This window comes from Urocitellus parryii, chromosome 6, assembly GCF_045843805.1.
Source record: "Urocitellus parryii isolate mUroPar1 chromosome 6, mUroPar1.hap1, whole genome shotgun sequence".
Classification (NCBI taxonomy): Eukaryota; Metazoa; Chordata; class Mammalia; order Rodentia; family Sciuridae; genus Urocitellus; species Urocitellus parryii.
The window spans coordinates 185685360-185828817 of NC_135536.1; the positions used below are offsets into that span (position 1 = coordinate 185685360).

General features: G+C 44.1%; 5 protein-coding genes across 6 annotated transcripts; 3 read left to right on the forward strand and 2 right to left on the reverse strand.

The window, feature by feature from the left end:
- The first annotated feature begins 65124 nt into the window (after window positions 1–65124).
- On the forward strand, window positions 65125–75453 carry Prelid3b (PRELI domain containing 3B). The gene is made up of 6 exons (XM_026412254.2): window positions 65125–65284; window positions 69811–69979; window positions 71157–71246; window positions 71820–71890; window positions 72031–72133; window positions 73452–75453. Exons 1-6 carry the CDS (start codon window positions 65253–65255, stop codon window positions 73569–73571), a joined length of 585 nt encoding a protein of 194 aa, XP_026268039.1. The 5' UTR covers window positions 65125–65252; the 3' UTR covers window positions 73572–75453.
- Window positions 75454–75814: 361 nt separating this feature from the next.
- Window positions 75815–79265, forward strand: Atp5f1e (ATP synthase F1 subunit epsilon). The gene is made up of 3 exons (XM_026412253.2): window positions 75815–75949; window positions 77614–77740; window positions 79113–79265. The coding sequence occupies exons 1-2, from the start codon at window positions 75918–75920 to the stop codon at window positions 77735–77737; spliced, it is 156 nt and encodes a 51-aa protein (XP_026268038.1). The 5' UTR covers window positions 75815–75917; the 3' UTR covers window positions 77738–77740; window positions 79113–79265.
- Window positions 79266–83031: 3766 nt separating this feature from the next.
- Window positions 83032–88545, reverse strand: Tubb1 (tubulin beta 1 class VI). Its single transcript, XM_077800177.1, has 4 exons — window positions 88444–88545; window positions 84870–84978; window positions 84202–84312; window positions 83032–84107 (listed from the first exon to the last, which is right to left on the reverse strand). Exons 1-4 carry the CDS (start codon window positions 88498–88500, stop codon window positions 83032–83034), a joined length of 1353 nt encoding a protein of 450 aa, XP_077656303.1. The 5' UTR covers window positions 88501–88545.
- A 9816-nt stretch (window positions 88546–98361) lies between these two features.
- Ctsz (cathepsin Z) lies at window positions 98362–107595 on the forward strand. The gene is made up of 6 exons (XM_026412250.2): window positions 98362–98571; window positions 99011–99174; window positions 103517–103696; window positions 105514–105664; window positions 106047–106212; window positions 107067–107595. The coding sequence occupies exons 1-6, from the start codon at window positions 98432–98434 to the stop codon at window positions 107175–107177; spliced, it is 912 nt and encodes a 303-aa protein (XP_026268035.1). The 5' UTR covers window positions 98362–98431; the 3' UTR covers window positions 107178–107595.
- A 67-nt stretch (window positions 107596–107662) lies between these two features.
- Nelfcd (negative elongation factor complex member C/D) lies at window positions 107663–118843 on the reverse strand. 2 transcript variants are annotated; one of them, XM_026412249.2, is made up of 15 exons: window positions 118718–118843; window positions 115349–115461; window positions 115003–115112; window positions 114128–114237; window positions 112970–113077; window positions 112360–112512; window positions 112027–112157; window positions 111291–111456; window positions 110898–111032; window positions 110350–110489; window positions 109308–109422; window positions 108852–108947; window positions 108635–108775; window positions 108165–108294; window positions 107663–108073 (listed from the first exon to the last, which is right to left on the reverse strand). In XM_026412249.2, the coding sequence occupies exons 1-15, from the start codon at window positions 118802–118804 to the stop codon at window positions 108039–108041; spliced, it is 1770 nt and encodes a 589-aa protein (XP_026268034.2). In that variant the 5' UTR covers window positions 118805–118843; the 3' UTR covers window positions 107663–108038. The 2 variants fall into 2 exon arrangements, with proteins under 2 accessions (XP_026268034.2, XP_026268033.2); XM_026412248.2 differs by having other exon boundaries at window positions 115349–115467.
- Between the last annotated feature and the right edge of the window lie 24615 nt (window positions 118844–143458).

The window sequence follows — 143458 nt, forward strand, 5'->3', positions numbered from 1 at the left end:
GCAGCCGAAGTCAATGCTCCACAAAGGTGGAACCAGCAAGGACTTCTCTATCTCATATACCAAGAGGTCGGGCCGCAGGGCAGGGCCAGGAATAGCAAATTCAGGGGCTTCACAGTTCCTTGCAGAGACCCTTGGCCTTTCTCTCTTCAGACCAGTACCCCAGCCTGCAAGCTTTGCCCCTAGGCTATCAAAGACCCAAGATGGCTGAAGCCATCGCAGCGTCAGTCCTAACAACCTGCACCCCAGGGAAACAGCCACCTCTGCCCTGAGCCCCTCCTCAAGAGTTGATTTTCCAAAAGCCCCTGGCCCTGGTCAGAGCAGGGAGATGGCCAGGACTACTACGTCTAACTAGAGCCCCCTGCCTGGGAGGCTTCACCCTCCATGCATTCATGGCTTGAGGGAGGCTGGTCACCCACCTGCAAGGACAAAGAGTGGCCAGGAATGAGAACTCCCAGGGCCAGCCCTTTCCACGGGGGAGGTGAGGTTCTCAGACTTATCTCAGGTGAGGTTCTGTGGCTTATCTGAGCCTTGTTGACTCACTCTAATCTCCGTGTCCTCTGTACGGCCTCCTTGTCAGGATGGTGCATCCAGGGCCAGAGGGGACACTCCTGAACATGCTGTACCCACAGAGGCGACCGACCCCCCTGTGGAGCCTGCTTCCCCGCATCTGTAGTCCCCACTGGAGGGTTCAGGGTCGATAAAGCCAGATCCACAGCCAACTGTGGCTGCGGAGCCTGGCTTAACACAGACTTGGATGGCTAACCCTGAGACAGATGGCCAGTCGGGTACACAAAAACAAACCCTACGTGGCACTGGGGGATGTTGCCAAGGGACAAAAGAGGCAACAATTTTATTCAGAATCAGAATCCATACCCAGCTGTGCCTGTAGCCAGCCTGTACTAACACGAGGCCAGACAAGGCCACCAACACAACAACCATTTTTCTTTGCCAGTGGGGCCTAAGGAACGACCCTGGAGGCTAAAGTTAGAGAACAGACAGCCGGCCCACTGTCTCTCTCAACCTCCTGAAAGGAAGCAGCCATAGGAGGAGAGTTTATTTTTCTCGAGCTGCTGGAAGTTCACCTGACGTTGCCACCAACACAGATTATTTTGCACCGGACACCCTTCCTCCCTCCCTCCCCACTCCCCACACCTGAACCAACACTGTTCACCTTCTGTGAACAATAGCAAGGCAAAGGCCTGTGCACCCCGGCAGAAGGGGGCCCTCCAGTAGAGGCTTTGATGGTCTTTCACCTGCACCCCTTCAGACACACTATGCATAAGCTCTGCCTAGGGTTCACCTCATGTGTGCAAATAAGAAATGGGACCAGAACCCACAGATGCTGCTCTTAGCACATGCCCACCTCAGGCTTTTATCAGAAGGTGAGCGCCCTCGACAGCTTCTGGCCAATATTGGGAAGACCCCCTGCTCTAGGAATTCACTTCCACACACCCTTCTGTATCCTTCTTCCTCCTTGCTGAGCAGATTAAACCCCAGTGCTGCCAAGTGGACCTATGAGCCCACCTCTGCTTCCCCAGATGGCATCCCCAGGCCCTGCCTCGCTGCTGGCTCAGTGTGGGTACCTCCTGAGGCCTGTGGCCCCTTCCTCCTCATCATCACCAGGCCTTGATCACATGAAGGCTTGGAAAAACCTCCTCCACCCCCCTCCCCAAGCCTTTCAGCTGGAGCTGTTTGTGTCTGAGATGTGTCTCTGAATATGCAAGTGGGTATTTGCTCATCACCATGAGCAGGAACACCCTGCACGACTGGTGACCTTCTCATAAACAGACACCCCAGACATCCTGAAACCCAACATCTGGCATCTGTGTGGATGTGCCACCCCCCGGGGGCAGATGCAGTCCAGGGAGCTGAGCGGGCGCCTTCCAGCAGAGCCAGGCACTTCCTGGGGACTTTGGGCAAATCGTCAGCCTATGGCTTGGCTTCCCCCCTGACAAAATGAAAAACATGAGGCTGGTGTCCCCTCCTGCCTGTCCAGCCAGGTTGCAAGGAGGAGGACTTGGAAGCTGTGACTTCTTTGAAAGTTACAAACTGCTGCATCCAACCATAAAATGCACCTTAAAATGTGCCATCAAGCCTCTCCCTGAAGACACGGGATCCGTTGGGCCTCCCCAGTATGACTTCAATGACCCTAAAGAGCAGAGGCAGAATGACACGATGACAATGGTAATCATCGTGAGCAATCTGCTGCAAACCTCAGCTCACCGAGCCCTGTGCCGTGTGCTCTCCACACTTCCGCTCAGGGAGCTCTCGGCACCCTCGAGGCTGACGTGACGGCGGCCCCATCTTCCAGACAGTCTGGGAGGCCAGGGGCTTGCATAACATCACAGAGCCAGTCAGTGTCACTGGACATGTACTGGGACTTTTACTCGGTCTGACTGACTCTGGGGCTGAGTGTGACCCACTAGACTGGACCCAAATCCTCTCATCCTGTCTGACCTTTAGTAATCTGCTCCTTCCTCGGGCCTTGGTTTCCCTCCCCATGGAAAGAGGGAAGGAGCAAGGAGCGGGATGCCATTAAGACCCCTCCAGCTGGGGCAGGCTCTGATCCTCAGAATGGAACTTGGTGGAGAGCAAATTGTAAACTCTTAGAGGAAGCACTTAATGACTCCCGTTTCACGCTGCTCTCTGGCTGTGTGATTTTCTCCTGCTGTGGGGATGGGCCGTGAAAAGGGAAGAGCTTCCTGTTGCTCACTTTATAGCTCCCAATTCAGGCAGCGCTTGCTTCTAATAGACTGTCAACTGCATGGAGGCAAGTTGTTGTTGATGGTGGTGGTGGGGGGTGCTTTTTAAAGTTAATTTCCCCCTCCTCCTGAGTCTTCCTATTTTTTATAGTTCTTTGCTTTCCCAGACTTGGATCTGCAAGCCTGTTGTCAAGGCAACACTAGGTTTCTCTCTTTACACTCCAGTGTCTCAATGGGGGTATCCATGGCAACAAGAATACCTCGTGCTTTCAAAGTCAGTGACCTCCCAAAGCCTTGGGACTTCTGGAGTTAAATTATGTTTGGACAACTTTTTAGTGCCCAATAAGCCTAACTGGTGATGTTTGTAACAGTCAGCTTTTGCTGAGTAACAAACAATCCCAAAACTTGGCAAGATTATTCAGTAAGCACTTCACATGGCTCTGAAGTTCAGTTGGGTTCTCCAGATCTCAGCAGGACTTGATCTGTCTATAGCAAGTTTCCCATCCTGACCAAGCTCTCAGGTATCTGAAGCTATGGACTGGATTGGGATAGCCTCACCAGGAATGATCAGGGTTTCCTCTACAGGGTTCCCAGACTCTCCACATGGAAGCAGTCGGTTTCTAAGGAGCAGGATGAGCAAACAGAAGCCCACGAGGCTCTGGAGACATAGGTCTGCCACTGTCCTGGCGTCACCTGCACCATACCCCATGGCCAAGACCCACAGCAGGTGGCCAGGAAATAGACATCTCCTCTTGACGGGAAGAGCTGAAAGTCACATTGCTAAGAGCCCAAGACCAGGAGGGACAGAGGCTGGCAGCCATTTTTATAAATAGTTCAGCCTACTGTCCCTCCATGTACCCATACTGTACCATGGAAACTCCTGGGGTCTGAGCTTTAGTAGCCACCAAGTAGCCTTGGAAGAGATGAACACAGGCTTCAGAAGCCTCAGGTGCCCCTGCCCCCTCCATGAAGTATTCTGGGCTCCCTCTTTCTCGGGCTCTGCTTCTGTCTGCATCTGTTGGTCGGTCCACTTGAGCCACACAAACTGAGAACACAGTGAGCTCCACAGGAAAACGGAGATTCCATCACCAGGAAAAGGGACGTTGTGTGCTGGGCAGCCCAAAATGACAGATGATATGGCAGTCCTCCCCTCCCCGCCACCAGCCAAGAAGCAGGAGCCCACGCTGGTCAACAGTCGGCCCTTCAGCAAGAGGAACGAGGGGATTTCTTTATCAGATAGACTTCCTCCTTCTGTGAACCACTGGCAACTTTCAGAATTCTATAAAACTATTTTTAAAAACAAATTTGAGAAATCTCAGCTGCCCTAGTCCTAGACCAGGGAGCAGAAGCAGCTTTCCTCTTGGTCCCAGGACCACAGGCTTCCTGAGCAAGGAGACAGGTATTGAGCTCCACAGCGTCGCATGGAGCACCACTGCCCAGGCAGGGTCTGCCAGCAGCCCAATGATGTTGGCAGAACCCCACAGCTGCACCCTCTCCCGTGCTCTTCCAGGGGTTGCCTCACTTAGCACACATTAGCTTCCTGTTGCTTATGATGGTTTTGGTGGCAAGTGACAGAGATCCAGTGTAGACTGGCTTATTTCCAAGAGGAATTGATGGACTCAGAAACCTGAGGTGAGGCTCCCGTAGGTGAGTGCACATGTGGCTGGATAGGAGGTCCTGGGGCACCAGCCCTATCTTTCTCTTTCCTTCCAATATGAACAAAATCCCAGTTCATAGTGGAATGTCCTGGCCCCACCACAGAGACCCCCCCAAGCGTCTACAGTTGTGCCTAGGGCCTGGTGCATGCTGGGTATACGCAAAGCTAGGAAATGAAAGATTGTGACAAATGGGCTTCTCCTGTGTCAGAGCTTTGGGGGAGGCGCAGCATCCCCACTTGAGAACTTGAGAGCCAGTCTTTGTGCCATTGGGTCCAGCAGGAAAAGACCAGAGAGGGCCTGGGCCAGAGGCTAGCAGTCTCCTTGGAGACCAGGAAAGGGTTAACCCCCCAGAGAGCAGGATCTGCCGGTGGCCCGCCACCATCTGCACCTGCCACCCACCGCCCCGCTCCCCACTCCCTGTGCGTCAACAGGAGTCAGTTATTCTTCACTGTTTGGCCTTCAGAAAGCAGAACCCCAGGATCGAGTTTCGGAACAAGCCGCCTGATCCCTATGAACCCTGCACCTGCTGCTGCTCTGGCCCCCTCGCTAATCCCGGTGATTCATCCACTTCAAAATTCCCGCTCTCCTACCACTGCTGGAAATGTCAGGCGCCTGGCACCGCACCACCCAGTCCCCAACCCCTATTGTTTTATGTTTTAAACAGAGACAAAAAAGATTCTCCCAGCCCGGAGTCGGGAGGCCTGCGGAGGAGGGCGGAGGAGGACACCCAGGACAGAGGCTCCGCAGCTTCTTTTGTATTAGTTTAAGGCAACTTGTAAGATGCACCAGGACAGTGACAATTGATTTACGTTATCTCACTCATTTGTGAAAAAAACAGGGGCTGGAAATTGCCACCTGGTGTAACCCCTGCACAGCTTCGCCTCTTAGCCAAGACTTAATGAGAGAAAGCTCATCCGGCCTGTGTTAATAAAGCAGCTTTTTCTGAAATAGGCTTCAGATCAGCAGCGAGTTCAATGGGTACCAAGTTGACGAAAAAGCAATATGTCAAAATTGATCCATCGCCTGTGATGTTAACACTCTCGGATCACTTTCTAATTCACAGACCTGCTGGTTTTCCGTGACGATGCTCCATTTTTGTCAAAATTTAATAAGAAGAAATTGAACTGATAGGGGCTGGGGCTGTAGCTCAGCGGAAGAGCCCTTCTCTAGTGTGAGTGAGGTGCTGAGTTCGATCCTCAGCACCACATAAACATAAACAAATAAAATAAAGGCATTCTGTCCATCTACAACTACAAAAAACATTAAAAAAGAAAAAAAGAAAGAAAGAAATTGAGTCTATAAAAGAAAGTAGGAGGCCTGCTCACCCCATGGTCAGGGGGCATTTCACCAGCTGCTTGATGATGGTCACTTCTGGCCAAGTTTAAAGCTCCTTAGGGCTCTGTTTGCTTTGCTTGGGGTCCCCTTGTCTTGTGATCCACAGTGCTCTGAGAAATTCCCAGAGGATTATGAATAAATGGCTGTGGGGGGATTTGCAGGCAGGGCTCATTCTCCATGTTGAAGCCCCTGGGCAAGGGCTACTGCATCCCGGGTTCCACTCAGCATGAAGGAGATGTTGCCAGAGTGCTAGATGGATAAACCTATCTTAGAAGGCTCCTTTGATGTCATAGCAAGTAGTCCCTGAGCTGCTAAATGTGTGTACCCCACATTCACCATGTTGAGCTACCCTAAATTAGCCCCCAGAGAGGGAGCAATTCCTGAGATTGTGGGGGAAATCTAGGTCTGGGGTCTGGAGATAAAGCCTGGGCACAAGGCACGGCCCTTTGGGTACTTTCTCTGTATTTCTCAGCTCGTCATTCTCTACAGGTCAACAGATCACATCAGTCACTGTGCAGAGGTGTGCATTCTTTGGGTGCAGACTTAGCACCACCTGCTTGGCTCTCCAGCCTGCAGCACCATTGGGTGTGCTTCTATGCTACTTCACCTCACGTCGTCCCCTCTCTAAATGGGGCCCAGAAGCCTACACTGGGAAAGTAATGGTTTCTAAAAGCATCTTCTCCCATTTTCCTTTCATCTCTCGGGTCATCTTTCCCACCAAGAGGGCTAGCAGTCCAGCACTGAAAAGACACACCATCATTGTTCCCAGCGAGAGCAGGAAGCCTGTCACCATCCCCTGGAGTCAGCTTGGGGACACACTCCTGCAGATTTTATCTGGACATCAACTCAAGAAAGCTTCATGCCACACTGGGGAACAATATCCTCTGAGGATATTAAGGAAGAAAAACAATCTCTTAGTGGAACATGGAAGTTAACCCCCTGTGTGGCCTGGAGCTATGGCTATTTGTGACCACTGATCAGCAGGCTGGAGGCAGCTATGTCCTCACTTCAGAAGCTGTGGGGTGAGTTCGGAGCAGTTTGCTTTCCTGGAAGCGGCACATCTTGACATCTCACCCTTTCTCGCAAACACTGAGGAACAGGAATATGGAGGGGGAAAGGCTGTTGAAGTATCTGTCCCTATCACAATAAGGTGTCAGCTCCCCTGGATAGCCAGGTCCCCTCAAAGCCAGCTTGAAGATGACAGTTCACCACGAGAACCTGAAGAAGAAGCAGGCCTTCCTGGGACATGCCACCTGGTATGGGCTTTCAGGAATATCTCTGCAGAGCTGGGCCTCTCTACTTAGCAGGGCAGACCTTAGAAAGACCCCCCACACCCCCTGTCAAAGCTGTCACCCATCATCTGCTTCTAGAGGGTGCCCAAGCCCACTTCAACTTCTCCTTCCCACAAGCAAATTAATTTAGAAGCTTGAAGGTGCGGTATCTTGACTCCTAACAACAAAGACCTGGGGTTTCATCCGTTGTCAAGGCAACAATAGCAGTTTTCTCTCTGACTCCTTAATGCCTAGATTTATGTTTCCATAGTTACGAAAATCCCAGTTCTTCAAGGTAACAGACTGGTCTGCTGAAACTTTGAGGGACAGGACTGTGGCTGATGGCCACAGCCAACCATGAGCACCAAGACACCTGCTCCCCCGGTCCAGGGCTGTTTTCCACAGCACTCCTGCCCTGAGAACTCTGTCGCCAGTAGAGACCCCTCTAGCTACTTCCTGGGCCACTCCAGGGCCCTGAGAAGTTAGGAAGTTAGAAAGGACCCAGGAAGTCTAGGTCCCCAGGTGGACCTGTCAGCCCCACTGCTGCCAGTACCACCAGAAAGAACTCAGTTAAGGAAGCTGCCCCGGAGGCTTGGCTTGACAGCAACATGGGCACCGAGACTTGGGAGTCCCCAAGACATCCCTCTAGGACTGCACCCAGGGCCCCACCTCGATGTCCAGAGTCCAAGAGTTCTCGGCCTCAGGTTCAGCTGGGGATCAGCTCACATGGAACTACATTCCAGGCTTTCCTCCCAGATGGGCTGCCAGGGCTTGGGTATAGCAGTTCTCTAATAAATCATTTCCTTTCCACATGGACGGCCACATTGGCCAGGCCCTAGAGCAGAGAACACCAAATGAAGGGAATAGAGAAATGAGTCATGACATTTTTTAAATTATAAAAACTCCTCCTCCATTTTATTTTGTTGTTTTTAACTTTTCATTATAGAAATGATCAAGCCTACACTAAGGTAGAGAGTGATAAATCCCTATGACCCCCCCCACACCCTCCTTCAGAGATCTTCAAGATTTGGCCAATCTGTTTTGTCCAATGCCCCCCCCAACAGGTTTTCTGACATTGTTAAGGCAACTCCCATCAGCACTATTAGATTATATATCAATTGAAGATTTTTGTTATATAACCACAACACTATTGTCACACCTAACAAAATCAGCAAGGGTGTCACATGACATCCAGGCACGGGGCCTTCCAGTTCAATTGCAAGGTCAGGGATACAGTTGGTGCTGGGCACTTGCGATTGAATTGTGTCGTCACCTTCAGCACCTCGCTTACTGAGATGCTCAAGTGGCCCAGTGGGTTGAAGCACTGTCACTTGGGTCATTCCATGTACACTCCCCATTAACCTCCTACCTAATAATCTTAACAGCATCAACAGCACAAGGACTGTGGCCCAGAGGTGTTAGTTCATCAGGGTAGCAAAATAATGATGCTCTGCTTCTCCTGTGCCTTCTCCATCCGTTAACTAAAGTTCTCCTGTAAAGATCCCTCCCTCATCAGCCTTTCGCCATGAAATGCAGCTGGCGCAGAAAGGCAGTAGAAATGCTCATGTCTTGTCCTTCGTTTTTCCACTTCCAGAATAAGTTGGTACCTGTCAACTTTAGAGAGTGACCCATAAGTCGTGTTTGGTTGGTTGATTGGTTCTGGACACTAACTGGTTTGTTTCCATCAGCTGCCTCATTATTTTTGCTTTGACCTACCGTCAGCAGTGGAAGCACCACTTTGTCGGCTCCTGCCTCTTCTGCCATGGTCCCAGTCACCACTCACAGCTGTCTTGCTCCCTGGCATAACAAAACCTCTCACGTCCAACTTGTGCATTTCTCTGAGGAACTCTAGTTCATTTTGGGTGAGAAATGGTAATTAGAGACCACAGACTGGATGTTGTGACGCTCAGTGGCACTGTGTTAGTCATTATCTCCACCACGTCTCCATGGACAAAGTTAAGAAATAGGTGAGAGGTCGTTTGTTTTTGTTTTTGAAAGGAGAAAAAAAAAATGAGTTCATGCTGACATTTTATACCAATTTTAAGACTGTAGGGTTTTTTTTAAAAAAAAAATATTTATTTATTTTTAAGTTTTAGGTGGACACATATCTTTAATTTACATTTATGTGGTGCTGAGGATAGAACCCAGTGCCTCGTGAATGCTGGGTGAGCACTCTACCACTGAGCCACAACCCCAGCCCCAAGACTGTAGGGTTTTATTTAACTTCTTTGTATTTTAGATATGGGTAAGATAGATACACGTGCATATAGTAGAGATATAGATATATCTATATTTTTACTGAATTTTTTGGTCCTAAAGATATTAACATCATTTTCATTACCTTTAACCTACATTATCATATAATAGTTTCCAAGTAGTAGTAGTACTAATATTATTATTGCAATAAGACTTGTGAACACAAGTTAATATTTTTTTACAGTTTCTTTTAATCTTAGCATATTATTTCACTAGGGATGAGCATTCAAATACTGTGTGTGTGTGTGTGTGTGTGTGTGTGTGTATTGGCATCAATTTTTTTTATAAAGCAGTTTGTTTATTTTTTTTCTTATCTTCTTTTTTTTTACTCTTAAAAAAAAAAAAAGAAAAAACTCCTACACCACACGTATACACTTTCCTTTCTTACACAAAGAGAATACCACTGTTCTGCACCTTGGGGCTTTTTCTGCTCAACCATGCACACTGGGACCCCCGTGCAGCGATACTTACAGATATTCATCTCATCTTTTCAAGAGCACAGTACTCTGACCATGGCTTGCTCAGCGTGTCCACTATGGACAGACATCTGATCGTTTCAAGCCTTCTTCTCTTTCAAAATAACACTTTGAAACTTGTTGTCTCCCGAGAAAAATGCACCTTTTTATTGCTCAACCTATGGTTGAACTGAAGGAGACCAATGGCAAGAACTAGTCTGATGTTTACTGTAAAAATGTTACAGTTTGGACAAATTAGAGATGTGACAAAAGAATTCTGGGGTTGGGGGTGGCATTAAGAGGCAAGAGCCCAGACTTTGTAGAGACCCCAGAGTCACCATGTCCCTGTTCATGGGACCCTGAACAAGCGGCCTGTCTGCTCCCAGCCTCAAGGGTAGCAACTGAGGTGGAGGGTTGTGGACCTCCTGCCTCACGGTGATGCGGGACTTTCTGTTGAGTTAAGTGAGGTGTTCTGCATGCACCCCTCACCATGGAAGTGTTTGACAAATTGTCTTCAGCATTTTTTAATTTTTAAATCTTTTATCACAGAACAAAGAGATCCCAGACCAACAAAGAAGTTGCTTTATAGTATTTAGCCATATAATCATTGCAGACTTTATGTCAAATTTTTTTTTCAAAAGAATGGGGTGCAACCCTTATATGAAGTTGTTGTTTTTTTTTTTCCTGTGCTGGGGATCAAACCCAGTTCAATTACTTCATCACTGAGCCACGTCCCCATATGAAGTTTTAAAAAAGGCTTTTCCAGTCCACGTGAAGCTTTTTTTTTTTCTTTTCTGGATTTAAATAGGCTTTATTTCATCCGCCACAGTGATTCTTTAGAATTCAAAACTCTAACAAGCCATCTAAGGATTGATGACCTCTGATCCCATTCCTCTTTCTTTTTCATTTATTTATGTTATTTTGTATGTTCTTTTTAGTTAAACATGATAGTAGATGTATTTTGACGTCTTATACATACATAGAGTATAACGTATTGTAATTAGGACCCCATTCCTGTGGTTGTACATGATGTATACTCATATATGAACACAGGACACTTATGATGGATTTGTTCCACTGCCTTTGCTATTCCCATCCTTCCCCTCTTCCCTTCATTCCCCTTCATCTAATCCAATGAACTTCAATTTTCACCGCCACCTTTATTGTGTGTTAGCATCAGCATATCAGAGAGAACATTTGGTCTTTGGTTTTTTGGGATGGGCATATTTCAGTTAGCATGATAGCCTCTAGTTTACCAGCAAATACCATAATTTCATTCCTCTTTATGGCTGAGTAATGTTCCATTGTGTACATATACCAGATTTTCTTTATCTACTCATTTGTTGAAGGGCTCCTATGTTGGTTCCTTAGCTTTGGCTGTTGTGAATTGAGCTGCTACAACCATGTGAACCTTTAATAAAAATTGCACCAATATTACTTAAAAATCATTTATTAGTAAACCGTATTGGTGCAAGATTGGGATACACAGAATATTCATGAATATACACTAAAATTAAATAGTCCAAATCAACACACATCATTTTTTGTGACAGTTTAGCAAACAGTCTTCTGATTTTTCTACAAAAGTTAAGCCAGGCTCAGTAGCGCACACCTATAATCCCAGGAGCTCAGGAGTCTGAGGCAGGAGGATCATGAGTTCAGATCCAGCCTCAGCAAAAGCAAAGTGCTAAGCAACTTTGTGAGAGCCTGTCTCTAATAAAATACCTAAATAAATAAATAAATAAATAAGCCTGGAGAGGTGGCTCAGTAGTCGAGTGCACCTGAATTCAATCCCCGGTACCCTCACGCCTCAAAAAAGTTAATACATCAGTTGTTATTGGTTTGTGTGTTATAGTCAAAATACTTGAGAAAATGTACAACAGCTTGTGAAGTATGGACTTGTAAATTTTAATGTTCTGTGTCCACAGATTTTGCGCTGCTGCCATTTAGTTGTGTTACCTGAGGATGTCCTCTGCGCCACTCCCACGAGATGCGCTTACCAGAAGCACTGTGGCCTCTAAGCAACCACTCAAGAACAATCGGCTTTCAAGCAAGTGCTGAGTTCCAGGATCCCAACCTGCAGTGCTCAAGGGGACAAATGCACATCCACGTGCCACTCTATTCCCCTCTCAGTAGCCTGACAAGTGGAATCAGACCACAGGGTGCTTACGTGGGGAAAGTCAGAAAACGATTTTTGAACTGAAAAGCCAGGGTGGCAGCAATTACGCAAGGGGATGCAGCGAGCAAGGGTGTGGAGACACATGGGGACAGACAGGGTCCACACCTCACCCGCACTAGCTGGATGAGCCCAGGAGTGGTAATGACAGGACACTCATGGTACGTGCTCCCAGAAGCCATTTCTCCTTTCTGCTCTCATTTTGGAAGTAGAATCATCAACTTTTTTCTTTCTTCCTGCAGCACTGGGCCTAAATAAAGATTGTCCTTGCTCTGCAGTTTCTTGGCCTACAGAAGCCACCGGTCACCTCCAGTCCTCCACCCCTTCTTTGGCTGACGGACCACAGCCAAAATCCTGGGTTAATGAGGGCAGCTTCTGTCCCCTGACTTGCTTCCAGGCCAAGGCACATCCAACCAGACCCTCAGCAGAGCTTGTTCACACACAGCCCTGACCTCAGAGCAGCTGTGCAGCTCCGGCTCAGGAACACGTAACTTTCCAAGAAAGAAGGAGGTTCCCGCCAAGGACAAGCATCCAGTTGTCCCCTCGGCTGACCTCCGTGGGCGCTGGCATGAGGAGCAGTCCTGAGGAGAGCTGGCCCAGCCAGAGGAAAATGCGTTTCCCCTGGTTCTCATGATCCTGTGAACCGTCTCTGGGGCTTTCAGCTGGGCCTTGGGAGCTTTCAAGGTCACTACACAATCCAGAGGCCACGTGGACAGGGCGTTGTCCCAGGCTCAGCAAAGCAACAGGAGCACGTGCATTCATAGGTAAAGGGTCTTGGTTGAGTCCCCAACACCCAGAGACCCCTAAGGGTCTCAAGCCAGGCCTTACAGCGACGGGGTGATACACAACCCATCCCTGGGAAGTACCCCTTTGGGAAACACTTACCTAGAGCTGAGCTGCCATCTTACTCCTCATCCGAGGCCAAGGTTTACTGGTACTTAAAAATTGGAGGGAAGCAACATTGACTAAGATTTAACCCCAGAAGTTAGGGTCAGGAATCGGATCAAAGTAGAATCCTCTGTCCTGTGATCTGCGAGAAATCCAGACAAGTAAATGGGCAATTACCTTAGAGTGCCCATGCTAGGAAGGACAGGATGCATAGGGACTCCTAAGAGGGACAGCTGGCATGGTTTTGAGAAGGTGGGGGGGGGGAGCAATACAGCTGAAACCTGTGGATAGGACCTAGCAACATATAGAGGCCCTAAGCAACTGAGCGAGAACCTGTCTCAAAATAAAAAGTTTTTAAAAAGGGCTGGGGGGGGGGGTGTTAGAGTACTCAGGGATTTGATCCCCCGTACCCCTTCAAAAGACATCATGCAACACAGCGGGAGGGAAAGGTCACAAGTGCTGCAGGGACCTTGGGTCTTGAGCTTTCACTCTATCCTGAACTGTCCAGGCTTGGGCTTCTTGTGCAGGAAGGTGAAGCCCTGTCCTGCTGGGCAGCTCCTAGCTGGCATTGCTGTTGCACAACCACCTCAACCCCTAACCACGTGCCCCCAACAGATACATGAGTGCTGGGTTCAGGAGAGAAAGGAGAATCCTCCCTGGGCTGAGTCCTGGTCCAGAGAAGAGCCTGGACTACTCATCCACAGTGTTTGGATGGCAAGAGAGGATGAAAGGGTGGCTGTGGCCAGCGAGGGCAGCAAGGCTAGGCCCCAGGAAGTCAGCTGCTGACCCAAAAGAGCCTCATCTCCTCACCTGGGATGACTGCGGGCACTCCGCCCGGCCCCCCAGCCTCAGACCTGCCTTCTCCATCCAGGGAGGGAGAGCCCAGACCTAGACTGCACGCTTGTGCATTGTCACTTGGACCTTAACAGAAAGCCTGGGGACTTCAGGATAAAGTTGGATCCATGCTTTGTGAGTGGAGTTGGATGACTGTGGGAGGGAACGGGTCCAGGGCCAGGACCAGGGAAAGCATCTTCTCTTGAGAAGAAGGAGTCGGGAGGATCCTATAGAAGGACGCTGTCTCCTTGGAAGTGCCTGCTATCTCCCTGACCTGAGGAAAGAGGAGGCAGGAGCCAGCACACAAAGACATGACTATCTGGGGCCCACAAACACACCAGGCCCTGGGCTGGGATAGAGCTCAGTTGGTAGCGTGCTTGGCTTGCATGCCCAAGGCCCTGGGTTCAATCCCCAGCACCAAGAAAAAAAAAAAAAAAGACCTACACACACCAAGCCCAGGGTCTCCTTCCACTGCCTCTGAAGTTCTGAGCCATCGCCTGGCTCCCTAGTCCCTCTTACTATGAGCCTCAAAACCCCAGAATCATAACAAAAACCAAAAGGGAAGAAAAAACGAAGCCAACAAACCAAATGAAACCATAACCACAGGTTTGTGGTAAGACCCAGAGAAGCTGAGGCCAGGATGAAGCCAAAAACCATTGGCACATCCTAAAATGCCACTTGTTCACATCTGTCCAAGACCCTTGACCAGCCACCAGGCGGGAGCTCCAGGCTGTCCACAGAGAAAAACTCTGCAGGACTTAACTTGGCAGTCCTGAGTTGGGGCCAAAGGACGTCCACCTTCACCCTGCTGGGATCAAGAGGTTGTGGGTACCCAGGAGGAAAGGCCCACCGTGGCAGCCAGATCCCAAGGGCCCTGGGGAAGAGAACTGGAGGCGACCATTGCTTCCCCACAGCAGCGTCACTGGGAATGGCGCTGGGGAGCGGGGAGACAAGGAGCCTTCCCTCCTGGGAGCACTTCCCAAGGAGCTGGCAGCCCAGCCTGCTGTTTTCCCAGTAAGTTTCCCAGTCCTTTTATTTTATACCATAGGCTCTTAAGAAAACACACAGATGGAACATGCCCAGTTAGGTCTGAGTTAGACGTTATCCCACAGAACATTATACTAAAGGCTGGGATCATTTATGGGAAAAGGAAAACTTCACAAAGGTTACATTCTCAGCGACAGGTACTCTCCGTCGTATATGATTGGCACATTGGTTTTTGAGAAAGGCATGGGACTCCAGCAACAAGGGACCTAGAACCATCCTCCAACCTCGGTGACATTGACATGTGTCACAGGGTAAGCTGGGCACCCTAGGGTATTGAGTAGCACCCCTGACCTCTACCCGCCAGATGTCAATGGCAGCCTCCCCAGAGCTGAGACAATGCTCCTAGACACTGCCAGCTGTCCCCTGAGGGCAGACTTTGCCAGTACAGGAGCATTGGTCTAGAAGCCAGTCTGACCTTGAGCAAACCCTTTCACCTCACAGCGCCTCACTCTCCCCATTTGGGAAAAAAAAAAAAAAAAAGCGCCAGAGCTGCCCTGCTGGCTCTGGACTTTGAAGAAGGTCAAACACAGTCATGAAGGGACATCTAAAGGGCCATGTCCGCAGAGGCTATGGGAGTTCTACCACCCACTATCTGGAAAGTTTCTACTCTCTACAGTTATTCATCTCTATCCTGGAAGGAAACATAAGTCTCCGTAGCAGAGCTCAACTTATTACTGCATCAGCACTGTGCTGGTTCCCTGTGCCCGGCACCCCACAGAGACCACATGAGAGCCAGATGTCACCCTGCATACATAGGGGTCTGCCTAACAGGAGGGGAACCTGGGAGTTTCTATGTGAAGACGACACACTGCGCCTTGCCAGTGGAGAAGGGCCTCTTGCTTCCTGGTCTCTTAAGATCCTTTGAAATCATAATCTTATTAAGCAAGTCTTTTAGGGAGAGGAAGAAGGGAGTCTCTTCCCCAGATGTGAGTGTGTTCCACTCACTTCTTGAGTGGCAGACGGGGGCTGTGAAGTTCGGCCATCACCCCAGGCAGCCCCCTCCATACAGAACCAAGAGAGTACCCACCTCTCACAGCACCTGAGCCAGAATCTGAACAGCCCCAGGCTCCTCCCCTCTCCCTCATCCCTCCAGCCGAACGGTCCCTTCCTGTCCCTTCTACAGGAAAGCATGTTTCATGCCTCCTGGTCTCACTTTGTCCTAAAAGGGGCCACCACCCTCTTCTCAGCCAACTGCTGCCTTCACAATCCGAGGGTCCATCAACCCAGATATCAGTGATATTTGCATGACAGCCCTAACCCATCGGAAGTTCAACGTCGGTCAAATTGTACTAAATTCCAGTTAAAAAGGAGGAATAAGTTAAAGAGAACTGGGCTGGGGTTGTGGCTCAGTGGTAGAGCACTCGCCTAGCACATGTAGGGCCCTGGGTTCCATCCCCAGCACCACATAAAAAAATAAATCAATAAAATAAAAATTTCGTGTTCAGTTACAACTAAAAAATAAATATTAAAAAAAAATTTTAAAGTTAAAGAGATCTACAGTTCAACAGAGTGACTCTAAGTGATAATAGTGTAACATATACCTGAACATGTTAAGAGAATAGATCCTAAATACTCTCACCATAAAAAAAGATCCTGAGTATGTGAGGTGATAAATATGCAAATTATGTTGATTTATTCATTGCACCATGTTTATATATACAAAACGTTACACTGTATACATACTTTCTTGTTTGTCAAGTAAACCTTAATAAAACTTAAACAAATATACAAATGAAATATACATGGAAATATACAAAGAACTCTTAAAAGTCAACAATAAGAAAACAATCTGCTTTAAAAATGGGCTGAAGACTTTACAAATGCCTCACTAAAGAAGACATACAGATGGCAAAGAAGCCCATGAGTAGATGCTCCCCACCACGTGTAGTTAGGGAGAGGCGAGTTGAAACGACTACAACGTGACACTCCACCCCTGTCGGCGTGTGACTGGTGAAACCACACGCCGCTTCGGATATGCAGCAACAGGACCTCTCCTTTCCACTGGTGGGAAAGCAAAATGGCGAAGCCTCCTTGGTAAAACAATTTGGCAGCTTCTTACAAAACAACAAACTGTATGCTCCGGCAGTCACAGACCTGGGTGTTCACCCATGAGTTGAAAACTTTTGGCCATACACACACACAAAAAAAAAGTAGTTTTATTGCCCAAACCAAGATGCCCCTCAGTAGGATAAAAGGAACTGTGGTATATCCGGATAATGGAATATTATTCCATGCGAAAAAGAAATGTGCTGCCACGCCATGAAAGGACATGGAAGAAGCCAACGTGAAAGGCTGCTTATGGTACAACTCCAAGCTATGGCATTCTGGAAAAGTCAGACCATGGAGACAGCAAAAGATGAGTGTGAGCCAGAGGTTAGGCAGTGCACCAGGAGCTTAGGACAATGGAAGTACTCTGTATGAATGACACCACAATGGTGGACGCATGTACTTGTGTCCAGACCCACAGGGAATATGCCAAGAGTAATCCCAATGCAGATTATGAAACTGGGGTGATGACGAGGTGCCCAGGGTCCTCAGTGGTAACACACATGTCACTCGGGCTGGAGGTTTTGCTAATGGGGACAGCTGTTCAGATGCAGGAATATGAGGGTATGAGAAGTACACTTTCTGCTCCATTTTGCTGTGAGTCAAAAACAGCTCTAAAAAAAAAATAAAGCCCATTTTTTAAAAAACCAATATCAGCTTATAAATGAACCAAAACCATATATCCAGCCGGCAAACATCTATAACCATATGAGCATAAAGTCCTCAAAGTTGTTTGCCATTTCTGATCTCATCCAAGGACGTCAAATGCTGGGAATGTAAATTAAATGTGGATTGGAGTCAGAGAGGAGAATTCACTGGACTGAGGATGACAAACAGACAAAAACAACAGCAAGGATATAATCTGCCCTCGAGCTCCGCAACCAACCCAGACAGGGAAGGATTGAAGCTTCACAGTTCACTTACCTGCCCCAAAATTCAGCCCAGAGCTGAAGAGAAAGAAAAAACTGGGATATTTACTCCTAAATGTTTTTTTAAAGGCCAGATTTTCATTCTATAAAATATGGCAAGAAAAGATAACAGGGTGATTTTCCACTCCGGTAACTGACATTGGGAGGACAGAAACATTCATTTTTTCATTGGTTTCTCATTTGCTCCTGGTGGTGCTCTTGAACCTGATGGGGGGGCTTTTCAATACCCAGGCATGAGGCATAGATGTCCCCAGCTGCCATCCAACACCATGTGGAAGTTACAATTATTCCATTCTGCAGAATTGATATCACACCTTGTCTCTGGAGAGCTCTAGGCAGTATTCAAATTACATTTAAACCCCAAATTAAAATTTTAACTATAAAAAATAAGGGGATAAACAGGAGAGAATTATATTATAGTATTATATTAGTGACAATATGGCTGGGAGAAGGAAGTGGATTTTCCATATTGCCATTACGCTCAATGCAGTGTTGTTCCCATCAGCGCCTCAGGAAGCATATGGCCCATTTAGGGCCTCATCTCTCACTCACATTTATTATGGACTCACGGATACCAGCCGTTCTCCAAGCCAAGTCACTAGAGAGTGAATTCCTGTACGAGTTTTCCTAACAGTGACTAATGCAGACCTGCAATTTTTAACTTGCCAAAAGACATTTTTAATGAGAACAGAAAAGGGCACCTGGCCAAGCTGAGAAGAGGCCCACCATGAACTTTGTTCTTTGCTTTTCACCCAGATGTTCTGGTTCATGAGGCCAAAGCCTTGTTGGATAGTTGTGCCAAACAGGGGTTTCCTTTTCCCCTCCAGGACCCCGTCTCCCTCCCACAAGGCAGGGGCCCTAGTGCTGTTTCAAGCTACCGAGGTCTTTGGAGCAACGTTGGAAAAGACTGAAGGACACATTTAAAGGAGAATTGGGTCTCAGGACTGATTTATGTAAAATAATAAATGGTGCCACTTGGCTGTTTATAGAGTTAGAGATAAAATTAGATTCTAGACAGTCCTTCCTTGTGTACATGGGGTAGCTCTGATGGATTACTGCCTCCATATGACTTAGGATAACAGCCGCTCATGGAAATTTACAAGGGGCTCCTTGAGAACACATTTTATAGCCACATCCAATAATTCAGAGGATATTTTGGATTCCCCAAATGACTCAAATTTAATTTGAGAATAATACTTGAAAAGAGTAAGCTGGTGAGAAGTACAGAGTGGCTGACAATTTCGAAGTAACTTCACTCTCTGTTGCTAAACAGAAATCATTTCTACCCAATTTCTGCCCAGTCTTACCTAAACTTCATACAAGTTTAGCCTGACTGCACTTTTAAAAAGAAAAAAAAAAAAAGTTTAAAGCCAGGTGCAGTAGCCCATGCCTATAATCCCAGCTTCTCTGGAGGCTGAGGCAGGAGGATGACAAGTTCAAAGTCAGCCTCAACAACTTAGCAAGGCCCTAAGCAACTTAGCAAAATCTTGTCTCTAAATAAAATATTTTTAAAAGGGCTGGGGGTGTGGCTCAGTTGTTAAGGGCCCCCTGAGTTCAATCCCTGTACCAAAAAAAAAAAAAAAAAAGGTTAAAAAGGAAAGCAGCAGTGACCATGGACTTCAAGATGGGCATTTCATGAGCTGGCCAAGAAGTAAGGGGTTTGGGTTTTAAAAAACTATTGCCCTTGACCTTAGGGGTTTTGTTTTTTCATAAGAAGTTAAAAGAAATCAGACAGACCTGAGTGTCAGTATCCACCTATCTTTTCACATCTTCTTCGTCCGAAGGGAGCTGCCCTTTGACATCAGTGAGCTCCGTTGAGTCCATTATTTTATATAACAAATGCTTCTTGGACAACTATGAACTTGGCACTTTGGTAGTGCTGAAGATAGGGCATCAGGAGCCATCCATGCTCAAAGCTAATCCATAAAGGAGGGTACAAAGTGCTCTCATGGAGGAACACAGAGGGACGAGGACAGCCTCCCAGAGTGACAGGTGACTAAACTGAGGCCCAGAGGAAGAGTAAGCTTCCCAGGCAGAACTGTTGGTGGAGGTGGGTACAGAGGTCATATTAGCAGAGGGTTAGGTTGATGAATTTCGGGCAGAAAAGCAAAAGACTCAGATGGCCAGACTGTAAAGTGGGAAGGGGAGAGGGGTGAGTAATGAGATTGAAGAATCAAAGAGAAGTCAGGAGATACAAGTCCTGTCCCGCAGCCACCTGTGGACCTTACGGCAACACTGCCATGTGGCGTCTGCCCAAGGAAGCTTGCAGGGGCATGCCCACCAGTGCCTGGTCAACACAAGCCAAAGTTATAATTTTAAATATGTTTTAAAGGTAAAAAATAAAATGCAAAATGGATTTTAATGATGTATTTTATTTAATCTACTGTATCCAAAATATTTTTGAATTATCATGGAATTTTGTATTTGTGTGTGTTTCAAAACATAAGCACATGTCAGCTTAAACCAGCTAACATTCAGTATGTAGTAGCCGCCTGTGGCTAGGGGATGACCGGCTCCAGGCCATCAGGCCCATACCTTCACTGTAGTCCAGCTGGCCGGCAACAGTAGCCAACTGTCCATGGAGAACTGGTACCATGCTAGCCACCGCGAGGACCACCCTGTGCAATGGAGTACAATGGTAGTGCAAGTCCCCAGGTGGCAGCCTGGCTCCAGTGCTTACTAAATCAGACCAGTTACTTAACATCCCTGTGCCCCAAACTCTTGCTATAAAACGGGAATGAGAATAATATCCATTGCTGGAATTGTTGGGAGAATTAAATATATAATTATACTCCAAGTGTCAAGAAGAAAGACTGCCTTGGTAAGTGCTGTATAAAATTTTGCTGTTACTCTTATCCCACATCATATGGCCTCCTAAGAGGTCAACGAGACAAAGGTTGAAAACTGTCTGTTGAATTTCCAGTTAGGAGTTCTTGGTAACCATACAAGGACAGTTTGACATGACTGGCAATGAAAGTCAAAACCAGTCGACTAGGGATGAAGAGGGAGATGAAGCAGGCAGTGGGGACATGCAGATCTCCAGATTCATTTAAAGTTCATAATTTCTTCAAACCCCAGATGAAAAGCACCCTCTGCACTGCCTTATCTATACAACCACAAATTGAATATCTGCAACCGGCCCCAGCATCCTGAACACGATAGCATTCAATAACCAGGGTGAATGGGACCACAGAAGCCCTGCGCAGAATCAAGAGCTCTAAAAAAGCATAGCAGAAAAGACAGGCACATATCCACATCTGCACAATAGGAGAGGCGTAAACAGAGATGGGCGGATAAGGACATACTGCTCCAACTCGTAGGTCCTGGCTATCTGTGCCTGTGCCCTTTATTCTCAGTGCATCAAAGGAAACGTTTAGCAATGAAATGAAAACCTTTTATTAACTTTTTATTTGGAAAAAAAATTTAAAACTTATATAAAAGTAGGAATAATAGTACAAAGAGTTCCCAATATACCCAGATTCACCAATTGCTAACATTTTACTATAGTCATTTTGTCATCAATTCTCTGTCTGACCATTTGAGAATAAATTGCATACTTCATATCCCTTTATCCCTAACTACCTCAGTTCCTAAGAAAAAAGGACAGTCTCTAATATAATGACAATAGCATTATCAAACTCAGAAAATTTCACATTGATAGAAACCTCTTATCTTCTGTAGAACCAAGAGGAAAGAATGAAAGAATAAGGAAGGAGAAGCTTTGGGATTAATGCACGCAGCGCCAGCTGACCCACAATGCCCCTTAGAGCAATTTCTTTTTGATCCAGTATCCAATCCAATACCATACCTTGCATTTATTGGCCCAGAAATAACTAACTTTTCCTTTATTAATCTGAATATTTGGGACTTCAGCAGTAAATATGCTGCACCCATAGATTTAGGAATGTAAGTTAAATTAAGGCAGCTTCCAGGGAAACCCAGATCCTAAAAAAGAGTTGAGAAGATAGAAAGAGCTCACAAAAGGTGTAACTGAGGACCTACTGTGTGCAAACCTCGTGTGTGCAGGCATTGACATGGCCTGGGTCCTCAGATACACCAGCTGAGCACATGATGCCCCTTTGGTCCAGCATCACAGAAACATGGAAATAGGGCCAAAAAACAGACCCAGCCCTGAGGAAATGCGAGTCTAGAAAGGACAGCAAACAAGCGGACAGATGATTTCAATACGAGGTGGGAATGTCATAAACATCAGGAAGCAAGTGCTGTGGCCTCAGAGAGTGCTGCCTATGTGTTGTGCTCTGGACACTCGGGGCTTGCACCTCAAGGTGTCACAGAAGAGACACTTACTGTTTTGCCCTCTAGAGGGCACTCTCCCTCTCATCTGCCCACTGTCCTTGTATGCAGCCCACGTTTCTTTAGGACTTGCTGCAATTTGAATGTGTCCCCTAAATTCCATGTGTTTGAAACTTAATCCCCAAAGTCATATGTCAGTGGGATTTGAGAGATGGGACTCTTGTGGGGTGTTGGGTCATTAATCTACTCATGAACTGATGGATGGATGGGTTGTCACAGCAGTGGGCTTTGCCATGAAAGCAAGCTCTCTCTGTCAACTTACTGCCCTGCCTTACAATGCCCTCCTCTGCCTATGAGGCAGCATGAAGCCCTCCCCATAACCAGCAGATGCCAGTACCACACTCTTGGACTTCCCAGCCTCCAGAATTGAGAGTCAAATAAACTTCTTACATGCTGTCAGGCAGTTTATTATAGCAACAGAAGACAAGCTGGATGCTAGAGCACACACCTGTAATCCCAGCTATCTGGGAGGCTGAGGCGAGAGGATCTGGAGTGCAGGGCCAGCCTGAGCAATGTAGTGAGACCCTGTCTCAAAAAAAAAAAAAAAAAAGAAAGAAAGAAAGAAAAAACACACACACCAGAAAATCCACTAAGACAGGCCTGTTCTGTGAAATCTCCACATATCAATCCCACTGCAGGCTCTTCAAGTTTCAAAAGCCTAGACCTACTCAACCGGGATCAAATAAAGGGTCCAAATAATGACTGAAGCACCCTCAGCAGGGCATACACAGCACAAGAGCATCTCCAAGACAGTTTCAGCAAGAAATTGAACAACTCCACAGGGGAAAAAAAAAAAAGAGCACGTCAGAGTTGAGGGCAGGTGTTCATAAGCACAGAAAGGGAATGGAAGCAAAGCACACTCTCGTGAAAATTTTAGTGTTTGTCTCTCAAAACACCAGAAAATCATTGATCCTACTTTGTTTTGAGAGAAGAACGTTGTTGAAAAACATTTCACCCTATATCCAATTCATTTTAAGTTGCTCATGGGATACAGTGGATGGAATGCATTTTGAACTGGAATATAGCCCTGCATTCTTCCTACCAGAGGGAGTTGTCATGGTGGATGGATGGAGGAGAGGAGCCGTGTTCTGACACTTCCTGCAGGCACCTGAGTTACGCCCCTGAAAGTAGTGTCCTCTTGCAGCTGGTCCCAAGAAAGCAGCGATTCTAAGTATAAATGCTGGTACTGGGCAAGTTGAGCAGCATAGCTGTAAGTTACCCTGCAGTGTGTCAATGATGGAGCAGGGTTTACCAGGTTCTCCACAAAAAAATAAAATAAAATAAAATAAAATTTGAAGTGTTCATGACAAAGTTTGGCACTGAGCAGGGAGCAGCTTTTCAAAGCACAAGAGGAACTTGTGGTAAAGGAATTTACACATGGAGGTGGTGGCTGCACCACTGTACACATTTGCCGAAAATCGTGACACTGAGCACTTGGAGAGGGGACGTTTTATTGTAACAAATTTTATCAGTAAGCCTGCTTTTTTATCAGGGAAAAAAAGTAATTTGGTCAAAATGGATTCTGCTGTCGTGTATAACTAAAAAGAACCAATTTTTAAAAAGTAATTGGGATATTAACAAGAAAACCCCCAGAACAGGGCAAAGGTGATGTTTACAGATGGCATATCTGGTATGGCTCTAGTCTCCAGAATGTACAGAGAACTCTTACTACTCAACAACAAAAAAGAGAAGCAAGAGTGGGTGAGAGGTGGTTATTCCTCCACAAGTTCAATTAGAATCATCACCTAATGCTGCAATGCCTCCCAGGAGTAGAACAGGAGTTCGAATGAAAACTCACCTGTGAACGTCCATGTTTGGCACTATTGGCAGAAGCCAAATGGCGCATGAAGATCCATCAGCCAAGGAACAGATGAACAAAGAATAGCATGTGTGTACCACAGAGTATTATTAAGCTCTACAAAGGAGCGAAGTGGGGCTGGGGATGTAGGTCAGTGGTAGAGCACTGGAGCTCAGGGTTGATCCTCAGCATGGAAAAAAAAAATCAACAACCAAAAGGAACAAGTACTAACCCATGATTCATGAAAGGAAAACTCAAAACTTACGCTGAGTGGAAGAAGCCAGACACAAGTGTCGCATGTTTCTGTAAAATATCCAGGATAGGTAGATCCACAGAGACCCTGCAGACTGGTGGTCACCAGCCTGGAGGAAGGGAAGTGGGGGACTGACTGCCCGAGGCCCACTGAGCTTCCCCCACAGGTAATGAAAGAGCAGAGCCAGAGAGAGGAGGGGTCGCGGGGCACTGTGATGACACCAAAAGTCATTGTGCCGTTCCTTATAAAACAGCTAATTTTATGCTATGAGAATTTCACTTCAATAATAAAACTGGTTTTTTGGGGGAAAAAATCTGTTATTGACAAAAATCTTTCTAAAATCATGTTGTTCTGACCTTTTGTGTGGAATACCTTAAGAGACAAGCACTGAGGGGTCTCTGTTGGGCCCATCCCAGGGACCAGGAGACACGAGAGCAGGTGGTCAAGAGCCGTGTTTGCAGAAGACACAGGAGGCCTCAGGAGAAGTAGTGGGAGGAAACTTGATGACTTACTGACCCTTGGACCAGAGGCCCCAAATCCTCAGTATGTCTTAAAACTCAGCACAAGGCGCTGCCCTGGTCTGGGAACGCTCGACCATTCTCTGCACTGACCACTCTCTGGCTGTGACTTAAAATGCAATTGTCCTGGTCCTTAGAACTACCCTTCAAATGTCCTCCAGCTGACCTCTGGGAGTTTGGGGCCAGCAACTTGGTGGAAAGAAGTGAAGAACTTTAACAAAAACTTCAGGGCTGGGGTTGTAGCTCCGTGGTGGAGCACTTGCCTCGCATGTGTGAGGCACTGGGTTGAATCCTCAGCAACACACATAAGTAAATAAGATAAGGTCCATTGACAACTAAAAAAATATTAAGAAAAAAAAAACCTTTGTCTACTGTCAGGCGGTCGACAAAGCTCTGTGAGCACGACAAAGCCAAACTGCCCAGAGTAGACGGAGAACGAGGTCTTTAGTGCTCGGAAGAAAATCAGTCCTCAGTGCAAGAAAAATGTGGGGACAGAGGCAGATGAGAGATGGACACCACTGGTCCTCACACCCCTCTCTGGGCCTTGGTGTGGCCAGCAAGAGCAGTACCCCAGAATGAAGCCACCAAAGGCCTTCTAAAGTGAGAAGAAGATGCCAGGGACCACCAGAGACTATGGTCTGACTGGCATCCAACAGCAAAGCATGAAGAGCTAGGAAGAGTGGACTCCAGGGCCAGGCCAGGTGGGGACCCCAAATGATTACCACTTCACCTATGACCTCGACTTACTTCCTGGGCTTGGGAAATTGGGATCACTGAAGACATGTTTCCCCCAAGAAGTGTGGATCAACAGATTTCCTTCAAACTGGAGAACGCTCTCGGCTGCTCGCGAGCGAAAGATAGACTGAAATTACCAAGAAACTTAACAGGAGTGAACGTAGAGACATGGGTTTTTCTCTCTTCCTTCCCTCCCTTCTTTCTTTTAAATAATATTAAAGGACAACACCAGCTGGGTAGATGGTCTGAAATGGCCACCAAGTGCCAGACACGTGACAGGCTTTCTCTCAACGCATCTTCATAACAATCCTGCAAAAGAAGCAATTACAAAAACTGAAGCCCAAGACCATGCAGCCATTGGCTCAAGGTTGCTTACTCTAAGTCGGAGATAAAGTCACTCCAGGTGCCCAGAACTCCAAAACACATTCTTGGGTTTCCATGGATAGTCCCTTGTGCAATGAATCTTAACCCAAGATCAATTCCTGTGCAAAAGACCTGGGGCTACCCTTGGCTGTAGGTTATCCAAGGCTGAGTAAATAGAAGACGACATTAACTAAAATACAAGTTTCCAGATGTGGGGGACTTGACCATCCCACTGTGCTTCAAGGAGCCAATTGAAGACCCAGGTTTGAGAAGGAACGGAGAGCCCTCAAGCTCCCAGTCAGCTTAGGGTCTCTGGGAAGAGTTTGAGGAATCTTTACCAATCCAGGAATCCTAATCAAGGAGAACAACCCCAAGGGAAATCTTAGAAACAAGGCGCCCCCTGGTGGTCCTCTTGACCAGGGACAATGGCCTGTTCCAGGGCACGCTAAGCCCTTCGTTTTATCTCCATTTTAAAATTGTTTTATCTTATTTTAACCTTTAAAATTATTTTATCTTATTTTAACCTTTAAAATTGTTTTTTATCTTATTTTAACCTTTAAAATTGTTTTTATCTTATTTTAACCTTCCTAACCAATATCTTGTCTTGCAGGGTGTGTATTTATTGACTGTTGTACCCCAAGTTTAGAAGTTATGGAATTAAAATTTTAACTCTATAACGATGAGTGTGCCTTCCTACTGAAGGGTGGGTTGGGGTTGGGGAGAAAGGAAAGGAAAGGAAAGAATATTCAGGCCCCACTCCCCCTTCTCCACCGTCAATGCTGTCACTATGCCTTCTTGATGGGGAACCCATGGGAAAGAGTGAGCACATTCCAAGTGGGGCGAGTCATTTCTTACAAGTCCCTAAAGTCGTCTTGGCAGCCCAAGGGCACTCTTCACCTTTGAATTAGTGTCTTATTATTTATATTATCTGTCGTATGTCCTATTTGTTCTCTGCCTCATTTATTTTTATGAAAATAACTTGCCGAGTCTTTAGTTCTGATGAATGACTTTGCTTATTTGTTTTTAAGCACTGATCAGTCACAAGTTCTAAAATAAACTTGTAATTTCTCTTGAGTCTAGAAAGGCGAAGTTAATTTGCCAATTCCCTCTAATCAGTGATTATTAAAAATACACATAAATTGTCACTATTCTGAATGAGTCTAGAATCCAGGAGTTGGCAAGGGCCAGAGAGGCACCAAGTGCTATTCTCCCCTGCTGGTCACAGGCAATAGGTTAATGAGAGACTGGCCGGTCCAATGCGACTTCATTTACAAAACCTAGCTGTGGGTGGTGGCTTGCCCATCCCTCATATTCTGAACGGTATTCTTCCATGGGTGCCTTTCATTCAGAGAACACTTCTGGAATGTACATGCCGAAACCGTCCAGTAGCAAAATGGAATTCACAATTTCATTCCTATCACACTGGAATTTACATGGCCCATTATTGACTATTTGGTGAAGAATATTTCCAAAGAAATTGACTAAGTACTAAAATCGTGGTTACATCTAAGTAAGTCATTTCAGTTGTCTACCTTGTCGCATGGAACATCAATCACTTTTATAAATTAGCAAATATTTACTGGCCTGATTGTTTTTTAGTTATCATGCAGTTAGCTTCCTAACACACATTGAAAAAAAAAAAAAAAAAAACTTCTCTACTTGAAAGAACTCTCTCAGGCAAAAGTGTGGTTGTTCTTTCAAAGTTTTAGACAAGTGCATTTTTAAAATATTTTCATTCTAATATCCATCTTGTTCATATGAAACCTTCTAAAGAATGGCATGAATTTTATTAGAAGGCTTATGAGATTTCTGGTTGACATATGCTTGCCTTATTTGCATTTAATTTAATTGGAGTTTTGAAGGAAATGCTGTGAAATCAGATTTAGTGTCTTCGTGCCATTTGATATCTGTTTTCTATCCACTTGCGGCACCAGTAACCAAGGGGCTTATCTTTGAAAGCAGTTTATAGAACTGTATTTTGATGTTTTAAAAATCATATAAAGGATAAGACCCCAAAATAAAAAATCATTATTTGTATCTTTGAGATTTTTCTTTTTAAACTTTCAGTTTAACACTATTTAGTGGAATCTTCATTTATATAGAAGATTTTGCTGAGACCCCATTTTCCCTTCATGATAAATTGGAATGTCTTGATTTTGAACTTGCGTCCTACCAAGTGACCCAATTTCTTTATGAATCTTATGGATGGAGCAGCGGGGTAATCTTGTGTGTCAAGTAGATTCGTTTTTTAAATGCAATTATGCATTTATTCTGCCTTAAGGAAGTTCCAGCCTGACTAGTCTTGGACCTGACAGTGCAGGGTAGAGCCATGAGAGCCACTGGAAATATGGAGGCAAATGTGCACAGTGCTCTGTTCCTAGGGTTATCTTTTTCAACAACTCATGATATTTCACTGCAAGAAATGTCAAAATGAACTGCATAGAAAAAAAAAATGGCAGTGTGCTCCATCTGGAAATAAAAACTGATGTTTCGAGGGACGTCCATACTTTCTTTTGTGTGAAAATCTTGTTCTCAGCATACGCCTGCAACTTAGAAAGCTGGTTGTGCAGCCCATGCATGTCCTAGAAAAAGACAGGGGCTCTGGAACTATCTTTTCATCTTTACCTGGCAAGTGTCATTTGAGTTTCTAGTGAGACATGGAATGATCGATTAGTCAGCCCCATCTTCCAAGGGGAATCTGCAGGAAAGGTTAAAATCTAATAAAGAAGTTGCCATTTGTCTTCAGGTGATGTTTATGTCCCAGAGCCCAGAATCAATTTCATAACCAGCAAAAGCCACAGATGCTCCGAAGAGATGCAATAATGTCTCCCTCAGACACGATCAGATAAGACTGCCAGGCCCCTCACTCTGCTTCTCAGCAATTAGAGCAAAGACATTTCCACTTTCTTTGGAAACACCTTACAAATACAAAGCAAAATGGAAATAAGTTACTGCCTAAGAAGGAGTGTGTGTGTACGCTCCCGTGCGCACACACACACAAAAATGACAAAGCATTGGAAGAAGAGTGACTGCCCCATTAGAAAAAGTACAGAACCCTGTTTGTGAGCACAGCTGCCATGCCAAGTTCCAGCCAGGCCCGGTGACTTCAGGCCACTCTCCCCACCAAGGGTAGCCCCAAATCCCTGCCAGGCCCAGCCTCCTCTTGCCTCAGGGCTAGAGTTGCCTTTGGCTACGATGTAGCCCCACCAAGACCATTTCCAGCATGGCAGGCAAAATAATTAACTGTATGTTTCTTAATTACATTTTGAATGATGGCAACTAGAACGTCTTCTCCCTGGTGAAGATGATTCGTACTTCCCTCTCTGCATTCCACCTCCACGATCTTTGCCATGTCCCTGCGCCATCACGACCAGTCCTTACTTTCTTTTTGCCCTTAATAAACTTACTTATCGCTTTCGATCCTCATTACCACATACCAACAAAGATGTTGTGTCCGCCAAAAAACAAAAAAAATAAATAAATATTTTAAAAAATTCTCTCTCTCTCTCTCTCTCTCTCTCTCTCTCTCTCTCTCTCAAAAATAAAAAATAAAAAAAAATAAACTTACTTATGTTACCTAAAGGGATTTATTTTAAAAGGGACCCTTCTGAAGTTACCATGAATCGGAAAACTGGAACCACGATCCTGGGCCAGAAAGCCCTTTCCACTCCTCCTGCTCTCAGTGTCTGCAGCCCCTCTGCCAACCTCGTCCTGCTCTGAAATACTCTTCCCAGGACGCTCATTCCACCTCAGTACTTCCCTCCAAACTTACTCATGTCATTTGCCCCATGCCCATGGAAAGAGGACTTGGGAAGGATACTCCTGCTCAGTCCTCCATGTAGCTGAAGGTGCTTCAGGAGAAGCCCTCGATTCCTAAACACCAGGTGCTTCCAGGCCTTCCACCCAGCCTCCCCAAGGCTCTCTTTGGACATGTAGGAAGTCCCTCCCATGCTCCTTCTCCTGCCTCTCTGCCCTGCTCTCCCCCTGGATTTAGGAAGTCCCCAAGAACCTACACTAGGTCATTGCCATCCTAGCCCTCCTTGCCCTTGGCACAGAGTCACAGTCTCCAAGTTTCACTATGACCTCAGCCAAGTTATTTATTTCCCTTGGACCTCAGTTTTCTCTTCTGTGAGGGTAATAGTAGTGCCCAAAGCATTGGATGTGAATCACCTAGGGCATGTAAAGGGCTCGGTGTTTTGCCCAGAACTTCCTAGATGCTCTGTTAGATGTGTGCCTCTATCCACCTGCCATGATGTCACACTGGAGTCCACACGACTAACCCTTAACTCTGGGAGAGGCTCCAGTGTGCATGTTCAACTTTGCTCAGATGTCTCCTCCCAGTGCCATGTTCAGTATGTGTTTACCCAGCGCCTGTGTGCCATCGCTGCGTAGGCAGACAGTCCCTTTTGTGGCCTGAGATTGGGGCCAGTGCCCCTCAGTCCCAGCAGACACTGATCGTGTGGCCTGGAATGTGGTAACTATCCCTTAAAGACCCGAATGAATGAACAAAACCCTCTGCTGACAGCTAGGAAAGGAGATGTGATGAAAGTCAGTCACATCTGGACAAACAACCGCAGATGCAGACAGGACGTGGAAAAGTTGAAGTGACTTACACAAAGTAGGAAAACTGAAAATCTTTATTAAACATTCTACACAACCAGAAAAGCTGAAAATTTTGAACTGCCTAGAAAGAGCTCGTTCTTTCATAGAATAACTCAGGTTTAATTTTAGTAATGCAATTGGTACTTACTTGATTTCCCTGTCTTATACGTTTTCATTGCCATCAAGTTTCCTTAAAGCATGAAAATAACAGTATTTTTCATTTGGGTAGCTTTCTTTTAACAATGAAAGATCTGAAGTAGTAGTAGGAAAATGGTAAATAAAATATCCTGTTTTATTTCATCCTGGTTAAATTGATCACATTTTTTATATACTTGATGCACAAAAGAAGGAGCTTTTATTAATGTTTCTAAGCAAATTGTATTTTATTAAAGGAGCGCTTAAGTGCACTGTGTGGGTTTCCTTCCTTCACATGATGTTTCCTATAAGTACATTTCTTTTGAGTGCTTTCAGAAGTCACGTAACTTAATTCTGTTACCATAATCGCCTCAATATTATCTCAACTAAGAGGTTTAAGTCTTTGAACAGAAGCGTGGTGGAGCCACTTTGGAGGGCTGACTTGTTTGTTCAGCATGATATATCCGGCTTTTCACCGTTATTGTGTTTCACGAGACATAATTGCCTGATAGTGCAGATGAGCTCATGGAAAAGCTATCCATGTTATTACTGGACTCTATGGAGGCACTTTGTGAATCAAGAGACATCATCCTGATTTTCATTCCTATTTTTATTGTATTTTCTGTGCAATTTTTTTCTTAATACAAAGTATTACATACTCATTATGAGATATTTGTAAATACAGATAAGGAAGGAATTAAGTCAAACATAAGCTTACCATCTAATCCCCTTACCCAGGGATTATTATGATGGCTTTCTTTTCTTTCTTTCTTTCTTTACTAACTTATTTATTTACATTTGTATTTGTATATCTGTGTAATTTTGCAGTGCCAGGGATCAAACCCAGGGCTTCCTGCATGCTAGGCATGCACTCTACCACTGAGCTACGTGCCCAGCCAACAATCCAACGACTTAATAAATAAATAAATAAATAAATGAAAGTTTTTGTAACATATTTTGTAAAGCCTTCTAGGATTTATTTTGTGTATGTGAATATACAATATATATACAATTGCATTTATATTATGTACATATAAATGCAATATATACATATATATCACATATGTAAGTATAATAATAAATTCCTATGTTCACTGTTTCCTACTCTTACATTTTTTTCCCGATAAGTTTGTGGTGAGCATTTTCCCTCATCATGAAATTTTCTACTCCACCATTGTTCTCATATGTTAAGGGAAAAGTTCACATAACATAAAATCAGCCATTTTGAAGAGAACAGCTCAGACTCACTAGCATATTCACGGTGCTGAAAACCATCACCTCATCTAGCTCCAAAACATTTTCCTCACCTAGAAAGAAAACCTCCCAGCCCTGGAAACCACTAGCTGACCTCCTGTCTCTAGGACCCCCAACTCTGGATGGCTAGCTGGCCCCTGTCTCCAGGCCCCTGACTCTGGATGTCTGGTATAGATGGAATCATGCACCGTGTGGCCTGTGGTGTCCATCTTCTTTGCTAGCTTGAGGCGTCCAAAGTTGTCCCCACTGCAGCCGGGTACAGGCCCTCACCTCCATTGCTTGTGTGCACCACGAGGTGTGTGCCTCCATGCCGCTGCCCGTGGACCTCAGAGTCCTTCTATACTGCGGCTACTGGGAGTGGCTGCTGTGAACAGCCATGCACTGGGGTTCACTTGAGTCCCATTTTCCACCTTTGGGTATCAGGGTGGAGGTTAGGATCATTCTGTTTAATATTTGGAGAACTATCCAACAGTTTCCCACAGTAGCCAAATCCGGTTACTTTCTCACCAGCAACATGTGAGAGTCCCATGCTTTCCAATTTTCAGCAAGATTTACTTTATTCTGACCTCCCTTCATGCCTGCATAGCAGGCCAATGTGTGCAGGTAGGATTTATTGGCCTGGTGCTCTGTGGTGGCCCTTTAAACTAGCCAATCTTTGTTTTTATATGCAGTCCAAGGTGAACATCCTCTAACATAAATTATACACAAATTCATTATCTTGTCTCTAATCTACTGCCAGCCTTCTGTCCCCATGGATTCTGTATCCAAGGATTACACTCACCTCCGATCAAACATATTGGGGAAACAAATTGCATTTGTCCTCAACATGTGCACTCTTCTTTCTTGTTATTATTTCCTAAATAATACAGTATAACAACATTTACACAGCACTTGTCTTGTACAGGTATTATGAGCAAGCTGGAGAAGATTCAAGGTGTACGGGAGGATGAACGTAGGTCATATGCAAATGCTGCATTATTTTATATAAATAACTTGAGCACTGCAGATTTTTATACCCGCTGGAGGAGTCCTGAGAATAATCCCCTATGAACACTGAGGGATGACTATATATTTCCAAAAGGGGATTTGTTGAAGCAAAATAAACTAAGATTTTGTGTGTACGGACAAATGGTCTTCAATAAACATTGATCCAATTTACATTTCCTATCATATTTGTCTTCATTTTTGTAAATTACTGATTCCTTCCAAAATACATAATAGGCTCTTTAAATAAATCTCACCCACATTAGCTCCTGCTGGTACTGAGCTTGTGCAAACCTTTGTCATTGAGTTATGCACATGGGTTCTCCCCATGTTTTAGCATATAACCAATATCGTGCTTTAAAATTATCTGAAGGGTGCAACACATTTGTATGAAAAGCCCTTTAAATCATGACAGCTCCATTTAGAAGCAGTCCATTATAACAGTTGGGTCATTTGGATTCCACCCTTTGAATGTGAGCAATCACTTACTGTTTGGATCCTCAAGTCAGGCAGCCCACCGTGTGGCCAGCACGCCTTGCTGAGCAGTCTCAGCTGCACTTCAGACAGCATCTGCTCTTCTCTAGCCGTGCGGCCCGGCCAGTGCTGGGTCTTCAAGATTCTGTTAAAAAGATGACAGTTCACATGTTAAAAATCATTAAGGTAACAAGATCATCATCTTTGGTGATGATTCAGATTCCTCTTCACGGCCTCCAATTGTTTTTGCAGTTGCTGACTTGTGTCACTACTTACTGAAGGAGGCTCATTTCATGCATCTTGAAAGTATTGCCTATGGTTACTAATTGAAGAAAAGATTCCTATGGGCAAGACGAATGGCAATTTAGCTGTTAAGTACTTTTTGTTGTTTCTAGATATAACGACTAAATTACAGAGCAGCAATTTGGTTGTGCCCACTTCCACAAAAGCAGAACTTAAAACTTATAATAATGGGTTTTTATTTTATTTTATTTTTTCACAGTATGACTTAGGTGGATACAGCACAAGGAATGCAAGGCCTTATTTTGAAAAGAAAGGTTTGTACTGGCTGAAGGAGTGTGCGGATACACCGTCACGGGAGGTGCATTAAAATAACTAACTCACGAAAACTGGGAGAAAGGAGAAGCTCTTAGGAGGTAAATTTTCAACCTGAATGCATAGTACATACAATCATTATGATCATGATTTCAAATAATTTCTGCCCCAGAGAGAACACTTTTCATTTAGTATAGGAAACAGGACGTTAGCATGGGGGGGGGGCGGCTGGGGGAGAGCCACCTACCTGGCAGAGGCAGCCATTGCTATCTCAGAATCTGAATCCACAGAGGCCCTGCAGAGAACTGAGATTAGACAGTAGGCAGTGTGCAGTTCGTGGGTTTCAACCTTTGGGACCTAACTAATAACTCACTACTTAATAATTAATTTTCTGGTTTCTATTCCAAAACATCTGTGTTGAAATAAAGAACAATTTTCATCCTTTACATTTTGAGGTTGTTTTTTTTAAAGTTTCTCATGTTTATGTTGTCAATATGGAATTGTCACATAAAATAATGACCTAAGCTGCTTCTACTTGAACAAATTATATAGACCTTTTTAGGTAAATTTATGTGGGGGGGAAAAAGGGGGTTGTTTGTGGAAAGAGTTTGCTCAACCTGCCTTATGTAAAATCATGGTTAACAAAACAAAACTTCCCTCCTTATCCAAGAGGACATAGCTGTCCCTCCCTTTTCCCCATCCTCTCCTTCCCCCTCTCTGGCTCTCTCTCCCCATCCCAGGAATGCCCTCACCTCCCGGCTTGTGAGGGTACAGATATGTGCTCCCCATTTCCTAGCAGCGGGGATCTGTGCAGACACCTAGATGAGGCCAGTTGTGTATTTCTGTCGGTGACTGTGAAAGTGTAGAGAGAGAGAGAGCTAAGAAACAGATGCACCTAAAGCTCACTCAGTGTGACAGCAGCAGAGTTAGGGACCCAGGGATGGCTACTGTAGGGCCACAAACAGGCGGGTGTGGCGGGAGATCCAGACAGATGCCTGATGACCCCTTCCGCTCCCACAGCACCAGCCCACTGTCCTGAGCCTTTCCTTTGGCTGTTGGTATCCTTCCAATAAATCCCTATCATCTTAAATTAATCAGAGTCAATTTCTACTGCTAGTGATCAGAACCCTTGATTGACAGAGTCCATATCTTAGCTTAAACTTGAAATACAAATTTTGAGTTTGCCACTGATTTTCTCTAGTAATAGAGAATAAATTTGAAATTCAAATTCATTAAATATTTGTGGAGGGACTATTGTTTAAGGTATTATTCTGAAGAATAAAGAAAGCCTAGAGATATCAATTTTTCCCCCATGGACTCAAAACCTCTTGAAGACAAATACACATATGACCTCACTGTAAGGCGGGTGACAGGGGCTTCAGAACTGTGGTCTCTGAGAGGGGGAACCTCTCTACAGACAAGAGGAAGCTTGAGCCTGCCGCACAGCACCAGGCTTGTCAGAAAATATTACATTTTCTTGTCTAGGACCATGACATGCTAGAACTCATGGAAGTGTTAAAAAAGTAATACTTTCTTGAGATGACAGAGTAATAAATCAGGGTTGGCCACAGAGGCACTTGCCTGTACTCTGAGCTACTGGGAGATGGAGCCAGGAGGATCACAGGTTCAAGGCCAGCCCAAATAACAATGTGAGGCCCTGTCTCAAGATAAAAATGATAAAGGGCTGACAGTATAGCTCACCAGTTTCCTAGCATGCGCTGGGTAGAATCTCCAGAGCAGGAGGAGGAAATCAGAGAACCCATGAGCTGGCCCCTCCAATCTCCCTTGGAAGTCCCTAGAAACAGGACCCCTGCACCACCGTGCCTGCTTGCTCCTTCCCTAGGAGCACCCCTGGCTCAGGTTCTGGGTGGTTCCTGAGCTGAGGGTGGAGGTACCGAGCACCATGCCAGATGCCCAGGTGGTCCTGTGAAGAGTGGAGCCTCTTGTTTTCACAGGAAGATGATGTAGATCAATGAAAATATCAGTGGTTTCATTTAAAAATATTTAGCTAAAGGGCTGGGGTGCAGCTCAGTGGGAAGAAACGTGCTCGGCATGCACAAGACTCCGGGTCCTATTCTCAGCACCAAAAAAAATAAAAATAAAAATAAAAATATTAAGCTGACTAAAATGTAAAAGCTCTTTGGGCAGGATGGACTTAAAGCTGAGTGGCCCATTGATGTGCCATTAAGTCCTTTTTTTTTCTTTTTTCCGGCATCATTGATGTCATTTCCAAAGTTCTCAGAATCCTTAAACTCTGAGCACTCTTCTGCCATGCTCTTCTGGCCACCCCCCAAAAATTATAGACATAAAGGGAAGACTCAGAAAACCAGAGCATGAAGAGTTGGAATTTTCTGTGACTGTCCTGGGCCCAGGGCCCTGCCCTCTAATTCTGCCTAACCACTTCACAACAGAGCATGGTAAAAGTAAATCGAGGTCTCAGCATGGATTTCCTATGGAAAGGAGAGAAATATTTTGGAATAATTGGCAAATTGTTCCCATACGTTACACGAACCAAGAGAAGGTATTGGATAGTCTGTGTTTAAAATTTTGATATTCTCAGAAGACCCTAGATTTCTCTTGTGTACATTTTTTCAAGTAAAATTTTAAATGTTTGCTTTAAAGAACTGTCCCCCTAATCAAGAGCATGAGTGTGCAAATTCAGACACGTGAGGAAGGGGTTCAAAGACAGGACAACAGAAGGCAGGCACCTTGGATGCACAGCAGGCTGTGAACCCCACCCTCTCTTGGCCGATGTCAAAGCTGAGACTAAAAAAGCCAAGGGAATTACCTTCTGGCAGATGCCATCAAAGCAGCCCACCCCCAGAACCTATGACATTTACCCCTCTAAGACCCACAGTGGTTTTGGGCTTTGCATTCATCTTGTGTCCTCATTTGGGAGTTAAGTGGTGAAGGGACATTGAGACTGCACACTGACCCTGTGACCTTTTACATGGTATAACTGAAAAAAAAAAAAAAAAAAAGCTATATAATCAAGGCAATCGGGGTCAGCAGTAAGCCTCTCTCCCCTTCCACTGGTCCTCCATTTCTCCCAAACTCAGAAATGGCACTGCCAATAGCATGAGCCAGGCCCATGCATCAACCCTTGAAGCTATCTTTACTCTCAGGATGGCTTCGTACAGATACTCAGGCTGCACAATGCACATCTAAGAGGGTGATATTTACATTCTGGACTGACTTGGTGTACGATATATAAGGACACAGAGATTCTGGGCCTCCCAGAAAAATCCTGGTACAACAAGGGAGAGATCCATCCTGGCAACCCACACCTGCACACAGAGCTCTGCACAAACTCAGGAGCATACACATGGACACACTCTGAAGGAGCAGGTGGCTGCTCTCACCCCCATTGTACTTGTGTTCCCACATCCTCACCTGACTCTGAAACTGACTTGCCTCCTGCCTTTTGGGTAGGGGAAAGGGAACCAAACTAGAATGTATGGCACATGCGCCCTTCTCCCTCTGCGCACCACCCCTGCTTACAGTGCAGACCTCAGCAGCCTGTCCACAGAACACTCTCTAGCCTGTCCATCCTCAGGAAAGACCTCAGCCCTCAGGAGACTGAATGGTCTAAGTGGGGACACCTGTCCCTCTGCCTCATCCCACCTGTCCCTGAGTCTCCACCATGCTCTCGTGCCTCAGGAGCAACAACGTTGTGTGCTTGGGAAGAATCTGCCTTTCCCACTGGAGGGCAAAGTCTGAGAGGCCAGGTGCTATTGCACTTTGGTTGGTGCATAATAGGTGCTCAAGGAATGCTGGTGGAAAGTGGGAACAGTTATCTCAGAGAAGAAGAAAACCTTAAAAGAATCTACTGTAGGATCTTCTTTCTTCTTCCTTAGAACTTTGTGATCTCTCCACAGACCAAAAAAAATCTAATGGGTGCCCTCTTCACGTAGAAAAGGTGTTTCTGATGAACAGAGCTGAATGATGCAAGTATGGGCCTGGAATAAAAGCTAACCTGCTCACCTCCCTCACAGAGATCCATTAGTGTCGCTCTCTTTTGTAAAGGAAGACAGGATGCAAAGAGCACTCAGCCTGTTTCTGAAGGCTTTGCCTTTGAAGTCTTGCTGCTCAAGTAAAATGTCCATCTTCCACATCAGAATTGGCAACGGAAATGCAGAGGATCTGGTTTTTCAGAAAGGTGTTATAAATTAGTAAGTAGAACATTGTTGCAAGTTGGTAAGTGTGAATCAGTGTTCATTATTTAGTGCTCTATTTTTCTGTTCTAATACCCTCTCATTGAAAAGACACCAAAGTGAAAAATCTATTGTGTGATCTCTTCAGGCGCCATAGGTGCATAAGAAGATGAAACAAATAAAGCCATCGGGGCCTTTCATTCCCTGACGTTCTCTGCTCTCACACTGTGTTTCTAAGAAATACAGTATTCTTAAACTATCCAAAATGTCTTGCATGTACTTAGAGAAGAAATGAAGCCATTTTCAAAATTACAGATGAATAAAGAGCCTACTTTTTCATTAGAGCTTGACAATGGAGGCTGCATTCAAAAGGATTTTAAAATGTATCCCAGAGCATTCTGTTCAAGTGTTGGAAGTAGGTCCTATGGCGTTTGCAGGAGTTAATTGAGTGCATTATCCTGTGATGGTATTGCTTGTTTAAATGACGGACAGCATGGTCATCAGTGATGTGTTATGGTCAAGATAACTCTGCAATACATATGTTGGGTCAATTTCTGTTATTATGGAAGTCTACTTGAAACTCCAGTGTCAGTTCCTATGAGTCAGCCAAGTTGGATACTTTGTTTCAACAAGTGCTATGAGTCATTTGAAATTATGTATCATTCATAAGCAGAAAACTTTTTAAATTCTGTTGTATCCCACCTACCTGTGACATTTTGATTCTCTATAGAGTGGGAAAAAAAACAGTATACATTGTAATTTGGTGTCTATTTTTCAGGTAATTGACTTAATAAGTTGAAATGAAATCGTGTGCCACCCAGTTTGCATAAGAGATGGAGAATTAAGCAGAAACTTTCTGGGAGCAGCGGCAAAGTTCAGCATGGTAATTCAGAAAGCTGTTTTTTCCCCTGGGTAGGGCAGGGCTGTTAGAATCTCAGGCAAGTTTTTCTCTCTCAAAAACACCACAGAGTTGCTCAGAATAAAGTATGTGCAATGCATTTATGCTGGGTTTTAAGCTTACTAGCGTACCCTTGGGGAACCGGTGTCTGATGAGGAGGGGCAGGTGGTGGGGTGCACTGTGACCTTCACCTGAAGGTACTGCAAATTTTACCCAATTTGTTGGTGTGCTGCTTCACTAAAATTGGCTTGATTTTCATTATTTTAAAGAATTCATAGCTTCAAACAGTGACGCCAGAGTAAATACTAATCGATGCAAATAACTTCTCGGCAGAGTGCAGGAGAAGAATCCCACCCTTTCATTAGAGTGTTTTTGAACTGAGCCTGGTTGCCCTGTCTCTGTGACATGGAAGGGTGCATACATTCCTTTGATTTAAGCCGCATTACGCAGCCAGCGGCTCGTTTGCATTCTGTGTCTGCATCTTTCACATCCTCATTACCCACGGGTGAGACCCCTCCCATTCTTCCTGTGGAAACTAACGATGTCAGTGAGGAGGCCCTCCCCTGGGCTTTTTGACAACCTGTGCTCAGTTCCTAACCTAAGAATTCTATTCCCTAAGCTCATCTTTCCCTGCCCTTACCTCTCCCACCCATCACCCCCAAAAGGGAGTTTATAAACCCCTCATAGCAATTCCATCTGCTCAGTAGATTTCTGTGACATGCAAGGCACACCTCATTTTTCTTTAGGTAGCATCACAATGTGATCAGGTCTTATGTGACCAAACATTAAGAAAGCCCTAAATTAAGAGTGTCCTTGGAAGAAGCCACTAGGTAAAAGCAGAGGAAGCATCTTCTTCTTCATCCGGTCAGGAGACAGGAGGAAGCCTTGCTCTGTGGGACTGTGAGAGCCATGGCTGTGCATGGACAAGAGCCAAGGCCTCGAAATGCCAGGAGAAGGATGGAGTCTGGGGCCAGGGAACTTCCAGGCATTAGTTGTGTGACCTTTCAGGTCTCTGACCCTGAACAGTGGCTGCAGCTATGGCCGTAACTGAAAGTTAGAACATGATCAATGACCAAATAGAGGTGGTGGCCATGAGGAGGGATAGTACCTGTGTTCAGCCACAACAGGTACCTTGGGGGAAAGTGTGTCATTTAGGAAGTAAGGAATACAGAGGGTCAGAATCATATTGTAGATGCAACACAAACTGGCTGAAAAGAGTGGGGTATTTGCCCAGGCACAAAAGTTGAAGAGGTACCCCAAAATTTCAGTAATTAAAGTAAATAATATTCTAATGTAGTAGATATTTTTAAATAAAATTACTGCAAAAAAATGCCAATGATGACATCACCACTTAATCAAAGACAAATATTATTGACTTTCTTTCTTCATGGCTCTGGACCAGGTATGTCTCTGCACCATGACATGGAGCTCCCAGGGTGAAGGCTAGACTCGCCAGTGGCCATTTTGCTGCAGTGCAGAGAGCTCACTCAGGTTAGAAGTAAAACCTCAGAGATGAGAGCAGAACCCAGAGGTCAAGAGAAAAAGTCATGAGGTCAGGTCTGTACCTCCGAGTCCAGCCTGGCCTGAGAGTAAGATCTGCTGGACTTTCTGTGAAGCAGCCACATTCTGCTCTCAACTTAGCCAGTTTCAGCTGGATTGGGGTCCTTCTGGTTGAAAGGACTGGAGGACTGGCTCCCATGTAGGCAGCCAGTCCCTCTGGGGCTCGCCATTACCCAGCACACAGAGCATGGCTCTTTAATTGCTTGGGCCTTCCCAAGCAGTTCTCTTTCAGGGTTTTAGGATTCAGTATGGTTTTTCTCCTTCATTCCCTCCACTAGAAAAATCAAATGTGCTTCTCCTGCACTTGGCCTTAGAGATACTTGGAATGGCCCTCCGAAATTGTTTGAGGACCATGATGTCATGAAATGTAGTTTGTTTGTAGTAATGGTGCTTCTGCTGCCTGCTTTGTAATCATAAATACGAGACCCCTCTGTGTTACACAATTCAACAAATTCTGTGGGGTAACTGTGGCATGGAGCTAATCATTGTAGAGAGGATTTTTGTTTTTAACAATTCTGAAGGGCTGAGGGTGTGCCTCAGTGATAGAGCAGTTACCTAGCATGTGCAAGGCCCTGGGTTCAATCTCTACCAATTGGGAGAAAAAAAAAAAAGGATTGAGTGTTCAAAATCTTGATTAAATAACCTTTGGAGACAAAGCCCATTTGTGTTTTAGGGACCAACCTAGACAAAAGCTGACCAACCAACCCACTAGGGAATAAAAGGTAACTTTAAAGTTGTGGGTTTCATTACCTGGTACTCAGCATCCCCCAGCCCACACAGCCCATCTATTTTTATTTTCCAGGTTTCTCATAATTGTTCATGCAGTCACCCCGCAGCATTGAACCCCAGCTCTGCATGGACAGACAGCTCCTGCTGCCTGGCGAGGAAATCTGCAGTCAGCATTCCCAGGACAGTTGGCTCGGCTGCCCGGCTGGGCCCACACAAGACCCTTCCTCCACCCTCTCAGGGTGCAGCTGGGTCCAGGTTCCCTTTCTCCCCTGTGACTTCTCAGAAGCTAAAAGGACTTGTATCTGCTCAGAGCATCAACTATACTAATAATCCCTCCCATCCATCTCGACTTTGACTATATGATTTTCTAATCTTCGAAAGCAGGCTAAAAATGAATTCCATAAATTCACCGGGGTCAAAGTTTATGTCCCAGTATATTTTTGTTCCCATAGCACCAGAATTAGAACTGAGTATCTTGAAGCTTCTCAGCAAATCTTTTGTTCGATTAGGAACTGGAGCTCTTTTTTATTTATTTGATTGTTTGTTTTGCTTTTGTTTAGTGGTTGTTGTTTTTGAAATAGTTGTGTTCTAGAATAATACATACAACCACTGAACATTCACAAACCTAATCATTTACCAAAAAAAAAAAAAAGAGACTCCCACAGCTGTGTTACTAAAGTGAATCGTCACCTCCTTGTTTATCTTTCATGCACATCTAGTGTTTCATATGGTATTACATCAATAGCTTCCTCCTGTGATGGAATGACGTCTTTAAGTGATTTAGGCATTTTCTAAAATAGCAAATAACTAATCATAAAGCACAGATTGGGAGAATGTGTGTATCCCAATGACAATTTGCTTTCATGAAATGTTTCAACTGAGTCCGTTTTTGGAAGCACATTTGACTCCTTCACAGGTTGTTAAAGGGAGCCCAAGCCTTCAGTTTCTTCATTTTATTATGTGGAATATTAAAATGTAAAAGTAAAAGTTTCCCTAAATTCTGGAGTTGCACCAGGCAACTCCACTGGTACATGTTTTTGAAAATATTGGTGGAAAGAAAGTCACGTGCAACCACCCTTGTTTTATCTTTCAAAAGAAAGCCTCTCCTTAAAAATTAGAATTTTGAATAGGAGGCTCTGAGCAGTGGGAGTCTAACTGACAGTTCTTGATTCATTTGTTATTGAGAAAAATAAGGAGCGCGTCACATGTGAGGAGTTCCGGGGTGCACAAAAAGAAGCAATCTCGTGGAGAGGACAAGGACAGGACACAGGTCACACAGGTGGCCCTTCCTCAGGTGGCAAAGGAAAAAAACAGAGGAGGCCTCTGTCACATTTGTCGAAATCAAACACTCTTAAGAACCCTGTGAACTGAAGGGGCATGAGTGGATTGTGTGTGTGTGTGTGTGTGTGTGTGTGTGCACGCACTTCATCAGTGTGCCAGGGTTTCCAGAACAAAGTGCCTCCAACTGAGGGTGTAGATGGAAGTCTACTGCCTCACAGTCCTGCAGGCTAGAAGTCCAAGGTCAAGGTGTCTGCGGGTGGCTCTCTTTGAGGCCACAAAAGCAGCTGCTCCAGCCTCTCTCCTGGCTCCCACTCCACAGCTAGAGTCCTTTACATTCTTCACTGTGTAGAAGCGTCACCCTCTCTTTGGTCTTCACATGGCATTCTCCGTGTGTGTGTGTGTGTGTGTGTGTGTGTGAGAGAGAGAGAGAGAGAGAGAGAGAGAGAGAGAGAGAGAGAGAGAGAGACCAAATTTCCTATCTTTATGAGGGATATTTGGCTTAGGGCCCACCCTAATGACCTCACATTAACAAGATCATCTGAAAAAAATCCCTTTGTCCTAATAAGGTCACATCCACACTGACTGGAGCCCAGGACTTCAGCACCTTTTGCGGGGGACATGGTTTAATGTACAATAACAGCAATCTACTTCTGGAAAGGGCTGGATAGTAAGTGTGTGGGGCTGTGCAAGCCAAGGGCTCAAAGTGACTCCCCTCTCCTGCAGTAACACAAAAGCCAACATAGAAATCATGTCTGAGGGTGTGTGGCTCTGTTCCAATTATTCATGGACAGTGCAATATGAATTTCATATAACATCATGTGTCAAAAGCAATATACTCTCGTCTTGATTTATTTGGACCATTTAAAGATATCACAACCATTGTTAGCTGTACACATGGGCAGCTGGTTGGATTTGGTCCTTGGGCCATAATTTGTCCACCCTGCTCAAGAGCCTGGAGCACATTTCTCCCTGGCTTTCATATTTTCACTCTAAAATTCACTAGCAGGACACCAGGAAGCAACAATCTAATCCATGTCTATCATTGCCCACAAAACAAATTTCAGGGAGCCAGCACCCCAGGCTGCTACAGCCCTGAGAACCATCCTCCAAGAGGGAGAATCAGCCAACAGAAGCCTCTGACTGCTCAGAAAATGGAAATAAACACCTTGCTCAAGTTGAAAGGGTATTTCACATCAGGTAGCTAGAGACGTTTGGGGGGAAAATGTGTGTTATCTCCCATTTGATGATTGTGACCAAACCATATGTAGCATCTGGGAAGAAGACGAAATTGAACCGAGTAAAATGGACATCAGAAATCTTTGATGTGAAAAAAAATTATTTTGCAAGTTTGAAATACTGTATTTGAGTCTCTACTAAGAACAATAACTGAAGGATTTTGTGGTGGGCAGGAGGACACCTTCCTGTCTGGGTTTCAAGTCTGGCTGCCTTTGCAGCCCCTCTGGGCTGAGAGGGAATGAGATGGAGCCACCTCCCAGCTGATGCCCAAGGCCCAGCGCCTGCCCCCCCACCCATGCCAGAATGACTAAACAACCACTGACGTGTATTGGGATCTGAACAAACCAATGTGAATTGATCCATCTGGAATAGTTCAATGGATATTTAACTCTAGTCAATATTTGGCATCATGTGAAACCAGAAATCAATTGCCAAATTTTGAGACAACAGTATTTCAGCAAAAAATATCTTGACTGTAATAGTCAAGATACATCAGTTTTGACATTTTCAAGCATCGTTTTCCTGTTTTATTTGTGGCTGATGTCAGTAATAATTTAGAGAACCCATCAGGATCTTGAAACTGCATCTCTAAGTAGCTAAAAAGCGATCACACTGAGCTCTTTTGCATTTTTTTAAAGTAAAAGACAGCGGTCATGCCCCTGTGGAACTGTTTAACATACAAATAAATATATCTCCTAAGATTCTTTTTCATTGAAATAAATAACTCCCAGTCAGTAGAGTGCCCAGATCAGAAGGATACCACTGCAAAAGCCCTTTAGCGAGCATTCTTGCCAAGGTCAGGAGCCAGATGTGGATGGATACCACCTCTACTCAGTGTGGTATCAGAAAACACAGCCAGTACGATAAGCTATCTGATTCATCCCAATTCATCCAAAAATATTTCATGTTTTCGTCCATTTCTGTCCATCTTTGTCTATTTTCCTTAGCATGTTTACCATAGGGATCATATTCTGAAGTCTTTGTTTGCCAACTTTAATATCTAGATAATCTCTGCTTCCATTGACCCTCTGGTCTTTTTGATGATCAGTCATGTTCTTTTTTCTTTTGTCAAATATTTTTTTTGTTTTAGGGCAGACATTGTGGGTATTACATTTCAGAGTTTCTGGATTATATTATCTTCTTCTAAAACATGTTCCTAAAAGTATTTCTGAGACCAGGCTTGGTGGTGCACACCTGTAATCCCAGCAGCTCAGGAGGCTGAGGCAGGAGCATTGAAAGTTCAAAGCCAGCCTCAGCAATTTAGGGAGGCCCTAAGCAACTTAGCAAGACCCTGTCTCAAAATAAAATATAAAAAGGGCTAGGAATGTGGCTCTGTGATTAGACCCCCTTCACTCAATCCCCAGTACACATCCTTCTCCCCCCAAAAAGTATTTCTGATAAACGGGGCAGGGTGGCTAAAAATCCCAGCAATTTGGAAGGCTAAGATGGGAAGATCTCAAGTTGGAGACCACCTGGGAAAATTAGCATGATCCTGTCTCAAAATAAAAATAAAAAAGGCTGAGGGTGTAGCTCAATGATTGAGAGCACCCCTAGCTTAAATCCCCCCACATATACATACAAAGAATCTTATTAATATTTTGTAATCATGAAAGTAAAAAGTCTTGCTCTATCATACAGGCAAGATGATTTTATTTATTCTGAACCAATGACATCTTTAGCCACATTAAAGACTGAAAAATTTCACCCAATTCTTAGATTCAATTGTTAAAATGTTGCTCTTAAGACCACCTCATTGTTAGATCATGCTCAAGCATTGCAATCCAACGGCTCCATCCAGCAGCTGCCTGCCCATCAAACTGTGCTCTGAGCTTCTGAATACTCTGAGAAGAAAGGGCAATGCCTGTCTTTTACACCACGAGACTCAAGACCTGGCTAGCTCCTGAGAAATTATGACACTTCACCTGGAGACAGAATTGCCTTCTCTTCCCACTACTCCATCACAAATGAGCTTTGTGATAATTAGAGAACGAGAGTCGTCACCTCTATTCATGCAGTCAGATTCTTGCCTTTCTTGATAGCCTCATAATTTTCTTTTAAAATGTAATGCAACCTAAAGTATTTTATTTATCATATTCTTATCACTGAGAATTCCCAGCTCAGGTTTCCTTAATGTACCAGTGCTATTGTCCTGTAAATGGAGCTGGATTTTCCATACAACATTTGTTACTACTTTCTGTTGCTTCAAACCTTTAGAACTGAACCAAACAGGACACATTTACACCTGCAGCTGCCCCTCATTTATGACTCATTGAGGGTGGAGATTGAGGGTAGATAAAAGATAAAATAAAATATGCTTGCTTTCTACATCCCTTTGTTGCATGATATTTAATTCTACACTGATGCTTGTCACATGAATAAAATGTACATGAAATGAACCAGGAAAACCCAAGTGTGCCTCATTAAAACCACCATCTCTACCTTCACCTCACATTTTATGGCAACAGCTTGGTAGTATATAAAGACTAACAGCAGGACCTGAAAGTGAATTGTTTTTTATTATTAAGTTGCTCCAGGTTAGTTAAGGGGGGAAAAAACAACAACAACAGAACCTCTAGCCTCTTGGATTTTTGATCTTCAAAAAAAAAAACTACAGCAAATTTTATTAAAATACTAAAATGTATAACTGTACTTTAAAGAACTACAGTATTTAATTATTGGCTTTGCACGATTTTTGTAAGCAGAAGCTTTGTATTCAGTAGGTAAAGCCATCTCTACACTTCTCACCTTTAGCCTGTGAATGACTAAAACAAGGCAGAAGCCCCATTTCCCTAGTGATTATTGTTTATGTCGCAGAATTGATTTTGCATTTTAAACTGCAGATGTGCTCTGACTAGTTATTTGGTATTTATTAAATGTCAGCTGTGTGTCCAGCTCTGGGATTGTTTGAATATTATTTTCGTGATTATATGTCTGCATAGAATAATTGAATCGATAAAGAATTTAACCACGTCATGTATAGAATTCACCGACAAAGACTTTCTTGGGAAACAGGGGATATTGTGGAGCAGTTAACTAATATCTTTCTATTTTCTATCAAGAGAAGAAAACCAATTTGGTTAATTAAAGCGGGTACTGCTCAAGTCAGGCCAATCTGGCAGCTGGGCTCACATGATAAACAGCCTGGCCTTTCCAGTCTGGGCACGTTATATAATCACAATGCACTCTCGGATCTGATTTTCTTTGGGGTTTGAGTTGCCACCTTCAGCAATGAGGGCTCGGTGGTCCACATCCTTGGATGCACGATCCTAAATTATTTTCAGAAGGACCTTTCAGAGAGAGCCTAGGCTGTGCTAAGGCAGAAGCTGGTCGGCCCACCTGCAGAGGGAGGGAGTCCAGCATCTCTGCTGTTCTCCCTTCTCTGCTACTGCTTTTTAGTCTTTGTGTAGAACATGGGAAGTCCACTCCAACTTTTGGTGAGTTTCTGAATACTTGGAGCACTTCTGAGTCTATTTTGATTTGTAACTTTTGCTCTCCTGGAGGTCGGGTATAAATTACTTGTTCTTTTACAAAGCAATATAACCTTCTGCCGTCGATTTAGTTTTCTCCCCACAGAATCACTTTGATTCATAGAGGAGGTTCACTATTTTTAAAGACCGACTTTGGGCTGACGTCATGATTCCTGACCTGCGTCTGTCTCCCATGGTGCCAGAGCCCTTGGCATCTGCACCCTCCTCCACACTCTCCCCTAAATCTTGGTGACTCATGGTGCCATTGTGTAGCAGTCATCCAACACCCACGCGGATGCGGGGCCTTGCTCGGTCCGGCATGAAGCTTCGTGCCTGTCTTCTGTCTCTGGAGAGGCTAGATCTGCTGAAGCAATTTAAGAGACCGTGGAGAGGAAGAAAGATAAGGCGGTCAAGCAACACTCCAGATAAATTACCAGCCAAAAAGAAAACAGTGAAATTATACAAGGCATCAGTGTTTGTGGTTTGGGAGTTAGGGAGGCTGTGAGAGGAATACATAAATATGTATTTGCCTTTTGGAGGAAAGCAAAGCCAAGAATAAGGACAGAGACAAGGGCAGGGGATTGGAACCACAGCCCTCCTGGTTTGAGTGGCTCCTTGGACATTCCCCTTTCCTGGTCCCCAGTGGGTAGAGCAGCTGAGAGCCCAGCTCCCCATGGGATTGATCCTGTTGCTTTATCTTGCTGGAAGGAAAACCAAGGCTGTGCACATAATTCTGGCAGTGTTGGATTCATAGCCATGCATATTAGATGTAATCATTCCAGAGTAATTTTCCTCCATTTGGGCCTTTCAGTAAGAACACTTTGTGTGCCTTGAAAAATCTGTGCACCTCTGAGCTCCACCTGAAAACAGGCTCTCGTTTCTGACCTCTCACACCTTCTAGCATTCCACCTTCCCACTAACAACACAACGGCATCTCTTGAAATATAATACTGTCCGTTAATTTCATGTCCACCCTCAAGACAGACAGGGAGGTGATTCTCCCCACTTATAATCAAGCACAGTTTGTGTTCTCTCCTGGCCCTGGGTCAGGCTGAGCACATGTACGCCTGTGTGAAAAAAGCATTAAGTATGCACTGGGAGCACTTTATTTTGCCCCTAAGTTATGTTGCAACAAAAGAATTAAATAAAATCACCTGCTTTTTTCCCCCCTGCACAGCAGCCATTTTCTTTCTGGTTGTTATTTTGTTGCTAACACAATATTTTTAAATCATTAAAGGAATTTTAAAAATTCATCCAGGATCCTTCTACTGTAATAAAAATGTTGTTTTTCGCTATTCCCTCTGACTCCAAATGTGTAATTCTGAAGTATATACTGTTTTGTATTCTGCTTTTGTTCCCCACGTAATTGTATATCAAATATTTCTCTGTCTTTCATGGTTCTCATAATTTTCCATATTAATGGCTGCAAGCTCTTCTGCAGAATGATTACAATACCATTTGCTTCGACACTCCTCTTATACTGAGCATTTAGGTGACTTCAGATTGTTCATTAAAGCAAATTACCCTCCTGTAAACAGATTGTTCATTAAAGCAAGCGCTCAGCCATCCATCAAAGGAGGCGATGTTGATTTCATCCAGGGGCTCTATAGAAAGGACATGAAAAGGATCACAAATGTGGGATCTCCTTTGAGGAGCACTAAGTGGGCTCTGGACAGTACAGCTAACACCATCTATTGTGGTGTCTGTTAAGGTATAGCAAGCCCATCCCTAGATTCCAGGATCCGGCAGCAAGGGAACGGCTGAGTGGGTTTGCCTTGATTTCTCTGAATGGCCAGCCCCCTCAGTCAGTGTCTGTAATTACCAAACCCAGAGGCTGAATGAATGAAGAAATGCATAAATGAGCACATTAGCTCATCTAACTATCCCAACAAACTTATGAGATAAATATCATTGTCCTATGTTACAGATAAGGAAACTGAGGCTCCTGGACAAAGGAATGAGGTGCCATAGAAACGTGGAGCTTCTCAGTTTGCATCCGTGACACTGCACTTACCCTATGGTAGGACCCCCTGAGGCCTACGTAGGATGAGCCCAATTTTGCAAATGAGAAAACCAGGCATCAGAGAGACATTGATGGAAGCGCACCCAGCTTCCAAGTATTAGAATCTGAATTCAAACCTGTAATTTCCAACTCAAAATTCCATGTTCCCTTCTGTGCACTCTGCTTTTTCTCACATGTGGGATTATGGGGCAGAAAGGCATAAATGTCCTTATTATTCTGCTTTTATATTTGCCGACATGTATTCCATTTATTTACGTTGAAAAGAAAATTGCCTGTGCCCTGCACCTTCACTGGTGTCACCAACAGCCTGCCAGCAACAAGGATGTGTTGCGACAGTTCTGCTAATGTGGACGGTACTAACAGTGCCTCATCGTCCTCTTGCTTAGTATTCCTGTAATTAGCAAGAAGCCCACACCTTCTCAGGTTGGCTCTGGCAGAAATCATCTGCTTGTGAACTGTGTCTCCATTCATCCAATTCTCTGTTACTCTAAAATTGAAGTGATTTCTCTAAATATTAACCCTTTGTCATATTGATTCCCACATTTCCTCCCAAATCATTTTCTCTTTTTGGCTTTTTTTCATTTTATAAAAATGGTATCCAGTCATAATCAAGTGACTGGTGTTGCACAAGGGAACACTGTTTCCATCATAAAAAGGATGACGTCCTGCCTCTTGAGCCAGCCTAGAGGGAAGTGGAGGTCATCATGTTAAGAGAAATAAGCCAGGCACAGAAAGACACATACTGCCTGGGATGGTGGCCACGCATGTAATCCCAGCAGCTCAGGAGGCTGAGGCAGGAGGAATAACGAGTTCAAAGCCAGCCCGAAGAATTTAGCAAGACCCTAAGTAACTTAGCAAGACCCTGTCTCAAAATAAAATATAAAAAGTGCTGGGAATGTGGCTCAGTGGTTAGGCAACCCTGGATTCAATCCTTGGAATAAAAAAAGGGGGGGCTGGGATTGTGGCTCAGCGGTAGAGCGATCGCCTAGCACAGGTGGGACCTGGGTTCAATCCTCAACTCCACATAAAAATAAAGGCATTGTGTTGTATCCATCTGCACCTAAAAAATAAATATTAAAAAAAGACATACTGCATGATCTCTTTTACACGTGGAATCTAAAATGTTGATCATAGATGCCGAGAGTGAAACAGAGGTTACCAGAAGCTGAGGAGAGAAGAGGGAGGGAGTGGAGAGGAAATGTTGACTAGTAGGCACCAAGTTATGGTTGGGAGGAAGAAGTGGTGGTGAAGAGATTGCAAAGGTGTGCTGTCTGCATGGCCAGTGACTGTGGCTGCCAGGAAGGAACTCAGATTGATTTAAACTGGTTTAAGCATTACACTACGTGTAGTGGAAACATGCCATGATCCCATTGCATTAACCAGATTTAAAATAAATTAAAAATTTTAAAAGTTTGGTTTCTTTGTTGCTTAAGTCCTTAGAAAGTCTGGGTACAGTTAGATTTCTTAGATTCAATGTACTAATGCAAGAGTTCAGTACAGGACAGGTAAGGATCTAACACACATTCCCCAGTTCCCTGCCTCCCCCAAGGCTGGGAGTGCCCATTCCACACATGTGGGAGGACCAGCGCCCACACTTTCCTCTTGGGGTGGGGCACCAATGCTGCACCTGCTCTTAATATTTTAAACATCACCTGGACTGTTCTCAATACTGTACACTAAATAACTCAGCCTTTCATCACATTTTTATGATATTCTCTCATAAATTTAAATTTCACATAATCTTTTATTTACTTCTGGCTTTTCTGTTCTACTGACATTTTTTTCATATTCTATTGATTTATTTCTCTACTCCACTTGGGTCATCTTTTAATTATTACAGATTTATAATACAATTTTATATCTGGCAGGTAGATTCGAGTATTGTGACACCTGAAGTTTAGACAATCTGTCAGGGAGTCTCATAAAGAAGATATATTTAGTTTTGTAAAATCTAAAAAACTTTACCAGGAGAACTAAGTGCCAGAGTGTCTCCCTCCCAGGCATGGCAGGGTCTGCCTGGGCTCCTGGTAAACCCACTGGGCTCCTCTGCACCTATTTAAATTGTTGACATTTTCATTTGCTCCTTCTTTTCTAATGAAGTTTATAATTATTCACTTTAGAAATTTATGTTTATTTTGCTTAACAGGGCAAATAGTCCTCCAGGGCTTGTCAGTGGACATGGGGAGAATTACCATCTTCAGAAAACCTACTCCCCTCTAGAACACAGCAAGCCCACATTCCACCAAACCCTCCTACGAAATTCCACGTGACCCTCTCATTGTTTTTCACATGTCTGTCCCTGTTAAGCTTATTTCTAGGAAGTCTGCACTCTTCATCCTCATGATTAAAGGGTCGTCAATGCTGGTACATAAGAGTCCTATTAATTTTAGAGATTTCTTCTATATCCAGCGACTTAGCAGAGTTATTTGTGTCTTAAGATTATATTTTATTAAACAGATATCCCAAAACAACATTGAATTAAGGCAGGCCCTTAACTTCATTCTGCTTTTAAAGACATCTCTAGGGCTCTTCCTTAACTATAGTATTTTTTTATACCTTTATTTCATTTATTTATTTTTATGTGGTGCTGAGGATCAAACCCAGAGCCTCACTATGCAAGAAAAGTGCTTTACCAATGAGCCACAACCCCAGCCCCAACTATAGTATTTTTTAATTAAAAAAAAAATTATTGGTATATTAACAAAATATATTTCTAGTCCCTTTTTTAAAAGTGCCATTGGAATGTGGGCTGAATTTTGTCATGTTACTTTTTGACAACTCTGGAAATGTAGATCTTCATTTAATTCATTGGTGCCTTGTGGTATGTTTTCGTAATTGAACCATCCCTGCATTTCAGGAATATGACTTTTTTTGTAATCCAATGTCCATTTAATTCATTGGTGCCTTGTGGTATGTTTTCGTAATTGAACCATCCCTGCATTTCAGGAATATGACTTTTTTTGTAATCCAATGTCCATTTAATTCATTGGTGCCTTGTGGTATGTTTTTGTAATTGAACCATCCCTGCATTTCAGGAATATGACTTCCTTTGTAAACCAATGTCTTTTGGCAGATTTTATGTAAGACCTCTCTGTCTACATTCCTGACATTGGCTGGTTGTTTGGGGTGCTTCTCCATGGCAGGTGTCTTCTAAGTGTTTCTATCAGAAACACTCTTTGTAATATAGTATTATTTACTAAAAAATATTTATGAAAATTCACTAGCAGATTCAAAAAGAAATTTTTTTGGAATCTTCACAGTTCTTTAATTACTTTCTGGATTTATTTTCTTTCTTATTAGTCTATAAAGATTCGTCTTGCATCAACTTACAGAACTTTCATTTTGTACGATTACACTTATAGTAGCATGTTTATAAATACCTGTTTCTTATAACTCATTTCTGTACAGTTTCTGTCTCCTTTTAATTCCTATTTCCTTTTAATTTTTTGTGTTTTTGGTTTTTCTGGAGTAGATTTGCCAGATTCCCATCTATTCATATATCTTCAGGGAATAAACTTTCACTCTTTTTTTACTGTTTATTTTCTTGCTTTCCAATCTATGACTTCATCTTTTTATTTCTTCCATTGTGTTCTTTTCTTCTCTAAGGTGTTATATTTAACAATTAACTTACTTTCTCTTTTTTATTTAGCAGTAAAAACATTTAGCACTTTCATTGAATTTTTTTCTAAGCATTGATTCTGATTAATTTTATCAGTATTACTATTACTATTTTCTAAGTTGTCTTTTCCTGTATTCTTGATTTTTTCATTCTCTCAGTTGTTTTTTAGAACAACATTTTAAAATATCATGGTTATTGGTAATTTTGCTTGCTTACTCTTCAGGCTTTTAATTTCTAACTTTTGTCATATTTGGTTAGAATGTAGCCTTTAAAACCTCTGGTGAAATTATTTATTGAATTTTAAGAAAAGATATAAATGTTTGAGTAATTCTAAAGAAATATGTCTCATTGGTAAACTACAAAATTTTTCTACTTTGCCCTTTGTGGTCTTGATGATAAGTACTTTCCTGCTACCCTCTAAACCTTTATTTACATTCTTCATTTTGTGTGTTATGCTGTTATGTTATTTGGTGCATATAGATTCAGTTATTGTATCTTCAGTATATACTGCATCTATCACATAATATATTTAATTTTTATTTGTTTGATGTTCTTATTGCCACCTTTTCTTTCCTATACTTACTATCATTACTATATCTCTATCAGTACGTTGTTTGACTTTTGAAATGTACGCTATTCATGAAAAATATGATATTGAATTACATTTGGAAATATTTTGGAGATTTGCCTTTTAAGGGATGGTCCACTTGGTGTTTTTCTTTTTATTTCTTTTCCCTTCCACAAAAAATTTTAAACTTTTGGTGAATTTGATTTGCCTAAATAATCATTTTCATAGCTGATACTTTCCTTTGTTTTAAGACACTGTGTAAGCATTTTAAAGGAGTTGAAATGGGAAATCCTGGCACTTTTTAATATCATCCTTTCAAAAGAGCACTGCATTGTTTAATAAAATTTAGGCAACTCCAAGTTTCAAAACCTCCTCTAGCACAAATACAGCTCTCTTCCTGTTCAAGTGGTTCTCTCTTGTATTCTATAGTTTTTCCTTGCCTCCCCTGAAATGATGATTCTTATCACAGAGGTTTTAATTCCAAGACTCTTCTGGTACAATATTTTTATCTACTTTGAATTTTAGATAGAACAACCATGTTCCTTTTTTGCATCAAAAATACTATATGCATACCTCATTTTCTCTTCCCCCTCAGTTTCTCTACACAACTCCTGTTTTCTATGCTCTTTAAAGGTTTAATAAACCATAGCATTTTATTAAGTCTATTTCATGAAGAACTTTGAGAAAATAATGTTCCAAAAGCCAAGTCCATCTTTTTAATGAGCACTTTATGAAGTAGGCTTTCTTTAAAGGTCACAATTACTCTTGTTCCAATTATAATATTAGTGTCCACGTGAGCTATTGAAATATCACCTCCATTTTCTTCTAGTACTTTCTCACCTATTCTGAGGGGAAATTTGTCCTGAATAAATGATAAGCATAATTTAAAATTTCTTCGTGCAGCACAAATTTCTCAAAAATGTCAAACCTTTAACAACCATCATCAATAATGATACTAAATTAACTCTTATGAAAACCCAGTTTTATACCTATTAGTATATATGGTCATGAACAATGAAAAATGGTGGGGGAGTAGAGAGTACACAGGAAATCGATAGTAATCAGAAAGAAGGACCAAAAGATTAATAAATAAACACCATTCTTTATTAATATTAGAATTTCCAGCATCGGTGCACCCCCTACTGACTGAAGCCCAAATAAGGCTGTTTTAAAATAGCATTGAATGCATGTCATAAAAATAAATCAACAGAGCTACTTAGGTAGAATATTTATTAATTTCCTTCCTAAGAAACTTTGTTGGATCTTCATTAGCTATAGAGTGCAACCACAACTCAGTAACCTAGAACTCAAAGCTACTCAACATTTGAAAGAAATATGTTCATTATCTGCTAATCCATTCAGTACCTACCAGAAAGGGAGGCTTCAAGGATGGCCAGGACTGAACTCCTGTGTCTTAAATTCTCATGGGGAGCCAGACAGTGGCAAGAAGGTCAGTATGCCTCCCTCCTCTCTTACTCCTGGAGGCCCACATCACCGCACTAGAGCTTTGCTGCCACCCGCCCCCTGCCCAGGCTGCAGTCCCCTACCATCCCTCCCTGACCCCCATGTTCTTTCTCCTTACAACTTGCTACTCAAGTAATGCCACTTCTGTTCCTTGTGATCCAACCAGTAAATCATTATTTGAACACTGGGTTCTTCTAACTTTACATTACTACAAACAACTCTGTAATCTAGACTTTTCTGAATATCTCCTTACAGTAGATTCCTGTACTGGGAATAACAAGGACAAGGAGGCATATTTAAAGATTCTTCATAGATATTACTAAACTGCTCTCCAGAAAGATGGTACCAATGTATACTTTCAATAGAAGTGCATGAAAGTACTGATTTCACTTTATATGTACCGATTTTGAATAAGAGCTGTATTTTGATTTGCTGAGTTGATAGTCCAATAAAATAGTATAGTGTTGAAATTTGCATTGAAATTTGCAGTATAGTGTTGAAATTTGTTGAAATTTAGTGGCTCACCAGTGTGATAGAGTATTTTTTACATTTATTCACCATTTGTACTTTTTGTCTTTTCATAACATTTTCATTTTCCAAAGTTTTGGTATGTTTTTAGTGGTTTATACAAGTGTTTTGTTTTTTTCTTTAAGAAAGAAAATTGACTCAATGCTTCATATTTGGGATAAATATTTTCATACTTATTTTCCTTGTCATGTTGTTTTTGATGTTTTCTATGCCGGTGAATTCATTTTATTGATATGGTTGAATCCATACTGATAATTAGACTCTGAGTATTTATCTCTTTGGTTAGGCAAGGATTGATCGAGATGCACAGCCTGAGATAATCTGACTTGCTACTCTCTCCAAATATTTCTTTGAAGGTCACAGCACTATTTGTGTACTAATATATCCTTTCCCCAAATGCATATTTTAAGGTCAAGTTTAAGGTAATACATCTCTTTCTGCCCAGTTTTGCTCAGGATTGCACTATTTCAGCCACTATGGCTATGTCAGGTTTGGGAAAATCTTGTACTACTATTTGCCTTTGTAGAACTTTCCTGGTGACCCTCACCTCTTCACCCTTCCAAAGGACCACTGCAATCACTCTATCAGGTTCCCAAAGAGTCCCAGAGGGACTGTGATGGGAATTTCATTAAATCCACTTAGGAGGAATTGACAATATCAGAATGTCCAATCTTCCTGCCCCCAGGGATCATGGAGAGCATTCTCGTTCCCCAGTTTCCTGTTCTGCTCTTCTGAAAAACTCTGAGTCTCCTTATCTAGGTCCTATACATCTCTCATAAAGTTTTTCTCCCTAGATAATTCATGTTTTGTTTTGTCTAATGTTTATAAGGGATTGTTGCTGTTATGAATTAAAGGCATTGATTTTGTATTTACAATCAATTTGGGGTAAAATGTAAAAGGTATTATATTAGCTTTTCAAATAAATTAGTTTTCCCAAGCATAATTTGAATAGATGTACAATCAATGCTCTGTGCCAATTACATAAAAAATGTAAATCCTGAATGCATTTGGGTCTGCACTGGCTGAGGCAAATCACAGAAGTTATTTGAGGATCTCATCTTGTTCAGACATATCCAATGCCATTTGAAGACACAAGAAGCCGCCAACACCACTTCCCAAAGCAAGCTTTTCCTACTTCATTACTTGTATTGAATAGACAAGTCTGAAAAGATAAAGGACCAGAGACACAGATGATGGTCTTGCTTCCCTGCGTTCCAAAGATCCTCAACATGGGGATTCTGCTGACTCTGTTTCTCCATCTGCTGGGGTCCAAAACATTGGGAATAAAGGTCTGGGTGAATTTAAGGTCCTATTATGATTATCAGCCAACAGGACTCAGGAGCCGTTTCACCATTGTTATCACAGCACACCATCAGAAAAGGGGCATATTTTCCATCGGAGCTCGTGTTTCAGTCCTGACTCTTGAGCAAAGTCCTTACTTTCCCTCTTCCCAAGTGGCTACAGCACATGCATTTGTCAAATATTTCTCTAATGAAAAATGGAAGTGGAAGGAGCTGGGTGGATTTTGGTACATTTTGACATTAAACAAACTTGTAGCACACAAGTAAAGCAGTACTCAGGGGCTGGCTGGTTATTTTCTAATCAATCATTCGGGCACTTTTTCTAATAGAGCCACGCACTGATTTACTAAGGACATATGGCTCAACATTTTTTTTTTTCTCGGCCTTAGGCCCAAGCAAACAGCTGGTCTCTCAAATGAAAGCAGTTTGGGCTGTGGGCACACACCTCCCTCCAGACCTGTCCTCTTCGCTCTGCTTGATCTCCCTAGACATGGCCATGGGACCCACGGAGCTGGAGGGGCACTGCTCAGACTTGGGCACCTACTGTTCTCTGCCTATACCCTTGTGTTCATTCTGATCTATGGACCTTCATATTGCACCTCTTGAGTTTCAAATTCTGGTAATTGTCCAGATTCATCAACTGTCCATGCTCCTATTGACTCTGATAAATAAGAACAGGTGTTACCAAATGCTAGAGCTTGGCTTCATTTATTCACTCAACCAAAGCTTACTGAACAGCTACTGTGTAACAGCCCTGTGATAGAGACTCAAAGGATGCATCTGTGAATGGAGTGGTCTACTAGTCTTTCTCTGTATGCTGTCTCTGGCCAGAACTGAGAAGGTCCAAGTCCTAGGTTCTTGAAGGCTTCTGGGTCCCTCCAATCCTAAATTGGTTTGCTCCCTAATCTCAAATATTATCAATTTACTTCTTAATTAAAAAAAAAACTCTTGAAAATTTTTGAACTGACGTTGGAGCATCTTAATGTGAATAAACTGTCCTTTCTTTCTGCAAGTGGAAAAGCACACAGAAGGCTAGAAGGGACACAGTTTTTGATTGGTTTGGAAGGAGATACAGGGACACACAACTGGGATAGAAGTGTATATCCCTGGCTGGTCTCTTCTTATAGTTGTACAACATGGCAGCTGGATGTTCAAAGGCTCAGCTTGAGCATTGCTGAACAATTTCTGGTTTCCATCTTGGACCTGCTAGGCCTACAGACACCTCTCTTCAGATGCAGACCAACCTCCTGAGCATTGGAAAGGAACCACTGGATATGGATATTACTCTTGGGACCTTACTCAAGAACCTTCTATCCACAGGTGTTAAGTGCCTCACTGTACTCCATAGTATCAGGCCTCCCTACTGGGGCTTCAGGATAAAAGAATGCGTTTGTGTTTTTTTTTTATAGGCTCATCTGACCCTAACAGATGATTGATCCATGGCAGACAACTGACTTTCCTTCTACCCTTCTACTCCTTCGTGCTTCTTTTCAGTACAACTCTTAGAACATATAAAAAGCCACAGATTCTGCACTGTGGGTCTCTCAGGAAGACCAAGACAAAGCAAACCACTGGCTGCACCCCAAATTCTGTGAATAGAATATTCACTGCACTTCCACTAGAATATTAACATGCACCCCCCAACTTACAGAATGAATAAGGGCCACCGACAGGTCTCACTCAGACTTTGAAGAGCAAAGCTCTGTGGCTGCTGGCCTTGCCCTTGGGAACCTGGGAAACGAGGGGCATATCATACAGGGAACACAACTGGGATGGGTTGTTGTCCTGTTACCCTCATCTGCCTCCACGAGCTAGAGGATCAGATTCGGAACTGGATGGAAGAGACCTTACATCTCTTCACCTCTGTTTTCTAGCTGTAAGTCAGGAATAATGGTCCCTACTTCCCTTTTGTACAAGATGTCACTCTGGCAAAAAAGAGAATAGACAGAGTGTACTCTGAGCTACTTTGGAGAAAGGCAAGATATTTATTAATCCCAGAATATGCTTCTCAGGCACTCATCATTGAATGAGCTGGGCCTGGGGTTTGGAAGAGGTGACAGTTCGATCTTTTGAAACTGTAGGCAGCTGAAGTGCTCTCAGGAAATGGATTGTGGCTATAATTGTTCTCTCCCTCCATGGTCACACCGTTAGTTTCTGAAATGTTATATCTGAAAAGTCCCCAAGATAAAGTCGAGCAAGGATAGGCCACACAAAAGGAGCCATCTGAATCACCCAGGCCAACGCACAGCTGCACACGGAACTCTGGTTCCAAAGTCCCCTGTGGATGGGGGCACTTGGGAGTGGAACCCCCTATAAGGCCTAAGTCTGGTCCATTTGCCTCCAGCAAAGACAGAGAACTAATTTGCCTCCAGCCAGATGGAGAGACCTGCCAAGTTCCTCATCAAGAGCCAGGCTCCATCCCCTTCTGTAATCCTAATTATGCTTCTCACAAAGAAGATGAGTCCTTGGATGCACAGATTTTCCCCCTCCCTCTTGATGGCATGAAAGACATGCAGTCCACTGGCTATATGGGCCATGGTCACCAAACAGCAGGTCACTATCTGAGTGACTTCAAATAAGAGCATCCTTTATGAGAGAAAACAAAAAGAAAAACGCACCTCCCACCTACGCTCTTCCAAAGGCTGCTTTTAGCCTTCTTAAGACTTCAAGTGCCTGGCAGTGGGCCACCGACCTCCTCCCACCCTTCCATCTCCTGATATTGCAGTAGGGACCAAACAATGTCAATTAAGTGAATATGAAACACAGGTTAGAAGAATTGCTCATACAGAGAATGTAAGGTATGATGACATTTTTATTACCCCAGGAAGGCTTTCTGGCCAAATGTTATACCCTTGTGTGTATATATGACAGTCTTTTCGCAGTAAAAGCTTTTAGCACAGGAAAGGGGTAAAGCCAATTTTGATATAGACTACCTGGTTATGGAAGACTGCTAATAAAGCAAATTGATTTAGCTTTAAGAAATTACCCTTAATTTCTCAGGATGAGGAATTACTGGAAAAGCCAAGCCCTCTCAGGAGGAAAGATTCATTTCTTATGACAGGAATTTAGGAATAACTTGGTTAGGTATTTAGGTAAACAGATAACAGAGGAAAGACTCATATAGACCTGAAGTTCTAGACAGTTACCTGACTCTTCAATTGCTAATGGGAACAAAATTGAATTTGACTCTGGATTCTCATTAAATCAGAAGTGACATGCCATTCCCAATGGGGCGGTGCCCTCTGCAGAAACCAGCCGTGGGCTCCAAGCACAGCCAGAGGGCTCAGAGGCCTCCCAGCCCTCCAGCTTTCTGGTATCTTCTCCATGGCCAGTCTCCCTAGGCAGGAAAGATGAGGAACACTGTGGTCTCAGCCTGAGTTGTGCTGGTCACTTCTCTGAGTCATTCTATGGTCACACAGACTGGCATTCCATTGCATAAGGGCCACTTGGATCACAAGGTGAAAATGTGTGAGAGCTCTGCAGGAAGGTTTCCTAAAGATGGCTAGAACCCACCACCTTCACCTCTGTCCTTGCTTGTTCCCACCCTAAGTACTTACTGTGTCTTTCTGCTAATTGATCTTCCCATGTAGTCCTCGCTTTAGGAGTATAAGAAGGCACTCATTTTTAGTGTGAAATTGGTACCCCCCCAAAAAAAAAATAACCACTGAAAGTCAATCCACTCAAAACCAAACACCAAAATTTCATAGTTAATAATAATGACAAAAAGTTGAGACTTTATCCTGAAGAATGAGATACAAAGTGATGATAATAAATTTATACACACATATACACATGTGCACATATAAAGTGATACATATGTGCATAAATTACGATATATATGTATATATATGTGTGTGTATACACACACACACACACACACACACACACACACGTACAACACAGATTAAACTGGTAACTCCATGCTAATTCTCACTACATAGAATGAATGAAGCACTAGTTCTGGCATACTTTGCCCACAAACGGAGAAGTAACACTACATAATACATTTGATTTTCACAGCCCAATTACAGTGGTGGCCATTTCTGCAGAAATATTCAAGGACTTGATTTGTTTTCTCTAGGGTCTCTTCCAAGCCCAGTTCTTCAAATCATTGCTGTCTGATCTGCTTTTTCTTTCGGGGTCATCCCTTGTTGATTTTCTTTTTCAAGTGCCAACTGCCTGAATTCTATTCAAAGTCTTCTGCTGCTAGTTTGGTGAACTCTGGAGAAGTTCTTGAACATCGCTCTCATCAATGTGATGAAATTCTGCATCTTTTCCAAGAGTTTTGGTTTTACAGATGAACATCTAGTCTCGGACAACCAGTGTGAGACACCAGCAAGCACCTGGGTTTGACAGATGAGGATCTGTGCTCTTACTTCCCTGGGGGCCACATAATGACAACAAGGACTCAAAGTCTGAAGAACAGTAAAGGAGGACTCTTGACTCCCTAACAGCGTCCTTCCTTCTCACTTCAGATCACAGGTGCAGACATAGACACACACCTGCCCTGGGCCATGGCATCATAAGGGCTGTTTAAAATGCAACGGTCTCGTCGCAGCAGGACCATGCTTTGGGCAGAGCTCTGGGAAAGACATCCCACAGAGACACGGGGACTGGAGCATTTGTACAGAACCTTAAAATGTGAGTAAGGCTCTTCAGGGGAAATACAGGAAAAGCACATTCTGGCATGGAAAATTCCATGTTCAAAGTTCAAGGATGTGGAAGTATGTAGTGAAGACAGAAGATAATGATGTAGCTGTAGGGTTCAATGAATTTGGAAATAGAGGAGGAAACAGAAGCCAGACAGGTAGGCTGGCAGATTACTCTTAGCCATACTCTAGGGTTCCTACACCATGACACTATTGACTTTGAAAGCTATATTCTTCATTGCTGAGGGGTACTGTCGCTATCCTAGGCCTTGTAGGATGCCAAGCAGCCTTCCTGGCCTCTGTCCCCTAGACACCACAGCACCATCCTGACAAGGGGTGAAAATCTGTCCTGTCTCCAGGTGCTGCCCAGCACCCCCTGGGGAAATCCCCCCAGACAAGGACAGCTGGTGCAGTCAGCTCTGTAACCACAGACACAGCCTGGAGTGGATGACCAGTGGCTATCTGTGCAACAAATTAATGAAGGGAGCAAAAGCCAAAAGTGAGTTAAGAAGAGAAGCAGGACCAAGGGGAATCCAGTCATTTCAAAGAGGAAGGGAGGGAAGTTGAAGGAGATCACAGGAATACAGAGATGAAGGTCGTTGTGAGAGCCTCAGAGGAAAAGGTGGTTTGAAGTTTGAAGAGAATGGATAAAAGTCAAAAGAGCATTTCAGAAGTGTGCAAGTCAGCCCCAAAGTGAGACCCCCACCCTCTAATGAAGTACATGAAAATACACCCAGGAGCTCATAGGGTTTTATTTTTATTTTAAGAGTTACGTACTTCACATATATCAGAGGGGAAACTGGTATTCTATTGACAGCACAGTAGTTACATAAAGTTTCATTTACAGCAAATTCATGAAGCTATGACAAATCAATGTTTGCTCCTATGGATTCTCTCCACTGACACCAGGTGTGGGAGTGAGGGGGAGGAAATCCTGCAGAAGACCTTTCGGTGCTGACAGCCTACCTGGAGATGAGGTCAGATCCCCAAGGCTTCAGGCTCAATCTCTGGAGACTGCCCTCACTCCAGAGGCCAGCTCTAAACTGGGATTCCCACCAAACCCCCTTGGTTTTGGTGACTTGTTAGGATGCCTCACAGAAATCAGAGAAACATAAGTTTATCATAGAGGAAACCATACACCCAGAGGGAGAGATACATTGGACAGAGTCCAGAAGGGCCAAGAGCACAGGACCTCACCCTCCTGGCATGCAACTGTGTTCACCAACCTAGAAGCCTATCAAACTCCCGAGTTGAGAGCTTAATCTCCAGCTCTACACAGCCTGGCTTGGAGGCAGATGAACAGGGTTAAAATTCCAACTCTCTAATTGCTTAGCTTTTCTGGTGTCTGACCCCCATCCTTAGGCTAGCTGGCCCTCCACTTAAGTCACCTCACTAGTATCAGCTTAGGAATTACCTAAAGGACTCGTAACAAAAGACATCTCTATCAGGAAGTTTCTCAGGTTTTAGAAGCTCTGTGACAGGACCAAGGGCAAAGACCAAAACAGTTCCTTTTAGACTAGACCCCTCCTTATCCTCTGGGGATATGTTCTAAGAAATCCCAGTCAATCCCTGAAACTATGGATAGTGCCCAACCCTCTATACCAGCACCAGCAATGGCTGACAGTTGATCTGATCTGACAACTGAAAAAATTATTTGTAATTAAAGTATGGATACAATGGACAAAGGGATGATTTGTATCCAAGGCAGAACAGAAGGTGGCATGAGATTTCATCACACTACTCAGAACAGCACACAATTTCAATCCTATAAATTATGAACCTCTGGAATTTTCAGTTTAATATTTTCAGATCACAGCTGACCATGTTTAACTGAAACTGTGGAAAGCACAATCATGGATGAGGGTAGTTTTCTGTATATGACACTGGTATTTAAAAAGTTCCAATAATGGAATGGGTGGCCTAAAGATAGTGCAAAAATCGTGAAAATGCAAAGTGAGTGAATGAACTTTGGAGACACAAGGAGCTAGTTAGAACCATGACTGCCAGCTTCCCCACTAGGCCTGCCTCTGCTATCTGCTAACACAGGAGCCACTAACATTGGTGCTTCCATGTGCCTCTTCTCTTACCACTTCCTGATCCCAAACCCACAACCATCTCCTCCTCTGAGGTCCAGGAAAATGCCCCTCCTCCTCTTCTTTAAGGACTGAGGCTGCACAACACTGGATCTCTGCCCTCGGCACAGCCCTCCCTTCAGGTATCAATTACTTCTTGACTCATAGTTCAGCTTCTTGTCAATTGTGAAGCTTCTTGCAGGTAGCAGTCACATCTACATTCTTCCTCTCAGGATCACAACCGGAAGGGAGTGGGGATAGGTGTCATTCCTGGGACAGGGCCAAAAAACCAGTTATGCAGTTCCAAATCAGGTTAATGACCTGCTAATGACTTCTCTCTTTCTGTGAGAGGCATTGTCAGTAACATAGTGTTAAAGATCTAAAAACCATTCATGTGCTTCTTGTGTGTCTCTTAGGTGAGTCTCCAGGAGATAGTACCAATAAAATTTTGCTCTCCAATGTAAGAAATGGTATCATTTCCACCACAGAAAGAAAAGACATTTGGGTCCCAGACCTCCATCCTGCCATACCTTCATCCCCATCACTTCAGATGTAGTAAGTAAAATCAATGGACTGATAAAATGTGTGTATGGGAGGGATAGAACAGGTGTCACTTAACTTTCATGACTCAAAAACAAATCTTGAAGCGGGGGGTGCAGAATAACATTCTCTAAAATAAATAAAATTGGGATGCTGGGTGGCAAACAGCCTCATGGAGCTTCATGAATAGCAGGGACAGGCTGTTCTGTGCTGATGGTTACTGAACCAGTGTTTTTAACTCCCAGTGACTTTAACTTCGCATCTTAATCAAGGCTAAGGCACTCTCCACAGTCCTTAACACATTAACTTCCCAAGAAAATCACTCTCAGTACTGTAGGATTTGGGGCTTTTTTAATCCTAGGTACCACAAATTGCACTTAGCAACTACCCAACCATATTATTTCCTTCCTGTCTAATGTAACGTTTCTGTTGTTTTTTATATTATATGTTTCTGTTGTTTTATATATATATATATTTATATTTTTCTGTTGTTTTATATATATATATTTCTGTTATTATATATATATATATATTTTTTTTTTTTAATTATCCACCTTCTTAAATTAACCTTTTGTTTTTAACAATCAAGCAAGCCAGGAACAAGAACATGGCAGTACTTTAGCCTAGCTTAAAAAAAAAAAAACAACAGGTGTAAAGGTTGCCCTCAACAATCATCATTTCAAATGGTAAGTTGTCCTTTTGGAAGATACAAGGTTGTATGTGGTCAGTGGGGGTCTCAGGGCTGGGAAGATTCCTCCTGAAAAGTAAGCCAGAAAGTTCCTCCCCAGGGCAAGGCTCACCTTGAACGCAACCATAAGCCACCCCCTCAGGCCCTTCACTTCTTAGTCATTGCTTTAAGCGACAAATGACTAGTTAAGTATGTACAAAGAACCCTTGCACAAGTCTGCCAAGAGCCTCATGGAAGTCAAACTGATACACTAGACGATTTCGTTAATTCATCCCAAAAGCAATTATCTCCCTTTCCAATGATCAATGAGCCCTTCCTCGGAAGGCACCGAGACTCATCACCCAGCAAGAGAAGCATTCAAAGGCTCCCTCCCAATGGGAGTCAAACAGGATGACCTCAGGGTGACAAGAGTCTGCCTGTGGGCGGGCTTGCTGATGCAGGTGGAGGAGAGCAATGACACCACCCGACGTCCACGCGTGTCATCCCCACCGCGGGCAGGTAGTACCCGCACCGTGGAGGACTGCGGATTGGCTACAGGGCTTCGGTGGGCATGCCAAGTAGAGAGGACGAGGTCGCCGCGACGAACCGCGCCTGCGTAGCACAGCCACTGCCGAGCTCTCGCCGCCAGCTTTGCGCCTGCGCCACGCACCCCCCAGGGGGCGGGGCCCGGTTGCGCCGGCACGCAGCGCCCTCAGGGGGCGGAGCCCGGTTGCGCTGCGCGGCGCTGAGGCTTGGCCCGGCCGGGATAGGGCGCGGGGCCGCGCGTCGGGACGTCCTCGCGCCGGGCCCGACGGCGCCTGCGCGCTGCGCGGCCGCCGGGTGCGGGTGGGGCTGGGTAGTGTGGCCTCATTGTCCCCTAGAGTCTCCCGGACAGGACTCAGGCCGCCGGCACCATGAAGATCTGGACCTCGGAGCACGTCTTCGAGTAAGTTCGGGCGGGCGCGGAGGCCCCCGGGGAGCGACGAGCTGTGCCCGCGGGCTGGGCAAGGTCACGACCCCAGCCCCCAGGCTCCGCCCCGCCGCGCCGTCTCGGCCGTCGGGGGCTCAAGGGCCTGCGCCGCCGGCGCGCTAGCCACAACGTGCCGTCGGGTGACTAGGCACCGGCGTGCCATGCCCTGGGCGCACGGCCTAGCGCTCTGAGGCGGAAGTGGGAGATGTGGCCCCTCTGTGGTCTGCCCGGCTGGCAATAGCCAGACCCCGAGCGCCTTCAGACCCGCTGTGCTTGTCCTGAACTTGCAGCAGCGGAGAGGCCTTACAATAGCGCCAGGTGAGGCCTGCAGTCACCTCTGCACGCCCCACACCGAAGAACCACCGGCATAAGCAGCCGTGCGCTGTTTTCCTAAATTAGTGGTCAGGGCATTATTCCAGGGCTCTGTTGACTGATCTGCCCCTCGCGCTGGTGTGAAATGCCACCTTGCCTTGGACATTGTGGTGATTTATAGGCTGTCCGCTCTCTTCCGCTCATCTTGCTGCTATTGCCACACCGTTTTCATTATTGTAACTTTGTAGTGTTGTCTGATTTAGACATTCGAGTCTGTGAGTGTTTCTGAGGGCAATTTTAAAAGAAGTCAACACTTTTACACAGTGAATCAGGCCCCTCGGAGCGCCTGTTTATGCAGAAAGAACAGAATGTTAGAACCAGACGGAAGCTTTCTTTTCTCCCTGAAGTTTAAAACCCACTTGTGTGAGGAGGAAAGACAGACCACGGTCTTTATATTGTAGTCTTTTTGTGTGTGTGTGTGTGTGTGTGTGTGTGTGTGTGTGTCTCAACATCAGTATTTTATTTTTATTTTTTTTAATTTTATTTATTTATTTTGTGTGTGTGTGTCTCAACATCAGTATTTTATATTTTTTTATTTATTTTTTTTTATTGTTGGTCGTTCAAAACATTACATAGTTCTTAATACATCATATTTCACAGTTTGATTCAAGTGGGTTATGAACTCCCAATTTTACCCCGTATAAGGATTGCTGTATCACATCAGTTACCCTTCCATTGATTGACATATTGCCTTTCTAGTGTCTGATGTATTCTGTCTGTCCTATTCTCTACTATCCCCCCTCCCCTCCCCTCCCCTTTTCTCTCACTACCCCTTCTACTGTAAATCATTTCTTCCATTTGTATTATCTTGTCTTACCCCTCCTTTCCTCTTATATGTCATTTTGTATAACCCTGAGGATCACCTTCCATTTCCATGCGATTTCCCTTCTCCCTCCCTTTCCCTCCCACCTCTCATCCCTGTTTAATGTAAATCTTCTTCTCAAGCTCTTCGTCCCTACCCTGTCCTTGTTTACTCCCCTTATATCAAAGGAGTCATTTGGTATTTGTTTTTTAAAGATTGACTAGCTTCACTTAGCATAATCTGCTCTAATGCCATCCATTTCCCTCCAAATTCTATGTATATTGTAGTCTTTATAGTATTCTTGAACCTGGCCATGTCCTCTAGTCCACTCAGCCTCAGGGTGCTTGCCCAAGTTGGAATGCTTCAGAAGTGCTTGGTACTGAGTCTGGCTTTCAGAACTTCTTCTCCCTGGTCCTCCCTAAACTTCTCCTCACCTTGTCCCAGTTCCAATCTATCTTCACTCCTGTCCTCTTTCTCAACATCTTCCTCACTTTTTCCCTATTCATGTAAATGTTGAGTGAGATTCAATTGTTGGCCTGCCTGTCTTCCATTTCATCAGTAAGATTGTACTCTCTCTCTTTTTGTCACAGACCTCTTAAAGATTCGATGAAAGTTCTGGGACCTACCTTCTAGAAGATAGGCATACTCAAATAAATCCTCTCCATGTTCCAGGAGGAGGAGCAGCAAGCAGCTCTGCTCTGCCTCTTCTCCAAATAGTCTGAGCTGCTCAGTCAAGGTGCCAGATGATACACGTTCATGGCGACCAGATCTGTACCTTGATCTCCAGCCTCTCAGGAACTTCCCATTGTTATTTTCAGGTGTCTGCCACTGCCTACTGTCCAGCACCTCTTCAGACTCAACATTCCTGAAGTCCAAATCAAAATTTCCTCTCACAAATCTTACCATTTTCATGTGTCCCAATTTCAGGATGTTGCTGTCACACCCACACCCAGGTTCTCATTCTATGCCTTACCCATCCTTGATTTTCCAGCACTTCCTCTTGAGGTCTAGCTTATGGTTGATGTTCAGTTGATGACTTCAACATGGAAGAATGCCTAGTATGTGCTAGGCACTGCTCTTTGGACTGGTTACATTGTAAATAGATCAAAATACTGTTGCCCCAATGGAGTTAACAATGTCCCCACCTTTTTTTATTTTTATTTTTTGGTATAGGGAATTGAACCCAGGGGTGCTTAACCAGTGATCCACATTCCCAACCTTTTCTATTTTTTTTTTTGTTTCATATATCATATATTTTTTCTATCTTATTTTCTAAATTGCTTAGAACCACACTAAATTGCTAGGGCTGGCCTCAAACTTGTGTATTCCTTAGTCTCCTAATCACTAAGATTACAGGTATGCTCTACCACACCCACCTCATTTTATAGGTGAAGAAATGGAATAGGACTCTAAGCCATCACTAGGTTCCCTTGACTCCATTTTGGTGCTATATTTTAATGTCTTTTGGTATTATAGATCTTTTTCACATAATTATGTTAATACAGTTAAAAACAATTGTTGGAAGATTGTAATATGCAACCTTTATAAAGTTTGAGTAGCTTTGTTTCATAAAGCAATCTTAGTTTGAGCTATGTCAACATCGATGTTTTCAAGTTGGCTAAGGGCACAGAGATGGGCAAAATTACAAATAATGCATTACCACCCTGAAGCCATGGAGTTATTAATTTTTTAGAGAGGGTGGGAAGAAGAGATAAGCACATGGAAGCCAACTCACCATGGTATATGACTAGATGGACAGGGAAAGTGTTCATCTGATTTTCATTTTAGATAGTTGCCTTGGTGATAATCAGAGTGCTTGGCCTATATCACTTCCATTTCTGGGTCCTGTTTAGATTTATGAAGCTGTTCCACTTACATATCTGCATTGATTACTGAATAAGGCTTGAGATTAAAAACAGAATGAGCTTAATTTATGCAATATTATAGAGAAAATGAAAACATTAAAAAGCATGTCACTGATTGTCCAGGGTTCTGAGAAATCAATGGAGTTGAGGTTTCCTGTCTGTGAACAAGATGTAGTTTTCAGTCTTGAGGTCTCTGAAATGAATTTTTTACCTGTTTTACTTTTAGAAAAATAAGAAATAATGCTGGGTGATTTATATCAGTCAAGTATGACTTGAAACATCATCTCCAGATCTTGTCTTTTTCCTTCAAATTAAGACAAAAGCACAGATAGATTGGGATTGGCATCAGTCAAGCAGGTGGTCCAGACCACCTTCCGTACTAATGGTAGTTGACACAGGCTTTTTGTAAGAGGGACATCTAGAGTAGCTAATTCACAGAAGTTTGTAAAGAGCTAATATATATCACATTTTGAGTCACTGAAGCACCTGTGCCTTTTCAAGAAAATAAAGACTCTGCACGTTCTCAGATGACATGGTATTGTTAACTACTTCAGTCCTAGATGATAAGAACTGCCTATTATGTTAAGAGAGATTATTAGAAAATAGCATATTGGGGGCCAGAAGAACATTTTATAGTATTGGGTGACCTTTTCAAAACAGAAATCAGAATCACTTCTTTGAGGAAAATAATGGATATTGACTGGAGGGGACACTGTTTTATATTAACGTAGAGAAATTTTTCATAATTAAATCAATAAAGTTTTGGATCTTCTGTAATTCCTATAAGAATTTACAGTGCCTATAAGTTCTTTTACTCTTATAACTTCATGGGATTGTGGTCAAACAAAAGAATAAATGGTTTAATGAGTAGTTTTAGCCATGCATGTTAGTAGTGCACACCTGTAATCCCCAGCTCCTCAGGAGGCTTAGGCAGCACAATTGCAAATTCAAAGCCAACCTGGGCCACTTTGTAAGACCCTGTTTCAAAATAAAAAATTATAAGGGCTGGGGATGGAGCTCAGTGGTAGAACACTCCTGGGTTCAATCCTCAGTACCACAAAAGGGTGGGAAGGGGCTGGTTTTGCTACTTGTTTCAGAACATAATTTTTAAATACATTTTTTATGAATTAGTGGTTCTTCCTAGAAACAATTTACATGTGAAAGTGGATAATTGTAAATAGGAAAGATAAGAAACTACACTTTAATTCTCTGTAGAAATAATTTGATATTTATAGACATCAATTACATTTATATAGCCTGTGTTTTAGAAAAATACCAAATTCTGTTCACATTAAAAATGTAGATCAAGCTCCCAAAATCATCATTCAGTCAGTGTTCAGAAAATAATTGTCCCTAGGTAAACTAATTAGATTTCCAATATAAAGAGTGATTTGATAAGTTATAAAAATTGTTTAATTATCATGCATATTTTTAAACGTTTGATTTTGGATTTGTGTTGGCAGCCACCCATGGGAAACTGTTACAACAGCTGCAATGCAGAAATACCCAAACCCTATGAACCCAAGTGTGGTTGGAGTTGATGTGCTGGACAGGCATATAGATCCCTCTGGAAAGCTGCACAGCCACAGACTTCTTAGCACAGAGTGGGGACTGCCTTCCATCGTGAAGTCTGTAAGTGTGCCCTATCCCCGAGAAGTGTGCCTGCAGTGCAGAAGTTTCCTAAAACACATTATAATTTCAAATAGGTTGTGGGAGCACATTCTGAATATCATTTTTGCATCAGTTCAAATTGTATTATAATAAACTTGAGTTATGAGTGTATAATGAATTGGAAATATTATTACAGTCTTCATGAAGGCGCCCGATAGAACCTTCTGAAGGGAACCAGCTGATGCTGTATAACCTAAAAGGAGTTTATTCTGTTCTTTCTGCTTTTACCAGCAACTTGAGACCAATAAAATGTAGATGTAATGGTCCAGTCATGACTGTTAGGTGACAGTTGCTGTGGTTGATAATAGGTTGTGCACATTAAGAAGAGTGTTCTAGGTCTTAGCATTGTCATATTTGTGCCATAGCCTGGTACTCCTTCCTGTACAGTGGAAACAGTTCTAGTCAGTTACAAAAGAGTAGCTTTAGTGATGCACTTTAAGCAGCAAGAAACTAGAATGCCATTTTATCACAGTGTGAGAACACTGATGTGGCAAATGGAGCCGGTTTTCTGTAGAGGGTCTGTCTTCACAGAAGGCAGGTCTACTCAGAAATCTTAAGTATACATTTTTCATCAGGAATATACTCATCCCCTATATACAAACCACAGCATTAGGTGACAGGGACACAGAAGTGAACAAGAACAGGAAGCAGGCCTGGGGGGTCAAGCGCAGGAAGTAGCCCTGGTGCTGCTGGGATCTTCCACAGCAAGATGGTTGTTTTGTATCTGGAGCATGAAGCTGTAGGGCCTTTCCCATGGAACACTTCAGGAGATACTGACAGGTTCTGGGGCTCTCCCTCTTCTAGATGCTGTGTTGCCCCAAATCTTCTAATTTCTGTATTTTGTTTGCGCACCTTGGCGGTTTTGGTGGCATGCCTTAGATTGCATGCACTCTCTTAGGCTGGTTCCTGGCTGCCTTTAGGAAAGGTTTTGGGGTATAGCAGTCTTGTCTCATCTGTAATGTGTGAGTTATTGTTGCCCTCCAACAGATCTTCTTTCTGACCTTTGTTACCTCCTGTTTTTTCAAAACAGATTTTGGGTTAAGCTATTGTAACACATTTATACAATCAAATAAAATATTGATACACTCAGTAAGAAATCCTTCTTCCTCTGATTACTAATTCTGAATGTTTTTCTTAGCTTATTGGTTCAGCAAGAACCAAAACATATGTGCAAGAACATTCTGTAGTTGATCCTGTAGAGAAAACAATGGAACTTAAATCGACTAATGTAAGTCTTGGCTCTCTTTTGTTTTAATTTTGAACTGTTTGGCTTAATTTTTTGTTGTATAGTTGATACCAGATGGATGTGTGCAGAAAGTCAGTACTTGGGAGCTGAGGTCAGCACTGCTCAGCTTTGCAGCCTTGTTGCTCTAATGGTCCCACCTCTTTTTAGGAGTTACCATTCAATAAAGTGAATGCAGGATCATGTGCATATTATTATTATACTTTTCTTAATTTTAAAAAATAAAAAGTAGACAGCAAACAGTGAAATTTAAGTTGTATTTATAGAAAAATATCAAAGTTTATTTGTGTTTGGCTTTTTGTTGTTTTGTATATTTAGCTAGTAAGATTTTGGTTTGTGCTTTGATTTTGGAAATATTTTTAATCTTTGTTTCCAAAATGATTTACTTTTTTTTATTAAGTATTTTTTAAAATTGTTGATGAACCTTTATTTTACTTATTTATTTATATGTGGTGCTGAGAATCAAGGTACTGGTGTCCCTCACATGCTAGGCAAGCGTTCTACCACTGAACTACAACCCCAGCCCCATGATTTGCTTTTTATCCCCTTGTTCTATAGATTTCCTTTACAAATATGGTTTCGGTGGATGAGAGACTTATCTACAAACCACATCCTCAAGACCCAGAAAAGTAAGTAAAAATATTTTTGACCAACATACTTTACAAGGAGTTTGGGTTTGTTTCTTTCTTTCTTTGTTTTTTAATTTACTAAATCTTTTTAAAAGAGGGCAAGTTGGGTCATCTCACACTGTGCGTGTGTTTTGTGGCAGGACTATTTTGACTCAGGAAGCCATCATCTCTGTGCAGGGAGTCAGCCTTAGCAGTTACCTGGAAGGACTGATGGCGACCACAATATCGTCTAATGCTAGTAAAGTAAGTAGACTGCTACTCAATGCTTGATGTCCCTGGGTTCATTTCTAGAAGACCTTAAGCTGAATTTATTTGTCCTTGTAAGCTGACTCAGCCACTTTGCAGTCAGAAGCCAGACAGTCAGGCTTCTGGAGTCTAGTGTGCCTAGGTTTACATGGCAGGTTCTATCCAACCTTTCAACCTTGAGCAATCAAGTGAACTTTTCTGTGCCTCAGTTTCCTATCTGGGAAGTGGAGATTGCCCATCTTACAGGGTTGGCATGAGGTAAATGAAATAACATATGGAGCATGTGTGGCCTAAGGCCCAGCACATAGAAATGCTTAATGATGTGTAGCTGTGTGCAGTTTAACTGCTGTCCCACAACTGTTCTTTATTATCATCCCCTTCATCAGTCTTTGATGTTTTCCTTCTAATCCATGAGATATAGTTAACCCTACATACATATTATATGTGTTTTAGATATAAAAGAGTTCAGTTTTTTCCATCACCTTCAAGAACCAAGTTTTGCCCCATCAAGAATCGCTCTCATTGAGAGTGCATTGTTAAAAAAAAAAAGTAAATTTTGGGAAAGAGTTGATAATGCACTGTTCTTTAACACATGTTTAATATAGTCATGCAGCAGTCAGAGGTACTCAAGAGACTTTCTCTGTGCCAGGTGGAATACTAGGCTGGACTGGGGATAACAGCAGGGAGCAAAGCAAATGTGGTCCCTGCCCTCGCTAAGTTAAGCAGAAGGCAGTGTGAATCTCACAACACACATTTAGGAAAGGGAGAATAAGGACAGGCAGGAGAGTGTGTAGTGATGGATGTTTCTGCCAAGCGCTGAATGGAGGTGGATTGTGGGATAAGCCGGGAAGAGCATTGGGGTGGAGGAAGTGTGTGTGCATAGGCCCTGACAAAGGAATCATGACATGCTCCTCCTTCCATTCTTTAAGGAATTTTGTAGAGCACCAGGCAGGAAGGGGTGAGGACGGAGTTAAGGACCAGATCCTTCAGGGTCTGGTATAAGACTTTAATCTAAAATTTAGACATGAAAAAGGGTTTGACCACACTGATTATGAAATGCATAAAACATGCTGTCATTTAATTGTAGATTCTTTTGAGAACATCTTTTGCATACAAAATAAAAATCAGTTTATGGGTCAAGTCAGTTGCTCAAGGCATTTGATATTTGGTAAATAATATTTGAAAAAAGAAAGCAAGAACAAAAACAATCTGTCCTTTTGGAGCTTAGTTATGCTTTTAACACTCCTTGTTACTTCCTGTTGTACATACCTTTGCTATCACTCAGTAACACTAAATGTATTGGATTTTTTTTAAGGGCCGAGAAGCAATGGAATGGGTAATACATAAATTAAATGCTGAGATTGAAGAGTTGACGGCTTCAGCAAGAGGAAGCATAAGGACACCAATGGCGGCAGCGGCATTTGTAGAAAAATGATAAAGTCAGTATAGAATATCAAATCCCCAGGTCTCTCCAAGCAGACAGTGTATTTATTTGTTATTTAAAAAGTACAACTGTATTTTAGGTAGAATTTTTTTTTCTAATAATCTGGAGTAAGGCTATGTGACTTTTGATCAAAACAAAAAGATACAGGACTTTTAAAATCCAAGGGATCATCTGAGGTTATTGTGGCTTGAAATGACTAATTTCTAGGGTTCTGGTATTTATGAGAAATTTAACAATTTTTTTTTTTTTAAAGTACTCCGGAGAAATGGGTATTGACATTGAGTCTCCTTAAAATAGAATTTTAACACTTTTCAGGCATTGGAACTGTACCTGACTTTGGACCAACCCCAGAGCCAAGCAAGCAGAGCCTCTCCTCATACACACACACTCACCTTGCTAATACAGACTAGCACAGGCTGCATGGGGGAACTGACTGTAAATTAAGAATTTGGGTAGTTTTAAAAGACATTAAATTGTATAAAATAACTTGCTCTGCTAAAAACCACAGTGTTTTGATTTGGTATTTAAATGATGTTTTTGGAGTAAAAATCATCACTAAGTCTAATATATGATTCCAACATAAATAATATTTTATTGTATTATAGAGTACTGTGTTGATTTGCCAAAGTTTTGTAACTTAGTAAAGGTATTACCTTCCTTGGACTTGTACTTTATGATTTAGCATGCTGTACCGTGGGCTGGTTATGTTAACTAAAAAAATAAAGTCATTACCTGAGTTTCGCACTCTTAAACAGAACACTTAAACAGAACAGCTGTTCACATCTTTTAGCATTTCACATTTGCCTAACTTATAAATTGCCATGTGTCAAAATCATGGTTTTGTAATTGCTAAGGCATGATATGTCAGGTTATTTGAATATAATTACTTTTTGAGGTAATTGTGACCACAAAACATCTTTTTTACATGAAGAGCTGTACATCATTTGAAATTACTCAAATGATGTCTTGATGTGAGGCATAAATCCCAGGTACTTAATGTTTTTAATAATATGGTGCCACTGTGGGGGTGTGGAGGCGTTTGGGGAGAAAAAAGAATAATGAAAGGTGGGGACAGAGTGGCCCAAACTAACCACTGAGCCAATTGCACTGCAGGTTTTATTAATGGGATGTCCTTATTTTTGATGCCAGATGGGTGGCTGAAAAGTGAAAAACAATCCAATAAATGTATTTTGTTTAATATTTTGTAGCAAGCAGTTTTAATCACTAAATGATATCTTTGATACTTGCAGTTGTTGCATACAAAATATTTTTGTTAAAAGGTGATGAGCTCTTGCCTTTATTTTACAGTGCTTAATGAGATCACCTTCTATAAAGAGACCAGTTAATATGTGTACATAAAAACGACAGAAAGATACCAAACTTTTTTAAATTATGTTTTTCTATTGAAAATACTGTTTAGCTAAAGAATTCTTAGGATATTTGTAAAAGCAAGTTAAATCCGATAAGGTTTCTGATTATGTTTTTTTGTAACCAGAGATGGTTTTTACAACTGAAATAACATTTCAGCTAAAGAAAACATTGCTAAATATTAATGTTTCACAAAAAGTGACTTGTATAATTTCTGTTATACTTTTTCTGGAAAAAAAAGGTGTAATATCCTAATGGAAAACAAATTTTTAAAATCTTTTATCCTTCGTTTGATTTTTTTTATTCTGATCTAATGATAAAATCCTATTTTCATTTTCCAATACAGTTAGTTTCATCTTTTTTAATAGCTGATAATTTGTTAATTTTGTTAAAATATAATCACAGCCAGCAAATTCATTGAAGAGGACTGAATTAAATAAAGTATTGATGACTGCAACTCTTGAACTCTTGAGCATCTCATAAAAAAATGAAAGAAATTAAAAACTTTTTATTAATAAAAACTTTCTCTGGACTGTGGTGTTTTTCTTGATTATAACGTGTTTTTCGTGGTTGAAGGTGAAGAGCAACTCCTTGAAGGCCAGCACACCGGCACCGAACTAATGGGTCGCGCCCGGCTTTGCGCGGTACCCACGTCCACAACCTGTTCCTCGCGCCCCGGGCGGGGCTCGGCGCGGTCTCGCTGTCCACCGCCCGCGGGAGCCAATGGGCAGGCGCAGCCGGTCAGCCCGCCCGGGGATTGGCACCCGCATCCCGGGCCGCGCGCCCCCATTGGCTCCAGGCGGCAGAGGGGCTTCCGCGGTGGCTGCGGAGGCGGGGCTAAGTGCGGTGATTGGCAAGTCCGGTAGCCCAGCCCCTTCCGCTTCTCAGGCCTGACCTTCCTGCCGCCCGGCTGAGCCGCTACTGCGGCGTTTTCGCGATTCGACCCGACGCACCCCCTCTCGCGACATCATGGTGGCGTACTGGCGACAGGCTGGACTCAGGTAGGCCCGGGCCTCTGGAGGGAAGCGCACGGGCCCGGCGCCAGAGTCGCGGCAGGGGTAGCCGGCGCGTAGCCTGGCCCTCCCCACCGGCCTCCGGGCCTCGGCGCCGCCGCCAAGATGGCGTCGCCGTGGACAAGGGCTGCCGGCCTACAAGCCCCGGAGGATGCGGACGCCGGGGGGCGGGCCCGGCGCGTGCAGTGCACCCTAGTGCATCGGCTGCACACACGGACAGCCCCGCAGAGTTGCATGCCCTCTTGTGTTACCCCTTGACCTCGGGGTCCTTGTGGAAAAGGGTGGAAGCCCCCTCTGAGTTGTTCAGACCTGCAAAGCACAGTGGTGGCCTGGGGGGCGGGGGTTCAAGTGTGCAGCTGCCGCCCGGTGTGCAGTGGGAACCTGTGGTCCTAGTGACACACCTTGCGAGTTGGCTAGATTTGAGTAGTGGTAACTTCCCCAACTACTGAGTAGCCCGAGTTCCCTGACGTGCTAAGGTCAAGCAAAGTACGATGAACTTGAAAAACAATAACAGAAACCGTTTATTAAACCACCTACTATGTGATCCAAGGTTTTTCACACTTTGTATCACCCAGACCCTTTCAGGGCAGGTATTATTATTCTTTTATTCTATTGTTTTTACAGGTGAATAAACAAGCTGACAAGGGCTGAACAGCCTGCAAGTCACCCAGTTAGTAGGAGTGGAAGCAGGAATTGGAACTCTTTACCTCTGACTCCTAAAAACAAGTTCTAAGACAGGAGCAGTAGCTACCACCATCCACTTCCTGTTTTCAAAAAAAGTGTGAAAAGTGACCATCTTTTGGGAAAATAAGATGTTGCTAGACATCCAGCTACCAAACAGGGAGCAGATATTTAGATATTCTGCTAGAATTGATGGTGTTCTCTGAGGACTTTTTGTAATTTAGAAACCCTGATTAGGAGATATTTTCAATGACAGGCTTGTGAGAGACAGTCTAGTATTCTCAGGAAAGCCTTTAAATATTTATCAGAGAAAGAGCTGTTTGGGTTCAAGATAGTTTTTTTCTCTGTTAATTATAAATACCTTATCTTGTAAGAATAATACAATTAAACAGGTTTTAAGTAAAATGGGAAAATCATTGTGTTGTATCCTCCAAAAACATTTTGGTCTGATTTTTGGTTGGTTGTTTGTTTGCAAGTCAAACAGCCTACAAGTCACCCAGTTAGTAGAAGTAGAAGCAGGCATTGGAACTCTGACTCCTAAAAACAAGTTCTAAGACATGAGTGTCACCCCCGCCATCGTGTTGTGGGATTTTTTTTTTTTTTTTAATTATTTATTTATTTTTAGTATTTGGCGGACACAACGTCTTTGTTTGTATGTGGTGCTGAGGATCGAAACCGGGCCGCACGCATGCCAGGCGAGCGCGCTACCGCTTAAGCCACATCCCCAGCCCGGGATTTTTTTTTTTTAAATATGCCCATTTTACTGTAAGTTAAAATCATGATCATTGAACCAAAAAATCAGTTGCTCTTTTGGCACATTTCTTTCTTTTTGTGTGTGTGTTAAATCCAATTCTGCAATAATGTCCGACTAAACCAAAATTAAAAGTATAGGAAAGAAACCAAAAACACAGTAACACAGCTGTCTGGCAGGATTATTGATAATTAACATATCTTCTCTCATTTTCTCCCAGCTACATCCGATTCTCTCAGATCTGTGCAAAAGCAGTGAGGGATGCACTGAAGGCAGAATTCAAAGCAAATGCCGAGAAGACTTCTGGCAGCAGCATAAAAATTGTGAAAGTAAAAAAGGAATAATCAGTAAGTTATGGATTTATTTAGAAGAAGAGTTGCATCTTAAATTTTTAGAGCCACATAAAAATCAAACTAATTCTAGTTTGGGCTTCTGTTCATTTTTTTAGTCAACACATTTCAAAGTTAGTTATTGGGGTAATAATTTAAAATATACAGGGTGTAGAAGTACTGTGGCATGATAAAAGGATGTCCTTTTGGGCCCTGACAAGCAGAAGTAATTGGCATATTGATTTTCAGTTCATTTAGCAATGCTTAGGTAGAAAGCCATCTTATTTTAATTAAACCTGTTTCATTTGTCTGCACAAAATCAAATAATTTGGAGGATAAACTCCTCACTTTTCTAATTGCTATTGGAGTTATGTAACAGTTCAGGATCATGAAAAATTACAGCTCTTTGCGTTTTTATTTCCCCCACATCTGCTAATGTCCTCACAAATCACCATTTCCTGAACATAAGGACTTCGAGTACAGCAAGGGTCCTGCTGTTTTACCGAGCAGTAAAATCTGCATGACCCTGCAGTGAATACTGTTTTGCTGAATTTATTATGCTTTCAGACTGTTTGGTTCATTTTAGTTCTGCAAAGATGTTGGTGATGTAAAGTTTCATTCTTATGCAATAAAAAGACAGTTCTGTACAGTTGATAAGTTCAGACGTTTGTACTCCAAACTATAAAAGTGATTTGATCTCTCAGCTACTTTCTTGACATTGTTATTTCAAAGATAAGGCAAATTATCAGAGCAGTGTTTTTCAGATTGAATTTTCTTGTTTTGCTTTTAAAAAGCTGCAGACACACTGTAGCATAGAAGTGTTGTAGACATTAACCCTTTGGCAGCTCATGGATACGAGCAGTTTCACTTGATGGAGCTGTCTCCCCTAAGCACTTTTCATTCTCATTTTGAATTGGTAGATATTAAGAGTCTAGAAATGTGGTGTTTTGAATTGAGTCCTTTCTTAGGGGCTGTCTAATCTCCTAAGTCCATAGGAGACCTAAGAATCTCTCTTAGTCTATACAGTAGTGCTGTGCCAGACACTGCATCTGACTCCTGTGACTTTGCTGTGTCCTTGGGGTCAATAAGTTCTGTTCAGCTCAGCAGTGAGGACCCTCTCCATCAGCACCAGGGATATTGATTGTCTTTTAAAGGCAAAGTAGTTCCTTTCTTCCTAGGCAAGTGTTAGATTTATTTATTGGGGAGTGCCAGTTGGGTGAGGCCCTGCACTCTTAAAGTTATCCTGGGATTGCACCTGCAAAGGGATTTGCAGCCACAGTTAAACATTGACAGTTCACTATGTGAAGGTCCTTTCTGATATTTGTGTTGGATGTTTAAGAAAAGATACAGAACTGGATGGCAACTGTTGCATTTTCTTTTTTCCTCCTAGACCCTGACTAAAGCTTGAAATGCTACATTTTCAAGGTGAAGAAGTGTGGGCACGTATTATGGCAAATTAAAATCATCTCACTTCATGAAAAAAAAAAAACTGTCTTGTTCATAAATTGACAATGCCAATAAATTGATGTATGGTTCACTCTTATTGTTGGCTTTTGGTTTCTGTCAAACTTTTGTTTATAGAAACTGTCTGCACAAATACATGATAAGGGGAAAGGGCATATGTGATATTTAGTGACCAAAGAGATACAGAAAACACTTCAAAATAGAAGTTCTGTTTTTCATGACATTAATTGGTGATTGAAATTAGACATTGCCATTATAGCTCTGTTGTCCCTAATCTTTGAATTGCATAGTCACATCAGAATAATGGCTCCGTTGTCAAGCAGGGTCTTCATCCTTTTGTCTAGACAGAAGTATCTCTAAGTGCCGCTTAGCCAGTAATGGAAATGAAAGTAATTACTGAAAGCATACATTAAAAGAACAAACACTAAATTGTAGCACTCATTTATTTATTGTGCACTTAAAACCTATACAGAACTGTTAATGTTACAATTTAATCACAAAATGCACTTCATATTGTTTTATAAATGAGTCTATATTTTAGTAGCATTTCTCATAGGAAATGAGGCAAAGCTGTTCAATACCTGCTTATTGAGATCCAATGGCCAGGCTAAAATTAAAACCTTGAGATTCTTGACTACAGGTCTGAGGTATGATGCTGCAGCAGTTTTGTGGTGTTCATTCATTCATTCATTCATTCATTAAATATTTAGTGAGAAAGAATTGTTGCAAATTTGGTTTTTATCTTTCTATGAAGCTTGGAACACTTGCCTAACTTTACACCATTGCAAAATTAACTGTAAATTTTTACTTTTTGGAGAATGGAGAAGTAAAATGGAACAGGAAATTTTGGAACACTTCTAGGACCAATTCTCACCATGGCACTTAAGCTGGTGATAGTTTATCAGGGCCAAGGACAAGATGATGAAAACATCTTTGTTCTCAGCTTCTGGGAATGACCTTCGACACTTGGCCTATGATTTTATTGAATTCTCACTACAGCATGCAAAAAGGAGCAGTGGATTGAGTGGAAGGGGGTATGCAGCAGGGGAGAGGCCTCAGAGTCTGCCAAGGGCCTGTCTTCCTGCTGTTAGGAAGTTAAAGCATCTCTCTTAAGTGCCAGGGTCCCTAGGGTTAAGGTAGCAGGAAGCATCTTCCATTACAGAGGATAGGAATAAATGAATCACAGGCTGTCGGGCCTTTTTAATACCAGACAGATAAAGTAATAGGCAAAGGAGTAAATTATTTCAAATCTAGTGATTAGGGCTGGGGATATGGCTCAAGTGGTAGCACGCTGGCCTGGCATGCGTGCGGCCCGGGTTCGATCCTCAGCACCACATACAAACAAAGATGTTGTGTCTGCTGAAAACTAAAAAATAAATAGTAAAAAATTTAAAAAAAAAAAAAAATCTAGTGATTAGAGACCAGTTATTTACTGGAGAGGCAGAGGGGATGGTTTAGAAGTAAGAATGAGGGACAGAGCTTGTAATATGGAGAGAATGTAGGGAACTGAATAAAAGAATATCTGTCCAGCAAAAAAATTTTTGATGCACTTTCTGATTTAAAAAAAAACAAAACAAAACTTGAACATCAAGTATTATAATGAAATGAACTCCCCAAACCCAAGACTGCAAGGAAACTGGCAGGACAACTATACCAAATGATGTAGGGACCCCAATCAGACTGAGTTGTGGGTAGTTCACAGATTAGTTGGGTGATGTTAGAGGGAGTCCAGTCATAAACTCTTGTAGTGGCCTGGGGTGTAAAGTGAAGGAATTGGACAAGCTCTAAAATTTTATAATTCTGCTATTTCAGTCTCTTGAGAAACCAATGTCGCCGTAGCAACCATAACCACTAAAGGAATGAGTTCTTCAAAATCAGGAGGGATAATTTCTCATTTCTAGTTTGTTGTTGTTTTAATCTATTTGTATCATACAAAGGAGTGGGATGGTGAGATGCATTTTGAAATATTTTTAACTACTCAAATTAATCAGTCTGGGTGGTTAGGCTCTAAGAAAAGGAATTTATTTAGTTTGAAATAAAGCAATTTAGCCATTTAAAATTGAATTTCTTTGTACTTTAATGATTGCTATTGAACAAACAAAAAGTCTTTACAATAATATAAATCAACAGAACTTTTTTAAAAAGATCTTAAGTCCATATCTTCTCTTGCATCTATTTAATTGCCTTTTTAGATTTGAGAAAGAAAGTACCAGAGGAAGTGTGTGTGTGAATCTGCCATAATCACATGCTCCAAGTCTTTTCAGCGTCTGGGAAGGTTATTAACTTAAAAGAGTGCATATATGTAGTTTCTTACTAAATCTAGTGCTTCGCAAACCACACACAAGTAAAATGTTTTAAACCATTGTTTTGTGCTTTTTTAATTTTGTAAATAGAAGGCTGTGAGAGATGCCAATGGCAAGACCTAATTTTCTCTTGGTGTGTATTTTAGTTATTTCCTCGAGATGCACACAGAAAAGAGTGACATTTCCCAGAATGAGCAACTCGTCCATCCACCTGCTCCATTATTATTGCCAATAACAAAAGCACATCAGGAGATGGGAACCCAGTTGCCGGCAAGTAAATATTTCCTAAAGTCAGTGTCAGAGCATTTTCCCATCACCAGTTATGCATAGTCCCATAATAGAGCTCAATGGTGATGCTAGAAGGCCATTAAGACCTTCACAGTATGGAAGGAACCACAGTGCTGTGTGTCAGAAATAGGTAAACTGTAATTAAGAAGTTATGGATGATTTGATTACACTCTTGTGTATTTGGTTCTGTTGTAATGTGAGCAGATTAAAATCTTGTGATGGTTAAAGCTGTGTCCTCATGCAAACATTTATGGCAACTTCTGCAAATTAATTTGAACTGTAAAAGTTCCCTAATGAGACGATGTCCTTCGTAACCAAGAAGGACACTGCAGCCATTTCTGCTTAATTCCTACATTTGAGTGGTTGCCGAGTATGCAGCGTGCCCTTTCTCAGAGAGCACAGAAGCCACACAGCGTTTTAGGGGCTGTGGGAGAAGGGCAACTACTGAATAAAACTGGAAAGCATGTTTCCAAATTGCCTATAAAAGGAAAGCCAAAGATAATTATTAGTGAATTCCTGAAATCTAATACTGATTAGAAACTTAAAATGGACGTGTGTGTGTTTTGAAAGCTAACTATTCAGAAATCAGAATCAGAGGATCAGTGTGCTTTAGTTGTGTTTTTCACTCTCTTGTTTTTCTGTTTAGCCAGAGGAAACTATGGCTTTTCTTTCCTTTTTCCCTTTCCAGTTCATGTGTTGAGGTATATATACACCCTGTGCAGTATACTAGTGGATATTGGCACTTTCCTGAGCCTATAAATCACCATATGCTAGTGGTCACCTGCCTCTTTTGGAGGCCAGCAACAAGGAAGGCAGGATTCCAGATAGTGTTAGTGAGGAAGACAGAGACCAAGGTGAGTCTTGGCTGCCCTAGGATGCCAGGACCTGACAGTGCTGCTGAAGAGTTAAGAGTGAACTGCACAGGCCTCCTGCAAACCCACATGTGCAGTCTGGTTGCCTGGCTAGGGCTAGGCCTGAAGTCAAGACTCAATACACTTTAAAATAAAGGAGGCACGCTATGGTGTTTTCACTTCGCTGTTAAAAAAAAAAATAAAATAAAAGAGAAAGATAATAGAGTGTGCATTGGCTATCAAACCACTCACTGGGCAGAGACCCTAGTGCCTATTAGCCTCCTCTCCCCAAAGCCTGCTCTGTAGCTGGGCTACAGTGCAAGGCAGCCATGGAGTGCTGCAGAAGAGAAACAAATCTTTGGAGAAACTTCTGTGAGTGACTTTCCTGCAGCATCTGTCCCTGCTAAGGCTCCTCCTCTGCTTCCGTTTCTACCTGCTCCATCACCTCTTCACTTTCTTCCAGATTGGCTTTGGCATCTTGAAATTGTTGGTACTCGGACACCAAATCATGGACGTTGCTTTCGGCTTCCCCAAACTCGTTGATGTCCATCCCTTCACTAGTGTACCAATGCACAAAAGCTCTCCTTTTGAACATGGCTGAGAAATGCTCAGAAGCCCTGCTGAAGAGCTCTTGAATGGCTGTATTGTTGCCTATGAAGGTGGCGGCCATGTTCAGCCCCCGGGGAGGGATGTCACAGACAGCCACCTTGACGTTGTTGGGAATCCACTCCACAAAACAGCTGCTGTTCCTCGTCTGCACAGAGAGCAGCTGCTGGTCCACTTCCTTTGTGGACATCTTACCCCGGAAGATGCAGGCCACTGTCAGGTAGCGGCCACGGCGTGGGTCACAGGCAGCCATGGTGTTGCGGGCATCAAACATCTGCTGGGTGAGCTCCGCCACGGAGAGGGCCCGGTACTGCAGGCTGCCTTGGGCGGTGAGCGGGGCAAAGCCCGGCATGAAGAAGTGCAAGCGAGGGAAGGGCACCATATTCACGGCCAGCTTGCGCAGGTCTGCATTGAGCTGGCCCGGGAAGCGCAGGGAGGTGGTGATGCCGCTCATGGTCAAGGACACCAGGTGGTTGAGGTCCCCATAGGTGGGCGTGGTCAGCTTCAGCGTGCGGAAGCAGATGTCGTAGAGTGCCTCGTTGTCGATGCAGAAGCAGGCATCAGCGTGCTCAATCAGCTGGTGGATGGACAGCACGGCGTTGTAGGGCTCCACCACCGTGTCCGACACTTTGGGGGACGGCATGACGCTGAAGGCATTTAAGATCCGGTCTGGGTACTCCTCTCGGATCTTGTTCATGAGCAGAGTGCCCATGCCGGAGCCTGTGCCCCCACCCAGGGAGTGGACGATCTGGAAGCCCTGCAGGCAGTCACAGCTCTCGCTCTCGTTCCTCACTACATCCATGACGTTCTCGATCAGCTCGGCTCCCTCGGTATAATGGCCCTTTGCCCAGTTGTTGCCAGCCCCAGAGTTACCTGGAAAGAAGAGGAAGGGGGCGTGATGTGTGGAAAGGGCACCTGTAGGAGGCATCCTCATCTCTGCCCGGTGGAATCTTCTAGAAAAACCTACCATGAACAAAGCTGTCTGGTTGAAAGAGGGCTCCTAATTTGCTGGATCGGATGCTATCCATCGTCCCAGGCTCCAGGTCCACCAGGACTGCTCGGGGCACATACTTCTTTCCTGTGTAAAGCAGCAGGAAGATGTCAGCAAACTGATATTTTTCTAGAAATTAATGTTTCATCAAGATGAAACCTTGTAATCCTGGTCCAAAAAACAAGGGTATTCTAGAAAGGGGTCTTTGATAGTTCAGGATTTGAGTACCTCCTGTAGTATCTTTCACCCCAAAAACATTTCACACATATCTGTAAAATACCCACCACACACACACACACACACAAACAAGGAAAAAAAAAACATTTCTCATTTTTGTTTGTTGTATTGCTCCTTCCAATCTGGATGATTCTATCTTTTACAAACATTTTTGCAAATTTTTGTTTGTAAATTTCCCTTTTTAGGACAGGAGCTGCTTAATCTGCTTGTGGTCTGGGTGAGTTCCTCTCCAGTCCTGCCTCTTGAACAGGGGTGGGGACCCCACTCTGGAGATTCAGCTGCCTGCCTGTCTGCCTGCTTCAGGTGGGATAACACTCATTTGATGCTTGGATTCCCAAAGCCTTTGCTCCTCTTCTGTCTGCTTCCTGGTTGTTGGGCCACCACCAACTGCAGCCCACCAGCCCTACCGTAGGCTTCGTTGTAGTACACACTGATTCTTTCCAGCTGCAAAGCAGATGCCCCGAGGTCACTCCCAGCATAGTCGATCCCGTGTTCCTCACCAATCACCTCCCAGAACTGAAAGTAAGAGCAGGGTTAAGTCAGTATAGACAAGGATCTGTGAAGGCCCAGAGGGCATCAGAAAGAAATGGAGCTCTTGGGCTTGTTTCCCTTGGTCAACCTAACCCTCTTCATAAATGACCAATTCATAAATGACCAGGGAATTTCTTGGTTTTTGCCTGTACTAAGTATAAATATGAATACTGAATTTTATACCAGCTTGAACTCCTGCAGTAAAATATCAAACACATAAAATACTAAATTGGATTGTTCTATTAAATTCAGGCTATTGCTAGGCGTGGTGGCCACACCTGTAATTGCAGAGGCTCCAGAGGCTGAGGCAGGAGAACAACATGTTGAAAGCCCACCTCGCAACTTAGAAAGACCCTATCAGAAAAATAAATAAATAAATAAATAAATAAATAAAAAGGAAAGGGGATGAGGCTGGGGTTGTGGCTCAGCAGTAGAGCACTTGCCTCACACCTGTGAGGCACTGGGTTTAATCCTCAGCACCACATAAAAATAAATAAACAAAATAAAGTTATACAACTACAATTAAAAAAAATTATATTAAAAAACAAAAAGGATGGGCTGGGGATGTGGCTCAAGCGGTAGCTCGCTCGCCTGGCTTGCGTGCAGCCCGGGTTCGATCCTCAGCACCACATACAAACAAAAATGTTGTGTCCACCAAAAAATAAAAAATAAATATTAAAAAATTCTCTCTCTCTCTCTCTCTCTCTCTCTCTCTCTCTCTCTCTCTTAAAAAAAAAGGGACTGGGGATGTGGCTCAGTGGTTAAGCATCGCTGGGTTCAATCCCCAGTACCATAAATAAATAAATAAATAAATCTAGGCTGTTGGACACATCACTTCATAATTTCACATCAGACAACATGTCTCTACTTTCACCTTGTAGTGCTCTGAGTTACTCAAGTGTGGATTCCATCAAGTGAAAATGAACTGAATTCTTATCAAATTTCACAATAATATATCATTTCACTTTGGAGATTTCTTTCATGAAGTTTTCCCAAAAGTGCATAACCAGGACCTTGTGCACAATTTTAAGTAATATGCATTTTTGATGATCAGGCATGCATGTAATTCAAAATTATGCATTAGCTGTTGTCTTGCAGCTATGGAGCATTCTGCCCTTCCAATCACATGTACAGTATTTGTCGATGTAGCTACATACCCTGTTCTCAATATGGAAGCCATTACTAGGTGGCCCCTTTGATGACCTGGAAAAGCATGTGTTAAAGTGCAATCAAAACATACTCATTTGTCAAGACCTCCTCAAGGGTGTTTTCCCAACTAAGTTTGTAAATGACACCTTGACTCCAGTCATGGTCTTAAAATAGGCTATAAATAAAAATTAAATCAGCTTTATTTTATAGTAAATTATGGCATGTCCTGGGAGTGAAAGAGTGAATACACTGAAGTTCTGAGACACCGCAATTGAATGTGTCTTAAAGTCCTTATAGCCGCAAGTAAGAAGTCACTGTTGGATTCTAACCACTGGGCAGCACGACCCAGGCCAAGAGCTTACCCTATCTCCACCATGCACTTCCTCTCCAGGGCCTCTCTCCATGTTATCTTGCAATGTCAGAGCAGGGGGCTCCCCATTTCTGTGTTAGCTATGAATGTCTTGTCACTGTGGCATGGAAGGACCATAACTAGTATTCCAGCTGTAAAATTCTCTGCCTTCAGTTTAAAAAACCTGCACTTACAGACCTGAATTCATAGCAACCTTTCTCAAAATAGCTAAGAGGTGGGACAACCCGAGGGTCAGCCCATGGAGAGATGATAATCAAAACTGGTAAAGATTGAGGATGTTGATGCTGCGTGAAATAAGCCAGTCACGAAAGGACGAATACTAGATGATTCCATCTAAATAAGAGTGGTCAGATTCACAGAGGCAGAAAGTAGAACATTGGCTCCTGGAGCCTGGAGGGAAATGGGTTTAATAGGGACAGAGTTAGTGTTTAATAGGGACAGAGTTTCTGTTCTATAAAATGAAAAACATTTTGGAGTTTGGATATACAATAATATGAAGACACTTAATACTACAGAACTGTACCAGGAATTGTTTTCTTAACTATTTACTTTGTGGGATGTTATTTTACCTAAAAGCTTTTTAACTCTCTTACTTTTTGAGACTGCATAATATTCCATGATATGGATAGACTACATTTCATCTATACATTCATCCATCAGTGAACATTTGGATTATTTCTGCCTTTTGGCTATTGTGAGAAATGCTGCTCTGTAAAAAGTAAGGCCTCCTAATGGAAGTGTTTTAAAATCTTACTTTTAATGCAATTCATTCTAGTAAAAGTAATTTTCTTTTTGGACTACTGGGGATTGAACATAGGGCCTCACGTATGCTAGACTACCCCTCTACCACTGAGCTACACCCCAGTCCTTTGGGGCTTTCTTTTGAGACAGGGTCTTACTAAGCTACCAAGGCTGTCCTCAAACTTTCAATCCTACTTCAGCCTCCTAAAATGCTGGGATTATAGGTGTGCACCTGGTAGAAGTGATTTCAAAATAGCAAAGAGAACAAGTTATCTGGGTGTTGCAGAGTCCAGTTGTTTATACTACAATGAGGATTGGAGATCTTGAGCTGAAGCACCTGTCTTTTTGGTTTTAGCCAATTGAGTCAGGTATTTTGTAGAGAAATTTAAGCAGAAGGAGTAGAGGAGAAATAATCCAAGTGTTCACTAATGGATGAATATATAGACAAAATGTGGTCTATCCATATCATGGAATATTATGCAATCTCAAAAAGGAAGAGGGTTAACAAGCTTTTAGGTATGATAAAATATACCTTAAAGGAAGTATTTTAATTATTTCTGCCACTATACACAAAAACTTTATTTTGGGTTTACCTCTTTAATTTCCTGTTGCATACTAAATAAAACAATTTTTTAATAGCATGAACATGGGAGGGGAGGGAAAAGACACTGTAACAATAAGGTCTAAAAAACTTCCCAACAAATTTCAAAATCCTCATTTGAGACAAATTACTGTTGTTAGAAATAAAAAGTTTATTCCTAAGATGATAAAAGTAAAATGGTGGTGGTCATACCTATAATCCCTACAATTTAGGAGGCTGAGGCAAGAGGATTCCAAGTTTTAAGGGTCTCAGCAACTTAGCAAGGCACTCAGTAACTTGGTAAGACCCTGTCTCAAACAAAAAGATAGGGGGCTGGGATGTAGCTCAGTGTGTCTAGTCCCCAATACCAAAAGAAAAAATATATAAATGAAATGACTGACGGGAATTACATACATGAAATTATGGACCAAATTAGCATTAGTTAAACTAATCCTCTCAGCCTTTAATAGCTTCTGTGTCTCTGTAACTAAAGATCTATTTAATACACCAAGTCCTCAGCAAGTGCCTGCATCTGCAAGGCCACTGTCTCCCTGCCAGCTGGGGTATTTATGGGTCTGGGGGACCTGGTCAACAGTCAGCCTTTACCTACCTTGGCTCCAATCTGGTTGCCACACTGGCCGATTTGAATGTGCACGATTTCCCGCATCCTTGCTTTGAACCCAAGGGTCAGCTCTTCTTGGGATGCTCAGACTCCAGGAGACCCACTGTTCACCAGCAAGAGCCGGCTGTGACTTTGATCATTGCAGGGATGAGACCAGCTTTCAGACCACCCTTGCAGTTGGCCCAGGGGTGTGTCCAGTCCACAGCCCAGCCCTAACCCTCTCAGCTCTCTGCCTATCAACCTTCCAGATGGGTTGTCCTTCCTTTCCTGACAGAATATTGCCCAGTCATTTCCCAGAGCAGGAGTGCAAGATGGGGGGCCACCTCTGTGTGGTGCCTGAACTGCACCTCACAGGCCTTGCCCTGGTGGCGCGTGGGCACTGGTGCCAGCTCTGATGCCTGAGCATGATGATAGCCATGGCTCCCAGCTTGCTGCGGTGGCTGGGACCACCTGCACAGGGTCTTGCCTGGGCAAGTTATCAGTTGTCTGAACTCAACACTTGACCTCGTCTTTGGCTGAATTTCCCAGGGAGTGATTTGAAAACCACTTGTGGTATGTGGTAATATCCGAGGGAATGTGGGGGGATTTTTTTTATTACTTAAGTTTTGAATTTTATTGTTAATGGAAAAAATAATTAGTACTTATGTAGTAAAATGATGATGAACTTGACCACCATTGGAAGGTGACCCATGAGTCTTAGGAGCTCAAGAAAACTCCATTGAGAAAGAAAGTTCAGAGACACTGCTTGGCCTCCAGGCCTTTCCCAGTCTGACCCCAGCTGTCCTCCCAGTCCCTTTCCAGTCCTTGGTCCTTACAACCCCGTGCTATGACAGGACCTGGGAAAACATCCCACAGGACAACGTGACATTGGACTCAAAGTAAGAAGTCCATGAGGCTGTCCCTCCATGTCCCAACCAGATCAGTGACCTTACCAGAGCCCAAACCTGGAGTTCTTACCCTCAGGGGCCCATACAGGAGCTGTGCATCCTTTGCCCTGTGACTAGCCTGAGCCCTGTACTCTGTGTATGTCCCATAGGCCTCGTGGGCCTCAAGGTGCAGGCAGGAGCCCATACAGGGAGGTGACCAATAAGGGAGTCTCAGAGCAGTAGCCTCTCACTCTCAAAGGAGGCTAATCCCAGCACAGAAGGATCTGGGCTCCGAACCTGAGGAGCAGCCCAGACCTGCAGCAGGGGATTTGACCTGAGCATGCCAGGTCCAGCATGTGGTCCTCCAGATTGATTTAGAGTGCCCATTAAGAGCACCATGGGTCCTGGCTTCATCCCAGAGAAGGGCAAAGGCCACCCTGAGGACTTTTGTCAAAATTCAGACACAGACTTGACTACTGGATGATATTGCGCCCACCTTCTGTCCTGTGACTCTGACCACAGCACAGTGGGTGTGTGTGTGGGAGTCCTCCTTTCCAGGAGGAACCACAGTGCGGACCACTTGAAGGTCAGGTCGTGACACTGCCAGCAACTCACTCTAACAAAGACCCAGTAATAAAGCCCTCAACCTGGAGATCACAGGAAAGCAAGGGCGGCAAGGTGAATTTCTTCAAGGTATAAAGTTTGCACTTTGGCAACATGACTGTATGGTTCAGATTTCTTTCTACTCAAATCTGAATTATCACATGATTCTTGGATGCTTCTGGTCCAGACACCCACCACCCAGAGGTAAAGAGAAGAACGTGTAAACTCAGGAGGAAGAAACCCATCTGTGTTCCTCTGCATTCCTGACAAATTAAGAAATACACACAGAGGCACAGTTCAGTACCCTCAGAAGCTAGCCTGTCCTCCACGCCAAGCCTCCCTAGTGGTAGGCTACTCTACTCGTCCCTCTCAGGGGGCCCCCCTGCCTGCCAGACCCTCCAAAGCCCAAAAACAGTTCCTTGAGGGTCTCATGGCTGCTCCTTCTCCAGAGACCCCTCCGTGTGCCCAGGACCGGAGCACTGAATGACCAGTGGATGACCAAGGGCTCTCCTGTTTGCTAACTGCTTAGACACGTGCCTTATCTCCCTACCAGCCGGGGAGCTGCCGGTGTCATGTCACCTTTGAGTCCCCAAAGTGCCTGATACATAACAGGGCCTCAGTAAATGTTTGTTGAGTGCACACTGGCAGCTGGGTGAGTTTGAGCAGTGATGTTCAGAATGGCAACTTTTCTTAGAGCCAATAATGTATTTACACAAAAGTATGGCCTTCTGATGGCTGGTGGGGACACAGTGCCCAAGGACTTTTCGCGCCATTCCCTAAGAGGTGGTCTAGGCTGGAAGTATAAACTGATCCAAGAAACCTGCCCATCAGGAGCAGATCAGAAGGGAACGGCCTCAATGAGCTATTATGGGAAGCCATGGGCACGGCCTCTGAGGCAGAGCTGCTGAAAGGGGCCGTGTGGCCGCATACCTTGCTGCAGGGACCACTGGGCTGGGCCGGAGGGCAGTTTTGATCTCCCTGTGTTCACTCTTCGCTGTAGGCGCAGGGCCCAGTGTGCTGCCCACCCCTCCCCACGGCGCATTCCTCTCGGTCTCTTGGTCTCTCCGTTTGCTTAGGGAGGGAAAGGCCAGGTTTCCAGATGGGAGCTTAAAAAGCTTTTCTGTTAATGGGGCAGTTGGCAAAAGGGAGAAAAGAGAGGAGCCCTGTTTGCTTTGATTCCTGTATTGCGGCAGTGTTTGTTCAGTCTCGGCTGGTGCTGAGCTTTGGACACTGGGCTGCAGAGAGGATGGGGTGGGGGCAGATGCCGGGCGGGGGAGTTGGCAGGTCCCCCCGCTGAAGCCCAGTTCCGCCACCGAAGGGGCCCATCTCCTCCCTTATCCTGGGTTTTTCCATCTGTAAACCAGATAAGGGTCCCCGAGTCACAGTCAGCTGTGAGGACCGGGCATGCTAGCTGACCCCGCACACCTGGCAGCTGGCAGACTTCAAGCCAGCCTCGGCTTCACTTGAAGACAGGCCTGTTCATCCCACACCTGTGGCGGGACTGCCTCCTGGCCGGGCTCCTGCACTCAGGGTGACAAAGCCTGGCAACAGCTGGGGTAGGGAAAGCAGCCACCTGTGAGGCAGTCATCCTGCCTCTGCCCTTCTTGTGAAGGTACCTGTTCTCCTGAGGAAGGAGTCCTCCTGTGACTGCCAGTCTGCTGCAAGCCAGTGAAGTGGTGACTATCTAGTGCCTTACCCCAGCCCCAGAGGAGTAGTCCTTTCCAGGACTCATCCCCCCTGAGGCCTGCTCCCCTGCCAGGCTGAAGGGGACACCCAGCCCTGAATTATGTCAAATGATGAGAACAGGCCATCTCTGATGAATGACACCACTGTTTTCTGCCCCCAGATGTTTTCTGGCCACGACCAAGACAGGGTAGCACTAACTGCTCAAGAGCAGAGCTTCCCCAGGCATTACCCACAAGGCAGAGGGCCGGGGCAGAGCTCCACACACACATGCCGGGCACCATGCACACCTGGGTTGCTGAATTACAGTGTTTGCATGTGACTCAGAAGCAGAAGCCAAGAAACCTGCAAGCCAGGGCCAGCTGCACATGCCCTGGACACGTCTCCTCCCGCGGGCTACTGCAATCGGCCTCCACAAGAAGATTGGCCTCTTCCTAGATGACACTTGGTTCTATTATGGGAATAGAACTATGAAGATAAGAAAAACCAAGTGTCACCCAGAAACCCCCATCAGCCCCTTCCAGACTTCCCCTAGAAGATGTCCCCAGGGATCAGATGGTGCATCCTCTACTTGGCAAAGGAAATATGATTAGGAGAAAAACAGAATACTCAGAGAATTCATTGAGTTCACCCACCCTGATCTTCTACTTCTGAGTGCATTGAAGTTCCTTGAATAACTCAGAGAAGACTGTTGAATTATAGTGTTTGCTTGTGATTCAGAAGCAGAAATTTTTCCAAATGTCTTAGCAAGAAAATGACATCTGAGGGGCCATTATGAGTGACTCAGCGGGTGTGGGCAGCCCCCTAGACGAGCTGAGCTCTACTTTGTTGCACTCTGCCTCCATGTGTGTTCTCTTCCTGAAAAAAAAGAAAGTTCTAGAAGGAAGAATAAGTAACTTCAAGAGGACAGGGGCTAAGCCAGGCTACTCAGCTCCATGGAGAAGTCCTCCACCTCTTTGTCCAGCTGAAATGTCTGTGGTGCCCACACCACACAGGGCTCACTGGGCCACTCATCTTCCCAGCCCATCCTGCAGCCCCAGACTGTGGAAATGCTTGGCCATCTCTTAACCACCTTGAAAACCAGCCTCCTGAGCTGTGCAACTCTGACTTACAGGAGAAGACACGACCCACCACACACACAATGCACCACTTCCTTTGAACTGCTGTACCCCAAAGTTGACAAACATATGGACCCTCTCAATTATCTCTTTCCCATCTCCCAAGATGTGCAACTACTGATAAGCAATGTTCTGTGGTGTCAACAGAGATCAGTATAATACCTGTGAGCACCTGGAGTCAAAATCAAACAAAAATATGTAATTCTGCAAGCCCCATGGGTCCAAGAAGTCTATTGTGTGAGTCTCAGAAATTCATTCATTTGTCAAGCAAATATTAGCAGAGTGCTGTTTGGGAGACTTGATGTTCCTTAGAAAAGCACAAAGTGTGGGCCTGGTCCTCCAGGGGTTTGGAGGGTGACAAGAGCACTTGATTTCCATCCTGCTGGACTTCATGCACTTCTCTGCCACCATCTGTCCCATGTTTGGCCTGCACACCACCACCACCATTATCACCACTACCACCACATCACATCATCATCACTATCACTACCACCACCATCACCACCACCATCACCACCACCGCCCCATCATCACCATTATCACTACCACCACAGAGATAGAGATAGAGATAGAGACAGAGACCCAGGAAGGGAACTGACTTGCCAAAACCTCAGGCTAATGTGACAGAGCCAACCACAGATGACAAGTCTTCAGACCCCTTTGTCCAGGGGGACAAATCTGAGGCATCAGGAGGCAGTCTGGCCATCTGGCCTCCAGTCAGGCAGCCATGCAGCCTCGATGCTCCTGGCAGGCCTCACCTCACCTCTGGGCTGCGTCCTGCCCTTGCTCTCACCTCTCCAGCAATACTATGGCTTCATGGACACTGGCTGTCCCCTCTATAGCCACACTAATTAGCCCCTCACAAGTCAGGCCACCTCCTTCCAAGCTGTCCTTCCCACAGCCACCAGAGCCCAACAAGCCCTCCTGAAACTAGAGACAACCCAAACCTTGATTGTGGCGATGTGTTCCTTCACATGAGACAGAGATTTGAAAACACTGAGCCAGGAGACGGACGAGGAAGCAAGAGAGAGGGGTGAAGGCCCAGCCAGGTAGTAGAGGTCTGGCACCCATGCACCAGGGGCAGCAGCTGCCATCCCTGCAGCCTGCTGTCTGACAACCCTCCTGAGACTCCCCATGGGCTGCCTCTGGGTCATCACATCTGCCAGACATGTTCACATGCCAAGGTCTGTTTATGTACTCTTCCCTCTACATAAGAAGTCTCCTTCCAGCTCATTCCATGGCTGTGGCCTCATGATTCAATCCCAACTCATAGGATACCCAGAGAACGATCCCTGAGCAAACTCCCCAGAGGCCCCAGTCACTAGGATTCTCCATTTTCTCAACTTCCAAGTACTTTCTACTCTTCAAGCTCCTCTGTCTGCTCCCTCTGCAGAATGCAAGCTGCTCACAGGCAGAGACCTGTTCACTGCTGCATCCCACAGCTAAAAACAGAAGTCTGGCACATGCTAGATGCTCAACAAATTCATGCCGACAGCCCAACTTTAGGGGGCAAACAAATTCCACCGGGTGAATCACAGTTTGCAGGTAAGTGGGCCACACACATCCATGCCAGGCTGCAGGTGCCATGTTCCAGCAGTGATGATGACAAGGCCCACCTCATGAATGGGACCCTAAGGAGCTACCCCCACTCCAAGCACATGTGTGCGTGTAGCAGGTCACTGTGCAACCAGGCCGGGGCATGATGCACCATGTGCCCAGGGAAGGTGGCAGGGTCCAGAAGGTTCACAAGAAGACCTTCACCTCCTAGGAGTCTAGGAGCTGGCCTGAGGCTCTGGCCAGGGACCAAGGGGTGAAGAGGCGCTGGTGAGGAAGCCATCGTGCCCTGCAAAACCAGCTGGCCACCAAACACTGTCAGCAGCCATCAAAACAAATGCTGTATCCAGGATGTGGCTCTACTCAGGAATGTGGAATAATAGGAAATGTCTGCAGCCTGCCGGGTGGAAGCCAGACAACAGAGCGCGAAGGAAGAAGGGGAGGAAAGATGTTGAGGCCTCTCCACAGTGAACTAAGACTCATCTGTATCCTCCTCCTTAGGCTGGAAGGTGGGCTGGATCTGGCCTATGTATGAAATGCATGTGTTGTTCTGTTTGAGGATGAGGGGTAAATCAACTTTATTTTTAGAAATGAATAGGCTTTTGTGTCTGTGGCCTTGGATCATGTTTGCCAGAAAACTTGATGGGATATTTAAAAAAAAAAGTCTACCTTCAAATCTGTACCTAAGACCTCATGCTAAGTGTAGGCCTTTGACCTTGCTAAAGGCTCAGTCTTCCCACCTATAAAATGGAGCGATAGCATCTTACTGCGCCCACTCCCTGAGGCCATCACACACACACACACACACACACACACACACACACACAGTTGTGCCAAAGCCTAAAGGCTGAAGGGGACACCCCCCACCCCTGAATTATGACAAGTGATGAGAACAGGCCATCTCTGATGAATGACACCACTGTTTTCTGCCCCCAGATGTTTTCTGGCCACGACCAAGACAGGTAGCAGTGGGTCTCCAGAATATCTGAATTGGCCCCGCCCTCTACTCTTAAACCCTGCTGGGAGCAAGAATGACTCAGGTACCTCTGAAAAGAAAAATCCAGGGCAGGTGGCCAGTTTCTCAGGCAAAGAACTTTATAGTGGTTTCTGGGAGACACCTAGCTCCTGAGTGTCTGTTGGCAGAAGCTAAGCTGCAGGCAGAGTGCACAACAGCCTCATCTGAACGGCTGCTGGAAGTAATGCTTAGGCAAGCCGGGCCTCCTGGGTACAGAGTGACAGCCCTGCCCTGGGCCTCCTCACTTCCAACTCAAATGAGATGAGTCACAATCCACAAAGCGACCTCAGTGGCACCTGAGTGGTGTCAGGTGAGAACACACCTTTCAGATTTCTAGGAGTTCCCAGGCTGCCAGGCAGGTGAGTCTGCCCTAAAGGGAGAGAGAGCCCTAGACATCAACTCAACCTCCAAGAAGGATAAATGCAGCCACTGGCCCTGTCCTGCTAAGTATGGCCCTCCTCCACCTTGGTCCCAATGACCTTCTCATTTCATCCGTGTGTCCTCCGGAGAACTGAGACCCTTCACTAATAGCTACACCAGAATTTGAGTTTGATGGGTTGGTGGCTGCCCCACAACAGGGCAGTCTTGGGAACCTCACTTAAAGGACCACCCAAGGCCCAGTGGTCAACCAGCTGCTCAGAGCAGGAAGGTGGACATGCATTTACCAGTCAGAGCTGAGCTTGGAGAGGAAGATTCTTGATGTTCTGGGCTTTGCAGTGTCTGCCTGTCACAAGGGGCTGACAAAGCAGACATCGAGGGAGTCACAGCAAGTCTCACTTCCTTCCTCTTAGCCTGAAGAATCACAGATTCAGTGTGGGGACTCCCTGCCCTACTCTCCTGGGCTGCCCTCCTATCACTGAGTTCTCTATTTGGGAAACTCCACCAGGTCACAACTTGTCCTTGTTGAATGTCCTGTCCCTTACAGCCTGAAAATGTCCTTCCCTCACCGGCACTGAGATTCCTCAGATAAACGATGCCTTGTGACTTAGCCTTAGGGTGCAGGAGAGAGAACGCAGAGTCCAGACTCCACCGCAGGGTAGGCAGGCAGGGAACACTGCTATCACCAGGCTGCTGCATGGTTTACAGGGCCCAGAGAAAAGTGAACCTAGTGGTGGTTCCCCCACCCCATTGCACCTGATGTGGGGCCCTTCTGAGCTGGGGGCTCTGTGTGACTGCTGGGGTCACATGTCCATGTTGTAGGCCCTGACAGTCCTCGGAGCATCCCGGACTTCTCAATGCCACACAAATGGAAAGGCTTGTAACTTGAATGTGTTTCCAAGCAGTGTTAGGGGTGAGGGCTCTGGGTGTCACAGCCCAGGTGGCAGAGGCTAAGTCCGGAGTGTTTTCATCAGGGGCGTCCCGTTTTCTGTGTTGTAGAAGGTGTGGGCTCTAGCATTTGATCCTACAGTCTAGATCTGGATGGGTCTCCACCACCCCGTTACCCTACTAACAGTGAGTTTTTAAGCTCTTCTTTCTTCCTTTCCTCTTCTCTTCTTCCCTCTTCCTTTTCCCTAACTCTCCCTCCCTTCCCTCTTTCCTTTGTGTGTGTGTGTGTGTTGCATGTTGTGTTGCTAGCGATTGAACTTGGGGCCTCAAGAATGTTGAGTTCAGGTTCTACCGCTGAGCTACATTCCCAGCCTCAAGCTCTTTCTCTAGAGGAAACAAAGAGCCCACCACTCCAGCAGACCCCTCCTGGAGGACACTGCAGGACCAACAGAGCCCAGCCCTCTTCCTCCTGTGAATCACCCAGTTCTCTTCCATCATCAAGGCAAGAGAAAGCACACTCCCTTCCCCCTCCTCATATACCCAGAGGGGCATAGAGGCCAAACCCAGTGCTCCTCCTGGGGAGAATTGACCTGGGGAGGCAGAAAGTAAGTTCACCTACTCTCCAGTTCAAACTGGAGAGTTTCTCCTGGGACCTTGAAAGAGCCTCACCCACCCAGCGCTTCACAACTGGCTCATTACTGTGACGTCTCAAGTAGACAAGACCTAACAGAGCCCCATGTCCACACTCCTTCTCAGAGACCACTTTTCAGGAACTAGGCCAGAAATTGAGGGCTTTTAAGTTTTGCCTGGCCCTTGGCTCTGACAGGAGGTGGCCAGCAGGCTTTCCAGTCCTGTTGTTGTTTCCAGGTGAGGTCCCGAAAGCAGCCAGCAGGCCAGGAGGCCGCCATGACCATCCTTGATTCCCGCTAGACAGAGGCAGGGGAGGGCTGGCGGGTCAGGAGTGTGGGAAAGGTTGAAGAGGTCTTCTGAGGACCCTGTACCAGGAACCTCATATCAAGGCCTGGAACAAAATGCCTGGGCCCTTCTCCAACCAAATGGAGAAGGCCATTTTGTGACTTGCTGAGGGTGATCACCACCCACGGGGAGTAGGCGGGAAGGAAAAACTCTTCAATTAAGAAAGGAGTCCTGTGCGTCCCACTTCTGCTTTCTGTTTCTCGATGGTCTGTGGAGGACTTGGTTAGCAGGAAACCTTTCCAAGCATCCTTGGAAGCCGTAATGCAGAGCTCCTGATTTATGTGCCTAGTGAAATTTTCCTTTAGGGGCATGCTCTTGAAGGCTCTGGCCTTTCCTTCTCTGTGAGAGATAATCATCTCCCCAGAAAGGCAGTGGGTCTCTGGGAAAGGGAGTTCAGAAAGCCAGATCAGGACATGATTGTGTAGGAAAGGCGGCCTCTTCTCAGGACCTGGGGACATCCCTATGGAGCGATGGCCTAATTGGGATGCTGGGGGCATCTATCCAGATCCTTAGGTCCCAGGAATCCTGGACTCGGGCTGACCATCAAAGTTGCAGTCCCCACCCCAAGGTACCAGGACCCCAGAAGTGAGTTGTTTGACAATAGCGCGCTCAGTTGAAGGCACTTGACCACGCTGTCGTAGGTGGCTAGGTCAGGTCTGAGTCTGGCTCCGTGACCTGGTACACGACCCCGAGTTCAGGTGACCGGGGCCAGGAAGGGAGGCTCTTCTGCCCGCGGCTCCGCGGTGGGGCGGGGCGGGACAGCAGCGGCGGGACAGCCCCGCCCCGGGGGTGTGTCCGCCGCCGCGCCACCTTAAGGGCCGGGCGGGGCGGGCGGAGCGCGTGGGTCCCGGAGCCCGGCGCGGGTCGAGGGAGCGGCGCAGGGCGCGGAGGGCAGCATGGCGTCGTGTGGCCTGGTGCAGCCACTGCTGGTGCTCGTGCTGCTGGCCGGCGCGGTGCGGGCCAGCCTCTACTTCCGCCCAGGCCAGACCTGCTACCGGCCACTGCGGGGAGACCAGCTGTCGCAGCTGGGACGCAGGTGGGCTCGAGGCCGGGCCTGGGGGAGGGGAAGCCCATTCCTGCGCCTGGGCGCGCTCGCCAGTGGGGAGCCTGCTTCCCTGGGGTTCTAGGAACCAAGGTGCCCTGTCTGCTTAGGCCTTGGGAGGTCACATCTGGCCTTTTGGGGGATCACCCCGTCACACCCAGTTGGAGCCCCTCCTGGCCTTTGTGTCTCGCTCCAGCACTTGGTGTTGCTTGGGGAGCCCTCCCCTTCCCTTAGTTTTGAGGGTAGCCTGCTGCCCTCACATTCCAAGGGTGCTGGGGCCTGCTGGCGTATGATGGGCTTCCCTGGTGACCAGGCCCTCCACTCTCCCACATTTTGGGAAAGGGGAGAGGGCCCCAGGAGGACTGCCAGTAGTGGCCCCTGGTGGGCTCCCAGCTACCCCAGGAGCCCTGGTACTCACTTGCTCTCTTCCCAGGACATACCCCCGGCCGCATGAGTACCTGTCTCCATCTGATCTCCCCAAGAACTGGGACTGGCGCAATGTGAATGGTGTCAACTATGCCAGTGTCACCAGGAACCAGCACATCCCCCAGTACTGTGGCTCCTGCTGGGCCCATGGCAGCACCAGCGCCATGGCAGGTAGGTGGTCTGGGGCCTAGGGTTCCATGATGGTCCTGGCAGATGGTAGCTGCCACTTGATTAAGGGCCAGGAGCACCTATCCAGGCTGCCTCCTAGTTGGCACAGGCAGCCACAGCCCAAGGTTCCAGAGGCCTATGATTCAGAGCCAGGAATCAGTCTGGACCTTTGCCCTCTACCAAAGTGACACAAGCTGGGTCATTCTATGGGAATCCACTATAGGCCCACTTGAGGCCTCTAGGTACAGGCAGGAGTGGGACGGAAGCTCAGTGACAAATGGCTCAGCCATTGAGAAGGAACCAGAAATTCAACATCACCAAGCTCCCAGCCTGGCCTTGGGGACAGGGAAGTGAAACTGCCCAGAAGCAGTTAACATTTGAGATGAAAAATGTCCTGTGGTTGAAATATTGAGTATGGCTACAGCCCCTGCCCTGATCTGGTCACTGCTTCCAGCCAGCCTTCTGGCTACTGAGTGGACAAGGAAGGTCCAGGGCAAGGAGGGAGGGGGAATCTTAGTGTCCACCATCCTGAGGGCCGCTGCACCCTGGCCTGGGAGAGGGGGCAAAAGCAGGGGAGCCCAGGTGTGCCTGGGGCATTTGGGAGGGGCCTTGCCCTGGGGCCTGAGTTCCAGGAACCTGGATTCCACTGGGGCAGGCCCTCACCCTGGCTGGGTGCTGTCTCCTCCCTGTGTGTTATCTCTTTGGCCATGCCTGTTGTAGGTGTGACTTGTGTTGAAAGGGTTAGCAACATTGTGGCCACTGCTGCTTAGGAAGCTGGGGTCAGGCCTCATGTGGAGCATCTTCTCTAAGCCTCCAAGCAGCCATGATGGCTCTGTTTGCCCAGGAGGAAGCTGCAGGCTTTGGCAGAAGATGTCCATGGTGACAGCTGGGATTTGACCTAGAAACCCGTCTGGGGGTAAGGTCTGGACTCCAGAGCCCACTGGCCATAGCTGTGGCATCTAGCAGAGACTCCCTTGGTGGTCCAGCCCTGTTTCTGTTTGGGAACTGGTAAGGAGCCCTCTGGAGGCTGGAACATACTTCTGACCCTTCAAGGAAGAGGAGGAAGGGAGCAGGTGGGCCAAGGTCCCTCCCTCTGACTTAGGTAGAGCCAGGGCCTTAAGCCCTGAAGGATCTGAGAGGTGTGGGCCAGGCTGGTTGGTTTTAGCAAATCTGGAGACCGAGGATCCGGATAAAGTCCAGGAGAGCACCCAGTAATGGCAGCCAGCTTTGGGGAAGTGAGAGGGACTTCTCTGCAGAGCACAGGGTGGAGTCCGGGGGAGAGAGAACTAGAAAGGTCATGTGACAGGATACACATTTGTAGGACATTGCAGCGCAAGGAGGAGATGGGATGGCTAGAGGCCCTCTCAGATGGGCGCCCATCCCTGGCCAAGGCATCAGCCCTACATTTCCGCAGTGGAATCTTTGTGCAGATTGCTGATTCACTCTTCTCCTTAAACTTCTAACATCAAGGCCATCAAGGCCATGGCCCTACTTTCACTGAGAAAATAGAAGCTACCAGAGACTTCTTTCCATGGGGTCAAGTGTCCAAGCCTCTCACTGAGAATCCCCGTCCCTCTCCAGGAGGTCATCCTCCATCCCCTTGAGGAAGTTCTTCTATCTCAAACAAAGGAGTGAAAAGCCCCTGGACCCTGCCCCACCTCCCACCACCCTACTCCTTGGGCTCTGGAAGTGTCTGCACCCTTCCACTTCCTCTTCTCATCCTGAGCCACACTGGCCCTGCTACCGTCTCCACCACTCCCCATTCATACCATGGTTGTGAGCTGCCATGAACAGAGTGTAGTCCCCAGGCCACTGCCTTCCTAGAACACAGGCCGCCCCACCCCCACAGCTGGCTCTGCCTTCCCATTGCGCCTTCCCTTCTCATTCCCCAAATTCTGAGCATCAGTTCCCAGGTCCAGCCCTTCTCCTGGACTCCTTCACTTTCTTTTTTTTTTTTTTTTTACAATATTTAAATTTTAATATGTAGATGTATTGATTAGAGATAAAATAATTTGCATCTATGTATCTATGAAGAAGAAAATAGTTTGCATAGACTGAAGTTGAACAAATTATGATTAGAAAGATAAGTTTCTTAACTAGAAGAATGTCTTCAAAATTGGATTAGAAGCCAGATGTGGTGGCGTACACCTATAATCCCAGTGGTTCTGGAGGCTGAGGTAGGAGAATCGCAAGTCCAAAGCCAGCCTCAGCAACTTAGTGAGACCCTGTCTCCAAATAAAAATATGAAAAAAAAAAAAAGATGGGGATGTGGCTCAGTGGTTAAGCGCTGCTGGGTTCAATCCCTGGAACAACAACATCAACAACAAAAATAGAATAATAATCCAAAAATTAAAAGAAGACTTCCAGATCTCCTTTGCCTCCAATCCATAGCACATACTCTTTCAAGTATTTTCTTCACATTGTTCTTTCCCTGTCTGAATATACATCAAGCTCCATCAATTTCTTTGAGGTAACCTAAGACTATAACATGACTCCTTCACTTTCAACTGCCCAACACCCTCTTGCTAGGATTCCTGCCACCTCCAACCAGAGGCAGTCAATGGCTCGGAGCATCTCACTCTGCCCACCACTCCCACCCACAGTGTCATCCTCCTGTAGGCCTCTCCACCATTGCAGGGGATACTTATGCCAAAGCCTAGAGGCCACATAGCACTATGGCCCCTCCGCCCTTGCTGTGGGCTCAGCTGCTACAGCTGCCTGCTTGACCCAGTGGATCATGTTCTTCATCTTGAAACCCTCTCATGATTTTGCTCAGGTAAAAGATGAAATCCTTCTGTGAACTACCAGAGCCTACAGCCCAACTTTCTAGGCCACCCTGCTCAGGTTGAGGGGGAGCCTGGTGCCTCTTCTCCCTGTATCCTCTTCACTCCTGCCCTCTCTCCTTGGCCGGCTGTCCCCTGGCCCACCCTACAAACATGCTATCATGCCTCTGGACCCTCCCCAACACTGTACACTTTGCTCAAGTTTATCTGTTGGCTTCTGGCCTCCTTGTGTGCTGTGAGCCCTGAGAGATGAAGCTTCAGTCTTTTCACTCCTCTGTGCCCCCAGCACAGGGTCTGGGCAAAGTGCTTTGCACACAGCAGATGTGAATAGCCCTCACTGATGGCCCAAGATGGGAAGGAAGTCCAAAGATGAGGCACATGCCAAAGGGAGGCAGCAGCCAGTGTGGGGCACCTGCTTCTACCCCAAAGGATGGGGGCACCCCTGGGGGACAAAGGAGGGTCTGAGTATGTGCAGACCCATCGCTGAAGGGCAGCTGCTATAGGCAGAAGAGGGAGTTTGGAAGAGTCCTGTTCTGGGGAAGGAGACAGGGAACCTGGGCCCATGGGCTTTGGGAAGCTGGGAATCTACCCACCAGTGGCCCAGGAGGTACATTTATGGGCACAGAGACTTAGGCTAGGTGGTGGCAGGATGAGCTTGCCTTTTGAGTTTTTCAGCCCAGTGGATTATGGGTGGGGGGATCCCCAAAAGGCCCAGGCCTGGTCAAATGAGTAGACCTATGGAGCCAGGACCAGTGTGAGCAGGAGTCTAGAAGGTGACATGAGGAGGTGGCACCCCAGGGGAGCTGCATGAGGAAGAAAGAGGGATTTGGGCTAGGTGGAGGCTGCTGTTGAGCCCGTGGTCGCTAGGAGTAGGGCAGGTGAGGCTGCAGGAGAGGAGGGTGGGCCGCAAGGAATACTGTGGTAACCTAGTCCTGCAGAATGGAGAGCAAGATGATCCTGATTAGGTAGCCTGAGTCCTCTTCTGGGAAGGGAAGCAAGTTGTTCAGCCCCAGTGGTGCCCTCAGTGTGTGAGCCCAGGCTTGTGGCAGCCAGGGCTGCTCAAGCCCCCTGATTCACCATGTGCTTGGGTCTGGATCCCCCCCTGGCCTTCCCCAGCCCCCTGGGCTGCACCTGCTCATGGAGGTGCCCACCTTGGCCCCTCTCCACAGGGCTCTCTTACTCTCAGCCGCCTCATGTGGTTGCCGAGACATCCCTTCAGTCCTTCAGCAGGTGTTTCTTGAGGACTTACTGGGCTGACCTGTGTGGACAGGACATATCTGGCCTTACCTGGTGGCACTTGCAGCCAGGTGGTGCACGCAGACACCACAGTGCTCCAGAAGGCCAGGGCAGACCTCTGGAGAGCCGCAGCTGAGCTGCGGCCTCCACAAGGAGGTGGGCATGGGAGCGAGCCCTCCAGAGACATGCAGCCTGAGCCCTGAACATGGGCTTGGAGGCAGGATGGTGGGCAGCACTCTGTGGCCTGACCTAGGCCTCCAGTGCCAACTGGGGAAGTGAGGAGGGTGCTGCTGAGGGCAGGTGCTGAGCAGACCCTGACCTTCCAGATCGCATCAACATCAAGAGGAAGGGGGCGTGGCCCTCCACCCTGCTATCTGTGCAGAACGTCATTGATTGCGGCAATGCTGGCTCCTGCGAAGGGGGCAACGACCTGCCAGTGTGGGAGTATGCCCACCTGCACGGCATCCCTGATGAAACCTGCAACAACTACCAGGCCAAGGACCAGGGTAGGCCCTGCCCACTCCCCCGCTGCCCTGTCCCTCTTCCCTGGGAGAATGTACTGTAAGCCCAGGCCAATCCCACCCTTGTGATGCTGTGGCTGGAGTGGTGGGGAGGGGAGGGTCAGCACCCCTGGTCTTTGGGGAGGACTTGTTCCCAGAACCTGTGCCAACCTCATCCAGTACTGCCTTGAACCTAGTAGAGCTATGGAACTCATCATTTTTGTGGAGATTCTCCCTTGGCATGGAGAGAGGTCAAAGGACACCCTCCCAATTCCCAGGCCTCCAGCCTTAGACCATGTTTCTGCTTCGGTGAGGCCCTGATGTGATATATGGGTTCTGACCTGTGACATTTGGGTAGTTTATAATAGGCCTTGCAGGGAGCAGGGCAAGTGCTCCTGCTCCACCCTGTGTGGGGTGGAGCCTACTCTCCAGGAGCTGGGCACAGAGAGCTGGTGGGGAAGCTGGCACCCAGAGCTGGAGGCAGGAGGTCTAGCAGTGGGTCTGTCAACCTGGTCCCTGCCCAGTACTCTGGGCCATGTGTACCCAGATGTGCCTGCAGCCAATGGGCACTTTGTGGGTGAGCAGAGCAGGCTGGCCCAGAATCCCCAGAGTCGACACATTCCTTTTAGGCTGGTCCTTTTGGAAACCAAAGGACCCAAATCCATAATTGGCAGGTTTAAGCCACCTGACCCCAGATTTCCCTCACAGTCAGAGCAGAAAGCTCTGGAAAACTCAGAAGACATTTGAGACAGGTGCAGGAGGAAGGAAGGGGAAGGAGCCCAATGCTGTCCCCCAACCCTGTGAATGCTGGCTCTAGTGTCCTTTACCCACTGAAGTGGCAGGAATACTCAGCCCCACCCAGGCCAGCAGGATTCTATCTCCTTGCTTCCTGGGCCAAACTGCCCAAAGAATTTTCTGTCCTGGTTTAGTAAACCCAGCAGGGTCAAAGACTCCACGGGGGACTTCCCTGTGGAATCAGATAGTCCTGGGGCCCTTCCCACCCCACTGACATCCCCAAGCCAGTGTTGTCCAGCCGAAGCCAAGTCGCTCTGATCCCACCTCTCCTGACAGGTGGCTGGAGCACATCAGAGACCTGAGTGTTTGCCATAAACAGTCTTGTCTTTGTATTGGTAAATGTGGCTGCAGATCCACCATTTTCCGGTTGTGCCAGGCCCTAGGTATTTGGTGTTGGACAAATTAAACCAACAATTTAATCCTCAAAGAGTTTACTGTCCCCGGGGAAGATCTGGACAGATGTGTAACCACAACAGAAATAGGCAACAACAAAGTGGTAGCCAGGCAGGCTGAAGATCGAGCAGGGTGGATGGGTGAAAGTACAAATGCCCAGAGTTAGGGAACATGCCCATCATGCCTGTGAGGTGGAACATGGGCACACCTTCTTATTCTTCTTTTCTAACCTAATTGTGGATATCTCTCAAACCAAAATAACAAGAAAGGGGTTTTGTTTTTTTTTTTTTTAACCATATGTAATGGCATATTTATTCACTAGCCAGCAATAGAATCATCTTGTTGAGTTTTAGTATTTTGATTGCACTCGATTTCAGCTCTGAAGTATTGTGGAAAGGTCCTCTCCTGGCCTTTACAGAGAAGAAAAAGCCCACCCAGAGTTCCTGCTCTGTACTGAAAAGTTGACCTCTCTTCTCTTCCCTCCTTCCACCCTTCGAGGAGGGTGGAGCCCTCCTTGAAGCTCTTCCATAGCAGAAAGAGGAGATGATTGGTTCCTAGTAATGAGCCGGGCACTGGGCCTCCTGGTTAGCTGGGCAGTGAGGAGAGCCCCAGGTTGACTGCTTGCTCTCACCCAGAGTGTGACAAGTTCAACCAGTGTGGGACCTGCACGGAGTTCAAAGAGTGCCACACCATCCAGAACTATACCCTCTGGAGAGTGGGCGACTATGGCTCCCTCTCAGGGAGGGAGAAGATGATGGCGGAGATCTACACGAATGGTCCCATCAGGTGAGTACAGGCTGCCAGGTAAGGCTGCACCAGGTGTACCAGCAGGATTGTGTACCTGTGTGTCGATCACACTTCCCGCCCCCCACGTTTTACTCCCTAGTATGAGCTACAGCCACCACTTTCACCTTTGAGAACTTCTGTTTTCTCAGAAGTAAACCCCAACCAGGGACTGATCTGCCCTTCATGGGATTATTGTGGGACACGTGGGGGTGAGAGGCCCAGCTGTGGTGACAACTGTGGTGTCCTGGGGCTGGAAGACACAGCAACAGCAACTCAAGTCTGTCCAGAACCACCGTGTGGGGGGGGCTGGACTCACCCCTGGGACAGCAGGCTACCTGCAGCCTCTTTCTGGGTGAGGTGGTAACTCACTGCTTGCTCTCAGCTGCGGCATAATGGCAACAGAAGGGATGGCCAACTACACTGGCGGCATCTATGCTGAGTACCATGACAAGGCCTATGTGAACCACATTATCTCAGTGGCCGGATGGGGTGTCAGCAGTGACGGGACTGAGTACTGGATTGTCCGGAATTCCTGGGGCGAACCTTGGGTGAGATGTTTTCACTTTATGGTTGTACCTAGAAAATGAGGCCACACTTCTCACCCTTGGCTGTTGACCTCTGACTGAGCACTGTGGCCTGCAGCCAGCTAGACCTCTTGCTCCAGCCATCTGTCAGCCACAGCTCTGGGCAGATGCTTCTTGCTTGTGTAGGGCCATTCCTGTTCTATGCATTGTCGGATGTTTAGCAGCACCCTGGGGCCCCTACCCACTAGATGCCAGTTCCTCCTCTGCCCCGCAGTATGAGACACCAGAACTGGCACCAAAGTGAAGTGTCCTGGCTGGGACACCCCTACCAAGGATGCAGTTGGCCACCTGCCTCCTTAACAACCAGGTCATTCTTTCTCCTGCCAATTTCAGACTCCCATTAGGAGTACTCTAGGTTTTTCATAAATACTTTAAGATTGGGTCAAAGATCCAGGGGTGATAACTGCCAGAGTTTTTATTTTTAAAACTAATATTAGCCATTAATAGCTTGATACAGAAATTCATTATTAAGGAAAATGGTAAATACAGAAGTGATGAAGTGTTCTTTTTTATTAATTAACTACAAGTGGGGATATTAGTAGGTGGATAAGTCATCTGGTCTAAACAGTCAATATGTTTTGTTACATTAATTAGCTACTGGCAGGGGGCCCTTGTGTTAAGTATTAACCAAGCGAATATCTCATACAAGGCATTTTTGACAAGGGTCATGGGAAAGGGTGCTGGGTAGCCAGGCAGGCTGTTTGGGTATTTTGTTCTATGGGGCTGGGCTGCGGGGTGGAGGCCAAGGGCCTGGTCTTGAGTCTGGAGCAGGAGACCATGTGCTGAAGGGCTGACATGGGGGCCTTGGCATCTCGCAGGGTGAGAGAGGCTGGATGAAGATAGTAACCAGCACCTACAAGGATGGGAGAGGCGCCAGCTACAACCTGGCCATCGAGGAGTACTGCACATTTGGGGACCCCATCGTCTAGGGAGGATGCCTCTGGAAGAGCAGTTCACAGGAGTTGGGATCCTGTGTGCAAGATCCGTTAGTAGGACTGGGTGATTGTCAATCTTGGACACTGGTCACCAAACTGAACATCTAGAAGGGTGCCTGTCGACCTGAGAACCATGTGATACTGGCTAAGTGCACCTTGAGGAGGGCTGACTGCTGATGACTTAAGTACCTGCACAAGGTGGCTCCAGGCTCCATCTGCCAAGGCACAGGGCCTGTTTTCTTCAGCAGGGGGCTTGGTATTTTGTGTTTAGCAAGTGTGGTTGCTAATATCACATTTAAGAGGTAAAATGGTTCAGACTTATCACCAGTTCTTAAATCATCTTGGATTCAGTGTAGGGAGGGAGGTGGTAATTTCAAATTGTCCAAGTGATGAATAAACCATCTGGTTCCACCCAAGGCCCAGCATGCCTTATTTATACAAGAACCCAACATGGGACCTGCACCTTACAATTCAGCACAAAAGCTTTTAAAAAATTTATTATTCTTAGCAAATTTAAACAATTACAATAAAACATCAACTAACCAATTGGGTTCTTGTGAGAAAACTTAGCCTTGAAAAGTTGTTCACCAGAGTCTCAACTTCACAACTCCCACCAACCCCAGGGCCAGCAGCAGGTTCATGCGGAGGCAATGTGGAGGGAAATGAGCACTGGACTGACCACACAGGGAGGAGATGTCCCTCGCAGGCTCTCACACTGCTAACACTTTCCTTCTAAGGAAGTCATCCACCCCTCTAAGCAGATTCCACATCCAAGGTGCTGACTATGGCAGCTTCTTGAGAGGGCTCTCCTCAGTGGAGCCTGGAAAACCTGCTTCAGCTCTGCAGATGCTTGACTTAGTTCACCATGATGAAGTTAGACTTGCAGTGAGCTGAAACCAGACGCACAGTTCCTGGGTTAGAAACAGAAGGTGCAAACTGACACATACCGATGTAGCCAGAGAAGATCTACTGAGACCTTACCGATAAATTCCGTCACGGGGTCATGTTCGCCTTCTGTTTTGATGGTGCCCGCAATGCTGCCATTTTCCAAGATGGGGAGGAAGAGCTGCACAAAGTCAGAGGTGTATGGAGGAGCGATAACATCCAGTACCTACGAGGGAAAACAGGGCTACTCTGCCTGCCTGGCCAACTTGGGCACCGCACCAACACAGGTGAAATGGCACTCTTGAAACTACCCCTGCCTCCCCCTTTGGCTTCCCTGGTGACACCATTCTCCAACACTAAGGCAGCAGGGTGGTAACATAGGGGAAACATGTAACACAGTTCCTGCAGGTAGGAGGGCTCACAAAATTGCTATCTGTCATTGTCATCACCATGATTATCAGAAAGTACACTTCTCAGAGATAGGTACAAAATGAACTAAATTAAGCCATAAAGGACACTGCTAGTGTAAAGAACATGAAACACGAAACCAACGGTGCACTGCTGACCTCAGTGACAAAATAGCGAATGAGTGAAATGTCAGTGTCCAGCTTCTCCAGACACTTTCGGATGTAACTGACAACAGGAAGTACATAACCTCGACTCAGCAGGTGAACCATCCTGTCCAGCAGTGTCTTCTTCAGCTCAAGCTGCAGAGAAGCAGGCCAAAAGAGTAGGTCAGCATGGGGTGCACCCCCAGTCCCCACGTGCCCCGGTGCCACTCACCTGCTCCATCACATCCAGTTGGGAGTGCTCAGTCTCGAAGAGCTTAACAAGCAATTGCAGGACCTGGGGGTGCAGGAGCTGGTGGCAGGTGCTGATCTACAAACAGGTCATGGGGAGCTTTGCTGAGCAGTGTGGTCAGGTTGCAGGGCTCACTCACCATGCAGAGAACCACTCACTGTCACTGCCAGCACAGGTAGCTCATGGTTGCTGCTGCTAATCCTGTGCTGGACCCAGGGCCAGCAAACTCCTCAGCCCTGCCTCATCCTTCCCATGACACTTGACAAAACTGAGACATCTATGCAGTCAATGAAACTAGGTCCTTAAAAGGAAAATCCTTGTTTAGGATAAAAATAGCTAATTTTGAAGAGTATGTACTAAACACATCAAAAAGATGCATATGACAACACACATGCAAGACAGAGACATTACACACCCAGGCAGCCCTCTGCCTCTCACCTCATCTAGCAATGCCAGGTGCACGGGAGTATGGTCAGTCTGCAGTTGGAAGTACCTTGGTTCTGACACCGTCCAATCCACCCATTTCAGCACACCCATTGCTACCACTGGAAACCTACAGGTAAACATAGCAGAATGCCTCCTTTAAACCAAAGGTGGGAAAAATACCAATATGCAACAAGAGCATTAAAGGGGAGGAAGCCTGAGAACAAACACAGACCGCCCCTTCATCTGTGCTGCCAAGAGCTGCTTATTAAAGGGGTGGCCTCTCCAAGGTGCAAGGTGAGAAGCAGTCTCTATCCTCAGCCCATTCAACCCCTTTGCTAATGGAGAAGAGATGGTGGGTGATGCAGAGACTGCTGTGTCTGGTACATGTGCTCAAGTTTACCTTAGTTAGCAAACCCCTTTCTTGGTTCCCACACAGATAAACAGAAAGATTCAAATGCCTAAGAAGACGCATGATTTCCAGGGCAAATCTATTTACATAAGTGCAGAGTCACAGGTCATTCGTTTCTATCTGAGCAATACTACGTTAGTCTTAGACTTCTGCTATAGATGAGCCCTTCTTTTTCTTTTCTTTCTTTTTTTTTTTTTTTTTTTTTTGTGGTCCTGGGGATTGAATCCAGAGCCTCATGAATGTTAGGCAAGGGCTCTATTGAGTTACATCCCCAACCATTTTTTGGAGCCAGGATCTAAGTTGCCCAGGCTAGGCTTAAACTTGTGATTCTCCTGCCTCAGTCTCCCAAGTAGCTGGGATTACAGGTGTGCACCACTGCACCTGGAAAAAATGAACTTTTTCAATTCCATTCTTGTATTTCCAGGTGGTCTTCCTTTCACTTTGTTTAATTTGTGAAATTACTTCTATTAAACAACTGAAAATGACTCATACTGTCTATACACGTTATTCATGCTCTCTGTATGTTTACAAAATAAAAATAAAAGGCACAAGTATCTCTGCAGCTTTTGTTATGTGAGCTTTCAATATGACAACAAAAGCCACCTCCCCCAGTGATTTAGTTTGGCAATCAGTTTCACTGCTCACCTAATACACTGATAAAGTGTACTCAGTTCTGCCACGAGTTCAGAGGCCCCTTTGTTCTCATTGCAACACAAATTGTGAACAGTTTCCACAGCCTTCGACGTTGACTTCAGCTCATCTTTGTTGATGCTCACTCGCTTATTCTGAAAACACACACAGGTTGGTGGATTCTGACAGCACCACAGCCTTGCGGTGGAGAATCCTGTCACTGGCCACTTCTCTCTCCACATCCCCTGCCCTGTCTGTGAAGTCAGAAGTCAATTTAATTGTCAAACTGCATGGTTGTGCAGAGTACAGAAACTGTAAACCAGTGAGAGCCGTGTTTGTCTCTGGCTTAGGGACCTGTTTCACTATTTTTTAGTCATACTTCACATTAGTCTAAAGAAGTATTAAGAGGAGCATTTTCTTGAGATGTTTAGCACTTTCACCATCAGTAAAACACAAGAAAAGACATGTTCTCTGTTAGGCAGCTTCAATATTTCTTGCAGCCCAAATTACCCAATAATACCCAAGCAAAGGAGGACCCTTGTCTTCTGAAAGGCTGACAGTACCTTCTTCCAGGTCTCAACCACACTTGCTGCATAGGCCAAGATGTGGATGTACTTGTGTTTGTGATCCTGGTTGATTCTGGCCCCCGGTTTAAAGAGTGACTGCATGAACAGGTCCAGGAAGGCTGGCACCCGGATCTGGGGAGAAGCACACACCAAGCACAGTCTGGCAGGAGAGGGCATGCGCACTTGCAGCCACCTGCAGAGTTCCAGGCAGCACGTCTAATGGGCATGAAGGCTGGGAGTGGGACTGGGAAGGACAGAAATGACAGCAATGTTTCAAAAGGCATTTACACTCACTGCCTTAAGAGAATCAGGGAAACTTAGAGACTTTCCAAAACAACCCTGCCCTGGCACAGAGGGGACCCCACCTTGCTATAATGAGAGGTAACTTACCAGTTCAACAGGAGGTGGGTCCATGCTTGTGAACATCTTGAACAGAACAGTGATGTCTGCAGGGTTCAGGGCTCCTTTAGATAGCATGGCCCCAAGGGCCTGGCAGGCCCGGGGGTAGGAAGCAGCTGTGCCCAAAGCCAGTGTGATCTGACTGGCATCATGGCCTCTTGACAGAAAAACCACATAGCCTGTCACTAACAATGTTGGGCAGATTTTCTTTCTCATTCTTTTCTTACATTTAATGTTCTAAACCATTAGGATCCATTTTGGGTTTTTTGTTATTCACTTGTTTATTAACTGACCCACCCATGGAAACAATGTTTAAAGCAAACTGGAAAAGAATGATTCTAATGTACCTTACAGACTTGATAAAGAGATTCATACTTTTTAAACACCTTGCCAAGACTCTAAAAATAAAGCTAGGAAGATATAACTTTGGTCTGTAAGATACAGACCACAATATAATAATCACTGAATGACTATTTTAGGACTATTGTTATTTGCCATCTGTGAATTCCAGCATATAAAAGCAGAGTCAACTAGAAGTACACTCAAGTACCTCACAAAACAGTCTTCAAAACAACACTCTGGAAGGCAAGCTCCCCACGTAGGTTAAAACTACCCTGACCACCAGCTCTAGACAGCAGGACAGAAGGGGCAGGAAGCATGGCTGTGGACAAGGGCCGCGGGGCTCTATGGAAGCAACAGAGAGGGGTGGGGAAAGCAGAAGCCTCACTTCTCCTGAGCGAAGCGCTGCACCTCCTGTGCCACCCTGCGCACCGCAGAGCCGCCCTGCTCCTCTTGGGCCAGCACGGACATCATGGCCTGTGCAAACAGGTACGTGTGCTCCCCGTGACACACCATCTTCTAGAATACAGAAGCAGGATGGGGGTCTCAAGACCACAGCACTGGCAAGTGCAGATCAAAGTTCTCGGGCAGGGAACCTGCTCTCTGGCAGGTGATTTTTGGACTTGGAGATTCTCCACAGGGAAGGGGATTTTCATGTTTGGGAACCCAAACCCCCCAACCAGCTGCTTCAAATCCAAGATTCACAATGTAGAGATCTTACAGCAAACTCAGGGAGATTTTTTTCAAGGTTTTCTTCCCCTCCATCCAAGATGGTGGCTAGAGAGGTACGGAGCACTCTGGAGAACACTTCCAACTGCTGGCAGGCAGTGGACACACTGGTGATCTCCCCTTGGTACCCCGCATCAGAAATCAGCTGCCACACAAAAACAAAAGTAGAGTGTCAGCACCTGGTGACCCACCTTTCAGCACTGGGCTGCTGGGCAGCATGTGCGGCAGGTAGAACAAGCAGGCACTGGTCTCAGGTCCCAACCTTAACTCTGGTCTCTGCTTTGCCACAATCTGGGCTGTGACCTGGACTTCCCAGCCCTCCCAGGTCTTGATGCATAAAAAGGAGTGATTGGCCAGGTGTGCTTAAAGGCTCCTCAGAACACACACACTATAAAATGTCCCTGCGGAATCCTAAAACACAGTCAATGTTGATCTAAAACCACAGGCAGAAATTTTATGCTCCCTTCTTCAGGGTAAGGCATGCTGAAGTGCAACGATGGAGACCTATGTCAAAAACAGTCTTCACAGACAACCGACCAAATAGACATCAAAAACCACCCTCAATCCTACATACTTTCCCCTGCTTCTAAGACTCTTCCTACCTTAACAGTAAAGTTAAGCATCAAACAGTCTGGATGGGCTTCAGCCAGTTTGTAGAAAAGATCTCTCCATGTGGTATGTGCAATCATTTGTTCAAGCCAAGCTGGGGTCTGTCGACAAACAGACAGCAAGGTAAGACGTCTGGCATTAGCCCAAGAGAAGTCTGTTGCATAAACAACCCTAGGACATTCTAGCTGGAAGAGCCGCCATCAGTGTCCAGCTCTAGAGGAAGCAGACTCAGGGCTGGTTGTGGCCACAGAGCTGTGAGGCAGGACAGCCCCTGCACGCCCACTCTGCTTTCACAAGTTCCCACTCAACATGGGCACAAGTGGAAGAGAGCTTCCTGGGAGACATCTGAGAGTCCTGTGGCAGCAAGTGCACAGAGGAGCTGCATCGCATGCATGACTGACTCACGCTCAACCAGCTGCATGCCCATGGCAAGACAGGAGACACAATTTAAATAGCACAGGAGGTTCTGTCCAACACCAAAGTAGTGGCCACGAAAATGTCTCTTGGCTCCTACTGTGTGACGGATGGGGACGCTGTTCTCTGAACCCACCATCCTGTCTGTGCCAAGGCCAGGCTCTCCATGACTGTTCCCAGCCACCACTTGAGCACAGAGGGCTCCGCAGGCAGGTCTGTCATAAAAGACACAGGCTCTTGTACCCAGCAACTAAAACTCTAGAGACATCTCCCTGGCCCTGCTGGGACTTCCTAAAAGCTGCATTGCAGCCTGAGATTCTTCCTTCCAACCTCCTTCATGCCTTTTGCCTTCAGGGTCAGTCCTGCATCCTGGCTCCCCCAGCCTCCTCCAGCATTCATCTACTTTTCTACCTGGGGTGTCTCCTCCACGATCTCCTTGCATGTCTCACCCAGTCTCAGCACATGCTTCTTGGAGAACCCACAGGAATTCACCCCCTCCCAGAGCTGTGCCTGGAGTCAGCGAGGATCGGGAGGCGAGAACTGGCTGCACCTCCTCTTGGCCTTGGCACCAAAACCTCCCACATGAAGCACCTCAATGTGCTGAGCACAGCAGAAAGAGTAGTTCAGACCACACTACCCAACTCGTGTACTTACGTGATACACCACACACCACTCCATACACAGAGCTAGGAAAAGGCCCTGGGATGCATCACCAGAAAAAGAACAACATTCCTCACCTCTCCTTCTTCAGTAAAAATAGAATCTGCTTTGCGGGGATCAAAATGTTTGATCAATAAACTCTTTAGGTGATTTTCCACAGTTTCCTGGACTTGCACGGGCTCAACACCTGAAAGAAAATATAAGACAACAGCACTCGCTAAAGCCACTGCACTCTTGCAGAAAGGGCCAACAGCCACATCTCTCTGAACCAAACAACACAGAATTGCTTGTGCCACTTTTAAAAGCAAGACTTTGGACTCATTAAAAAGTTATTAATTCTACTTGCTAGTAAGACCCAAGAAGGAACAGAGCAGCATGCACCACATGGTCCACCCCTGCCTAATGGAAAGGAGAATAGCACCTTCAAACCCTCACAAAGTCCAAACAGACAGGGAGGGTGACAGGAAATGCTGTCCCATGAAGGAGAGCAGATGTGGCCAAGAGGCTCACTTGAAGGAATCACAACAGTAATGCATCCATTTCTTTCCAGACTGCTTACTCAAGTTACCATCTAGACGCAGCCCAGTGGATCTACAGTAAAACTCCACTGTGATCCTATGAGCCAGAAGCAACAACCACAGCCAACTCCAAAATGACCTATCACTCACTGCTTGCTGTAACAGGCCTCCTGAAAATGATACACCAAATGTACAGCATGTCATCCCTTAACTCTACAGCAGGGCAGAGAAAGCTGCTCAACGGGAACTCCTACAAACCTCAACTGCTGGATCAAACATAAGAATCAAACAGGTGAAAATGGCTAAAAAGCTCAACTCCTACTTACACAAACATTAAAAATCAGGATTCAAACAAGGCACTGCTGATTCACTAGCATAATACTGATGCAAAAGCCCATTAGAGAGGTGGGGTTGGGTGAGAGCAAGGACAGCACCTGTCTGAATGAGCCACTCAGCCAGTAGGTTCACAGTCTGGGCCACAGCAGTGTAGTTCTCAGATAAGAGCTGGATGACATTCTCTGGAGAGCCTCCTGCCTGAAAATACCTGAGAAAAGCAAAAGAGCCACCACCTCATTAGAGCAGACACATGTGAGAGGGGATGAACAGGTAGGTAAGGAGGAAGATAATTACATTTAAACATTTTTTAAATGACAAAGGGGACCCTAGAAGCATTCTAATCCAAGACCACATTCTTCTCATTTTACTTGTCATCATCTGGTTCTTTTAGAAAATTCTTTGAACAAGCCCCTCCTCCCTAACGCAAACACTGTCCTCGCATACCTCTTCAGAGTGTTGAAGATAGAGGGCTCCATGATATAGTCCCGGGTAGAAAACTTATGAAGGCATTCCTGCTGGACCTCTGCATCATCCTCTCCTTCTCCAGAATCATCCTCCTGTTGCTGAGAAAGGCCAGGAGCAGGGTATATTTAATATTAATATCCTGAAATCTCACCTGTGCATTATGAAAGTATCCCACACACTATTTCATGAGTCTCACAATGTAGCCAGGACAAGTGGTAAGTAGCCATGAAAATGGGATCCAGAATCACCCCAGGTGGGACATATGACCACCCCGCTAGCAGACTGTGTGCTAGTCATCAAGTCACTGAGCCTCTCTGAATAGCAACTCCCTTTGTTAAACAAAGACGTCTCGGGTGCTCCTTCCTGGTTGCTGATTTTTGGAAGCATCAAGCCTAACACCTGACATTTAGTAAAAGTTCACTAGACATTTGCTATTATTATTGTTTTCACCATGATTATTTCACATATGCCATTTAATCTTTACCAACAAAGACTAACAAGATTCTTGAGAGCACGATCCATCAATTTGTGGTTAGAAAAAAATCTCTGACTTCCCTCCTATCAGCAGCAGGCCTGGCCCTGAACTCTAGTCCCACTTCCAGGTAGGAGCACAGAGGCAGGATGCTGAACCCAAGGGCAAACCAGACTGCTTCACCTGCTGATACATTTGATGATGGGGACTACTGACCCCAAGTCTGTCCAGTTTTAACACTGTCACCCTAACTAACAAGAGGGAAACAGGCAATTTCTGAACACTTACCCTGCACTAAAAATGTGCTCATCATCCCTGGGACCTTAGAAAATCAGACAAGATGTAGTTTTTTTTCCATGGAAGGAGTTCACAAACTAAGAGAGCTAACCAATTCAAACATAATGGGGTAAGAACTGGGCCAGGGATCAGTGAACTATGACCAAATGTTGCCTGCTTCCAGTTTTTACATATAAAGACTTACTGAAACACATTCACACCTATTCTATCACATTTTGTCTATGACTGCTTTCCCTCTACAGCCACAGAGTTGAGTAGTTGTGACAGAGCCCCACACAGCCTCAGATATGGATTGTCTGGCTTTTTACAGAAAAGTTTGCCCATCACTGTTTGGATTAACATCCTGGGAACAGTGCTCTGAAGCAGACACAGCCTGCTGGCTACACTGGAAAAACTGGGAAGTCTTCTCTCAGACAGCATTGGTGAGGGGACCCATGAGGAAGCCTGGACTTCCCTGAGACTCATCTTCAGATGTCTAAATTCTTGGGCTTCTACCCTGGTCTCCCACTCCCTCACATCTCTTGCATCCTGCGTATTTACATTGTGGCCTGCATCCCTTTCTTGGGCTCCACAGTCAAGTGTACTGCAGTGTCATATAATTCCCATTCCATGCCCTTTAGTACTCCAAAGTCTAAAACTGACCTTGTCTTACTCCCAAAACAAATCTTCCCACAATCCACCAGAAACCTGGGAGTCATCCTCAATTCCTCCTCCTTCACCCCAGCCTACCCCACATCCTCTCACAAAGACCAATCAACTCTAGCTCCCATATATTGACCAAATTTGGCTTTTCTTTCCATATTTATTTTCCACTTATTTTTTGTATGCTTACAGTAGTAATCTCCCTATGCCTTGTCCTTCCCCACAGTCCACTTTCACACTGAAACCATAGTGACATCCATAAGCCACAAATGTGACGTCTCTCAGTTGCTTAAAGTTTCCTATCTCCCTCTGGGGAAAAAAAAAAAGAAAGAAATCAGGCCCTAGAATGACTTTGGCCTTCCCACTGTTCACTTGTCCAGTCTCACCTCTTGCCAACCCCCATGTGCAACCTGTAGCCAGACCCATCTATTTGTCAGTAGCTCTTAGCAGCTCTTAGCTCCTACCAGAGAAGCCTCCTTACACACAGTCCTGCCTCTCCAAACCACATCTGGCATCAAGTGAACAGAATTTGGGTCATCATCTTTCCCAACTTTAGTATAGTCACAGCTGGAATGAACATGAAAGAACATCATCAATGAAATTAGGGTAATGATTACAGCTGGCCAAACATGGGACTACCAAACCTTCCATCAGTGGGGTCTAGGCCTGGGTCGAAACTCCCAAGTGCATAAGTTAGGGCAAGTAGCTCACATGTTCTATTTACAAAATGATGGAGGACACAGGCCTAGATGGCCCTAAAGTATGCCCCAGTTGCAACACCTCCCTATGCCTAAGTCTCAGTCCTTATGATTCAAATGCTCAATGAGAACAAGATGTACCAAACACCAACCCACTACCAAGCTAATTAATTCAGACCTTATATTTCTCTCATCTGGCCTTCTTCAGTGGTTAACATACTGATGAAGTGGAAAAGAAACAAAGGGCTTGGATCCCCATTCCTTTATGTTTTGGGAACTTGAGGAAGTTAAGTCTTTTCGTCTCTCTTTCTTCACTTAGGAGATAAACAAAGTAATAGCCAACTCATAATCTTGAGTGTGGAATGCAATATTGCATGAAAGCTCCTAGCTCAGGCCTCTAATAGCTGTATGTGACTGCTCCACTAAGTTCCCAGTGTTGTGGGATGATCCAACAAGTGGGCTCTACTTTTCACCCAGACTAAACTCTTGAACAAGCTTTACCGTTGAACAGCTCTCCAAGGCCCTCTGGAACCTGATCCCTACCAACTTCATGCCCCTGTTCCACAGGGTAATTAACCACAAAGGACTTTCTTCAGCTCCAGAAACACACAGCTCTCTGCATGTCACTTCATGGTTTATTCCTTCAAAACTAATTTTTATTCCGGTTTAAAAGGCAAATTCCCAGGCCTAACTGTACAGTCTAGAGAGCCATGACCAGAGTAACCTGGGAAGCTTTATGTCAATCATGGGCCTGGGGTGGACCTCCTCGGACTTCCCAAGTCCCGGGCTCCCACCCCACCCCTGGACCGTCCAGGCTGCAAGGTTCGGCCTGTCATCTGGTCCAAGGAAAAGTGAAATATGCCCAAGCGCTGAAAGGCGCGGTCGCCCAGCGGCGGGACAGTGTGAAGGCGCCCAAAGTTCTGCTTTCTCCCCAGGACTCGGGTTTAAGTTCGACTTCGAAGACAGCAGTGCGGCTCCCGCTTCCCGCCTGGAGACCCCGCCCCCGCCGCACGGGGTGGGCAGTCCTCGCGCCCGGCCTCGCCTGGCCACGTGGCCGCCCCGGGAAACTGCTGCAGGGGCCGGGCCGGGCGGCGGGGGCGCAGGCTGGGACAGCGGAGGGCTCCCGCGGCCCCCAGCGCACGCCCCCCGAGTGCCGGCCTGGCCCGCTCGGGCTCAGCGGGGGCAGGGCCGCCGGCGGCAAACGAGCCTCGGCGCGGGGCGCCTGGTGCCCCGCCTCACCTGGCCGCCATCCGCCTCCTCGCCCCACTCGGCCGCATTCCCGAAGTAGTCTTCGGCCATGATGGCGCCCGGCGTGGCCCCCGCCATGCTTTCCGCGAACCGGCGCGGCGCATGCGCGCGGTGGGGAGGACGGGAGGGCGCAAGCGCGGCTGCACGGCCCCGCCCCCGCAACGGCGCGCCTCGGCGGGGGAGGCGGGGCCTGAAAGGGGAGGGGCGGGGCCGAGGCGCAGCTGGGGGAACGCCCCCCGGGTCCCGGAGCGCCCGCCAGCTTTCTTGCTGGACTCCTTGCTTGGCCCTACGGGTTATGGCTTTTGGTCCTGAGAGCATCAGTTTCCTCTTTGGACAACTGGGCACGAATCCATCAGGGACAGTGTCTGATCCGCCAAACTAATTTCTTTTATTATTGGCAAAATGTACGAAATGCAGTGTAAAATAGAAATTTTAATATATTTTGAATGGATGAGGGACTTTCGAAGGCAAAAGTGCCAGGATGCTTCAAAAGTCAAGATTTGGCCTTTGAAAAGAGGCACGACTCCTTGTCGTTGCTGAGGGTAATCAAGACAGTGCTTTTACCTGGCGGGCCTGAAGCTCGGCTCCTAGCAGGTGGTAGGGGGTCCAAAATGAAGAACAGATGATAAACAGAGAAAGTTTTGAGCTGGAGAGCAACACCTTCACTCTGGGTGCTTTGAAAGGTAGTACCGGTGCCAGGGAGGAAAGAGCGCTAGAGAAAAGAGCCCCAGAGCCTTGACAGGTGGTCTGACTACAGAGCGTGGGAGGGTCAGGAAAGTACACTCATTCTTCTTTTATCCACTCTGTGAAGGTTTGCTAAGTGTCCCCCAAGGGCCAGGCACTCTGCCACCCTCTGGAGCCCCATGGTCCTTGCCCTGGGTGAACTTACATTCTACTGAGTTAGCTGAACAGGAAACAAAAGAAATAAGGACAGGAGGTGATGGGTGATAGTACTCTGTGATGCTAGAAGACACTTTCTTGGGCTGGTCTAGAGGCCGGAGTAAGTCATTCGACCTGGGAGTCCTGTGCTGAAACAGTTGGGCAAGGTGAGACCCAGGAAGCATTTTCAGAGTGTGGAATTGTCATGGTTAAAACTCGGCATGTATGCTTACAACAGAAAGGCCACTAAGACTGGCACCTTGACAAGGTGAGCAAGGCAGGCAGAGCCAATTTCCAGCGCTGTAGGTCTTTATTTACCAGAGTACTTTCAAGGACTTAGTACAATAACTTACTGCTAAAGCACTGAGCACAGAACTAGCACACAGTAGTTGTTTAATAAGTGTTAGTTACGATGACAATGAAACATTTAGATATTTTGGTTTCCTTTTTATTTTTATTTATTTATTTATTTATTTATTTATTTATTTATTTATTATTTTTGCAGTGGGATCAAACCCAAGACATTGCACATGCAAGGCAAGCACTCTGCTATTGAGTTAACCCCAGCCTGAAGGTGTATTTGTTTTGAGGGGCTGACAGTATAGACATAGCTGGGTTTTCTAAGCTGTTTCTCATAAGCAAAGATCTACAGAAGGGAGCAAGGAGCTAAATTAAGAGCCTTGATGAGAGATAATGACTGAAAAGGGGCCAGGGCTGCTGCTGTGAGTAAGGCAAAGACCAGAGGCTGTGGGGAGGGGGAGAGGAGCAGAGGCTGGGGAGGTGCTGCTGAGACTCCCAGCCTGTGTGCCCAGGGATGGCCCACTGGTGACACTGTACTCAACAGAGGGGCAGGTTTCTGCAAGAGACAATCATGAGTTCAGATTGGGATGTGTTGAATTGGAGGTATCAACAGAACACCCATGGGAAGATGTCTTGCAGGTTGTTGGAGGTGGAAGTCTGCAGCTCCAATTCAGTGAATCCGGCTCCAGCTTCAATTCACAAGATTAAAGTGTATGAAGTTAATGAGTGCCCCTGCTGTTGGCTTGTTTCAGGGTTCATTTTCATTTGCTTTCTGAAAATGTTGGAAAGAATAGAGGACTGTTGAACTCCCACTACTTCTCCTTTTAGATTTTGTTTTAAATGGTACCTGAATTGAAAGCAGACAAATTAATATATGTATAACTAATTGTACCTACAGAATCAGGGATTATTTAACCACCTCTCTCTCAACCAAAAGGTTACTTATTATTAAACGGATTAACAAACAACCCGTAATGAAGGCATTACATTCAGTCTAGAAGTCACAATGATTTAGAATAATTGGATCTATAGATCTCACCTCCTGAGATACTGTTGACCTGTTGTTTTTGAAAAGCCTTGTCTAGAATGTCTAAATTAGCTTGCATTACTTAAAATAAATACTCTAAAGCCATTTAAAGTATTTTCCTGTTTAAGAAAAAATCAAGTGGAGAATTTCCATGGAAATGAAACGTTGGTTTCATTTAATTTATTCAAGAAAGATTTATTAAGCTCCTTCTAGATATCATATGCTGGGGCATAGCTGAACCTGGACAGAGCCTGTGTGATGCCAATGGCAGGAAAAAAAAAAAAGAAGCGAATTCATCTTTGATGATAGAAGTGCAGAGTCTTCAATGGGAGATCAACAAGAGACTTTCCAGGGAATGATGTTTACATCAAGACTTTTAAGACTTGAATCTGGAGGACACACAGAATATAAGGTGCAGTGGAGACATTACAAGGTGACCCTAAAAGAAGATGATGATAATGCAGACATCAGAAGGGGGAAGGAAGAGGGAGGGAGGCAGGATCCATGCAACCCAGAGATGTGCAAGAGTTATAGGCTTGGTCCAGGGGAATAAGTGGACAGGAAGACTTTTATTTATTTATTTTTAATATCTTTGTTTTTATTTATTTACTTTTGTATGTGGTACTGAGGATTGAACCCAGTGCCTCACACATGTGAGGCGAGCACTCAGCCACTGAGCTACAATCCCAGCCCCGACAGTGAGGTGACCCAGTACAGGTTTACTGCTCATTTCAGATGCCCAGTACATAAAGGATCTCAGAGAAGCAAAGTCATGTTTGGGAGACTAGTTAGTACAATGCGATGTCCACGTGAGAATTCATGGGAATCAAGATTAAAGCAGGCTTGTGGATAAACTGAACATACCTGGGAGACGCTCAGAAGCCTAGACAATGGAAGTTTGAAGGATCTTTCCTGGTGAGTGAGTCATAAATACCCAAATCTTTAACTTCTTCATCTTCTGTTCATGCTCCAGCCCACTTGTCTTCTGTCCTTCATACACACTACCACCATTTTTCCATGTCTAAAGAACTTTTCTCTATCTTCATTCCATTTGATCTCTCCAGAGTTACTGACTCTGAGATGATACAACTGACCTTAAAATATGACCTTCCTCTGTACCTGCAGCTTTGCAGTCTGGTTTTCTCCAACTTTCTCAGCCCTTCCTTGTCAGACCTCTGCCCTCGTGTCCCTCTTCTTGTTCTCTGAATTTTACAGTTCCTAAGCCTTGGATATGGACTTCTTCTCCACTTCCCTTCTCTTCCAGGGAGGCCTCACCCATCCCATACCTTCAAATCATCAAAATGCTGAGAACTCCTTTTTTTTTTTTTTTTTTTTAAATTTAATCTCCAACCCTCCTGACTCCTCTAATTCCAGACTGGAGTATTTAACTGCACTAACTGCCTCTTCACCTACTGTCAGGATTCTCATGCACATCTCAATAACTCCAGTACCACAAACTCCATCCTTCTGCTGTCTCTCCTCTCAGGTGGCCATGGGACCAACAGCTCCAGTGACCTATATCAGATGCCTGCAAGTCATCCCTAACATCTGTTCCCCTCCACTCCCACCCAATCCAAAGACAAATCCTCCATCTGATCAACTTGTAAAATATTTCCAGTCTATTCATTTCTCTCCATCTTTACTAGTACCATCTTCGTCTGGGTTCCTACCAGCTCTCACACTCTCTCTTACATCCCCCACTTTGGAGGAGGCCAGATGCCAACTTGTGACTAGCCCTGTGGAGAAACTCCCAGCAGGAAACAGAGGCCTCCAGCAGGTAAGGAAGCAAACATGGAGGTGGATTCTGCCCTCCCAGTCCAGTCCCATCTGACATCTTGTTTATAACTTTATGAGAGGCACTGAATCAGAACCAAGAGGTAGGCTGCTTCTAAATTTCTGGCAAACGGAAATTATGACATAAATAATAAAATGTGTGTTTTTCAAGCAGATAAATTTGGGGGTAATTTCTTAGAGCAATAATTAACTAATACAGTTTATGAAGCATTCATTTAAAACACAAAGAAGATCATGGCTCTCCTGTGCTTCCTCTTTCACCCAGAAAAAAAAAAAAAAAAACATTTTCTCAAGGCTGGCATGATGACAGAGTGAGGTCAACAAATTCTGCCCTCAAAAGCAGCAATAATGCTGGACAAAAGTGTCAAAAATGGCCATTTCAGACCTCTGCAGATGGACCAAAGGCATCCCACAAGCTGAGAAGCACTTAAAACTAGTCAGAATTACAAATTTTAAATCAGAACAGCATGAATCTATGACATTTTTGCCTGAATATGCTCCTATTCTTGAAAGCAAAAAGGGAAGTATGATTAATAAATGACTTCTCATCAAAAACAGTGGGGACAGGAGCAGTGGGATGGCATGGTTAACATGCCAGAACAGACAGAGCTGTCAGACCACAGCTCTGCACCCAGCAAGTACCAAAGATGAAGGTGAAAGAAATACAATGTGAGATAAACAAAAACAGAAAGAATTTGTTGCTTCCAGGCCTGCTTGTAAGAAACACTAAAGGAAATTCTTCAAGCTGAAAGTAACACTACATAATAACTTCAATTCACAAGAAGAAATTGAAGAATGCCAGAAATGGTAAATACAGAGTCTCTTTACATGGGTTCTATTTATTCTGCTGCATTTAAACACACACACACACACACACACACACACACGTATAATGTTGGATAAAGCAATAATTGTAGCACTCTCTTGTTGCTTTAATAATAGCAAAAGGGTAGGGGGAAATGAGATGTATTGAAATAAGTTTCTATATTTTACTGAAATTAAGTATTATTTTAAGCAGATTGTGCTAAGATGTGAATTGTAATCCCTAGAGCAATTATTAATGAAAAGACTCAAAGGATAGTTAAAAAAAAAAATCAACAGATAAATCCAAAGTGGTTTGTAAAAAAAAGTACATTTAACATAAAATAAAGCAATAAAAGAGAGCAAGAAAGCTGACGTGAATAGAAAAGCAATGGCCTAACGGCAGTACGGACCAAAAGTTTTGTTAATTATGAATGGTCTAAAGACCCCAAAGGCAGAGTTAGGCTAGACAGAAAAGTCCCATCCAACAATGTGCTATCTATCATGAAAACACCATAGATTCAAAGAGATAGCAAAAAGATGGAGAAAAGACATACATCCTGTGTGGGTCAGTTTTTCATCACTATGACCAAAATACCCGACAAGAACTGCTTAGGGGAGGAAATGTTTATGTCAACAATTTCAGAAGTTTAGACCGTAGTCAGCCAATTCCATTGTTCTGGGTCTGAGGTGAGGCAGAATATCATGGCAGAAGGGCCGGGCAGAGAAGAGCTGCTCAGCACCTGGCAGTCAGGAAATGGAGAGAAAGAGTCAGGGACAAGATACAGTTCAAGGTCCTTTCCTCAGTGTCCTATGTCCGCCATCCATGCCCCATCTGCCTTCAAATTATTAATCCATGTAGTGGAGTAATCCACTGATGAGGTTCTAGCTCTCATAGTTCAGTCTTTGCATCTCTGAACATTGCTACATTGCCTAACACATAAACTCTTTGGGGAACATTTTTAGAACCAAACCATAACATATGGAAACAGCAGGCAAAAAAGCACTGGAGTTTCTGTACCAATATTAGACAAAATAGAGTTGAAGAATTTAAAGACAAATCATAATAGGTGGATCATAAATGAGTTAGATATAATAATGATTTTATGTGCATCTATTAACCTCTGTTGATTAACTCAGTGAAGCAAAAATTGAATTGAAAGGAAAAACAACAATTCAACAATAACAGTTGCATATGTCAATACATCACTCCCAATAATTGATCAGCAACTGGAAAAAAACAAGCAGAATTGGTGAGATTATAAAATGATGAAACATAATGGAAAGCAATGTGACAGTTTCTCAAAAATTAAAAATAGAGCTACCATATAATCCAGGCGTCCCATTTCTAGGAATGTATTGAAAAGAAAGCAAGGTTTTGAAGATGTTTTCATGCTCATGTTCATAGCAGCGATGTTCACAATTACCAAAAGGTGGAAATAACTTGAGTTTCCATGGATGGATGAGTTGATAAACAAAACTGGATATGTACTTTCAATGGATTGTGATTCAATCTTTAAAAGCAAGGAAATTCTGAAACCCGTGACAACATGATGGATGGACTTTGAGGACATTATATTAGGTGAAAAAAAGCCAGTCACACAAAAAAGCACTGTATGATCCTACATAAATAAAGCATCTACAATAATTGAAACCATAGAGAAAGTAGAATGGTGTTGTCAGGGATTGGGGAAAGGTAAAGAAAGGAGAGTACTTGTTCAATGGGTATTGAATTTCAGTTTTGCAAAACAAAAAAATTCTATCATGGCATGTGGATATACTAAACTCTACTGAACACTCCAAAATGGTCAAGATGGTAAATTGTGTGTGTGTGTGTGTGTGTGTGTGTGTGCACGTGCACACACACTCATACACACATGTATTTTCACTCCTAGAGGTTGAACTCAGGGATACTCTAACACTAAGCCATATCCCCAACCTCTTAATTTTTATTTTGAAACAAGGTCTCACTAAGTCACTCAGGTTGGTCTCAGACTTGCCGTCCTCTTGCCTCAGTCCCCAGAATCACTGAAATTACAAGCATAAGCTACCACACCTGGCTATATTATGTGGTTTTTACCACACTAAAATATCAACACTGATATGAAGATTTGAACAACACCATCAGCCAAGTTGACCTGATATTTATGGAAAACTCCACCCAAAAGCTAACGAAGATATATGAAAAAAAAAAAAAAGCATACAGGACCTTCTCCAGGGTAGATCCTAACATACATCATAAAACAAAGCTCAATGAACTTTATTTTTTTTATTACATAAAAATACAGTACAGAGTTCAATTGGTTTGTTCAGATTAAATTACAAATCACATTTAAATTCTGGCCTTTATTCAACATAGAATCCTGAAATCATCTGTTTTACTCTTTTTTACTTGTCAGTGGTAACCATCAAGCTTTTTCAAGTTCCTAAAAGTGTAATTAACTTGATATAAAATATGTTGCAACAGAATATATTCTGAACAATTTTTTTCTCAGTTGCTGTTATTTAAATGTGTCTTTAATTCTGACATAATACATTCTTTAAAATGAGAAAGAATCCGTTGCTTCTATATGTTCTAGAATTTTGGTTTTTTTTTTTTTCAATGAACTTTAAATATTGAAGTTAGACAAAATATATTATCTGGTTGCATTCAAACTGCAATGGAGATCCCCAACAGAAAGAAAACCTAAAAAAATCCCCCAAATATCATAAAATTAAATAACACTTCTAAATAACTCATGAGCCAAGGGGAAAAAAATCATAAGAGAATTAAATTGTGTGAGTGTGTTTGTGTGTGTGTATATATACATACAAATATATATTTTCATTGGGTTAATCAACAGAGGTTAATAAATGCACATAAATTCATTATTATATCTAACTCATTTATGATTCACCTATTATGATGTCTGTGGATGGATGAGTTGATAAACAAAGCTGGGTACGTACTTGCAATGTAGTGTGATTCAATCTCTCTGAATATATATATATATATATATATATATTTTTTTTTTTTTCAGATATGAAAATTTGATATATATGTATATACATACATATATTCAGATATGAAGATTTGATAAATATTTTTTTTCAGAGTGAATTTAAAGTAAAAAATTTAATATAAAAATGTATGGGACAGCCAGGCGGGGTGTCACACACCTGTAATCCTAGAGACTTGGAAGGCAAAAACAGGAAGATTGCAAGTTCAAAACCAGCCTCAGCAATTTAGTAAGGCCCAAAGCAACTTAATGAGACCCTGTCTCAAAATAAAAAAATAAAAAGGGCTGGAGATGCAGTTCAGTGGTAAAGTGCCCCAAGGTTCAATCACCAGTCCCAATAATAATAATACTTTGTATGGAACATGTTAAAGTGGTGCTTAGAGAGAAAGTTATAGCTGAAATTCCTATATTGTTACAGATAAAGGTCTCAGATCCATATCTTGAGATCGCACTTCCAAAAATTTGAAAAGGAACAAACAAAACCAAATTCAGCAACATGTAAAAAGGATTGAGGACCATGCCTAAATGGAATTGATCCCAAGAATGCAAGCTTGGCTTAATATCAAAAAGTAAATTAATATAAAACAACATATTAGTGAAATAGAAGACTCCTCTATCTATAGTCCTTCAGTGGACATTTCACATGCCATGCAAAGATTTTGAAAAGGTGGAATTGGTGAAAGAAAATTGAATCTTGGCAATTTGATTCTACTAAATAGCATGAAGCAGAAATAAGGATGTAACTTTGGAGACAAGGTCATGAAAGGCTTTTTGGCTTCCTCCTTGCTTTCTTGGACCCCTTTCTCTAGCAAAAAAACAGTTGTCCATGAAGAGACCCATGTGTAAAGACACTGAAGCCTCCTGTGGCAGTCTGGTGAATGAACATCTTGGAAGGGGAGCGCCAGCCCTGATGGAGGTCTCATCTGCAAGTAGCATTCCCCGACCCCAGTAGGACTGCATACTCCTGCAATATGAAGATCTGGAAAAGGTGAGATGAGTGAAGAAAGTCGAATCTCTCACTGAAGACCTCTATAACCCTTCCCTCCACAATTCCCATGCACATTAGCAGCAGGCCAAACACAACCATGGGAGGGAGCTCTGTGAAACTTCTATGGGCAAGACAAAACCTCCAGGGCCACGGAACAAAGTGGAGGAGCATTGACCAGGGCTGGGGTCCACTGGCCCACTTCTGCAGAGCTTCATGATTGTTGACCCCTGAATGGATCATAGGTCACACAAAGCTGTCATTGTCCATGTAAAGCATGTGAAAAAACTGGGGGCTGTTCCACTATACTAGTCTTTCCTCCTGCACCTCATGGTAATCTGTCCTGGTTGCCCAGGAGTTTACTAAGAAGTCCATCCAAGGCATCTTCATTACTCTTTATTCAGTCTGCAAGGTTTTTCTCCCGTGTTATGATGCATCTGATATCTCTGTTTGGTTCTTAAAGACTCTCCTTGCTGCTTTTTCAGCCAGCCCCCAGTGAAGTCTTCTTGAGCCTTCTTAATTTGGTCATCAACAGAGATGAAGCTCACCTCTCTGCTGTTTCTTTTTTCTGCAGGTTTCCACCTAATTCCCAGTTGTTCTGCAGGGCTTAGGTTCTGTCCTATGCTGTTTTGCACTGTAAGGCTTTAGGGTTGGTCAGTTAATGTGTATAAGGTTGGGGAATGTACCTAGAAGGAAAAGGAAAACAAAAACAGATTCACAGATCTCACCTCCTACGTAGCTCTGTCAAGAGCAGATTTCTCTTTAGTCTCTCCCTCCTTTCTCACCAGCACCCCAAGGTTTCTTGCACATGTCTGGGTTGTCAGCCAGGGAACAGGTGGGGTTTGTATTCAGAATTCTGGCTCTTCTTCAGTGGATCTTTCACTCACAGGACTTTCTGTGATCCATTGCCCTGCTTGAAAATGACTTTGGTGATGCTGCCTTGAGTCAGCTTCCCTACAGATCTCCCCAGCTGGTAGCTGTGTTGTGGGACAGGAGTAGTTCAAGTCAAAGAGCTACAAATGCACAGATTTTTGCCTCTAGTGGTTGGGTTTTAAATTATCCTCTTCCAGTTCCTGTCTAGTTTTGGACATTTTTGGTGTCTTTAAGTAGTGAGGGTTTTTTTTCCATTTTATTCAGTTTTTATACTTGTTATATATGGTTGAGTTTGAGTGAATGTCTTGCCCCTCTAGCACTACCTCATTCTCTTATCTTAGCATATGTCAATACTTATTCTGTCTATTCACTGTATGGTTACCAAATGGTAATTTTTCTAATTCCATCGTACTCCCTATATTTATTAATTGTCAAGGATGATCTTCCTTCCCTGTTGCTTATACCAGTTTGGCATCAGTATTATTCTCAGCTCATATTTGCAAGTGGGGATGCTTTAAAGCTAATTTCCAAGTCTTCAGACATGTCTCCATCTTCTGTGAGCATTTTCTTGTCTTCTGGACGACAAAGCGTTCCAGGCTCCCTGCACTTGTCCAAGGACCATTTTTTCCAAGGAGCCCTCCTGGTTTCTTTTCCTGCAGAGAATAGCATTTAGAAACTAAGATAAGGTCACTAGGTTTGCTCATTGATACTGAGCACTTTCAGCATCTGGACTTAAACATGTAATTATAAAATAGTGAGAGAATATATAAAATGTATATAAGTGTGGGTTTACACACATACAAAAAAACATGTTTGTGTGTCTATGTTATGTCCATAGTATTTTAACATATTATTTTGTCCCTTGCACTTTAGTATGTTGATCTAGAAATTTTTCAGATTCAAATTTAATTTTTTTTTTTTAAAGAGAGAGTGAGAGAGGAGAGAGAGAGAGAGAGAGAGAATTTTTAATATTTATTCTTTAGTTCTCGGCAGACACAACATCTTTGTTGGTATGTGGTGCTGAGGATCGAACCCGGGCCGCACGCAAGCCAGGCGAGCGCGCTACCGCTGAGCCACATCCCCAGCCCTCAAATTTAATTTTTTTAAGCTGAACTATTTCATATTAGTGTTGTGTGGTTCCAGTAGGAATCATGTAACATCTATTTTTTCCTCCTCTTTCTTCGCCCCCTTCTTTTAGCTATCAATCATTTTTGTCCTGATTGTTAATTCTATAAGGGTTATGGCAGATTAAAATGGTCACAAATATTCTGACATGATTTAATGCAATTCCTGTTAAAATTTCAATGACATTGTTCATAGAACTATAAAAAGCAGTCATGGCATTTAGAAAAATAAGAGGTCCAGAATGGCTAGAGCAATCCTTAGCAAGAAAAATAAAGCAGGAGGCATCACAATATCAGACCTTAAGTTATACTACAGATATACAGAGCTACAGTAACAAAAACGACATGGTATTAGCACCAAAACAGACATGTAGACAAATAGTACAGAATAGAAGACCCAGAGACAAACCCACATAGGTACAGTTATCTCATATTAGACAAAGGCACCAAAAACATACATTGGAGAAAATATAGCCTCTTTAACAAATGGCACTAGGAATACTGGAAATCCATATGTAGCAAAATGAAATTAAACCTCTCTCACCCTGCACAAAACTCAACTGTTATGGTTTGGATGTTAGGTGCCCCCCAAAAACTCACCTTTGAGATCATGCAAGAAGGTTCAGAGGAGAAATGATTGGGTTTTAAGAGTCTTAACCCAATCAGTGATTTAATCCTCTGATAGAAATTAGCTGAGTGGTAACTGAAATGGTAGGATGTGGCTGGAGGAGGTTAGATTTGGGGCATGATTTGGGGGATATATTTATATCTGGTGAGTGGAGTCTCTCTCTGCTTTCTGATTACCATGTGAGCTGCTTCCCTCTGCCACACTCTTCTTTCATGATGTTTTGCCTCACCTGGAGCCCCAAGGAATAGAACCAGCCTTCTATGGACTAAGACCTCTGAAATTATGAGCCCTCAAATAAACTTTTCCTCCTCTATAATTATGCTGGTTGGATCCTTTAGTCACAGCAGCAAAGAAGCTGACTAAACCATCAACTCAAAGTGGATCAAGGACCTAGACATTAGATCAAAGACCCTGCACCTACTGCCGACTAAAAGAAAATGTAAGCCCAATTCTATCATTCACTTTTGGAACTTAATTCCTCAACAAGACTCCTAAAGCACAAGAAGTAAAATCAAGAATCAATAAATGGGGCTGGGGATGTGGCTCAAGCGGTAATGTGCTAGTCTGGTATGCGCAGGGCACTGGGTCCGATCCTCAGCACCACATAAAATAAATTAAAGATGTTGTGTCCACCAAAAACTGAAAAAAAAATTAAAAATTCTCTCTTCTCTCTCTCTCTCTCTCTTTAAAAATAAAGAATCAATAAATGAGATGATATCAAAATAAAAAGCTTCTTCACAGAAAAGGAAATAATCAAGAATGTGAAGAAAGACCCTACAAAAATGGGAGAAGATTTTTGCCAACTGTACTTCAGATAGAGTATTAATCTCCAGGATATATAAAGAACTCAAAAAAACACTAAAAAAAACCCACATAACCCAACCAATAAATGGGCAAAGGAATGAATAGAACATGCACTTCATAGAATAAGAAATACAAATGTCCAACAAATACATTAAAAAAATGTTCAACATCTCTAGCAATTAAAGAACTGCCAATTAAAACTACACTGAGATTCCATCTCACTCCTGACAGATGGCAATTATGAAGAATACAAGTAACAAAAAATGCTGGTAAGGATATGGGGGGGAAAGGTACACTAATGCATTGCTGGTGGGACTGCAAATTAGTGCAACCACTATGGAAAGCAGTATGGAGATTCCTCAGAAAACTAAAAATGGAACCACCATTTGACCCAATTTTCCCCACTCTTTGATATATACCCAGAGGTCTTAAAAATCAGCATACTAGCAGATGCTGCTCCTGCAGACACCACTGACTTGCCCAGAGGTCTCTTCTCTGGGAACGGCCCCAGCTACCTTGGATGCGACTTCCGATACTACCTCTATAGTCGTTGCTGCAGGACCAGAGGTCTCCTGTCAATCAACTGCCGCCTGTACCTCTACCACCATCATTGCTGACTCTGATTCTGCTGCTGCCAGCCTGAGGTCACCTGGATGTTTTCTTTCTGGATGCTGCTGCCCTTGCAGCTGCAACCATCTGCTGCTGCTGCCACAGAAGACACGGTTGCCCCAGATGAAACTAAAGCCAGCATTGCTGCTGACCCCTGAAGATGGCCTGGTGATGCTGCCCCCACAGCTGCAGTTGTAGCTGTCAGTGCTGTTGACACACTGCCTGCTGCCAAAACTACCACCACTACCACTGCTACCACTGCCTAGAGGACTGCTGCCGGGGAGACTCCTGGTTTGGTTGCACATGGCTGCTCCCATTTTGGGACACCAGCCAGGGCCTGGGGACCAGGTGCCAGCAGGTTTACCACCACAAGAGCCTCTTCTGGAAACTCCAGCCAGGACCTGCAGGTCCATTGTGGGGGTGCCTGCAGGTTTGAAGGAGCCTGGGGTCTTCCGGCTGAGAGTGCTGGTGGCCCCTCTCTTGCTGCTGCATCTCAGGGTTGCTCCTTTGCATGAGTGTATCCCTGGTGGTCTCTCTGCAAGCAGGAGCAGCATTGAGATCTTGAAACTGCAGCATGGCCAAGCCTGAGGTATCTGAAGCCCAGATCAGTGGGATAGAGACTGGGTTTGTGAGGGCTGCTCTGGGTTTGGCGATCCTGAGAGATGTCAGAGATAAGGCTGAGAAACTGTAGAATGCTGACAAAGACAGTTCAACTTTCCGGCGAGATATATATTTTTTTAAATTTTTTGATTCACTAATCTCTCTACCATATTTGGAACATGATGTTTTTTATGCATCAGTGTTTGGAAGACAATGAAATATGAATGGTGTTTTGCATTTTTGTTGTATTTTATGTCTTTTTTTTTCTCTTTGTTCCTATTCTTCCTCTCTCTTGTCTCTTTTCTTGAATTTTCTTTCCAACTTTTCTCCAACCAACAGCCAATCTCTATTGGCTCCTCTTCTGTACTTCCAGTGAATTTTTACTTCTAGCTTCTCTTTTCCTCCCTCGAAAATATCAAGTACTATACTACCTCTGTTCTCTCATCCACCATTTAAAATTGTAAACCATTTTAACAAATTTTCTGTTTATACTATAGAAAATTATTGAATTCCTCATTTTGATATAATGGGAGAAAGCAGTAGACACCTTAGTGGGAGATATTAGCTTAAGGCTGTATATTGTGTACACTGGTTGCTGTTGATACTGGTATCAGCATTAAAGGTGAGGCACTGGAAACCTTCAGGGACACTATAGGTCTACAGGGTAAAATTTATGCTGCCTTAGATCCATGGGAAAACACACTAACAACATGAAAAAAAAAAAACAAGGGAGTAAAGCACCCTCCAAACAAACCAAGATGCTTCAACAACAGAAGCCACTGATAACACAGTAGAAGAAATGTCCAAGAAGGAGTTCAGATTATACATAGTTAAATTGATATGTGAAGTAAAGTTTAGTATAAGGAGTGAAATCAAAGAAAAAATACAGGAAGTGAAAGAACACTTCAATAAAGGTTTAGAGATTGTAAAAAAAAAAAAAAGTAGAAATCCTAGAAGTGAAGGAATCAGTAAACCAAATTATAAATTCAATAGAAAGCATCACCAAAGGACTCGACCACTTGGAAAACAGAACCTCAGACAATGGAAAAAAATATATATAATCTTGAAAGTAGAATTGACCATGCAGAGAAGATGGTAAGAAACCAAGAATTATGGGATGACTTGAAAAGACCAAATTTAAGAGTTATTGGAATAGATGAAGGAACAGAGATACAAACTGAAGGAATGCACAATCTTTTCAATAATACATTAGCAGAAAGTTTTCCAAAACTAAGGAATGAAATGGAAAATCAAATACAAGAAGCTTACCGGACAAAATGTACAAATGTACAAAATTACAGCAAACCCACACCAAGACATTATAATGAGAATGACTAACACAGAAAAAAAGATAAAAATCTTAAAGGCTGTGAGAGAAAAATAAAATAAAATTACTTATAGAGGGAAACCAATTCGAATTTCAACCAATTTCTCAACCCAGACCCTCAAATCTAGGAGGTCCTAGAATAATATATTTCAAGCTCTAAAGAAAACAGATGACAAACAAGAATTTTATATCCAACAAAATTAATTTCAGATTTGAAGATGAAATTAAAACCTTCCATGACAAAAAAAAATTAAAAGAATTTACAGCTAGAAAGCCTACACTACAGAGCATTCTCAACAAAATATTCCATGAGGATGAAGTGAAAAAAAAAGTGAAAATCAGCAAAGGGAAGATCTACACTAAAGGGAAATTCAACCAAATGAGAAACTAAGACAAATCAAAAACCAGAAATAAATCCAAATGACAGAGAATACAAATCATATGTCAATAATAACCTTGAATGTTAACAGCCTAAACTCATCAATCAAAAGACATAGATTGGCACATTGGATTAAAAAGCAAGACCTAACAATATGCTGTCTTCAAGAGACTCACCTCATGGGCAAAGACATTCACGGGCTGAAGATGAAAAGATGAAAAAAAACCTTATCACTCATATGAATTGTGTAAGCAAGCAGGGGTTTCCAGTCTCATCTCAGATAAAGTAGATTTCAAACCAAAGTTAATCAGAAGTGACAAAGAAGGACATTTCATATTTCTTAAGGGAAGTATATATAAGCAGGACATATTTCCCCAAACAATGGAACATCTATGTACATCAAACAAACCCTTCTCAATTTCAAGAGTCAAACAGACCACAATACAATAATATTGGGTGGCTTTAACACACCTCTCTCACTACTGGACAGATCTTCCAAACAAAAACTAAATAAGGAAGCTATAGAACAAAATAATACAATCAATAATTTAGATTTAATAGACATGTATAGAATATTTCATCCATCAACAAACAAAAATATACTTTCTTCTCAGCAGCACATGGTACCTTTTCTAAAATAGATCATATCTTATGCCACAAAGCAACTCTTAGTAAAAACAAAAAAACAGAGATAATACCCTGCATTCTATCAGACCACAATGGAATGAAATTAGAAATCAACAATAAAATAAAAAATATAAGCTTCTGTAATGAATGGAGACTAAATAATACACTATTGAATGGTGAATGAATAGTAGAAGAAGTCAAGAATGAAATAAAAAACATTCTTAGAGGTAAGTGAGAACACTGATGCAACATATCAAAATCTCTGGGACACTATGGAGGCCCTAAAAGAGGAAAGTTTATTGCATTGAGTGCATTCATTCAAAGAACTAGAAAGTCAACAAATAAATGACCTAACACTACATCTCAAAGACCTAGAAAAAGAAGAACAAATCAACACCAAAGGCAGTAGAAGCCAGGAAATAATTAAAAATCAGAGCTGAAATCAGTGAAATCAAAACAAAAGGAACAATTGAAAAAATTGGTGAAACAAAAAGTTGGGTTCTTTGAAAAACTAAATAAAATAGATAAACCCCTGGCCATGCTAATGAAAAGAAAAAGAGAAAACTCAAATTACTAAAATACAAGATGAAGAAGGAAATATCACAAGGTCTGAAATACAGAAGATAATTAGAAACTATTTTGAAAATTTATATTCCAATAAAATAGAAAATATTGAAGACATCAACAAATTTCGGGAGACATGTGACCTACCCAAACTGAATGAGGTCACACATGATTTAAACAGATTGATTTCAAGTAATGAAATAGAAAACACCATCTAAAGCCTACTGACCAAGAAAAGCCCAGGATCAGATGGATTCTCAGCCGAGTTCTACAAGACTTTCAAAGAAGAATTAACACAAATAGTCCTCGAAGTATTCCATGAAATAAAAAAGGAGGGAACCCTTCCAACTAGTTCTATGAGGCTACTATCATCCTAATACCAAAACTAGACAAAGCACATCAAGGAAAGAAGACTTCAGACCAATATCCCTGATGAACAGAGATGCTAAAATTCTCAATAAAATTGTGGCAAATCGCATACAAAAACATATTTAAAAGATAGTGCACCACGATCAAATGGGTTTCATCCCAGGGATGCAGGGTTTGCTCAACATACAGAAATCAATAAACATATTTCATCATATTAATAGACTTAAAAACAAGAATCATATGATCATCTCAATAAATGTAGAAAAAGCATTTGACAAAATACAGCATACCTTCATGTTCAAAACACTAGAAAAACTAGGGATAGTAGGAACATACCTCAACATTATAAAAACTATCTATGCTAAACCTAAGGCCAGCAACATTCTAAATGGAGAAAAATTGAAAGCATTCCCTCTAAAAACTGGAACAAGACAAGGATGTCCTCTTTCATCACTTCTATTCAATATCATCCTTGAAACTCTAGCCGGAGCAATTAGACAAAAGAAAGAAATTAAAGGGATACAAACAGGTAAAGAAGAACTCAAACTATCACTATTTGCTGATGACATGATTCTATATACAGAAGGTTCAAAACATTTCACCAGGAAACTTCTAGAGCTAATAAATCAATTCAGCAAAGTAGCAGGATATAAAATCAACACCCATAAATCAAATGCATTCCTGTACATCAGCCATGAATCATCTGAAAGACAAATTAGGAAAACTACCCCATTCACAATAGCCTCAAAAAAAGAAAAAAAAACCTTGGGAATCAATCTAAAAAGAGAGGTGAAAGACTTCTACAATGAAAACTACAGAACACTAAAGAAAGAAATTGAAGAAAAACCTCAGTAAAAAAAAAAAAACCTTGGTAATATCTCCCATGCTCCTGGATAGGTAGAATTAATATTGTTAAAATGGCTATATTACCAAAAGTGTTATACAGATTTAATGTGATTCCTATTAAAATCCCAATGACATTCTTCACAGAAATAGAAAAGGCAATCATAAAATTTACTTGGAAAAATAAGAGACTCAGAATAGGTAAAGCAATCCTTAGCAAGAAAAGTGAAGCAGGAGGCATCACAATACCAGACCTTAAATTATACTACAGAACTATAATAACAAAAACAGCACAGTATTAGCACCAAAATAGACTTGGTACAGAATAGAAGACACAGAGACAAACCCACATAAATATGGTTAAGTCATAGTAGACAAAGGTGCCAAAAGCATTTACTGGAGAAAAGATAGCCTATTCAACAAATGGTGCTGGTGAAACTGGAAATCCATATGCAGCAAAATGAAATTAAACCTCCATCTCTTACCCTGAACAAAAATCAACTCAAAGTGGATCAAAGACTTAGGCACTAGGACAGAGACCTTGCGCCTAATAGAAGAAAAAATAGGCCCAAATCTTTACCATGTGAGCCTAGGATCTGACTTCCTTAACAAGACTCCTAAAGCACAAGAAGAAAAATCAAGAATCAATGGGATGAATTCAAATTTAAAAGCTTCTTTATCAGCAAAGGAAACAATCAATAATATGAGGAGAGAGCCTAAAGATTAGGAGAAAATATTTACCACATGAACCTCCAATAAAGCATTAATCTCTAGGATATGTGAAGAACTCATAAAACTTAACACCAAACAAAACAAAACAAAACAAATAACCCACTAAATAAATGGGCCAAGAAACTGAACAGACACTTCACAGAAGAAGAAATACAATTGATCAACAAGTATATAAAAAAGTGTTCAACATCTCTAGCAATTAGAGAAATTCAAATCAAACTACACTAAGATTTCATCTCCTGTCAGAATGGCAGTTATCAAGAACACAGGCAACAATATGTGTTGGCAAGGATTTGGGGGGAAAAGTACACTTGTACATTGCTGGTGGGACTGAAAATTGGTGCAACTGCTATGGAAAGCAATATGGAGATGCCTCAGAAAACTTGGAATGGAACCACCATTTGACCCAGCTATACCACTCCTCAGTGTATACCCAAAGAACATAAAATCAGCATGCTACAGTAATGCAGCCACGTCAATGTTTATAGAAGCTCAATTCACAATAGCTAAACTGTGGAACCAACCTAGGTGTCCTTCAATACATGAATGGATAAAGAAAATGTGGTACATACACTCAATGGACTATTACTCAGCTTTAAAGAGAGTGAAATTATGGAATTTGCCAGGAAATGGATGGAGTTGGAGAATATCATGGTAAGGGAAATAAGCCAGTCCCACAAAACCAAAGGCTGAATGTTTTCTCTAATATGCAGATGCTAATTCACAATAAGGTGGAAGCGGGGTAATCTAGAGAAGAATAGCATTACCTCAGATTAGGTAAAGGGGAGTGAAGGGAGGGTAGGGTAGGGGATGTGGGGATAGGAAAGATAGTAGAATGAAACAGACATTATTATTTTATGTATATATGTGACTGCATGACCAATGTGATTGTACAATATGTACACTCAGAAAAATGAGAAATTATACTCCATCTATGTATGATATATCAAAGTGCATAAATGCATTCTACTGTCATGTATAACTAATTAAAACAAAAAAAATTAATGACAAAAAAGTAAGTTGTTTACATATGTGTGAATCTTTCTTTGGACTCTCTGTACTAGTCCATTGATCTACGTATTTGTCCTTTCATCAGTAGCACGTTGTATTGATGTGTGTGTGTGTGTGTGTGTGTGTGTGTGTAGGTTTTTTCTTTTCTTTCTTTCTGTTTTCTTTTTTCTTTTTCTTTTCTTTTCTTTTTTTTTTTTTTTTTTTTTGCCACTGGGGATTAAGCTTAATCACTGATCCACAAGTCCAGCCCTTTTTATTTTTTTATTTTGAGACAAGGTCTTGCTAAGTTGCAGTGCCTGACCTTGAACTTGTGATCCTCCTGCTTCAGCCTCCCAAGTGACTGGGATCACAGCTCTGCACCATCATTTCCAGCTTGATCATCGTGTTTTGAAAGTAATTCTTAAAGTCAAATAGTTTGAGTTCTCTAACTTGGTTCTGTTTTAAAGTTAAAGTGTTTGAAATTTTTCAGCGTTCTGATTTCAGACAGTTTTAGTTTTAGATTTTTGCCTATGCATTTTATGATTTTTAGTGTTCTTATAAATGGTCCTTAATTTTTAAAATTCAATTTATTTTATAATTTTTACTGGTGCATTATGATTACGTACAATAGTGGGATTAATTGTTACATATTTCTACCTGCACACAACATAAAATATGGTCATTTTCATTCCCTAGTACCTCCCTTTCCCTTTCCTCCTCTCTTTCTCTGTTCCCTTTCCTCAATTCTGCTGGTCTCCCTTGTATTGTAAATGGTACTTTAAACTTTTCATTTTCTATTTCTTCATTGCTATTGTGTAGAAATTCAATTAGTTGAATCTCCCTTGCATACTGTGACCTTGTCAAGTGCACTGACTAGTTCTAGAGGCTTTTAAAAAGAGACTCTTTAGTGCTCCGTGCATGGAAAAACATGTCATGGGTGATTACAGAGTCTTATGTCTTTATCACCAATTTTCATGGTATATATATTATTATCATTAAAAATTATAATATTTATTATTTTTTAATTCTTGTTTGAATCCACTGGCTAGGTCTCCAATGCAACAGCGAATGGAGGTGGCAAGAGAGAACCTCTCTGCTTTGCTCCTTTTCTCTTGGTGGTGCTGGGGGCTGAATCCAGAGCCCTGCACAATCTAAGCCCACACTCTACCACAGAGATACAACTGATTTCCATTGCATTGTTCTTGATTTTAACAGAAGATTTCAACCTTTAACCACAAAAATATTAGTTGTAGGTTTTTCATAATTACGCTTTATCATATGGAGGATGTTCCCTTCTACTCATAGTTTGTGAAACATTTTTTTTTCATGAACTGATGTTGAATTTTGTTAAATTATCTCTTTTGCTGCTATTGAAATGTTCACATTCTCCCCCATTCTTTGGTCAATTGAATTACATTAATTGATTCTTGAATGTTGAACCAATTTTGCATTCCCAGATGACCTCCTGCTTTGTCCTGATGTTTTATCCTTTTTATGTGCTGCTGCAAACCGTCTGCTAATATTCTGCTGAGGACTTTTGTATCTGTGTTCATGAGGGATAATGATCTGAAGGACGTTTCTCTGGAAGGTTTATTTCTGGTTTGCATATTTGGGTAATGGCTCATAAAATACGTTGGGAAATAGTTCTCTTCAATTTCATGGAAGAATATGTAAAAAAATTATATTATTTCTTTTCTAAATGTTTGGTAGAATTCACCATTGAGGGCACTTAGGCCCAGAGTTTTTCCTGTTGGAAGGTATTTTTGTTCATTTCAGTTCTAGGAACTGAAACCAAGGGTGCTTTACGCCCAGTCTTTTATTTTGAGACAGGGTCTTGCTGAGCTGCCCAGGCTGGCCTCCAACTTGTGATCCTCCTGCCTCAGCCTCCCTGAGTAGCTGGGATCACAGACATGTTCACCGTGCCCAAGCAGGATTTACAAATTTTACCTGTCTTCCAAGGAAGCAGTTTTAGGTTTGACTGATTTTACTGTATTTTTTTCTGTTTTCAATTTCATCAGCTTCTGCTCTTCACTGTTTGCTTTTTCCTACTTGCTGTAAGTTTAGATTCAACTCTATAATTCCTTGGCATGGCAGCTGAGATCACTGACTTGATACTTTCTAACATACATATTTAATGCTATCAGTTTTCCTGAAGCACTGCTTTTAATTGAATCCTACAGCTTTTGATAAGTTGTGTTTTATTTCAATTTAACTCAAAAATATTTTTAATTGTTCTTTTGACCTTTCTTTGATCTGTGGGTTATTTAGAAGTATTCTCATTTCCAAATAGTTCAGAATATATTTGCATTGGTTTCTAGTTTAATTCCTTTTTATTGAGAGAACATACTCTGTAGATTTGAAATTTTTTTAAGTTTATTGGAGTCTGCTCTGGTTCCTAAAATATGATTTAACTTGGTGTATATTTCACATGCACTTGAAAAAAATGTGTACTCTGCTCCTGTTGTAAAGAATATTTTATAAATACCACTTATGTTTACTTTATTCATAGGGCATTTTAGTTGAGCTCTCTGTGTAAAATGTTCCCACTGACAAGGAACTCTTGCTAGCCTGGGTTATTGGCCCAATCCTGGGCCAGAAGGGCAAGTGCTCTGCATGGCGCCCCCTTCAGATGATGACAAGGATCGCTGTTCTCCAAAGGCACTGGAACTGCTGTCCAGGCAAAACTCAGAGATAATCCATGCTGTTCACTCACTCTCTGACTTTTAAGTGTCTGAGCACATGTCACCTGCACAGATGCCTGCTTATAGTCACGACATGTACAAGGTTAAAAATTTCTCCATATGCACCTCCTGAATAACTCACAAATCTCCTTTATTTTTCAAGTGAAAATAATACAAAACCATCTTCCATCAAAATGCAGCTTGAAGCCCAGTTTCTGAGTAAGAAACGCATTCCCTTTGCTCCTGTTGAAATATCACTCCTCTGGCTTCAGTTAGCTATGGATGGGTGATGAATGCATCTGCCCATCCAAAGATACTTTGGTGCAGAAAAGCCATAAAAATATCTCCTCAGGGCAGCTATTACTTCTTGCCTTCCTGGTCTATGAACATGATGCTTTCAGTATTGCAGATCAGTTAGCTATGTTTAGTGTCTGTTGGGACCAATTTATGCTCCAAGGTGAAAGAAGACTTTGAGAAAGGACTATAAGGAGAAAAATAAATTTTTTTAAAAAAATCGTCTAATATTTTCTGTTTGTGGGTGGGGGGAAATGCCTTTGCTCAATCAAAAGTCCCTACCAGCGATGGGGATATAGCTGAGCTGGTAGAGTACTTGCCTCTCGTGCACAAGGGTTCAATCCCCAGAACCACCAAACAAACAAAAAAGGTAACTGTACTGATTTTCTCCAGTAAGCTGAATATGGGTGCAGAGCTCAAACCCAGAGTCAAAGAAACCACCTGGGCAAGTTGGTGCCAATCCAGAGGCATCCTGGGCAGTGGCTGATCCAGAGGGAAGGCTGTAGAAATCACCAAGCATTCCCCTTCTGAGTATTTGATGTTCACAACAATCTGCATTTTCTCTGAGGTAATATTGCTTTTGATTGCTACTTTGGAAAGAAGGGGAAATTTCAGGGTCTTCCTCTTGGCTCTGACTACCATGGTGGCACTTACTCCATACCTTAGCAGACCATGAGAAGTTTATGCTATCACTGAATAAAACTATATTATCTACTTATAACTGAACTGGAAATAGCCTCAAGATGGGCTTGTCATTGGCATGGTGGTGCACACCTGTAATCCCAGCGACTTGGAAGGCTGAGGCAGGTAGATTGCAAGTTCAAGGCCAGGCACAGAAACTTAGCAAGACCCTAACCAACTTAGTGAGACCCTGTTTCAAACATAAAAGTGGGGGCAGCAAGGGGACAGGGACTGAGGATGTGGTTCAGTAATAAACATCCCTACGTTGAATCTTCACACCAAAAAATAAAAATGGGTTTGTCGTGAGTGGACTTGATCATATGACTCCATTCTTCTTTGGATCTGCATAGACCACAGACCTCAGTCTTAAAGATATACCATGGTAATGTTCAAGGTTCTTAGGGTCCTGATAACTAGTATTAACTTTGGGGTCCAGGATGCAAAAGGCTGAAGGTCCGACCATGTTCATTCTCCTAGGGCACATTTCTCTTTGAGGAATGTGAGGGGAAAACCCACAACTTGCCTTGGTGTGTGTGTTAGTTACCTTTTCGTTTCTGCGGTCAAAATACCCAATGAGAACAACTGAGAAGAGGAGAAGTTTCTTCTGGACTCATGATTTCAGAGGTTCAGTCCGTGGTCAGCCAACTCCATTGGTCTGGGTTCAAAGTGAGGCAGAACATCATGGCATAAGGGCCTGCTGGGGACACATCAAGACGGGGGAGTTGAGTCAGTGAGAAACAAAAGACGACTCCAATGCATCCTTCCTAATTCCTGAAGTGGTTGAATTCTTTCCTTTAACCCGTGCCAACGTGTCTCTGGCTTTGCCACGTTGTCTTGCACAGAGCAGCATTCAGAACATTAACCAAAACAGCTAACGGCTAATGCCTCCTGAAAAGAACGCACCTAGGCCAACAGATTTATCCCACGAGAAACCCACCTCGAGTCCAGTCTCGTGGGTCATCTGAGACCTGCAGCTATTCACGCTGGCAGATTCCTGCCCTTCTTTCATTTTCCCACCTTGATGATGCTGTCACTCCCGGGCCTTGTGGCCTTTGGATTCGGTTACTAGTCAAGCAGAGATTGGGGTAGAAAGGTATCCCAGGGCGTTTCTCTCCTTTCTTGTAGAGGACGGGTTCTCCCTTGGGGGAGAAGCCCAGTGAGACGTGTCTCAGGGTGGCAGCAGCTGGGGGCTCTCAGCACACGGCTGGATGTTTTCGTCAGCCTTGCTTGCTCACTTGGCCATGGCTCTCACCTTCGGTTACAAGCAACTGTGTTAACCATAAGCTGTAGGGTCCATTTCAGATGGGTTTGGTTTTCTGTGATTCTTGGACCTGCTTATTATCAGTTGTAGTTGTTTAATTAGTTGGAAGAATGCTTTGGAATATTATTCCCTTCTTTGAAGCAAGTATTTTGATATTGGGCCACTAATACTCTGGTGTGGAGTGAGTGAGTGTTCACAGAAGGAAATGCTACTTAAATGCTTCTGCATTTTCACTCCCTTTTAATGAGCCTTAGGATAAGGTTGAGGGGGAGGGCGAGGCTTATCTATACTATCCTGCTGTTTTATTGAGAGGAAGTTTGCACAGCATCCATTTCTTTAAAGCACACAGCTCCATGGTTTTAGTACATTCAAATTCACAAGGTTGTATCACCATCATTATTATCTAGTCAGAACATTTGCATCACTCGAAAAAGAAATCCTGCTCCCATCAGCAATCACTCCCCATTCCTCCCTTGCCCCATTAATCTGTTTTCTCTCCCTGTGGCCTTGCCTCTTCTGGACATTTCATACAAATGACATCACACAATATGTTTCCTTTTG

Bases quoted from the DNA above. Each gene is read 5' to 3' on its own strand.
- Prelid3b (XM_026412254.2), top strand. From the start codon at position 65,253: ATGAAGATCTGGACCTCGGAGCACGTCTTCGA. The intron at 71,891-72,030 runs GTAAGTAAAAAT...GTTTTGTGGCAG, and splicing joins CATCCTCAAGACCCAGAAAA to GACTATTTTGACTCAGGAAG. The intron at 72,134-73,451 runs GTAAGTAGACTG...ATTTTTTTTAAG, and splicing joins TATCGTCTAATGCTAGTAAA to GGCCGAGAAGCAATGGAATG.
- Atp5f1e (XM_026412253.2), top strand. From the start codon at position 75,918: ATGGTGGCGTACTGGCGACAGGCTGGACTCAG. The intron at 75,950-77,613 runs GTAGGCCCGGGC...ATTTTCTCCCAG, and splicing joins TGGCGACAGGCTGGACTCAG to CTACATCCGATTCTCTCAGA.
- Tubb1 (XM_077800177.1), bottom strand. From the start codon at position 88,500: ATGCGGGAAATCGTGCACATTCAAATCGGCCAGTGTGGCAACCAGATT. The intron at 84,979-88,443 runs GTAGGTAAAGGC...TCTTACTTTCAG, and splicing joins GCAACCAGATTGGAGCCAAG to TTCTGGGAGGTGATTGGTGA. The intron at 84,108-84,201 runs GTAGGTTTTTCT...TCTTCTTTCCAG, and splicing joins ACCAGACAGCTTTGTTCATG to GTAACTCTGGGGCTGGCAAC.
- Ctsz (XM_026412250.2), top strand. From the start codon at position 98,432: ATGGCGTCGTGTGGCCTGGTGCAGCCACTGCTGGTGCTCGTGCTGCTG. The intron at 99,175-103,516 runs GTAGGTGGTCTG...CTGACCTTCCAG, and splicing joins CAGCACCAGCGCCATGGCAG to ATCGCATCAACATCAAGAGG. The intron at 105,665-106,046 runs GTGAGTACAGGC...GCTTGCTCTCAG, and splicing joins TACACGAATGGTCCCATCAG to CTGCGGCATAATGGCAACAG.
- Nelfcd (XM_026412248.2), bottom strand. From the start codon at position 118,804: ATGGCGGGGGCCACGCCGGGCGCCATCATGGCCGAAGACTACTTCGGG. The intron at 113,078-114,127 runs GTGAGGAATGTT...GTTTGTCGACAG, and splicing joins TTTTTACTGAAGAAGGAGAG to ACCCCAGCTTGGCTTGAACA. The intron at 111,033-111,290 runs GTAAGTTACCTC...GCTTCTCCCCAG, and splicing joins ACCCACCTCCTGTTGAACTG to ATCCGGGTGCCAGCCTTCCT.